Source organism: Mustela nivalis (assembly GCF_964662115.1).
Source record: "Mustela nivalis genome assembly, chromosome: 2".
NCBI lineage: Eukaryota > Metazoa > Chordata > Mammalia > Carnivora > Mustelidae > Mustela > Mustela nivalis.
This window is the reverse complement of record NC_139021.1, coordinates 145742882-145886452: the sequence shown is the minus strand read 5'-3', so window position 1 is coordinate 145886452 and position 143571 is coordinate 145742882. Positions and strand designations below refer to the sequence as shown.

The following is a 143571-nucleotide window of genomic DNA, read 5'->3' as shown; positions in this document are numbered from 1 at the left end:
TCCTAAAATTTGTATGGAACCAGAAAAGACCCTAAATAGCCAGAGGAATGTTGGAAAAAAAAAAGAAAGCCCATGCTGGTGGCATCACAAAGCCTCACTTCAAGCTATATTACAAAGCTGTAATCATCAAGACATCATGGTACTGGATCAAAAACAGACACATAGATCAATGGCACAGAATAGAAAACCCCAAAATAGACCCTTGACAGCATGGTCAACTAATCTTTGACAAAGCAAGAAAGAATGGAAAACAACAATCTCTTTAATAAATGGTGTTGGGAAAATTGGACAACCACATGCAGAAGAATGAAACGGGACCACTTCCTTATACCACACACAAAAATAGACTCAAAATGATTAACTTATTTCACTTAGCACAATACCCTCCAGTTCTATCTACATCGATATAAATTATAAGTATCCATCATTTCTGATGGTTGAGTCATATTCATAAATATATATATTTAGATGCCACATCTTCTTTATCCATTCATCTGTTGAAGGACATCTGGCTCTTTCCACAATTGGGTTATTGTGGACGTTGCTGCTATGAACATTGGAGTGCAGGTTCCTCTTAATTTCACCACATCTATATCTTTGTAGTAAATACCTAGTAGAACAATTACTGGGTCATAGAGTAGATCTATTTTTAACTTCCTGTGGAACCTCCAGAGTGTTTCCAGAGTGGCTATACAAGCTTTAAATCTGATGCCTTGACTTCCTCAAGGATGGATTCTGTAAATTTATTTAGTTCTTTGAATGAACAATGTTCTATTTCTTTGTACATTCTGTGATTTTGGTTGTTGTTGGAAATTTGATTTGGATTATTACAATGTAGTAACTGTAGAAATAAGATTTTCTAAAAAAAAAAAAAAATTCTCACTGGTCTCAGGGGTGTTTTGCTCCTTCTACATGTGTAGAAGTTCATTTGTTTTGAGATCGTTCCAAATTACATTTTCAAAGAATGTATCTTGTGTGGGGACACTGGAGTTTCTGTTTCTTTGGCTAATTTTCAGCTTATATTTTGACAGCGATTCCTTTGAATGCCGGCAGTTTGAAACAAATATAAAAACACCGTAACATTAAAAAAAAACAAAAAACACAAGAAACAGAGAAGAGAAACTCTTCCACTTCCAATTAGGTAGATGTTATTTACTGGGCTTTCCTTTACCACTTAACTAAACTTGTTCTGAACCTAGGGATCAACCGAAGGTGAAAGTTTATTTATTTTTTTAAAAGATTTTATTTATTTGACAGACAGAAATCACAAGTAGTCAGAGAGGCAGGCAGAGAGAGATGAGGAAGCAGGCTCCCCGCTTGAGCAGAGAGCCTGATGTGGGGCTCAATCCCAGGACCCTGGGATCATGACCTGAGCTGAAGGCAGAGGCTTTAACCCACTGAACCATCCAGGTGCCCCCAAAGGTGAAAGTTTAAAGTGTTCACAGAATATGCTTCTGGCTGAGCATATGTGTAGCTTTCTAAATTTATCTGTGTCCACAACTACCTTTGCAAATCCTAAATTAACCCCCACAGCAAGTTTAGAGAAAAGATGTACACAATAATTTATAAGTGAGGTCCACACTGCTCCCTCTGGTTCAAGAAGTTGGAACTGGACCACAGATCAGGACTCAAACTGCCACCAGACTGGAAAAAGAATGGGGGAAGGGTGATTAAAAATGCCACCAAACTTTCCTATTGTTACAGGATTTCCTTCTTTAGTGCCTGCGGTTCTTGGTCACACTGCTGCCAAGTATGAAGAGGTAGACCAGATGAAGAGTGGTGGGCAGCAGAGCAAACTTTATTGAGCCATAGTAAAGTGACAGTACAAAGCTCCTGAAGAGGGAAGGGATCCGAGAGGAGTTGCCACTGGAGTTTTTAAGTCTAAGTGTTTTTATGAGCTTGTAGGTGGGCTGTTTTAATCTGATTAATCCTCCCTGCACCTATTATCCAATCAGGGTTTTGTCATCTATCACACGGGAATGGGTGAAGGGCTCTTTCCTAGGTGGTGTAAAATCCTCTAAAGGGTGATTTCCTCTTAGGATGGGGGCACTTTTGCCTGCTTGCCTCTCTTCCAACTGTCCTCCATCAGTGTCATCCCAGTCTGCCCAGTCGAACAGGGAGAGCATGAGCTTTACAACTGGATCTGAAGTCAGATCTATGCTACCCATGGAAATTGTGCCAAATTCTTTGAACTATGAGAGCCTCAGTTTTCTTGACTGCAAAATGGAAATAATTCTGATATCACAAGCCTGCTCTGGAATTGGAAATCTTTAATGTAAAGTGCCTCATATATACAGGCTCCATGAATGATAATCTGGACATACTTAGGATCATCTATCCTTGTTTCCCTCACTATCTAGTGACAGTTTTAGAAGTAGCTTAAAGGAGGCAGAAGGAATGGTGGAGTGGAGAAAGGGTGCTTTTGGATGTGTGGGACACATGTAAAAACATGTAAACATGACATTGGGAATGTAAATGAACATAGGGATCATTGGAAGAAAAGGAAGAGCCTCCTTGAGGGTTTCTCTGATTCTGACATATGTTCTCTGACTCTGGCTTATGTTCTCTGACATAGGACACGTAAAAGGCAGGAACCATTCACAGACCCAGGGAAAGAATCCAGGCATCAGCACCAGTCTGTTTCACTCTAACCATCCATAGAACCCTGACGAAAACACTTAGTCAATAAACCTTCAGAAACTGGAATTGTGCAGACCTACAGAGATATGACATTACAAAGAATTTTGAACCCTGGGCAGCTAAGGCACAATAAAGTTCTTCCCACCTAGGCAGAAGGGGCCATCATGAGGCATCAACCTTCTTTACTCTCCTACTCTCCATCCAGGGATTAATGTGGGAGCCAACCGGAACCAAGAATCTGAAAGTAGGGACAGGAGAGACCTGTAGTTTTCCCTTCTGGTTGTAGCATGATGACACCACAACAGCACTGTCCTGGGTCTATTCCAGTCCCTCCCCTGGCAGTGGGGCTAGAAAAGTCCTCCTGCATCCATAATGGCTCAGCTTTGCAGGCTGATAGGAAAGAGGGAAATAAAATAGTCCTAGTAGCACATCCTCTGTGCTGAGGTCAGGACTTCTACCAATGTGTTGGTAAGTGGGAAGGGCAGGCAATAGAACAACATATCAGAATCAGTGGGGACTTTTCTATCCTCCTTCCTTCCTTGCCTAATAGCCTCATCTAACATGACCAACCATCTGGGTTTGTATCCAAAGTCCCTCATCCTCAAGCATGGGTCTATGTGGTCATCCTCCCCACCACTTCCACTGATGATAGTCACCACCAAGGTAACCCACTAAAGTGTTTGGAAGACATCAGTTATGTGGGCTGTAGATGAGCTTGCCAAAGGGACTGTGGGAGGTAGGGAGGCAGAAATACTGCCTACCTGATGGAGGCACATAATCCCTCTGATCAATGTTGTTTTGGCTTTCAGGTCAGAAACTGCAAAAGACTACTGGGAAGAATCACAGAGACTTGTGGAGGAAATGCTGAAGAGGTTCACAAAGTAGGCTTGTGTTTCCCTCTGCCAGGCAGAGTACACAGCTCTTTAGCTCAGTAGGCATGAGTATCCCTCCAGTCAAGAGCACAGAGCCCAGGGCAGTGTCTTGAAATAGGAAAGGATAGATCAGTCATTCCATTGGTTCATGGCAGCTTTGACTGGCTCCTGCCTGAGAGTCAGGCCATATTGTTGGGGATACAGTCTGACCTTGAGGACCTAACAGATTAGGAAACAGGCAAAACAGTAGCAGTAAATAAACACTTGCTTAAACAATGCCAGGGGCCAAAAGAAAAGGCAAATGACTTATGGCAACTTTAAGGAAAAATTAAGAATTCACAGAAAAAGTTCAATGATGGTTTCCCAGGGGATGTGAAATTTGATCTCATTTTTTAAAGATGGGGAAAAAACAGGGTAACAGGAACCATCAGGGAGATTTTTTATGGAGTAAGAGGTCTTTTTGGGTGCAGGATAGGGTTATAATGCAGGGGAGGGCTGAGAGATAAAGCCAGATGGGTCAGCATGGAGCCAAAACACAGTGACTCATGCCAGGCCATGGGGCTTGAATTTTCTGCTGTGAGCTATAGGAAGCCACAGATAATTCTTGTTTAAGGGTGTGAAAATACCAAAGTTGTGCTCTAAGAAAAAAAAAAGTCTGATAATAGTGGTAAATGAGTTGGGAGAAGAACCAAAAGCAGTTTAGCTAAGGAATAATGAGAGTCAGCAGACCAGAAAACAGTGACCAAGGGGAGGAAATGAAGGGATGTATATGCATGGTTACCAAAAGAGAGAATAACTTTTTTAGAAGAGAGAGAGGTGGGGAAGGAGTTCCAAAGTATGTTGCAGTAGAGGAGAGGCCATTTGGGAGGCCCTCTTGCAAGAGTATGAAGGTGTCTATCTCCTTGAGTTGCACTGTGCATATGCCTCTGTGTGTGTGTGTGTGTGTGTGTGTGTGTGTGTGTGTGTGTGTGTGTCTTTTGGAGAGAGTGTAAGGGTGATTCAGGATGCCATTCTCACACTCTTCCAGGAAGGCTGCCCATTTAACAGGCCTCAGAATTTCTTTGCTAAAATTACAAGAAGTTCTGGGGTTTGGAAAGCAGGGCCCAAAACAGAATAGATGAGGTGGGGACAGGGAAACTCTCATGCATTCCCTCCCTGATTGCCCCTGGTTTCATCTGAAACTGTGTCAATGGCTTCTCACAAGCATGTCCTTCCTCCCTAGCCCAGCCGTGAGGATCGGCATAGTCACCTACAATTCACAGGGTGAGACCCAATTGCCACTCACCATACACAGGCAAGTGCCACATCGACCCGCAAGGCAGGCCTTAGTGGGTGAGACCCCAGAAAGATCAAGGGAGCTGAGAGGTTCCCGGAGACCACAGTGGGAATCCCAATGGTGTGTGCATGGGCTGGCCTGAGATTCCTTCATTGTGCACCCTGACCCCCAAGCTCTGACTCCTCCCTTTCTTCTGGCCCCTGGCTGCTCTGAAAATGGCCAGTCCTGTACTGGTAGACCATCCCTGTCCCTCTAAGCCCTGTGATCACATGTCTGGGTTCTTCTCTCTATGCCCTTCCCTGTTCTTAGAAGTGGCTGTCAGTGAGGACTCCCTGGATGGGGTAAGACAGATGTGTGGCTTACTTATGAGCAGTACCAATGATGGGTACTTGCCCTTTTGTGTCACTTTCTGCCCTGGGCCAGTGGGGCAGGGAGAGACAAAGTCAGTAGCAGAGGGGAAGGGATGGGATGGGCAGCATCAAAGTGTTGATGGGTGTCAATGAAGCAGATCTTGGTCCCTTAGTAGGTCTGGGACAGGGGAACCAATGAGTGGAATCCTGAGCACCAAGTTGGGATAGACTGATTGAGAGTGGGTCATGGTGCGCTAAGCAGTTTTCTCAAAAACCTGGAGATAGGAAGTTATGGAGCTTCTGGGTGGCTGAAAGGTTAAGATTCTCATGGACATAAATGGCTGAATCCCAATTTAGAGAGCGAGAAGGACCAAAGAGAGGTTGAGCACCCTTAGGACTGAATGGACCCAGGATTTATGACATAGACCCACCATTCAGTACCATGGAGAGAAGCCAGGTGTGCACAGTGGTGATGTCAGTGCATGCAGACTGCACTCTCATCTCTGACTCCAGGAAAAGCAATGAGTGGGATGGCTGCTCCAAGCATTAGTGGAGGCAAAGGTTTGTGCATATGTGTGGTTATGTGTTTAGGACAAAGAGAACTGAGTGGATATGAGCTGAGTGGAAGGAAACAAATCCATTGGGGGTGACGCTGGCAGGTGGCAGAGAGATGCAAGGCTGTTGGACAGGGGGCTCTGGTGAAAGAGCTGTCACTGGGGAGGGGAAGTCTTCTGCCTTCTCTAAGGTGGGAGTCTCAGGGCCCATGTGAGAAGCTGTGTGGAGACTGAACGAGGGCCTCCTGGTCCTCTCTGGACAGGAAACATCTTCCACAAATGAGGTTTCAGGAGTGGCAATGTACTCAGGGGAGTAGAAAAGATGTGAAATGAGATGGGGCAAGATGTGCAGCTGGGAAGAGAGCTCACACTCAGATCATGGTCCTAAGGCTGTCAGCTCCTGAGAAACCCAGAGAATCTTGACAGGAGTTAGGCTCCACCTGAGACTGGGCCTTCCCAAACGTGCCCCACTGCCTAGGAGTTGAGGAAGCCTATGGCTGAGAGCCCAGGTAGACCCTGGCATTCAGAGAAAATCCCAGAGGGGGCAATGTTACCTGATACAAGTGTGACTCTGGGGGTTCTGCAGAGAAGGTGGGACCAAGGCTAGGAACTTGCTTGGTGCTTTCTGAGCCCGTCCTGCTAGGATCGAGTAGGCTGAGGAGACATAGTCCAAGAGGGATTTTCTCCCGAATGTTGAAGAAACCAGATGGCACAGGGGCTAAGAAGACCCAGAGGTGTTGCCCAGGTGGGTGACAACAGGAGAGAGATGGAGAGGCTCCAAGGAGTTGAGACAGGTATTAAAGAGGAAGAGAGACTGCTAGGGGACAAGGAGCCTGGTGTCCCTCCCACGGACAGAGCTGGGAGTAGGGCCAGAGGGGCAGCACTCCCTGGAGGGAGCCTGTTGGACTAGACAGTGGTAAGAGATGAGTTCCCCCATATTTGGGATACTGTTACAAAATATAAATCTTCCAGTGTATGATGAGAAAGAAGGGGAGAGTGCTTCTGCTAGACAGGCAGTGCCTGGTGTGGCTTCCACTGGCCCCAGGTCCCAGGCCTCACCTCTTGGGCTGGGCTGGGCTGGGCTGTGTGGGGCTGGACCTGGGGCTCTCAGGTCTACCCCATAGCAACACCTGCACTCTCCACAATGAAAAGCCTTCTTGGGTCCACACTCTCCTAGACTGGCTGTGCCAGCCTAGCTCATCACATGGGATTGGCCTGAACCTAAACACCCAGACCCTCATGTATCCCAGTCTCACCCATGAGTTCTGCTTTCACAGCAGCTGTCTGGCCACAGAACTGTGGCAGCCCAGGGTCACTCCTCAGGGCCACTTCCCCAGGCTTTGGCCTTTTCCAGGAGCACATGGACTCAGGAGCCCTAGTGTGCTCATGAAACAGCTTGCTACTTTCTTTAGCACCAGTCCAGAAGGGAAATAATCTTGGGGAGACCATGTCAACCTCAGGGGTCTGTGGCAGTGGAGGATGGGACAGGACAGGAGCATCAATCAGCAGGACGACTTTTCCAAACTCAGTCTTACATGTTGGAGGATAGTGTGCCTTCCTGAGGGACCTAGTAACTTCTAGCAGCCCTGCCCATTACACTGTGAGTGGGATTCACAGTGACACCTCCATGGGTGTGCCCCACATTCACCCTGGGGCCTTGGGGGTCCCCCAGGTCTGTGTGCCTGAGACTGTGACGAGTGCAGAGAAAGCCAGGCCATACCCATGGGACTAGCAAAGCAGCATCTCCCACCCTATGCTCACCCGAATGGAGACAGCGGAGGCCTGAGCATGACCTGTCAATATCAAGGACAGGTGGCTGAAGGTCATGACTGGGCTACTTGACTTGAGCCAGACATGTACACACAGCACAGTGGCTCCAGAATGGCTTGGGGCTGCCTTTAATATTAAGACCAAATTACATTTCAACACTTTTTCTGATTTTTTCAGAAAGGAATTTGAAGAAGCTCTTAAAAATCTTAAGACAGTACAACTTTCAGGAGAAAACCTATTGGAGACAGGATTTGTAAAGGTACTAACTCTAGAGCTCTGAGGACTTCTGCTTTATGGAATTCTCAGAGTATCCCTGGGTCCTCCCACTGCCCTCCACCAATACTCCTTCATTTCCTTGCAGGTAAATGAGGACCTTCGAAAAGAGCATCTCATGAGTAAGCTGCCTGGTGACTTCACTGTGGGCAGGTTGTGGGGGCAGAGCAGGCCTGGGCCTCGGGGAGGTCTGGTGCAGACCGTTACTATCACTGACTCTTGGAACAAGGTGTTGTCCTCTCTGGGCCATGGGTATCCTCCTCTGCAGGGAGCACGAAAACCATCCCTAGTGATGTGTCTCAGAGTAACATGGGGCCATACGTGTACCTTCTAAGTTCTTGGCAACTGAGAGGTGCTTGAACTATACTTGGGCTGCCTGAACAAGAAAACAGAAAAGCTAGGGGACCAAGAGAAGACAAGATTCCATTTTCAGAAAAAAAGCGCTGGATTTCACCCTCGCTAACCACACTTTGTCTCCACCACATTTCTGGCCCTGGCTCCTTTCCCTTCGGTTCCTTCCCTCTGGCTAATGTCATCCTGTGACTGTGTCCCCAGCACTGGAAAAGGCTGTCCTCGGCCCAGAGCCGTCTTCGTCTAGACTGCAGGGTTACAGCCCTTGCTGGGAAGGAAGTGAGAGCCTGGTGGGGAAGTGCACTGAGCTGGCCATGGGGTCCACAGCCCGAGAGTCTCCACCTTGTCTTCTGGATCCCTGGGTGCGCAGATAGAGCAGGACTTTCTGAGGGCACTGCCCTGAGCCAGAGCCAGGCTTTCCACTGCCCTGTGGGACATCTGGTACAGTCGAGTCTGGCTGTCCGTCCCTTTGCTCAACTGAAAGGCTGATGCTGGTGCAGTGAAGTAGCTGGAGTTACCTTTCAGAGCAAGGGTCGTATGTCTGGTCATAGTGACGGTTCAGTAGAAAGGGCCAGAGCGAGGCTCAGCGCTGTCATCTATAATGTAGGTCCTGGCTAAGGCCCTTCTCCCTCCAGGGCTGGGCTGCTAGCCCTCCAGACATCACTGATGGTGGGTGCTCGGGTTGGGGGGCCTTTCCTCTGGAGGAGGAAGTGTGGGGAGCAGCACTGTGCTCCAGCAGCCTGTGGAGAGTAACCCTGGGGGCCTTTACTGATCAGGACACTCCCTGCCTCCTCTGCAGACCCACGTAAGAACAGCCTGATTATTGCGGTGACCACTGCACCACTGAAACCATCATCAATACCGATGATCAAGGCCGAAGTGAGTCCAGCTCATCATTATTAGCATTCTGCTGCATATTTCAAGTATCTTATACTCAAAGTCTTATTTGTCTTAGGCTGAGGAGGCTCAGAGGATGAAGGGCTCCCTTTACTTCATGACTTTGAACGATTATGACAGAGCACAGGTAATTACGAGCAGGTAACCAGGTGCCACCTGTGAGCCTATATGGAGAAAGCTTTCATAGGTGGTTTTCCCAGGGTTACATGAGGATGGACCTCTAACCCACCCCTAGTGTCTGGACAGCAGATAGCCACTGCAGAAATGAATGACAATTGTTGTGTTAAACCTACATGCCCCATGTACATGTGTAAGGGCTTTTCTTTCCCGAAGGGCGGGCTGCCGGCCGACACCAGGGTCTGGCCCTCAGAATCTATAAGCAAAAGACTGTCTCCTGGAATGGGGACTTCTGTGTCTTCAACTGCTTGTGAACACCTCATAGTTACCACTTCCTGTGAGTCCATGACACTTCTTCCTCTTTGTAGCTAGTTGACATTACAGGAAGAGAATCCCAGGTGTATGCAACAAAGGGGCTCAAGGAAATGGATCTCGCTTATCAATCGGTGAGTCTGCATTAAATGTGAGAAGGGGACAAGGAGGCTTCTCACCATGCTACCACAATCCACTGTCCCTGACCTGCTACTCCTTTCTCTTTCTCTTTCAGCTTGTGGCCAATACCTGTAAGAAAATGAATTCAGTCGGCGTTTACTTTGTCTGTTTATTTGGTAAGAGATGCAGCCACTGTTCTATATAGAAGGGTTTGGGGAGTGTGTGCATTTAAGTGTACATGCGCGACTGTGCTCATGGGCTCAAATGTGTGGGAGTCTGTGTTCATCTGAGTGTGTGTTTGGTGTTAGTGTGACTTGTGTGAGTGTCTTGTCTTTGCATGGTGAATAAATAAATCCCAGGGCCAGAGCACCTAGAAAAGCTGTCAGGGATGAGCACAGACTCACTGTGGCTCAGGTGACATCTCCTCAACAGGACCCTGAAGGCACTGAGTAGGCCCCTTCCCAAACCCCAGCCTGGCCTGGGAGTGTGAGGTCCCTAGCCTCCATCAAGGCCAGCCAGGTCTTCCCTCAGTTCTAAGGCTGAGGCGCGGGGTGACATTGGGCTTCCTGTAAGCCCCTCTGTCCACTTTCCAGGGTCTAGTCTACCCTGGAAAGGTGGACTTTGAGGCCTCATTCCCAGGATTCTGCCCCTTGCCCCTTCCCTGATTCACCAGCCCCTCTGGATTCCCACAGCCCTTTGTCTGTCCCTCTCATTAGTCACTTGTCACTTTCTATGTGCCGTGACTTTGGCTTGGCTGTGTCATGGTTTATTTTTGTCATTCAGTTCTTTCATATTTTCCTAGACTCTGAAAGAAATTTCCAAGCTTATAGCAAAGTGGAAACACCAGTACAAGGAACAGCCCCATCTCCACTACCTGGATTTTGCAGTTCATATTTAATATCTGATCATATTTCATTATAATTTTATCTATCTAGTGCACTTGCTCCCTCTCTCCATGAATCCATTCTTAATTTTTGTTGCATTTTAAAGTAAATTACAGATATAAGTCTACTTCACCAAACCCTTTCATCTACATATCTTACACAGGGAGCTAATATTTACTAAGAGATTTTTTCTGAAATATGACAAAAGTGTATCATTTCATGATTTCTGACAAAAGTACAAAATGCTTGTGTGACTCCAACCCCCATGAAAACACAGACCATTACGGTGGCTTCCAGAAAATCCATGCAAAACCCTTGTTCAGCAAATCTTGCTCCTGCTAGCTGAAGGCTGTTAGTGTTCTGATTTTCCTTGCATAGGCTAGTTTGCTCTGTAAAAAAAACATCTCCTTAATGGACTCAGGCACTAGAAACACTGTGTTTGGTTGAGGCACTAGGCACAGTGGTTTGGAGATTCAGCCTTCCCCGGTGTTTTCTGGGTATATTTGAGGCTTTCTTGCCCACTGAAGCCGGATGTTGCTGGCACCTTGTCACTCTTTTTCCCATATGTGATGGGAACCAGAGTGAGTGTCTGCAAAGAACAGACAGGGCACATCTATGGGGACACATAGTAGGACCCAAGGCAGAGGAGGGTTTTCCGCTGAGATTCAGTGGGCAGGTCCTGAAGGGTGGCAGGTAGAATCTTTGTGTGGAGCATGTGCAGGTTCAGCTGGGCAGGGGGAGCCTGAAGAAGGAATGCAAGACCAGCTACACAGTGCAGGGTCATGCCTGCAGCCAGTCCATTTAGTGACCCTTCCTCTACCCCACTATGATCCAGTTCCCAGGTGTCCCATCCATCTGTTTCCCACAGATAACTCCACTAGATGGCTGATCATGTGTCTGTACACAGCTATCTAAATATGCTTTACATAAATGGGGTCATGCAGGGCCTTCAGGATGGCCAGGAGACTCACTGTGTGCAGAGAGCAGGATGGGCGGTGTGGGGCAGGAGCCCCCAGAGGGGGAAGGAAAGATCCACGGTGCAGCGCAGAGACACCTTTGCCACCAGCAAAGCTGCTATTCATCTACCATGATCAAGTTCTCTTTTCATCTCATCCTCCAGAAATAACTACCACAGACAGTTCACTGTATGTCTACACAGAGCTATCTAAATATGCTTTCCAAGGATGTTTTTACATGAATGGGGTCATGAAGTATGTAACATTTCCCAACCGTCAGCACATACTCCATTCTACAGATGGAGGAAATCTCTTTCACTACTCTCCCTGGTCAATATTCTGGTTGTTCCTAACATGTGGCTGTAGCTGGCTGTGAAAAACGTAAGGCTCACTTACTGTGGGCATGGGTCAGGATTCCCTGGGTCAATCCCACAAGTAGGATTGCAGCATGAAGAGGACACACAGGATAAACATTGGTCAGTAGAGTTGGATTTCTCCCAAAGAGCCTGTGCCAAGCAGCAGGGGCTGTTCCCAGACCCTCCCCAGAGCAGTCACTTCTACTCGTGTGCCATTGTCAGTCTCGTGGTCAGTGGATTGCCCTTCCTCACTGCTGGTTTCCTCCTGGACTTCTTGGGGAGATGCCCTCATGCCTTCTTGGGGAGCTCTTCTCTCTGGAGCCCTGGGAGGCCTGCTGTACAACTTCTTCTCCAGAAAGAGAATTCTCCATCCAGAAGGACCAGTCTCCCCTTCCAGGAGATCCAGGTCCTCATACCACCCAACCGCTGCAATGCAGTGGCCCCCTGTGTAGGAAATGCAGCTCCCACAAGCTGATGTTAGTCTGTCCTTGGATTCATTTTCTTCTTGTGGTGGTTGGAATTGGGTAGGGGGTGTTGGAGCAGAAGGAGCAGGATAGTTGCTTTCCTCAGAAGGAGTTCCTGGGAATGGGGTTTTGGGGGAACCTGCTATAACTAGCAGATCAGAGGGAAAGTAAGTCTTAGCCCTGTCTTATACAGACCGTTGGATTTTGCCTTTGCAGATACCTATGATGTGGGATTTGAGAGACCTGTCCCAGATCCAAGCAACATAGAGAACTTTGTTTGCGAATATACTTTGGATGGCGATCCTTTACCCAGTAAGTAATCCCCTTGGTTCCTCAAAGTGACAAATTCCCCACCTCAGGCCCGGGTCTTCAAAGTCCTTGTTGACCATACACTGTGGACACTATGAGAACAGAACTGTTCTAAGCTTCTTATGTGCCAATTCCCAGGGTGCCATTAGGAAAAAGAAAAAAACACACAAAGACAAGGATAGGCCCTCTTCCTTCCTCCGGCTTTGCTACCTCACTAAATGGCACCACCATCCACCCAGGCATTGTGGCCAAACCCTTCCAATCAACTCTGCTTCCTCTTTGCTTTCACTCCAACACTCCACTATTGCCTCAATGTCCAACACGTACCCGGATCTGGCCAGCCCCTGGTCAGATTCATCATCTTAGAATAAAATGCAAACCCCTTCCCAGGGCTCACAGTGCCCTGCCCACCTCTCCTCACTTACTTCTCTCCACAAAAGCTCAGCTAGTTATGCCCCAGGCCCTTGGCACATGCTGTTCACAGAAGCCAGACACTCTTTCCTTGGATCTTTCCCTGGCTTTCCCCTCACCTGGTTTCAGTTCTAGGATCCTCTCCTCAAAGAGACTTTATTTGGAATGGAAATTTTCAACAGTAAAGAAAAGTAACAAAAATTGTAGAATGAACTTGACACAACTTCACCTACTTTCAATAATTATCAACTCTGGACCATCTGGCTCTATTGACTCCTTCACCGTGGACTACTTTGAAGCAAATCCCAGCCATCACATCAGTGAAGTCACTGAAGAATACTATTTTTGTTTCTGTAAAAGGAAATGGTATCTCTTAAGGACAGGACAGGTCCCCCCATTCCTAAGCTGTGTCTTTTCCCTTCCACTCTCTGTCCTCCCCTTGCTTCTTGTCTCAGCACTTTTCACTGTCTGCATTTATTTTGTTCCTTGTTAGTTATTTCAATGTCTGTCTCCCTCCAGTCCCTCAAATGTAAGGCCCTTGGGAACTGGGACTCAACCATCCTTTTCCATCCAACCGGAGCGTTCTAGAGAACCTGGTGCACAGTAGGGGCTCAGAGGAAGACAGAGAAGAGAAGCTGGTGTCTTTCAAAGTGTTAACTCTGCTTGCCAGGGGCTGGCAGAAAGGAAGAGATGGATGAATGGACATGGCATTAATATTATTCTTGTGATTTTCTTTTTAGATAGAAGAGCAAATATTGTAACGTCACACAGTATAATTTGCCCTGGACACATATTTGAGATGGAAAATCGGTAAGTGCCTCAGGTCAGGGGCCAGATGGACATTTTTCTACCATGAGGTGTACAGAATGTGGGATGCCAAGCTACAGGCAGCACATGTCTAATTCAGGGAGGGCTCCAGGCATGCTCAGGACCTACTCTTGGTGGTTGTCCCCAGAGGTATTCAAGGATTCCCCCATCCCTGGCTCTGCTGAGGAAGGTAGGATTCGAGAGATGATGTACTCTGTGGTGGTACCTTTGCTCCAGACAGCTATTCAAAGCTAAGTCAACGTACTCTGTAAATAGTCAAGATGGTGACACCAAGCAGCTCTCCCTGGAAACTTAGCACATGGCCATGAGGGTATCAGACCAGATGTAAGACTCCTCATGCCTGGTCAGTCATCACTGCAGAACTGACCTTGTAGTGCTTAAGGTAAGCCCCCCTTACTTATGCTATATGCTCACTGATGGACCCAGTGCCTGATGATCAAAGTCATTGCAATAAACAAAACTAATGACTATGGCTGACTCAAGTGCAAGTAGTATACTATCCATACTAGTGATCACTGTCTGCTTTTCTACACTTTAGGGAGCTCGTCGTGAGATACAGCATGGATGCTGGAGTCACATTCCAAGGCAGCATGGTTTTCAGCGGCACCGACTGTGTGAGTGCTAATGTAGGGTGGCAGCCTCCCTCCTGGGCTGACCAGAACCACTGCACAGAAGGAGCAGACACCAGGGAAACAGAAAGGGCAAGAATGTCCCAGGCAGTCTCAAGGTGGCTCCTGCAAATACAAAGCTAGGGCAGCTCCTCACAGCCAGCTTGGGGCCCTCAGCCCGTCATTAGCAAGCCATTCCCCCACACAGGCTTCTAAGGTGCCCTGAGAGCAGGTTCACAGGAGTCCCTGCAATACAGCCACCTATCCCGGCCTTGCAGAAACTCTGCTCTCTGTGATCCAAGAGTCATTGGAGGCACATGAAAGGGGAAATCCAGAGCCCTGAGCAGACTCTAGAAATGGTGCTGAGCCTCTGACACCTGCCTCCCCCCTTGCCACCTCCCCTGGCCCTGCTATTTTGGGGGGGAGCTCAGGGCTCCATCCTGCATTCCAGACAGGCAGCTGAGAGAGCCTGGGGGACTATGGGCTAGAGCCAGAGTCCAGGACCTCTGGGACACTGGGACACTCCAAATCCAGGTCCCAGACACAGGACATCTGGAGGATGGGGCCAGGTGTGTTTCCACCATATGGTTGCAGCTGCTGGTACAGCTGAACCCACACATGCCCATCACTGGCCCAAGCCCCAGCTCACACGGGGAACAGCCCCTGTCATTTTGCAGAGGCCATCAGCCTCCCCTCTGCCTCTGCTGTTTTCTTGTGATCTTCAGCTGTCCCTCTCTACTAGTGCTCTCTGACCTGACTCCTCTGGAATGGAAGAGGAAGCAAGCAGGGCTGTGGAAAGGGTCTGGGGCTCAGCTCAGGGACAGGCACATGGGGGAAGAAGGTTCTGCTCCCAGGTTCCTCCTCCTCAGAACTCCATATCTCCTCGACACCTGGCATAGGGCACCATGACATGGGCGACAGAGAGTGTTAGGATGGAGAAAACAGCTGCCTGGGAGGAGGGATGATGGTGCCTAATTGCCACCACCCTAGTGTCCAGTCCCAGCCTGGGAAGGTTTCAGCAGTGCTGACAGTCCTCCAACTCTGTCTTCGCTTGTGCCTGGACATACATTCCTGAATCAGCAGACTGACTCACCCATGTGCCCATCAGGATTCCCGCCAACTCACAGCCCGCCCCCTGCAGACACATGTCAGAAAGACTTCAGGAGGAGCCACACCAGGCCCCGACCCTGCCTCCCCCTTCAGCTGCTTGTCTCCTGGACACAGACCCTCAGCCCTCTCCCTCCCCTGCCTCTGGGAAAGGAGGCCACTTAGTTTAGGACAGGGCTTTGCAGCATGTCCATCGAGAGGTGCAGACTGGCTTTGTCCCACCATGGAGATTCTGCTCCCTGGTCGGGATTCTGGAACAGAGCCTCTGAACAGGGCTAGTGGTGCACTCTGTGGCCCAGGGCTCCACAGTGGTTCTCTGGGTGCTGTCTCTGTTCTCCAGCCTTCAGTGTTTCCTGGGGTGGGGAAATCTGAGGTCCATGGGAACAGGTTGATGGGGAGATCTGCGTGGTTACTAGGGTATGCTCCCTGTAAGAGGTCACTCATGCCCACCCCTGTCGCTGACATGTCTATATATTGCAGGAGGACCCATTAAAGACTGCAGAAACAACCACGATGCCCTCGATGACCACACCTATGATGACCACAAACACCATGACAACCACGTGGATGCCCGTGATGCCTATTTCAACCACGACGACGACCACACAGACAACCACAACATCCACAACAACCACGACAACCACGCAGACTACCACAACCACCACGACGACCACGACGACCAGGTGGACGACCACAACATCCATGACAACCACGCAGACGATCACCACGCAGACGGTGTCCACCACCGTCACATGGGAGATGAGTGGGAAAGCAATAGTCACACCAGAGTCCACAGGGGCCATGGTTGTCACAGAAAAGCCAATCCTGGACAAATCTCTCTATGCAGCGCTCGCCTCCACCCTGCTCATCATCCCGGTGGTTATCTTCGGCATCTGCTGCTGCACGAATGTGAGTGAGCCCTGACCACACAGCCTGTGAAGTGGCTCACCCAAACCACAAGGGACCCAAGCCCGTCCCACCCCCAGATTCTGCCTGTGGCAGCTGCCCATCAGCAACCAGGTCCTCACAGGAACAACCAGAGACACAGCCTATCTTCTGCTCCCAGGCAGAGACTCACCATGTGTCTAAGGGCTGCTGGCCTCACGCATGTCTCTGGAGGTGGCCTGTGAGCTGCCCTGGACACTGGTGGAGAAGCCACCTTAGAGTCCAGGTGCCAGGGAGGCCTCACGGCAGCGAGACCTCTGGAGACTCAGGCAGACCGAGCACCACACAAGGCCTCTGAGGGAAGAGCGTGGGCCCTGCAGGAGGCACTGAGAGCCTCAAGGGAGAATCCTGCTGGCTGGCAGGGGTCCTGACCTCTGGGACAGCTGAGCCTCGGACACCAACAAGAATCTCTGCCCTTGTGCAATGGGTCTGGCCTTCCTTCCTCCTTGCTAAGGGCCAGGGCATGCTAGGCCCCTTGCTGGCCATAGAGGGACAGGAATGGACCCGCCACCAGCCTTACCCTCAGGAGCTCACTGTCCTGTGTCTGGTCTGGATGGGTACCTGGGCGTGGAAGATAAATTGTCACCTTCATAGGGTTTGGCAAGCAGAGCTTAGCAAAGGACAAATACTGGCCCTGCAGGAGGGAGGAGTGCAGACACACTGGCCGCTGGGTTTGAGAGGGCCCTGGCCAGAGCTGATGAAGGAAGAGGGGATGACAGATGGTGGGAAAGGACAGAACAAACCTGCAGGACACAAGCAGGTCCCATTGTGGCAGAAGGGGAGGTGTGAGGACAGAAAGAGGAGGTGGGCACTGCCAGCCCGTAGGGGGAATCAGAGACGGTTGCTAGGAATTGGTAGGTACGGGAAGGGGAGGAAGGGAAGTGGGGGAAGTTCTCCCATCTTCATGTGATGGAAAGGCTGCTGACAAAAACTACCAGCTGGGGTGCCTCTGCCAAGGACCAGGAAGCCTACTCCGATTGTCTCCCCGTGCACCCTGGAGGGAGCTCCGATCCCCCTTGAATAACCCCGGAGCCTGAGGCTCAGGGCGGTGCAGCTGGTTAGCCAGAGATCATGGACAGTGGGCTCATAGACTGTCACCCTAAAGTCCATGTTCCGTTTTCCTGCTGCTGAATAAGGTTCCCTCCTGTCTGCATGGTGGACCCAGCTCCCTCCATGCCACTCCAGCCTCTGTCCGTGTCTCTTTTTAACATTCTAGACTGACAAGGAGCCACCACCAATGGAGATAATAGAAAGGGTAAGTCATGATTTTGGTCCTGATGCGGTCTGCATCCTCGATGCCCACACTGAACTCCACACACAAGGGCTCCTGCTGCCTGTGGGATATTTGCACTCCCTGCCCCAGCACCTCCCAGCTCCCTGCACAAAGAGAGCTGGCAGAAAGAAGAGAGTAACCGAGGGACAGTGCGGTGGGGGGGGTGGGGCTCAGAAGGACTTGGGACTCATAACACCCTTCCCATGTGTGCAGCTCTGCTGCTCCAGGGACTTTGCCCCCGAGTTAGCAACTTGAGGTAGCCCGTTTCAGCAAGCACCGGCATCCCTATTAAAATATAGGGACTTTGGGTCAATTTCCAAAGGACTGTTTGAGAGAGTCGGGTGAACTTTGAGAATAGGAACCTTAGACTTCAAACGTTGGTCCTCTGCCTGGACTCTGATGTATGTTGGGCTGCATATCGTTTATCGTCACCGCTGTCCCCTGGCAGGGCCAGGAGCTTGGCTAGGGTGGGACTCTAGGGACATGAGGGGTTATGGAGGTTGGAAGGTGTCTTACCTGGCTTTGAGCTGGGAGGCAGACCCAGTCCAGGTGAGCACAGAGAGCCAGGGTCAGGGAGCAGGGTTGGATATCCCAGGGTGGGAGCCGAAACCTGGTTTTGGAAGAAAGAGTTATATGGGTACACCGTGTCCTGAAGAGGGTACCAGAGTCTGACGGCTGGTAGGAAGCAGGCCTCACTGCCTGTGGCTGTACAGGGACTGGGTGCAGTGCCAAGTGCTGAGAAAGAATCTGCCAGGGTCGGGTGAGTGCGGCCCTGTCCCCTGCCAGTGCTCCCACCCGGACAGCCCTCCTGTACACTGCAGAAACCCACGACTGGGCTTCTCCCCCAGGGGTAGCCCCCGAGACCAAAGGGACAGGGTAGAGTTTGATGGTCTTCTGGGAAAGTGCCATATTTGCAAGTGCATTGGGTTTGCTTGTTTTTCCCCTGGGGAGACTGTCACAGAGCACGGTGCTCCTTGAGGCTCCTCTAAACCTCCTAGCAGTGCTCTTTTCCTGAGTGGCCACTGAGGGGCCACATGTCATGTGCCTCTGTCCAGGAGCTGCTGACAAAGAAGCAAGCTGTGCTTTCTCTTCGTAGGAGTCAGACACGTGTATACAGAGATGCACTCCAGTGGTCATCCCTTGTTGTCCCTACGAGGAAGATATGAGTCGCATAGAGGTAAGAAGAGCATTAGGGAGGGTGCTGTGACCGCAAGGTAGGCTGAGGAAGAAAAGGGAGCAGTCCGTTCATGGCCCACAGGAACCATGGCTTCGGGGAGATGAACCTTATGGAAATGGACACTGATCCCTTGGCACTAGAGAAAAAACAGACTGCATCCTGATCCCCAGGCCCAGGAGAGAACAGAAGGGGTGGTCCCTGCCTCCACTACCTCGCGGGACCCAGCACTAGTGTCTCCCCCTTGGCATGCGCCCAGGTTTGCAGAAGTTGGTAGCTGGCTATAGCTTGGCAGTTGCAGGCTCAATCAGACCTGCTCACCATGTCCAGCAATGGCTTGGGGTTCACCAGCCAGCAGGGGGATGATGAAACACAAGCTCAGTCATAATCAGGCTCCCATGGGTCAGAAACAAAATTTTTTACAGGAGAATTCTGAGCAAGGTTTGTTCACTATTAAATGTATCCAGAAATACCAGTGGCTCCTGCGAGCCTTTCATGTGTCTGCTCAGGAGGGTGAGGGACTGAGCTAACTCCATTGTCCTGGGGACCCAGTGACATAGAGGGACCAGGGCCTCATGGAGAAGGCCTGCAGGAAATGTTCTCACCCCAGGATGTGCTAGGCCCCCACCCAGTGAGGGGGCCCCCAACCCTGGGGAGGCCTGAGGCAGCCCAGCATGAGGAAGATATGTTTCAGATTCCAGAGACCACAAACAAACGAGGTCACCAGGCCCCTGTCCCAGTTAGATACTGCAGGGCTCCCTCAGTGTGTTCCTGGGGATAGAACCCTCTGGGACCATCTCAAGCCAGAGAGGACTATACCCTTTGGAGGTGCCTGCAGCTTCCTCATGGCCACATCTGCTTCTCAGGACAAACTGGATACCCTGTGTGACTTTGTTCAAAGCTGCCACCAGCTGCCATTGATATGGTGTCCGCCTCGTGACCAGGTAAGCAGGGGCACAGGGATGCTCTCCATGGGCCAGCAGGCCTTTGCTCTTTGCCGTTGACCATTGCACTCAGGGACTATGGATCAGAGATAGAGATGTCCAGGCACCTGCCACAAGGATGCCAAGACGTTGAGAGGTGGTGTTCCTGAGCCTCACAGGCCGATTTGGGTCTGGCACCTGCATTTTCATGCACATCCTCTCCAGAATAACAGGAAAGTTCTTATGACCCATTGCCTCCAAACCTAAGTCAAAGAAGCTGTAAAGGGAGGCCACCCAGAAACTTCTCCTGGCCCAACCATCATCCCTCCCCACTGAGCTCCCCACTGGAGGTCTGCTGGCTGCCCCCATCCACTGAGACTCTCCTGCATGGCTCACTCTTACGCTAGGACTAGGGGAGGGCATGGCCAACACTGACTGCCTTACCAGATAGTAGAGTCCTCTTTGTGTCATTGCCTGTGACAACAGGGAGAAGCCAGCTTGTTACAGGTGCCCTCCATGGAACTGAATATTAGTGACAACTTGTTCGAAGTTCCTTCTGTGGGCCAGCTGACAGTCTAAGAATGCTACGTATTTTCACTATGTACTCCTGCCAATAACTCCATGTGCAAGTACTACTAATATGCCTTTCTTTCCAAAGGGGGTGCTAAGGCACAGAGAGGTCTAGTGACTTACCCCAGGTCACAAAGCCTTGGAGTGGCAGAGCTGGACTTGAACCCCAGACCCTGGCTCCACCCCTATCCCTGCCCTGCCCCCTGTCAGGTCAGGATCTTGATCCCATGATGGTTACCTCACAAACACCCACAAGGCTCAGACTGAGGGCCCACGAAGACCATGCTCCTGGCTCACCTGGATTCCAGGTCTCAGACCCTTTGCACAGACTGGCCCAGGGGCCTGGAGGACATTGAAGTCCCCAGAAGCCCTAGTGAGAACCACATAAGTCACTTCTTTGGATCAGGCAAGCACGGCTCTCCCTCTGTACCAGGTGGGCATTTTGGAGTCCTGGGCAGGCCTGAGGGGCTTGGGACACTGCTGAGGAGACACCCCCGATGCATGCTGACCCCCAGCAGGGCCACCATGTAGTGTCAGAGGTACCAGGGCTCCTCTGGGGCTGGGCTCTGGGCTCTGGGTCTGAACAGGGCCCTCAGTCCCAGCCATGCTCATACAGAATTCCCTTCTCCATCTGATTCTCCTGGAGCCTCTTCCCAGAACCGCAGCCCCATGATGGTCACATGAGCACCACACCAACCCTGTGCCTTGAATCCACCCAGTGGTGCCCACTCAGGGCGGAGGGATGGAGCAAGACATGGAGGGAGGCCTGAGACCAGATGGAGAACAAGGAAGGGATACCAGAAAGGGCCATCCTACCCATCCAGGTGAGGGCAGGGTGCTAAACGACCTTCCAGAAGGGTCACATTCCTAAGACCCCAGATGAAGGGTGGCAGAATTCAGACTCACGCATTGTGGGGCACTGCCAGCTGCCCACAGCTCTGCCAGACCACTGCCATGCCAGCTCTGGAGCTGGCCCAGCCTCCTCTGTAGCCAGGAGGGACCCTGTGTGTGTGCCAACGGCCAAACACTGTCCAAGAAAGCAGCAAAGTCCAATGGAGGGCAAGTTCAGCACCCAGGGCTGTCTGAAGTCAATCCTCTCATCCTGAGCAGACCTGGGAGCCCATTAACTAAACCCTGTGGGAGGGGGGTCCCTCCCCACTCATCTGTCTCCTCCCATATGACTCTGAGGGTCAAAGCCTGCCCAGCCTCCCCTGTCTATTTGACAATAGACAGTTGGGCTGAGAAAGCCACTCCCTCTCCTGCCTCCTGAGTCTGCACACATCGTCTGTGGATGAGACCCTCACTGTGGCTTGAGCCCCTCCCAGAACAGGCTCCACACTGCTGGGAGCTAAATCTGATGATGCAGCCCAAACCCTGAACCCCAAACACGGCTGTGTTCTGTGGGTTGAGTCTGCTCTTTCCTCCAGTGTAGTGAATGTGTTTTTACTGTCGGTCCTCTGGTGTTATAAGATGCTACTCTCCTGTGGCTGCTCTAACACAGTATCACAAACTCAGCAGCTGAAAACAATAAGTTTTCGGTTGTAGCGTACTCTCAGCTCTGGAGGCTGGAAGTGTGAAACAGGTTTCCCGAGCAGAAATCCAGTTCTCTCTGAGACTGCGCTTTTTCTGGAGAGTCTGGCAAAAAAACAATCTGTTTCCTGCCTTTTCTACTTCCAGAACTGCATTCTCAGGATTCTCTGGCTCCTGGCCCCTTCCTCCACCCATATGCCAACAGAGTATCACCTTGAATCTCTCTCTGCTTCACCCTTCCCATCACCTTCTCCTCTTCGGTGGGTAGGTCTCCCTCTTTCAAGAACCTGGGCTCACCTGTCAGCCCATTCAGATAACCCAGGAAAATCTCCTCATCTCAAGCTCCTTGACTTAATCACATCACAAAGGTCCTCTTCCAGTGTAACCCAAACAGCCACAAGTTCCTAGGACGTTGATATCTTTCAGGGCCATTATTCAAGTGACCACTGCAAGCCAATGACCTAGAAGCTCCTGTGAGAGTAGGGCCCCTCTTATCTGACACTTTGCACTTCATGTAGCACATAACGAGCAAAAGGACATGGGGGCCTGGAGGTACAAGTGTCTGTGTTGTGTGGGGGTGTGCAAGGACCACTCAAATGAGGGCCACACCCAGGGGCTTTACCCAGTTAGTGTTCCTAAAGGTGTGGCTGCCTTGCTGTGTCAATAGGTTTATTTGAATTAAATTTGTTTCAAATTTATTTAAAGTAAATCAAATTTGAATTTGAATTAATGGCTCTAGAAGAACTGCTCCCTGGAAGGAAGCTGGGGGTCTGGGAAAGCCCAACATGGTCTCCCTCCTCTCAGGTGTGCTGCCTGTGGAAGATGCAGGACCTTTCTTATCCACTCTCTGTATCTCCTGGAGCTAGAGGGGCCAGAAATGCTGTCAGATAGCCAGCACACCCAGGACCCCTCCTTGGCTTTCTGAGCCTTTCAGCTGGGACTCCTCAGCTGAATCGGAGCTAGGGTCCATAGGGGACGCCAGTGAACCACAGGCAGACTGTTCTGTCCCAAACATCTCTATTGTTCTCTTCCCAAGCCAAAGAGTTTGGGTTTGCTGCTGCCTCCACAGCCCATCACCCATTTGAGGGTGCCCCCAGCTGCCCTTGGCCTGGGGTCCCAGAGCCTGACCTCAGACCTGTGGTGAGAAATCAACCCTCCAGCACACAATCACTGAAAGAACTGTGGCAAGGCTTGTGCTGCTATGGCAGTCAAGCTTTGTTCTCATTTCTGAGGCTCCCAGTCCATGGGAAGCAGACAAGTTCAAAACCAGAACAGAGGGAGTCCAGAGTCAGAACACTGGGGCCTCCTGGGGGAGGCAGGGAAGACTTCTAAAACCTGAACTGAGTCTTGAAATGGCATTCCAGCCTGGAGGCCAGCACTCAGGGAGAGTGAGTAACAGATACCCTGTTGAAGGGTATCAACAAGGTCCTACCATGTTGATCTTGATGGGTCGTGAACCAGAACTCCCTTGAGCCAAGGACACCAAAGCTTTCTGGTTCCATCTCCAATGCCTTTTCAGTAACCTTCTCTCTCCTCTCTTCTCTGCAGGGTCAGTGTTTCAACTTCACCCCACTGAAGCCCCTCTGCAGGCAGTTGCCCTGCCTTCCACCCAACCAGGGATGCTTGCCCCTCAACAGCTGCTGTGAACAGTGCCAATACCCCCCTACCATATACTCCCAGCCACCCTCCATGACGCTGCCATTGATCTCTCCCCCTTCTGAGGCACTCTGCAGAACTACTTTGTCACTCCCACCCCCATAGTCTCACCTGTAAAGCCCCCCAAACCCAAGACTGTTAAGAGCCCTTTGTGTACTGAATTGGACATATATAAAGAGTCTTGATATATGGTCAAAAGAGTTAGAATTGTTGGTGATCAACAAGAGAGTTTGTTTACCTGGTGAGCAACACTCTATTGTATGAGATGTATCAGTAGTGTTCCTGCCAGGAAAAAGCACCTGGTCTATGGATGTAGACATGAATGTCTCCCACTCCCTGCAAGTTGGTCTTCATCTGTCATGAAGGGCCTGGATGCATGGGGCTTGGTACAAATTTTCCTCTATGAAAAAAGCCTGAAATGTCTTTGAAATATAAATAAAGCCTGTTTCCCCACTCACTGACTGTTTTAATCTCTTGAATAATTTACCTAATAATACCAGTGATTTAAGGACAGGTCATTTGAAATCATCCCACTGGAAAAAAACAAAAAGAAAATGAAGTTAAAAAGAGTAAAGAAATACTATGGGACATCATCCACAGAAACAATGTTTTAGAATCCCAGAATGATAACAGAAAGAGAAAGATACACAAAGTATATTTAAAGCTAAATGGCTGAAAACTTATCAAATGGGGGGAGAAATGGAAATCTAAATTCATTTGGGTCCAAGGACCCCCCCTCCACCCCTATGGTTAAACAAGATAGGCACATACCAACACATCTTGCCAAACTGAAATACAGAGAGAATTGTGAAAGCAACAAGAGAAATGTGAGTCATCACACACAGGGGCTCTGCCCATAAGACTGAAGGTGTATTTTTCAACGGGAATTTTGCAGAAAAAAGAGAGATGATAGAGTCAAATATTTAAGATAAAAGCTGCCAACTAAGAATAGGATGCCCAGCAAAGCTATTATTCGGAAGTGGAAAGAGAAAAACATAACAAACGATAGTTGAGTTCATAACCAGTAGACCTGCCTCCCCCAAAATGTTAAAGAATATCCATGAAGCAGAAATAAATGATCATAATTAACATGGTGAAAACAAAAGAATGTGTTTGCAAGACTCATTGGTAGTGACCATCCTATTGTCAAGGTGGTCCATAATTACCTAGAACTCTAGATCAAAGATTAGAAAATGTATAAAATAAACACAACCACAATAACTTGTTTTAAACCATATTTAAAAATATGTAATTTTTTAAATTAAATTTATTTATTTTCAGCATAACAGTATTCATTATTTTTTCACCACACCCAGTGCTGCATGCAATCCGTGCCCTCTATAATACCCACCACCTGGTACCCCAACTTCCCACCCCCCTGCCACTTCAAACCCCTCAGATTGTTTTTCAGAGTCCATAGTCTCTCATGATTCACCTCCCCTTCCGATTTACCCCAATCCCCTTCTCCTCTCCATCTCCCCTTGTCCTCCATGCTATTTGTTATGCTCCACAAATAAGTGAAACCATATGATAGTTGACTCTCTCTACTTGACTTATTTCACTCCGCATAATCTCTTCCAGTCCTGTCCATGTTGCTACAAAAGTTGGGTATTCATCCTTTCTGATGGAGGCATAATACTCCATAGTCTATAGGACCACATCTTCTTTATCCATTCATCCGTTGAAGGGTATCTTGGTTCTTTCCACAGTTTGGCGACAATGGTCATTGCTGTTATAAACATTGGGATACAGATGGCCCTTCTTGTCACTACATCTGTATCTTTGGGGTAAATACCCAGTAGTGCAATTGCAGGGTAATAGGCAAGCTCTATTTTGAATTTCTTGAGGAATCTCCACACTGTTCTCCAAAGTGGCTGCACCAACTTGCATTCCCACCAACAGTGTAAGAGGGTTCCTCTTTCTCCACATCCTTTCCAACACACGCTGTTTCCTGTCTTGCTAATTTTGGCCATTCTAACTGGTGTAAGGTGGTATCTCAATGTGGTTTTAATTTGAATCTCCCTGATGGCTAGTGATGATGAACATTTTTTCATATGTCTGATAGCTATTTGTATGTCTTCATTGGAGAAGTGTCTGTTCATATCTTCTCATTTTTTGATATGATTATCTGTTTTGTGTGTGTTGAGTTTGAATACAAAGTCAATGTACAGAACTCAGTGGCTTTCTTATACACTAACAATGAAAATATAGAAAGGGAATTTAGAGAATCGATTCCATTTACTATAGCACCAAGAATGATAAGATACCTGGGAATAAACCTAACCAAAGAGGTATAGGATCTGTACTTGAGTAACTACAGAACACTCATGAAATAAATTGAAGAAGACACAAAAAGATTGAAGAGCATTCCATGCTCTTGGATCAGAAGAATAAACATTGTTAAAATGTCTACACTGCCTAGAGCAATCCATACTTTTAATGCCATTCTGATCAAAATTTCACCAGTATTTTTCAAAGAGCTGGAGTAAATAATCCTAAAATTTATATGGAATCAAAAGAGACCCCGAATAGCTAAGGAAATGTTGAAAAACAAAAATAAAACTGGCGGCATCATGTTACCTGATTTCAAGCTTTACTACAAAGCTGTGATCACCAAGACAGCATGGTACTGGCATAAAAACAGACACACAGACCAGTGGAACAGAGTAGAGAGCCCAGATATGGACCCTCAATCCTACGGTCAAATAATCTTCAACAAAGCAGGAAAAAATATACAGTGGAAAAATACATAAATTTTAATATCAATTACCTAAAATGTGAAGGACAGATAAATGTAAGGATAAATTTATGTATGATATCAATAAGTTTTTATCAGTTTAAAATAGGATATTATAAAAATAATATATTTTATGTAATCCTTTACACAATTACAAAAGCAAAACCAATAGAGATAAACAAAAGTTATATGGAGTGCCTGGGTGGCTCGGTAGCTTAATCATCTGCCTTCTGCTCAGGTCATGATCCCAGGGTCCTGTGAACTTGCTTCTCTGCTTCTCCCTCTCCCTCTGCCTGCCACTCCCCCTGCTTGTGATCTCTCTGCCTCTCTGTCAAATGAATAAATAAAGTCTTTAAAAAATAAAAAATAAATAAAAATAAAAGAAAACTTACAATATAGGAATCAAAGCATATCCCTACAAAAAGTCATCAAACAACAAAAGACAGCTAGCCAAGAAAGAAGAAACATATAAATTAAGTTAAATGGCAATGGTAATAAATAATTCCTTTAGTCATAAAATAATTAAATTATTTAATCAAAAGACACGAAATAATTGAATGGAGAAAAAAAAATCTAAGAATATGCTGCCTACAAGCTTTAAAAACACACACAGACTGACAGGGAAGGGACGTAAAAAGATATTTTAAGCAAATGGTCCCAAAAGACAGCACTGATAGCTATACTTCTATCAGACAGAATAGACTTTAAGCAAAAACAAAGGTCAAGAGACAAAGAAGTCATTATATAATGATAAGAAGGTCAGTCCACCAGGAATATACAGCAATTGTATTTATTTATGCACCCAACCTTGGAGCAACTAAATGTATAAATCAATTACTAACAGAACAAAAGGATAAATAAACAGCAATACAATAATAGGTAAGGGCCTCAAAACCCACTCTCAACAATGGAAAGATCATCCAGACAGAGGATCAATAGAGAAACAGTAGATTTGAACAACACTGTAGATCAAACAAGATCTAACACATATAACCATTACATGTAATGTAACCATTACAGCAGAATACACGTTTTTCTCAAGCAGCTATGGAAAATTTCCTAGGATAGATCATATTTTAGGCCACAAAAATAGTCTTAACAGATTTAAGATGATTCAAATCATTTCAAGTATCTTTTCCAATCACAATGGTGTAAAACCAGAAATGGGTAACAAGGGGAGAGCTGGAAAATGCTCAAATACATACAAATTAAACACCACACATTGAACAACCAATGAACCACAGAAGAACTCAAAAGGAAAATACACAGATATTTTGAAAAAAAGAAAACAGGAAACACAGTATACCAAAACATAGGGTGGAGCAAAAGCAGTTCAAAGAAGGGAGTTTACAGAAATAAAGGCATATACCAAGAAAAAAGGAATACAGCCTCTGAAAAACCTTACCTTACACCTCAAGAAACTATGAAAAAAATTAAGTGCAAAGTTATCAGAAGGAAATGAATATTTCAGTGCAAAAAGTAGAAAACAATAAAACTGTATGAAAGGTTAACAAAACAAAGATTTGGTTTTTTGAAAAGACAAAGCACATTGGCCAACCTCTGACTAACCAAGAAAACTAAAAAGAGGACCAAAATTAAAAAAAAATTATAAATGAAAGAGAAGACATTACTACTAATACAGAAATACAATAGATCATAAAATGCTATGAACAACTAAAAGCTGATAAATTGGAAAAATTCAAAGAAATGGAAAAATCTGTGGAAAATACAACTACCAACACTGAATCACAAGTAAATAGGATATCTTAACAAACCGATAGTGAGTCAGAAGATTAAATCAGTAATTAAAAATTTACCAAGAAAGAAAAGCGCAGAACCAGATAATTTCACTGGTGAATTATACCAAGCATTTATAGAATTAACACCAATTATTCTCAAACTCTCCCAAAACACTGCAGAGAGGAAACACTCCCAAACCTATTTTTTCAATACCAGCATTACCCTAATATTAAAGCAGATAACAACACTACAAGAAGACAATAGACCAATATCCCTTGTGATTACAATACAAAAATTACACACACACACACACACACACACACACACTCACACAAATTAACAAAGAAAATTCAACAGTATATTAAAAATATAATGAACAATGGGATTCATTTCTGGAATACAAGGATGGTTCAACATACACAAATCAATAAATGGGATACATAAAAAGAGTCTGAAAGTTTTCCTTCTGCTTCTATTTTTTGAAAGATCTTCAGGAGAATAGGTATTATTTATTCTTTGAATGTTTGGTAGAATTCCCCAGGAATCCATCAGGTCCTGGGCTCTTGTTTTTTTGGGACGTTTTGATCACTGCTTCAATGTCATTACTACATATTGGTCTATTCAGGTTGTCAATTTCTTCCTGATTCAGTTTTGGAAGTTTATAGGTTTCCAGGATTGCATCCATTTGGTCTAGGTTGTTTAGCTTTGGGGCATATAACGGTTGATAATAATTTCTGATGATTGTTTCTATTTCCTTGGTGTTAGTCATGATCTCTCCCTTTTCATTCATAATTTTATTAATCTATTTTTTATTAGTTTGGCCAACAGTTTATCGATCTTATTGATACCAAAAAAAAAAAAAGCTTCTAATTTCATTGATGTGTTCTACTGTATCTCTAGTTTCTATCTATGCTCTAATCTTATTTCCCTTCTTGAGTGTGGGGTTGGCTTAATTTGTTGTTGATTCTCTGGTTCTTCAAGGCGAAAAGAGAACTGGTGTCTTCTGGATTTTTCCTTTTTTTTTTTTTTTTTTTTTTTTTAGGAAGGCTTGGATGGCTTTGTACTTCCCCCTTAGGACTGCCTTTGTTGTATCCCATAGGTTTTGGACCAAAGTGTCTTCATTCCCATTGGTTTCCATAAATTGTTTAAGTTCTTTCTTGATTTCCTTGTTGAGCCAAACATTCTTAAGCAAGGTGGTCTTTAGATTCCAGCTGTTAGAATTCCTCCCAAACTTTTTCTTGTGGTTGAGTTACAGTTTCAAAGCATTGTGGTCTGAGAATATGCAGGGAATAATCTCAATCTTTTGGTGTCAGTTGAGTCCTACTTTGTGATGCAGTATGGAGCCTATTCTGGAGAAAGTTCCATCTGCACTCGAGGAGAATGCGTATTCTGTTGTTTTAGGGTGGAATGCTCTGTATATATCTATGAGGTCCATCTGGTCCAATGTGTCATTCAATGCTCTTGTTTCTTTATTGATTTTCTGCTTGGATGATCTATTACTGAGAGTGGCATGTTAAGATCCCCTACTACTAATGTATTCATATCAATATGACTCTATCTTGATTAACAGTTGTCGTATGTAGTTGGCTGCTCCCATATTGGGGGCATAAATATTTATAATTGTTAGATCTTCCTGGTGGATAGACCCTTTAAGAATGATGTAGTGTCTTTCTTTATCTCTAACTACAGTCTTCAGTTTAAAATCTAATTTATCTGATATGAGAATCGCTACCCCAGCTTTCTTTTGAGGCCCACTGGCATGAAAGATGCTTTTCCAACCCTTCACTTTCAGTCTGGATGTATCCTTAGGTTCAAAATGGGTCCCTTGAAGACAACATATGGACATGACCTGTCATTTTATCCAATCTGCAACCCTGTGCCATTTTATGGGAGTGTTTAGGCCATTCGTGTTGAGAGTGACTATTGAGAGATACATTTTTATTGACATCATGTTGCCTGTGAAATCCTTGTTTCTATAGATTATCCCCCAAAATTTCAGTTCTATGACACTCTTGGGTTCTTTCATATTTTATAGAAACCCCCCCCCTTAATATTTCTGGTAGTGCCAGCTTGGTGGTCACACATTCTTTTAAACCTTGCTGCCGATCTTGTAAGATCTTTATCTCTCCATCCATTTTGAATGTCAGTCTTGTTGGATAAAGTATTCTTGGCTGCATGTTCTTTTCATTTAGTGCCATGAATATGTCTTGCCAACCCTTCTGGCTTTCCAGGTTTCTGTGGACAGGTCTGAAGTCATTCTGATGGCCCTTACTCTGTATGTAAGGAAGCTATTCCCCCTAGCTGCTCTCAAGAGTTCCTGTCTAAAATTTTGATTCATCAGTTTCACAATCACGTGTCTTGAGGTCTTTCTACATTCTATGATCTTGGGGGAGCTGACCTTTCTGCCTCTAGGACACAAACGCTGGTTCCATTCCCCAGATTGGGAAAATTTTCATGGAGAATTTGTTCAACTATATATTATAGTCTTCTTTCTTTCTCCTCCCCCTCAGGGGTTCCAATAATTCTGGCATTGGAGTGTTTCATGGTGTCATTTATTTCCCTAATTCTGTTTTCATGGCTTCTTAGGTCTTTGTTCCAGGCCTCCTCCTGATACTTTTTCTCTATCAGTTTGTCCTCTAGATCACTAATTCTATCTTCTGCCTCAGTTACCCTAGATGTTAGAGAATTTAAATCAGATTGGAAATCATTGATAGCATTTGTAACTTCTTCCCAGATTACCCTGATCCCAAAACCAGGAAAAGACCCCACCAAAAATGAGAATTTCAGACCAATATCCCTGATGAATATGGATGCTAAGATTCTCAACAAGATCGTAGATAATAGGAGCCAACAGTACATTAAAAAGATTACCCACCATAACCAGGTGGTATTTATTCATGGGATGCAGGGATGGTACAACATTCGCAAATCAATCAATGCAATAGAACAAATCAATAAGAAAAGAGAGAAGAACCACGTGGTCCTCCCATTTGTTCAGAAAAAGCATTGATAGGATACACATTATTCCTGATTAAAATGCTTCAAAGTACAGGGATAGAGGGAACATTCCTCAACTGCATAAAATCGATCTATGAAAAACACACAGCGAATATCATCCTCAATGGGAAAAAGCTGACAGCCTTCCCTTTGAGATCAGGAACACAACAACGATGCCCACTCTCACCACTCTTGTAAACATAGTACTAGAAGTCCTAGCAATAGCAATAACACAACAAAAAGAACTTAAAGGTATTCAGGTTAGCAATGAATAAGTCAAACTCTCTCTCTTCACAGATGACGTGATACTTTATATGGAAAACCCAAAAGACTCCACCCCCAAATTACTAGAACTCATACAACAATTTAGTAATGTGGCAGAATACAAAATCAATGTACAGAAATCACTAGCTTTCTTATACACTAACAATGAAAATACAGAAAGGGAAATTAGAGAATCAATTCCATTTACTATAGCATCAAGAAACATACGATACCTGAGAATAAACCCAAGCAAAGAGGTAAAGGATCTGTACTTGAGGAACTACAGAACACTCATGAAAGAAATTGAAGAGGACACAGAAAGATGGAAGACCATTCCATGCTCATGGATCAGAAGAATAAACATTGTTAAAATCTCTCTACTGTCTGAACCAATCTATACTTTCAATGCCATTCTGATCAAAATTCCACCAGTAATTTTCAAAGAGCTGGAGCAAACAATCCTAAAATTTGTATGGAATCAAAAGAGACTGAATTGCTAAAGAAATGTTGAAAAAGAAATACAAAACTGGGGGCATCACGTTACCTGATTTCAAGCTTTACTACAAAGCTGTGATCACAAAGACAGCATGGTACTGGTACAAAAACAGACATATAGACTTGTGGAACAGAGTAGAGAGCCCAGATATGACCCTCAAATTTACGGTCAACTAATCTTTGACAAAGCAGGAAAAAATATACAGTGGGGAAAAAAAAAAACAGTCTCTCAATAAATGGTCCTAGGAAAATTGAACAGCTGTATGTAGAAGAATGAAACTCTACCATTCTCTTACACCATACTCAAAGATAAATTCGAAATGGATAAAAGACCTCAATGTGAAGCAGAAATCCATCAGAATCCTAGAGGAGAACATAGGCAATATACACATAGGGTTTTTTCTTCTAAAATCTTTTCTTCTAAAAAATTTGGCATAGATCAAAATACGCCCTAAATCTAACACCGGGCCTGTTCTAGTCTCCAGCCTGAGAAAACTCTTTCCACTTTCTTTTTCTTTATTCTCCCAACCAACTTATCTTATCAACTCCATTTTTAGAAATTAAAAAAAATTTTTTCATCTTTATAGTCATATTCCATCCCTTCATTGTGTTTACCCTTATATATGTTTTTCATTCTTTAAAATTTTGGGAGGTAGTTTCTTCTAAGGACCAAAATACTCCCAAAATTAAGTGGGTGACCCTGTTCTAGTAACCAGTCTAACATATATAAATTTCTTCTTTTTTCTTTTTCCTTTTTTTTCTTTTTTATATTTTTTCTTTATTTGTTTTCTTTTTTTAATTTTTTTCTGAACTTCTTTTACTCCCTTTCTCCCCCCATGATTTGGGGTCTCTTCTGATTTGGTTAAAGCACATTTTCTTGGGGTCTTTGCCACCCTTTTAGTATTTTATTCACTCCGTCATATATTCTTATCTGGATAAAATGACAAGGCAGAAAAACTCACCACAAAAAAAAAAAAAAAAAAAAAAAAAAAAAAAAACAAGAGGCAGTACTGAAGGTTAGGGACCTAATCAATATGGACATTGGTAATATGTCAGATCTAAAGTTCAGAATGACAATTCTCAAGGTTAGCAAAAAGGCATGGAAGATATTAAGAAACCCTGTCTGGAGAAATAAAAGCCCTTTCTGGAGAAATAAAAGAACTAAAATGTAACCAAATTGAAATTTATAAAGTTATTAATGAGGTGCTATGAAAAATGGAGGCTCTTACTGCTAGGATAAATGAGGCAGAAGAAAGAATTAGTGATACAGAAGACCAAATGACATAGAATAAAAAAGCTGAGCAAAAGAGAGACAAACAACTACTGTACCACGAGGGGAGAATTCAAGAGATAAGTGATACCATAAGACAAAACAACATTAGAATAATTGGGATTCCAGAAGAAGAAGAAGGAAAGAGGGGAGCAGAAGGTATATTGGAGAGAATTATCTTAGAGAATTTCCCTAATATGGCAAAGGGAACAAGCATCAAAATCCAGGAGGTGCAGAGAACTCCCGACAAAATCAATAAGAATATGCCCACACCCCGTCATCTAATAGTAGAATCTGTCTTAGCGACAAAGAGAAAATCCTGAAAGCAGCCTGGGACAAGAAGTCTGTATGTAATACACAATGGTAAAAATATTAGATTGGCGGTGGACTTACCCACAGAGACCTGGCAGGCCAAAAAGAACTGGAATGATATATTCAGAGCACTAAATGAGAAAAACATGCAGCCAAGAATACTATATCCAGCTGGGCTATCATTGAAAATAGAAGGAGAGATAAAAAGCTTCCAAGACAAACAATAACTGAAAGAATTTGCAAACACCAAACCATTTCTACAGGAAATATTGAAAAGGGTCCTCTAAGCAAAGAGAGACCCTAAAAGTAGTAGATCAGAAAGGAAAGGAGACAATATACAGTAACAGTAACCTTACAGGCAATACAATGGCACTAAATTCATATCTCTCAATAGTTACCCTGAATGTAAATGGGCTAAATGCCCCAATCAAAAGGCACAGGGTATCATAATGGATAAAAATAATAAAACCCATCAATATGCTGTCTACAAGTAACTCATTTTAGACCCAAAGACACCTACAGATTTAAAGTGAGGAGCTGGAAAATAATTTACCATGCTATTGGCCATCAAAAGAAAGCTGGGGTGGCAATCCTTATATCAGATCAATTAGATTTTAAGCCAAAGACTATAATAAGAGCTGAGGAAGGATACTACATCATACTCAAAGGGTCTTTCCAATGAGAAGATCTAACAATTTTAAATATCTATACCCCTAACATGGGAGAAGACAACTATACAGACCAATAAATAACAAAATCAAAGAAACACATTGACAATAATACAGTAATAGTAGGGGACATTAACATGCCCCTCACTGAAATGGACAGATCACCCCAGTGAAAGATCAACAAGGAAATAAAGGCCTTAAATGACACACTGGACCGGATGGACATCACAGATCCTTTCAGAACAATCCATCCCAAAGTAAGAGAATGCACATTCTTCTCTAGTGCATATGGAACATTCTCCAGAATAGATCACATTATGGGTCATAAATCAGGTCTCAACTGGTATCAAAAGAGTGGGATCATTCCCTGCATATTTTCAGACCACAATGCTCTGAAGCTAGAAATCAATCACAAGAGAAAATTTGGAAAGAACCCAAATATATGGAGGCTAAAGAGCATCCTTCTAAAGAATGAATGGGTCAACCAAGAAATTAAAGAAGAATTAAAAAAATTCATGGAAACAAATGATAATAAAAACACAATGGTTCAAAATCTGTGGGATACAGCAAACACAGTCCCGAGAGGAAAATACATAGTGATACAAGCCTTTCTCAAGAAACAAGAAAGGTCTTAAATACACAACCTAACCCTACACGTAAAGAAGCTGGAGAAAAAACAACAAAGAAAGCCTAAACCAGCAGGAGAAGAGAAATAATAAAGATCAGAGCAGAAATCAATGAAATAGAAACCAAAAAAACAATAGAGCAAATCAACGAAAGTAGGAGCTGGTTCTTTGAAAGAATTAATAAGATTTATAAAGCACTGGCCAGACTTATCAAAAAGAAAAGAGAAAGGACCCAAATAAATAAAATCATGAATGAAAAAGGAGAGATCAGAACCAACACCAAAGAAATACAAACAATTATAAGAACATACTATGAGCAACTCTATGCCAACAAATTTGACAATCTGGAAGAAGTGGATGCATTCCTAGAGACATATGAACTACCACAACTGAACCAGGAAGAAATAGAAAACCTGAACAGATCCATAACCAGTAAGGAGATTGAAAGTCATCAAAAATCTCCAAACAAACAAAAGCCCAGGGACAGACAGCTTCCCAGGAGCATGCTACCAAACATTTGAAGAAGAATTAATTCCTATTCTTCTGAAACTGTTCCAAAAAATAGAAATGGAAGGAAAACTTCCAAACTCATTTTATGAGGCATCACCTGGATCCCAAAACCAGACAAGGATCCCATCAAAAAAGATAATTACAGACCAATATCCTTGATGAACACAGATGCAAAAATTCTCACCAAATTACTAGCCAATAGGATCCAACAGTACATTAAAAGAATTATTCACCACCAAGTGGGATTTATTCCAGGGCTGCAAGGTTGGTTCAACATGTGCAAATCAATCAATGTGATACAATACATTAATAAAAGAAAGAACAAGAACCATATGATACTCTCAATAGATGCTGAAAAAGCATTTGACAAAGTACAGCATCCTTTCCTGATCAAAACTCTTCAAAGTGTAGGGATAGAGAGCCCATACCTCAATATTATCAAATTCATATTATCTATGAAAAACCCACTGCAAATATCATTCTTAATGGAGAAAAACTGAGAGCTTTTCCGCTAAGGTCAGGAACACAGCAGGGATGTCCGTTATTCTCTAGTGCACATGGACCACTGCTATTCAACATAGTACTAGAAGTCCTAGCTTCAGCAATCAGACAACAAAAAGAAATTAAAGGCATCCAAATTGGCAAAGAAGAAGTCAAACTATCACTCTTTGCAGATGATATGATACTATATGTGGAAAACCCTAAAGACTCCACTCCAAATCTGCTAGAACTTGTACAGGAATTCAGAAACAGTGTCAGGATATAAAATCAATGCACAGAAATCAGTTGCATTTTTCTACACCAACAAGACAGAAGAAAGAGAAATTAAGGAGTCAATCCCATTTACAATTGCACCCAAAACTATAAGATACCTAGGAATAAACCTAACCAAAGAGGCTAAGAATCTATACTCAGAAAACTATAAAGTACTCATGAAATAAATTGAGGAAGACACAAAGAAATGAAAAATGTGCCTCTGCCTTCAGCTTAGGTCATGGTTCCAGAGTCCTGGGATCGAGCCCCACATCAGGCTCCCTGCTCAACAGGGAGCCTGCTTTCTCCTCTCTCTCTCTCTCTCTCTCTCTCTCTCTCTCTCTCTCTCTGCCTGCCTCTCTGCCTACTTAAAATCTGTCTGTCAAACAAATAAATAAAATTTTAAAAAAGAAATGAAAAATGTTCCATGCTCATGGATTGGAAGAACAAATATTGTGAAAATGCCTATGCTACCTAAAGCAATCTACACATTTAATGCAATCCCTATCAAAACCCCATCCATTTTTTTCAAAGAAATAGAACAAATAATCCTAAAATTTAAATGGAACCAGAAAAGACCTCAAATAGCCAAAGGAATATTGAAAAAGAAAGCCAAAGTTGGTGGTATCCCAATTCCAGATTTCAGGCTCTATTACAAAGCTGTCATCATCAAGACAGTATGGTACTGGCACAAAAACAGACACATAGATCAATGGAATAGAATAGAGAGCCCAGAAATAGACCCTCAACTCTATGGTCAACTAATCTTCGACAAAGAAGGGAATAATGTCCAATGGAAAAAAGACAGCCTCTTCAACAAATGGTGTTGAGAAAATTGGACAGCCACATGCAGAAAAATGAAATTGGACCATTTCCTTACACCACACACAAAAATAGACTCAGTGGAAGAAGGACCTCAATGTGAGAAAGGAATCCATTGAAATCCTTGGAGAGAACACAGGCAGCAACCTCTTCAACCTCAGCTGCAGCAACTTCTTCCTAGGAACATCACCAAAGGCAAGGGAAGCAAGGGCCAAAATGAACTATTGGGATTTCATCAAGATCAAGAGCTTCACACAGCAAAGGAACAGTTAACAAAAATAAAAAGAAAACTGACAGAATAGGAAAAGATATTTACAAAATGACATATCAGATAAAGGGCTAGTATCCAAAATCCATAAAGAGCTTAGCAAACTCAACACACAAAGAACAAATAATCTCATCAAAAAATGGGCAGAGGAGCACCTGGGCGGCTCAGTGGGTTAAAGCCTCTGCCTTTGGCTCAGGTCATGATCCCAGGGTCCCAGGGTCGAGCCCCACATTGGGCTCTCTGCTCAGTGGGGAGCCTGCTTCCTCCTCTCTCTCTGCCTGCCTCTCTGCCTACTTGTGATATCTGTCTGTCAAATAAGTAAAATCTTTAAAAAAGAAGAAAGAAAGAAAGAAAGAAAGAAAGAAAGAAAGAAAGAAAGAAAGAAAGAAAGGCAGAGGACATGAACAAACATTTCTGCAAAGACATCCAGACACATGAACCAGGCCAACAGACACATGAAAAAGTGCTCCACATCACTCGGCATCAGGGAAATGCAAATCAAAACCACAATGAGATACCACCTCACAACAGTCAGAATGGCTAAAATTAACAAGTCTGGAAATGACAGATGCTGGCAAGGATGCAGAGAAAGAGGAACCCTCCTATACTGTTGGTGGGAATGCAAGCTGGTGCAACCACTCTGGAAAATAACATGGAGGTTCCTCAAAAAGCTGAAAATAGAGCTACCCTACAACCCAGAAACTGTGCTACTGGCTATTTACTCTAAAGATACAAACGTAGTGATCCAAAGGGGCACGTGCACCCAAATGTCCACAATAGCCAAATGTCCACAATAGCCAAACTATGGAAAGAACCTAGACATCCATCAACAGATGAATGGATAAAGATGTGGTATATACATATATATGTACGTATATACATATGTATGTATATACGTATATATGTATATATGTACGTATATATATGTACATATATATGTATATGTACATATATATGTGTGTGTGTATATATACAATGGAATACTATGCAGCCATCAAAAGAAATGAAATCTTGCCATTTGCGACAACATGGATAGAACTAGAGGGTATTATGCTTAGCGAAATAAGTCAATTGGAGAAAGACAACTGTCATATGATCTCCCTGATATGAGGAAGTAGAAATGCAATGTGGGGGTTTTGGGGGTTGGAAAAGAATAAATGAAACAGGGTGGGATTGGGAGGGAGACAAACCATAAGAGACTCTTAATCTAGCAAAACAAACTGAGGGTTGCCAAGGGCAGGGGAGAGGGAGAGGATGGTGGGGTTATAGACATTGGTGACAGTATGTGCAATGGTGAGTGCTGTGAAGTGTGTAAACCTGGTGATTCACAGGCCTGTACCCCTGGGGCTAATAATACATTATATGTTTATTTAAAATTTTTTAAAAATATTTTTAAAAACCCCACATTGAGATACCATCTTACACCAGTTAGAATGGCCAAAATTAATAGGACAATAAACAACGTGTGTTGGAGAGGATGTGGAGAAAGGGGAACCCTCTTACACTCTTGGTGGGAATGCAAGTTGGTGCAGCCACTTTGGAAAATAGTGTGGAGATTCCTTAAGAAATTAAAAATAGAGCTTCCCTATGACCCTGCAATTTCACTACTGGGTACTTGCCCCAAAGATACAGATGTAGTGAAAAGAAGGGCCATCTGTACCCCAGTGTTCATAGAAACAATGGCCACAGTCACCAAACTGTAGAAAGAACCAAGATGCCCTTCAACGGATGAATGGATAAAGAAAATATGGTCCACATATACAATGGAGTATTATGCCTCCATCAGAAAGGATGAATACCCAACTTTTGTTATCAGCATGGGCAGGACTGGAGGAGGTTATGCTGAGTGAAATAAGCCAAGCAGAGAGAGTCAATTATCATATGGTTTCACTTACTGGTGGAACATAAAGAATAACACGGAGGAGGTGGGGAGTTGGAGAGAAGTGAGTTGGGGGAAATTGGAGGAGGAGATGAACCGTGAGAGACTGTGGACCCTGAGAAACAAACTGAGGGTTTTGGAGGGGAAGGTGGTGGGGGGTTGGGTGGGCCTGGTGGTGGATATTGTGGAGGGCATGTATTGCATGGAGCACTGCATGTGGTGAATAAACAATGAATTCTGGAATACTGAAAAGAAAATTTTAAAAAAGAAAATATCACAATGATGTTTCACCTCATGCTTGTTAGAACAGCTATTATCAAAAAAATAAGAGATAACAAATTCTGGTGAAGATGTGGGAAATGGGGGACCCTTGTGCACTATTGGCAGGACTGTAAATTTGTATAGTCAAAATGTAAAACAGTATGAAATTTCCTCAAAAATTTAAAAACAGAACAACTATATGATCCAGCAATCCCGCCTCTGGGAAAATATGTGAGGGAAACAACTATACTAAGTCAAAGAGATTTGTACCCCCATGTTTATTGCTCCATTATATGCAATAAGCAAGACATGCAAGCAACCTAGGAGGTCATCAAGCGATTGTGTGATAGATATATAGATATAGATAAATATATATTTGTAGATATATTTCAGCCATTATGTATATATATTTCAACCATTAAAAAAGGAAATCTTGCCATTTGCAACAGCATAGATGAAACTTGAGAGCATTATTTTAAGTGAAATAAATCAGAAAAAGAAGGAAAAATCTGTATGATCTCACTTACATGTGAAATTTTTTTAAAAATTTAAACATAGAAAAAGAGATCGTATTTGTGATTACCAGAGGCAGAGATGGGAAGAGGAACTGGATAAAGTTGGTCAAAATGTTCAAACTCCAATTATAAGATAAATAAGTAATAGTGGTGTAAAGAACAACAGTGCTTTACAGGATATTTGAAAGTTGTTCAAAGAGTAGATTCTAAGAATTCTCATCACAGGAATTTTTTTTCTTTTTTCTTTTTTTTTTTTTTCTGTATCTATATGAAATGATGGGTGTTAACTAAATTTATTTTGCTAATTATTTCACAATTATATGTCAAATTGTTATACTGTAAACTTTAAACTTATACAATGCTATAGGTCAATTATATCTAAATAAAACTGGGGAAAAGAGAATCTCAGCTAATAAATGCATTAGAAATAATAAAATTTGAAATCACCATTTTGCAACTCTTATTGAAGATTTAGACATCTATCTACAGTCATTCTAACCGTAGATAAAATGTTGTCAAGGGATTTAACCATGAGATAAAATGTTGTTGGAGGACTTAATGGTGGTAACAGGCTCACAAATCCAATCCATTTGACCAATCACAGCATCACTAAAAGTGCAACTATCAAACAACATGTGTCTCCTGATATAATGTAGGAAGAACAATATCATAACAAAAATGAACCTGAGATTCACCAAGCTTCTAGCTCCTAAATACTGGCTTACAGGAAATTTGATGATAGAATAAAGGTTAGTAAGATGATTAGGAAAGAATCAACCAAATCTAAAATGTGGGAAATTCTACAAAATGACTTTTTAAACATAAATTGGATGAGATAAAAGGAGGTAAAACTAACAACAACAATAATAATAATTATGGAGTGCCACAGGCATATTCTGTATCTCTTGATGTATTGTTCTTCATACTTTTAAAAAGTAAGACTAATTTTCCTCACCATGTGGGCAATATCCTCCCTGTTGTGAATGCATAGAGTAAGAAAAGACATAATTAAGTTAGAGTAGGAATTATAAGGAAGCTATAACTACAGATAGAGCATAAATATAAAAATCAAATATTTCTGAACAACTTTATACCAATATATGCAAAGAGATGTCCAAATTCCTGGAAAATGTGATACCTAAAATGACTTGTAAAATAAATGGAAGTACTAAATAATGCAATGTGTTGGTCTGTTTTGCCTACCGAAACTACGTACCACAGGCTAGATGGCTTAAACAACAGAAATTTATTTTCTCATAGTCTAGACACTACTGGAAGTCCAAGATCAAAGTGTTAGCAGGGTTGACTTCTGATGTGGATTCTCTTCCCAAATTACAGGTGGCTACTTTCTTGGTGTGTGCGTGGGAAGAGAGCTCTGGCATTTCTTTTCTTATGAGGACACCTGTCCTATAGGATTAAGGGCCCACACTTAATTATCTCCTTTAAACCTCATCACCTTCTTAAAGACTGTATCTCTAACTTCAGGGACAGAATTCAGTAATAATATTCAGTATATGTTAAATAAATTATATGAGTAGTTTATCAACTTCCCATGAAGAAAACAGGCACAGATGATATACTACCAAATATTCAAGGAGTTGATTATGGTGATCATATTTGAAGTCTTTCCAAGAGAAAAGAAAGTAAAAACACTTCCAAATGCATTTTATTAAGTTAGCATTACATAATATCCAAATCAGATAAGGACAGGACAAAAATAAGAAATATAAACTGATTTCTCTCATGCTTATAGGTAAAAAATTTAAAAATTATAAACTAATAATAAACTCAATCAAACAGTGTTTTAAAAAATTACCATGGCCATGTTAGGTTTTGTTTGTAAAATGTTAAAATTAGTTTTAACATGCATTGGTGCAATTAATCATATGAATAGATTACTGGTGAAAAATATATATGCATCACGAAATATGCAGAAAATGAATTTAATTCTTCTTAGGAAAAATTAATCATTTATGCATAATTTGTAGCAAACCAAGCAGAGTATGGAAACTGCCTAATCTGATAAAGAATTTCCACCAAAAGCCTTTCATAAATAGTATTTTTTTCTTTTTTAATTTTTTTATTAAATTTTTAAATTTTTTATTAACATATAATGTATTATTAGCCCCAGGGGTACAGTTCTGTGAATTGCCAGGTTTACACATTTCACCGTACTCACCAAGCACATACCTTCCCCAATGTCCATAACCCCACCAGCCTCTCCCTAGCCCCCTCCCCCTGGCAATCCTCAGTTTGTTTTGTGAGATTAAGAGTCTTTTATGGTTTGTCTCCCTCCTGATCCCATCTTGTTTCGTTATTCTTTTCCTACCCCCCAAACCTCCCATGTTGCCGCTCCACTTCATATCAAGGAGATCGTATGATAGTTGTCTTTCTCTGATTGACTTACTTCGCTAAGCATAAATGGGATTTTTCACGCTGATATGTTAAAAGTATTCTTGTAAAAGTCAAGAATGCCTCCATCACAGGTTCCAGACAACATGGCATTAGAGAACCAGCCAGAGTAATTTCTTTTGTTTCTGTTTTTTATGGAAACCAAAACTGCTCTACAGACATATGTTAGAATTAGGGAGCTTAGCAAATTATATGAATAATCAATAATACATCTTCCCACAACACCAATAAAAGTTTAAAAGCTTTATTTTTAAAATGTCATTTACATTAAGAGCAAAAATATAAGATATTTAGGGAAGGCACTTGACAAAAAAAGGGTCTTCATAGGGAAATTTATATCCAAGGCACTGGAAAAGATATAAATAAATGGAGACATTGCCAGGTTCACTGATACTGGGCGTCCAGATGGCAGATTCAAATCAGACCAAAGAGTATCTATACATTAATGATCAATTAATTAATTTAATTCATTAATTAAATTAATTAACTACAGTGTTACTGTAATCAAGTATTAAAAATTTGGGGAGACTTTTCATAAGATCAGGCAACTAAAACAAATGGCCAATGGCCAATCTAAATTCAAAACTGGATATTTTGAAAGTATTGCTCATGGCAATTATCAGCTCCTACTGTTCTCAGAGGCTACAGTGTGTAAAGTTATCTAGAATCAATTTAGAAGAATCATAAGCCTATGATCTAAATGAAAAGTAAGAGGTAAGAAGAAGAAGATCTAAAATTTATATGAGATTTACATAGTGTTTCTAAAATTTATATGAAAGAGCAAATGGGTTTTCCATGTTTTTCCATGAAGCAGAGACAAGCCATCTTCACTCAGCTCTCTTTGCATTTCTGATCCACAGACACTGTGCACATAGGAAATGGTTCTTGTTTTATGTCATTAATTTGCAGGTGGTTTGTTACACAGCAGTAGATAACTGGAATGTCCCTCATTCACAAAGGACTTTGGAATGCTTTCACCTTCTAGACCTTCTAGATCCTTCCATGTCCATGGGTGGCTTCAGTGTTCACATCAATGATTACTGTACTCTAGTCTCCCAGCTCCTGGACCTCTTCACCCACAGGGATGTCCCCATCTAAGCCACCTCAGCTGCCACCTTTGAGTTATGAAAAAGCAGGATCTTGAGGATTTTAACGCCCACCTGGAGGGTTTAGGATAAGAGACAAATGGCGGCCTCATCTTATCCCACCCCACTCCCCGCCCCCACCCAAAAATCCCAGGACTCTTGCCTGGGGTTGTCAGAAGGCAGGACACTGAGCAGAGCGGCAGGTCATAAAGTCACCATGCCAACCCTCCTGCCCATCATAACAAGGCCTTCTGCCCTGGGGGCACAGAGGAAGGAAAGCGCAGGTAGTGGGGCCATCGCCCCAGAGCCAGCCACTTACCTCTTCCGCCCAAAGGGCAGGTAGCAGGTGGAGGCTTGAAGTGGGTCTTGGGAAAGGGCTGGAGAGGCAGAGCCCTCCTTAGCACAGGAGGAGTCCACCGAGGCAGCAGCCTGGGGCGACCTGAAGTGGCCAGAATCCAGCAACATCGCGAGAGCGGCCCAGAAAATGGGGAGCCGCAGCCTGGGTTTGCCAGGCCCTGCACTCTTCCTGCTGCTGATATTGCCGCCTCCGCTGCTGAGAGCCGGAAGCTTCCTGCACACGATCAAGGCCTCCAGAGACATGAATGAACCGGGTCAGAGCAGGAAAAGCCAACACCACAACCCCCGCCCACATGGGAAAGTCCTCCAACCCAACAGCGGTCCGAGCCGCTATTTACCGGAGATCCGGATAGACGAGTCCAAAAAATGCCAGAGTAATTTTGATCTTTACTTCATCTTGGACAAGTGAGTGGCGCTCCTGCCCTACCCAACGCCCCAAAGGCAGAGCGATCCCTGAGGCTAATATGGGCAAGAGGGGACCAAAGGGGATGCCAGCTTCCGTGAGGGGAGGGAAAGGGGATTCTTTCCCTCAAGAAATCTCTGCAGACTCGTTCTTGAGACAGAAGGAATGCCCCCAAGAATTTGTTCTCTGGGACTTTTCCTTTTGGAAAGGAGAAAAGGCCACAATAGGGTTTGGGGGTGGCTCTCAGTCCCTCCTCTGACAGGGCCAGGATCTGTGCCCTGCATGTCCCTTAAACAGCTGGAGGGGCAGGTGATTGCTAGAAGCTCTTTCTAGTTAGAAGCTCGCTGGGTTTCAGTTTCTGTCTGTATGGTTTTTTGCTTGTGTTGCTTTTCACCCACATGGATTCTATTTTTACTGGGCACCTGAGAGATTGCCCTGTTGCTTCTGGTGGGCATTCTCAGACTGTCACTGCTTAGAAAATCCTTTGCTTTCCTTCCCAGACTTTTGCTTCCTTCTTCAACCCCTTGGAGACCATGTTCTGGATTTAGTGCACTTCCAGAACAGCTAGGTCTGGCCAGCTGTTGTCCTGGGAAGCTGGGTTGTGCCTTGGGCACCCTGTGGCCCTCAGAGAAGGAAAGGGGGTGGATATTCATCCTGGGTGGATATTCGTTTCTAACTGGCGTGTTGGATTGAGAATGAACTTTACTGGGTCAATACTATCAGTGGTATGAGAATAATATTATTAAAGCACATTTTGGTTTCCAAAACCCTCCCACTTACACTTCATCCTCAAAACCACTCTGGGATGTAGAGTAGGGAAGATATTTGCACTTGCTATCTCCTGGAAAGGGGGTGGGATCTGGAAGTTGGATGAAGTAGCCCCCAGGCTGGTAGGGATGACAGGACTCTGGCTTCCTGTGTACCCTGATTACAGCATCCCAGGCTGTACTGCCTCTGGTTCCTCTTATTCTCTGTGGAAGCTGATGACCTGGGGGTTGGGAGGGGGGGCAAGTGTGTGGCCAGCCACCGGCTTCTAAACAAAACCAGCAGAGCTGGGAGCCGCTCTGTCCCCTGGAATAAATTCCTCCTCACTGTCTAGTGAAGGGACTTCTGAATTGCTCTGAGCAGGTCTTACCTCAATGATATTTGGCCCAGCCCAGGGAGGTGATGATTTCTCTCTTAGGCATTAGGGTTGGGGTTAGTAAGACTCTTTGTTGGGAGATTTTTGATTACTGATTCAATTTCTTTGCTGCTTTTGGATCTGTTCAGGTATTCTACTTCTTCCTGTTACAGCTTTGGTAGTTTATATGTTTCTAGGAATTTATCTATTTCTTCATTTGTTGGCATATAAATGCTCACAATATTCTCTTATAATTGTTTGTATTTCTTCAGTGTTGGTTGTGATCCTTCCTCTTTCATTTATGATTTTATTTTTTTAAAGATTTTATTTATTTATTTGACAGAGATCACAGGTAGGCAGAGAGGCAGGCAGGGAGAGAGAGAGAAGAGGAAGCAGGCTCCCTGCTGAGCAGAGACCCTGATGTGGGGCTCGATCCCAGGACCCTGGGAACATGACCTGAGCCAAAGGCAGAGGCATTAACGCACTGAGCCACCCAGGCCCCCCATTCATGATTTTATTTATGTTGGTCCTTTTCTTTTTGATATGTCCAGCTAGGGGTCTATCAATCTTGCTAATTCTTTCAAAGAACCAGCTCCTAGTTTCATTGATCTTTTCTTTTTTAATGTATTTCTGTATCATTGATTTCTGCTCTAATCTTTATTATTTCTGATTTAGGCTCTATTTTCTCATCTTTTTCCAGCTCCTGGGTGTAAGGTTGGGTCTTGTGTTTGAGACTTCTCTCACTGTGTTGCTATATACTTCCCTCAGGACCACCATTGCTGCATCCCAAAGGAATTTAACTGTTGTGTTTTCATTTTCATTTGCTTTAATAATAAAAAAAAATATTTTTTTAATTCTTCTTTAATTTCTTGGTTGACCCATTCATTCTACAGTAGAATGTTCTTTGACCTCCACATATTTGTGGTCATTCCAAATTTTTTCATGTGGTTGACTTCAAGTTTTATAGCATTGTGGTTTGGAAATATGCAGGGAGTGATCCCAGTCTTTTGGTACTGACTGAGACCTGATTTGTGACTTAGTATGTGATCTATTCTGGAGAATGCCCCATATACACTCAAGAAGAATGTGTATTCTGCTGCTTTTGGATGAAATGCTCTAAATATATCTTTGAACTCCAATTAGTCTAGTGTATCATCCAAAACACTTGTTTCCTTGTTATTGTTCTGCTTCCATGATTTGCCATTTTCATGGGTGGGATATTAAAGTCCTCTAATATTATTATATTATTATCAATTAGTTTCTTTAATTTTGTTATTAATTGGTTTGTGTATTTGGCTTCTCCCAAGTTAGAGGCATAAATATTTACAACTGTTAGATCTTGGATAAACCCCTTTATTATGATATAGTATCCTTCTTCATCTCTTATTACAGTCTTCGCTTTAAAATCTAGTTTGTCTGATAATATGGATGGCTACCTTGGCTTTCTTTTGATCTCCATTAGCATGGTAAATTGTTCTCCACCCCCTCACTTTCAGTCTGGAGGTGTCTCTGGGTCTAAAATGAGTCTCTTATAAGCAGCACATCAATGTGTCTTTTTTTTAATCCAATCTGATATCCTATGTCTTTTGATTGGAACATTTAGCCCATTTACATTCAGAGTAATTATTGAAAGATATTAATTTAGTGCCATTGTATTACCTGTAAAATTGCTGTTCCTGTTAATTGTCTCTGTTCCTTTCTGGTCTTTACTACTTTGGGGTATGCCCCCCCCCTCTCTCTCTGTTACTTTTGAGCTCACAGGATCCCTTTAATATTTGTTGCAGGGCTGGTTTAGTGATCACATAGTCCTTTAGTTGTTGTTTCTCCTGGAAACTCTTTACCTCTCCAACTATCCTTAATGACAGCCTTGCTGGATAAAGTATTCTTGGCTGCACACTTTCCAGTTTAGCATGTTGAATATATCATGCCAGTCCTTTCTGGCCTGCCGGGTCTTTGTGGGCAGGTCTGCTACCAACATTATGTGTCTGCCTTTGTAGATTCAGGGCCTCTTGTACCCAGCTGCTTTGAGATTTTCTCTTTATCTTTAAAATTTGTAAGCTTCACTATTATATGTCGGGGTGTTGACCTATTTTTATTGATTTTGAAAGGGGTTCTCTGTGCCTCCTGGAGCTGAATGCCTGTTTCCTACCTCCAGATTAGAGAAGTTCTCAACTATAATTTGTTCAAATAAACCTTCTGCCCCTTTCTCCCTCTCTTCATCTTCTGGGACCCCTATTATCCAGCTATTATTTTGCTTTATGGAAATAAGTCTCTCTTTGTGATCTAATAGGTTTTTTTTTCTCTCTTCTTTTCAGCTTCATTATTTTCCATCATGAAAATATTTTATATTTTACAGATATAAATCTGCTATAGCACTGACTCTTTCTTCTGCTCATTCATCTTCATTTTTATGTCCTCCACTTTGGACTGCATCACAGTTATAGAATTTTTAATTTTGGACTGACCAGATTTTATTTCATTTATTTCTAGGTAAGGAATTCCTTAGTGTCTTCCATGCTTTTTTCAAGCCTATCTAGTATCTAGAATCATTCTAAAGTTCTAATTCAGACATCTTACTTATATCTGTATTGATTAAATCCCTGGCAGGAATACTACCTGCTTTTCTTTCTTTTGGGGTGAATTTCTCCATCTTGTCATTTTGTCCAGAAAAGAAAAGAGAGGAGGAGGAAAAAACAATAATAACAATAAAAAAAGACAAAGCAAACAAAGACAAAAACAAAATAAATAAAACAAAACAAAACGAACCAGATCCTGGGTATGCTTTAGTCTGCTTGTTAAAGGAAACAAGATCCACTTACATCAACTTGGATGGAACTGGACAGTACTATGCTAAGTGAAATAAGTCAATAAGAGAAACACAATTATATGCTTTTACTCATATGTGGAACGTAAGGAGTAGTGCAGAGGACAATAGGAGTGTGGGGGGGGGGACTGAATGGGAAGAAATCAGAGAGGGATAAAAACTATATGAGACACTTGACTCCAGGAAACAAACTGAGAGTTGCAGAAAGGGAGGTGGGTGGGGGATGGGGTAACTGAGTGATGGGCATTAAGGAGGGCATATGATGTGATGAGCACAGGGTGTTATAGTGAACTGATGAACATTTGAATATTATATCAAAACCAATGATGTACTATACCTTGGTTAACTGAATTTAAATTTAAAAAATAAATATAAAAATTTAAAAATAGAAAAAATAATAAAAATTTTTAAAACTAGACCCAAAAATAAGAAAAAAAGACTTTTAATATAAAGTGAAATACAATGATGGGAAAAAATAAATATGTATATAATGTGTACATATAAACACAAAATTTAAAAGAATTGAAAAAATAAGAAAATAACTGGAAAAAAAAATACTGAAAGCCTAAAGAATAAAGAATGCTGTATACTGTTTTCCCCCAAGTGCTGAAGTTTTGCAGCCTTCTATGATCTGTAAACTTGGTATGAGATAATTGTTTGTGTTGGTCTTCTAGAGGGGAGGCCTGCTGCACTGACTCTCAGTGGCATTCGCCCTGGTGGAAATGTACCTACAGTGTGAAGGGAGTTAGGGCTTGGCGTAAGCAGCTCTGGACTCCACTCTGTGGCACTCTTTTCCTGCTTGAAGGCTTTCAGTGCTGATGGGGCCCTGCTCTCTAGTCCTGGAGCTAAAAACTCACTCCCCCAACTCTTCATTGAGCCCTCACAGAAAAGTAGTCAATGACTCTTGTCTCCCTGGTTTTCATTGCTAATCTGGGTTCACCCAGCCTATGACTGAGCATTTTTATCTCAGATGCATGACCGAGCTTCAAAACTCCAAATTTTTCTGACTCCTGCAGTTCAGATACAAGCTATTTTTCTCCAAGTGATGAGAGAGGGTCTTGCCTCACTATTGCCTTTTGCTGGACCCTCCCAGGAAAGCAGTCACACAACTCTGCAATGGTTCACAGTTTAAGGCATGGCAGAGCAGAAAACTGGTACCTAGACTCGTTGTTCTCACCCAGCTTCCTTGCTCTGATGCCTGGGAACTCTGCCACATTTGGGCATACCTGTTCTTGTGACTGTGGGGATCCTACAATCACACTGTCCCATCTGGAATACCACTCCACTTTGCCCCCTGAATGAATACCTTTAAGCCAGGGACATCCCCCAATGTAATACACTGCAAGAAGTTCTGATTTTACACTCTACTGCTCCAGAAGCATGCTCCTACCTATGCCGTATCCTCAGCTATTTCTCCCTGGATTCATCTAACTTCCTAACTTTCTATAGATGGTCACTTTTCTACCTGTAGACTTGCAGCATTTCTTTTCTCAGATTGTCGATTGACTTCTTATGTGTTTAGAATGATTAGACAACTATCTAGGTGTATGTGAGGAACCAGACAAACTTAGGATGTCCTTCACCATCTTCTGTTTGTACATTTCTTTAGAAAAATGCCTATTGAACTCCTTTGCCCATTTTTGAGTTGTTTTATTTTTATTGTTGAGTTGTAAGAATTTTTTTTAATTTATTTTTTATTTTCAGCATAACAGTATTCATTATTTTTGCACCATACCCAGTGCTCCATGCAATCCGTGCCCTCTATAATACCCACCACCTGGTACCCTGACCTCCCAGCCCCTGCCCCTTCAAAACCCTCATATTGTTTTTCAGAGTCCATAGTCTCTCGTGATTCACCTCACCTTCCAATTTCCCCCAACTCCCTTCTCCTATCTCCCCATGTCCTCCATGCTATTAGTTACGCTCCATAAATAAGTGAAACCATATGATAATTGACTCTCTCTGCTTGACTTATTTCACTCAGCATAATCTCTTCCAGTCCCATCCATGTTGCTACAAAAGTTGGGTATTCGTCCTTTCTGATGGAGGCATAATACTCCATAGTGTAGATGGACCACATCTTCCTTATCCATTCGTCTGTTGAAGGGCATCTTGGTTCTTTCCACAGTTTGGTGACCGTGGCCATTGCTGCTATAAACACTGGGGTACAGGTGGCCCTTCTTTTCACTGCATCTGTATCTTTGGGGTAAATACCCAGTAGTGCAATGGAAGGGTCATAGGGAAGTTCTATTTTTAATTTCTTGAGGAATCTCCACACTGTTCTCCAAAGAGGCTGCACCAACTTGCATTCCCACCAAAAGTGTAAGAGAGTTGTAGGAATTCTTATATGCTCTAGATAGCAGTTCCTTTTCAAATATATGATTTGCCAATGTTCTCTCTCATTCATTAGGTTATCGTTTCATTTTTTTATGCTATCCTTTGTACAAAAGTTTTTAATTTTGATATTTGGTTTATCTATTTTTCTTTTATTGCTTGTGTTTTGGGTGTGATATCCAAAAATACCATTACCAAATCCAACTTCATAAGGCTTTTTCTCTGTGTTTTCTTCTTAAAGTTTACATACAGACCTTTGCACAGACCCTAGAGTCACTAACATGTATGGAGAAAACATTAAGATATTTTTGTATCCCTGGAATGATTAAGGAGACTATGCTAGAGTTTAGGCACAAGATCCCTTTAGAAGTATGCATTTTACTTATTTTTCTAGCAGTTTGTATTTTTTATGTTATGATAGTCACCATACAGTACATCATTAGTTTTTGATGTAGTGTTCCCTAATTGATTGATTGTGAATAACACCCAGTGCTCCATGCAATCTATGCTCTCCTTAAATACCCATCACCAGGTTCACCCATCCCCCACCCCCTCTCTTCTAAAATCCTCAGTTTTGTTTCTCAGAGTCCATAGTGTCTTGTGGTTTGTCTCCCCCTCCATTTCCCACGCTTTATTTTTTCCTTCCTTCTAATGTTCTCCATGCCATTCCTTATGTTCCACAAATAAGTGAAACCATATGATAATTGACTTTCTCTGCTTGACTTATTTCACTTAGCATAATCTCCTCCAGTCCCATCCATGTTGATGCAAAAGTTGGTATTCATCCCTTCTGATGGCTGAGCAATATTCCATTGTGTATAGGTACCACATCTTCTCTATCCATTCATCTGTTGAATGGCATCTCAGCTCTTTCCATACTTTGGCTATTGTGGGCATTGCCACTATGAACAGTGGGGTGCAGGGGTCCTTTCTTTTCACTACATCTGTATCTTTGGGGTAAATACCCAGTAGTGTAATTCCTGAGTCATAGGGTAGCACTATTTTAATTTTTTGAGGACGATCCATACTGTTTTCCAAAGTGGCAGTACCAACTCGCATTCCCACAACAGTGTAAGAGGGCTCCCCTTTTCACTTGTTGCTTCTTGCTTTGTCAATTTTTGCCATTCTAACTTATGTAAGATGGAATCTCAATGTGAGGGGTTTTTTTATTAACTTATAATGTATTATTTGTTTCAGTGGTACAGGTCTGGGATTCATCATTCATACACAATTGACAGCACTCACCATAGCACATACCCTCCCCAATATCCATCACACAACCATCCCATCCCTCCCACACCTATCCCTCTGGCAACCCTTAGCTTGTTTCCTGAGATTAAGAATCTCTTATGGTTTGTCTACCTCTCTGGTTCCATCTTGTTTCATTTTACCCTCCCTTCCCCTAGGATTCTCTGTATTTTTTCTCAAATTCCTCATATCAGTGAGATCATATGATAATTTTCTTACTTTGATCGACTCATTTTGCTTAGCATAATACCCTCTAGTTCCATTCACGTTGTTGCAAATGGCAAGATTTCATGGTTTTTGATGACTGCATAGTATTCCATTGTATATAGATACCACATCTTCTTTATCCATTCATCTGTTGATGAACATCTAAGCTCTTTCCATAGTTTGGTTATTGTAGACATTGACACTCTAAACATTCGGGTATACGTGCCCCTTCAGATCACTGCATTTATATCTTTAGGGTAAATACCCAGTAGTGTAATTGCTGGGTCATAGAGTAGCTCTATTTTCAACTTTTTGAGAAACTTCCATACTGTATTCCAGAGTGTCTACATCACCTTGAATTTCCACCAACAGCGTAGGAGGGTTCCCCTTTTTCTGCATTCTCGTCAACACCTGTCAATTCCTGACTTTTTAATTTTAGGCATTCTGATGAGGTGGTATCTCACTGTGTGGTTTTGGTTTTGATTTCCCTGATCCTGAGGGATGTAGAGCACTTTCTCATGTGTCTGTTGGACATTTGAATGTCTTTTTTGCAGAAATGTCTCTGCATGTCTTCTGTACCTTTCTTGATTGGATTCTTTGTTCTTTGGGTGTTGAATTTGGTAAGTTCTTTATAAATTTTAGATACTAGCCCTTTATCTGATATGTCATCTACAAATATCTACTCCCATTTTGTCGGTTGTCCTTTGGTTTTGTTGACTCTGTGCAACAGAGTTTACTTTTCTGTGCAAAAGCTTTTGATCTTGATGAATTCCCAAAAGTTCATCTTTGTCCTTGCTTCCCTTGTCTTTGACGGTGTTTCCAGGAAGAAGTTGCTGTGGCTGAGGTAAGGAAGGATGCTGACTGTGTTCTCAAGGATTTTGATGGATTCCTTTCTCACATTGAGGTCTTTCATCCATTTTGAGTCTATTTTTGTATGTGGTGTAAGGAAATGGTTCAGTTTCATTCTTCTGCATGTGGCTGTCCAATTTTCCCAACAACATTTGTTGAAGAAACTGTCTGTTTTTTCACTGGACATTTTTTCCTGCTTTGTCGAAGATTCGTTGCCCATAGAGTTGTGGATCCACTTCTGGACTCTCTATTCTGTTCCATTGATCTGTATGCCTGTTTTTCAGCCACTGCCATACTGTCTTTATTATTACAGCTTTGTAGCAATGCTTAAAGTCTGGAATTGTGATGCCGCCAACTTTTTCTTTTTTCTTTTTCAACATTCCTCTGACTATTTAGGGTCTTTTCTGATTCCATACAAATTTTAGATTTATTTGTTCCATTTCTTTGAAAAAAAACTAATGGTATTTTGATACGGATTGCATTAAATGTGTAGATTGCTCTTGGTAGCATAGACATTTTCACAAAATTTTTCTACCAATCCATGAGCATGGAAAGTTTTTCCATTTCTTCTTGTCTTCCTCAATTTCTTTCATGAGTACTTTATAATTTTCTGAGTATATATGTTTTTCTTCTTTGGTTAGATTTATTCCTATGTATCTTATGGTTTTGGGTGCAATTGCAAATGCACCCAACTCCTTAATTGCTCTTTCTTCTGTCTTGTCATTGGTGTATTGAAATGCAAATTATTTCTATGCATTGATTTTATATCCTGACACTATAATGAATTCCTGTATGAGGTCTAGCAGTTTCTTTTTTTTAATTAAATTTATTTATTTTCAGCATAACAGTATTCATTATTTTTTCACCACACCCAGTTCTCCATGCAATCCGTGCCCTCTATAATACCCACCACCTGGTACCCCAACCTCCCACCCCCCCCGCCACTTCAAACCCCTCAGATTGTTTGTCAGAGTCCATAGTCTCTCATGATTCACCTCCCCTTCCAATTTCCCCCAACTCCCTTCTCCTCTCTAACTCCCCATGTCCTCCATGCTATTTGTTATGCTCCACAAATAAGTGAAACCTTATGATAATTGACTATTGCTGCTTGACTTATTTCATTCAGCATAATCTCTTCCAGTCCCGTCCATGTTGCTACAAAAGTTGGGTATTCGTCCTTTCTGATGGAGGCATAATACTCCATAGTGTATATGGCCCACATTTTCCTTATCCATTCGTCTGTTGAAGGGCATCTTGGTTCTTTCCACAGTTTGGTGACCATGGCCATTGCTGCTATAAACACTGGGGTACAGATGGCCCTTCTTTTCACTACACCTGTATCTTTGGGGTAAATACACAGGAGTGCAATGGCGGGGTCATAGGGAATTCTATTTTTAATTTCTTGAGGAATCTCCACACTGTTCTTTAAAGAGGCTGCACCAGCCTGCATTCCCACCAACAGTGCAAGAGGGTTCCCCTTTCTCCACATCCCCTCCAACACATGTTGTTTCCTCTCTTGTTAATTTTGGCCATTCTAACTGGTATAAGGTGATATCTCAATGTGGTTTTAATTTGAATCTCCCTGAGGGCTAGTGATGAAGAACATTTTTTCATGTGTCTGATAGCCATTTGTATGTCTTCAATGGAGAAGTATCTGTTCATATCTTCTGCCCATTTTTTTTATATGATTGCCTGTTTTGCTATTGTGGACATTGCTGCTATAAACATTCGGGTGCATGTGCCCCTTTGGATCCTGTTTTGTGTGTGTTGAGTTTGAGGAGTTCATTATAGATCCTGGATATCAACCTTTTGTCTGTACTGTCATTTGCAAATATCTTCTCCCATTCTGTGGGTTGCCTCTTTGCTTTTTTGACTCTTTCCTTTGCTGTGCAGAAGCTTTTGATTTTTTTTTTCTATTTCTTTTTTTTTAATTTTTTTTTAATATAATTTTTTATTTTTTCTAAACATATATTTTTATCCCCAGGGGTACGGTACTCGAATGTTTATAGCAGCAATGTCCACAATAGCCAAACTATGGAAAGAACCTAGATGTCCATCAACAGATGAATGGATCAAGAAGATGTGGTATATATACACAATGGAATACTATGCAGCCATCAAAAGAAATGAAATCTTTTTTTTTAATTTTTTATTTTTTATAAACATGTATTTTAATCCCCAGGGGTACAGGTCTGTGAATCAGCACTCACCAAAGCACATACCCTCCCCAATGTCCATAACCCCACCCCCCCTTCTCCCAACCCCCCTCCCCCCAGCAACCCTCAGTTCGTTTTGTAAGATTAAGAGTCACTTATGGTTTGTCTCCCTCCCAATCCCATCTTGTTTCATTGATTCTTCTCCTACCCACTTAAGCCCCCATGTTGCATCACCACTTCCTCATATCAGGGAGATCATATGATAGTTGTCTTTCTCTGCTTGACTTATTGAAGCTTTTGATTTTGATGAAGTCCCAAAAGTTTATTTTCACTTTTGTTTCCTTTGCCTTTGGAGACATATCTTGACAGAAGTTTCTATGGAACTTCGAAGAGATTACTGCCTATGTTCTCCTCTAGGATTCTGATGGATTCCTGTCTCACGTTGAGGTCTTTTATCCATTTTGAGTTTATCTTTGTGTACGGTGTAAGAGAATGGTCAAATTTCATTCTTCTACATATAGCTGTCCAGTTTTCCCAGCACCATTTATTAAAGAGACTATCTTTTTTCCACTGTATATTTTTTCCTGTTTTGTCGAAGATTAATTGACCATAGAGTTGAGGGTCCATATCTAGGCTATCTACTCTGTTCCACTGGTCTATGTGTCTGTTTTTATGCCAGTACCATGTTGTCTTGGTGACCACAGATTTGTAATAAAGCTTGAAATCAGGTAATGTGATGCCCCCAGTTTTATTTTTGTTTTTCAACATTTCCTTAGCGATTCAGGGTCTCTTCTGATTCCATACAAATTTCTGGATTATTTGCTCCAGCTCTTTGAAGAATACTGGTGGAATTTTGATCAGAATGGCATTAAAAGTATAGATTGCTCTAGGCAGTATAGACATTTTAACAATGCTTATTCTTCCTATCCAAGAGCATGGAATGGTCTTCCATCTTTTTGTGTCTTCTTCAATTTCCTTCATGAGTGTTCTGCAGTTCTGCAGTTCCTCGAGTACAGATCCTTTACCTCTTTGGTTAGGTTTATTCCCAGGTATTTTATGGTTCTTGGTGCTATAGTAAATGGAATCAATTCTCTAATTTCCCTTTCTGTATTTTCATTGTTAGTGTATAAGAAAGCTACTGATTTCTGCACATTGACTTTGTATCCTGCCACGTTGCTGAATTGCTGTATGAGTTCTAGTAGTTTGGGGTGGAGTCTTTTGGGTTTTTCATATAAAGAATCATGTCATCTGCAAAGAGAGAGAGTATGACTTCTTCATTGCCAATTTGGATACCTTTTTATTTCTCTTTGTTGTCTGATTGCTGTTGCTAGGACTTCTAATACTATGTTGAACAAGAGTGGTGAAAGTCGGTATCCTTATCTTGTTCCTGATCTCAGTGGGAAGGCTGCAAGCTTTTTCCCATTGAGGATGATATTTGCTGTGGATCTTTCATAGATAGATTTGATGAAGTTCATGAATGTTCCCTCTATCCCTATACTTTGAAGCGTTTTAATCAGGAACGGATGCCGGATTTTGTCAAATGCTTTTTCTGCATCAATTGAGAGGACCATGTGGTTCTTTTCTCTTCTCTTATTGATTTGTTCTATTACATTGATTGATTTGTGAATGTTGAAGCATCCTTGTAGCCCAGGGATGAATCCCACCTGGTCATGGTGGATAATCTTTTTAATGTGCTGTTGGATCCTGTTTGCTAGGATCTTGTTGAGAATCTTAGCATCCATATTCATCAGTGATATTGGTCTGAAATTCTCCTTTTTGGTAGGGTCTTTGCCTGGTTTGGGGATCAGGGTAATGCTGGCTTCATAGAAAGAGTCTGGAAGTTTTCCTTCTGCTTCAATTTTTTGAAACAGCTTCAGGAGAATAGGTGTTATTTCTTCTTTGAAAGATTGGTAGAATTCCCCAGGGAATCCATCAGGTCCTGGGCTCTTGTTTTTTGGGAGGTTTTTGATCACTGCTTCAATCTCATTACTAGATATTGGTCTATTCAGATTGTCGATTTCTTCCTGGTTCTATTTTGGGAGTTTATAGTTTTCCAGGAATGCATCCATTTCATCAAGGTGGCTAAGCTTATTGGCATATAACTGTTGATAATAACTTCTGATGATTGTTTCTATTTCCTTGGTGTTACTTGTGATCTCTCCCTTTTCATTCATAATTTTATGAATTTGGGCTTTCTCTCTTTTCTTTTGGATTACTGTGGCCAGTGGCTTATCGATCTTATTGATTCTTTCAAAAAACCAACTTCTAATTTCATTGATACGTTCTACTGTATCTTTGGTTTCTACCTCATTGATATCAGCTCTAATCTTGATGATTTCCCTTCTTATGTGTGGAGTTGGTTTGATTTGTTGTTGATTCTCCAGTTCTTTAAGGTGTAGAGAAAGCTGCTGTGTTCTGGATTTTTCAATTTTTTTGAGGGAGGCTTGGATGGCTATGCATTTCCCCCTTAGGACCGCCTTTGCTGTATCCCATAGGTTTTGGACCAAAGTGTCTTCATTCTCATTGGTTTCAATGAGTTGTTTCAGTTCTTCTTTGATCTCCTGATTGATCCAAGCATTCTTAAGCAAGGTGGCCTTTAGCTTCCAGGTGTTTGAGTTCCTTCTGAACTTTTCCTTGTGATTAAGCTCCAGTTTCAAAGCATTGTGATCTGAGAATATGCAGGGAATAATCTCAGTCTTTTTGTATTGGTTGAGTCCTGATTTGTGACCCAGTATGTGGTCTATTCTTGAGAAGGTTCCATGTGCACTTGAGAAGAATGAGTATTCTGTTTTAGAGTGGAATGTTCTGTATATATTGATGAGGCCCATCTGTTCCAATGTGTCATTCAATGCTCTTGTTTCCTTATTGATTTTCTGCTTCGATGATCTGTCTATTTCTGAAAGAGGCGTGTTAAGATCTCCTACGATTAGTGTATTCATATCAATATGACTCTTTATCTTGATTAACAGCTTTCTTATGTAATTGGCTGCTCCCATATTGGGGGCATAGATATTTGCAATTGTTAGATCATCTTGGTGGATAGTCCTTTTAAGGATTATGTAGTGTCCCTCTGTATCTCTGACTACAGTCTTTAGTTTAAAATCTAATTTATCTGATATGACAATCACTACCCCAGCCTTCTTTTGAGGCCCATTGGCATGAAAAATGCTTCTCCATCCCTTCATTTTCAGTCTGGGTGTATCTTTAGGTTCAAATGGGTCTCTTGTAGACAACATATGGATGGGTCCTGTCTTTTTATCCAATCTGCAACCCTATGCCATTTTATGGGCACATTTAGGCCATTCACATCGAGAGTCATTATTGCTAGATACGTTTTTATTGACATCGAGTTACCTTTGAAGTCTTTCTTTCTGTAGGTTGTCTCTATATTTCTGTTCAATGCTATTCTTAGGATTTTTCCTCTTTTATAGAACCCCCCTTAATATTTCCTGCAGTGTCGGCTTGGTGGTTGCATAGTCTTTTAAGCCTTGCCGGTCTTGGAAACTCTTTATCTCTCCATCCATTTTGAATGTCAGTCTTGCTGGATAAAGTATTCTTGGCTGCACGTTCTTCTCATTTAGTGCCCTGAATATATCTTGCCAGCCTTTTCTGGCTTGCCAGGTCTCTGTGGACAGGTCTGACGTTATTCTGATGGGCTTTCCTCTGTAAGTAAGGAGCCCCTTTGCTCTAGTGGCTTTCAAGAGATTATACCTATAATTATAATTCCTCAATTTGACTATCAGGTGTCGTGATGTTCTTTTGGAATGTATAATCTTTGGTGAAGACCGTTCAGCCTCTAGTACATGAACGCTGGTTCCATTCGCGAGATTGGGAAAATTTTCATGAAGGACTTGTTCCACTATATCTTCTAGACTTCTTTCTTTCTCCTCCCCTTCAGGGATTCCAAAAATTCTGACACTGGAACGTTTCATGGCATCATTTATTTCCCTGATTCTGTTTTCGTGGTTTCTAAGCTGTTGTTTCTAAGCCTGGAACAAAACAGGATCCTCCTGATCCTTTCTCTCTATCTGTTTGTCTTCCAGATCACTAATTCTATCTTCTGTCTCAGTTACCCTAGCTTTGAGAGAGTTTAGATTAGATTGGAACTCATTGAGAGCATTGTGAACCTCCTCCCTGGTAATTTTAAGCTCTGCCCTAACATTGTGAACATCCTGTCTGGTCGCTTTCAGCTCGGCCCTAATCAATTCTGTTTGGTCATCCATGGCTTTCTCCAACCTAGCTATTGCCTGCATAATTTTTAGCCTGAATTCTCTTTCTGACATATTGTCTATGTTGATATCCATTAGCTCTGTTGCAGAAGGTCCATCCTCTGTGTTTTACTTTTGTTGGGCATTCCTCCTAGTCATTTTGGTGGGAGATGACTGAACAGATGTAGCTGGATGTATTAACCGTGGTGCAGTCAAGATACACCCTGGAACACTTCTGAGCAATCAGGATTCCCCACCCAAACGAGACACAAAAGAAAAGAAAAAGAAAAGAGATAGAAAGAGAGACAGGAAAGAAAGGGAAGATGAAAGAGAAGGTTCAGCCCAAATGGGCCCCAAGGTAAGATATATGAAGTAGACAAACAAAAACAGACAAACAAAAAGACTGATAAAAGTATATGACAAGAGAAAAAATATATATATATGCAAATAAAGGAAGAACCTCGTCAAAAAGAACCCCAAGTGTAAGATTTATATACTATCAGGACAAACCCAAAAACACAGAAACACTTGTGGAAGAAAAAGATGGGAGAGTGGTTATAAATTCTCAGTGTGTGCGAGAAAGGTTGTTTTGATTCATCCTGGATGTATCTTGATATCTTTGTTAAAGGACTCAACTTTCCTAAGATAGAGGGGGATTAAAAATTAGTTTACCTATAGGGGTAGTATTTATTGGGGAAAGGGGATTACTTTGAAGTTTAACTCTATATGAATATTAGAAAATAAAAATAAAAAGGAATAAACTAGACTAAACTAAACTAAATTTTTTTTAAAAAAGGAATTAAAGAATAGAAATGTGAAAGAAAAACATAGGTGTATGTATCAAAAAGTTCAGGTTAGAAGGTTATTACAGAATTTGATGTACTGGACAGCTCGCTGTGATGGTTATTAGGTTAAAGAAATTACCTATATATTTAAAAAAAAAAAATGAACCAGAATAGTGGGAATGAATGATGTTCCCTGACTTAAATGAACCAGAATAGTGGGAGTCAATGATGTTCCCTGACTTAAGTCCTCCCGCCCCCCTCAAGGGGGTGGGCTCTGAGAAAACTGTTTTTTGTTTTTTGTTTTTTCAGGCTTTTGTTTTCTGGCGGTTTTTATGTTTGTTCACTTTTTTTTTTCCCTCACTTTGACCGCTTTTGATGGTTTTTGTAGATCTAGAGGAAAACAAACCGCACCCTGATCTCCCTCTCAGAGAGAAGCCTCAGTCTGGCTGCAAAGCCTAAATAAATTCCCCCTTGGCCGCTGGAAGAGCAGGTTCCAAATCGAAGTACCTGGAGATGCAGGATCTTTTGCTTGTACCCAAAGCCAAGGTAGTGGCGGCTGTCTGGGCGGCTCCAGACCGCCAGAGAGGTTCCAAGCAGCGATTGCACACTGAGATTTTCCCGCTGGCCCGGGCTGGGAGTGCCTGGTCTTTCTGGGTCTAAGAGCGCCTAGCTTGCGCGCACCAATTTCAGGGAAGGCTGAGGTTCGCGCGCGGGTCTCAGGCTCTGAAAACGGGGCGCAGGTCCGAGAGCACCTCTCTGGGGGGAGAGTTTGGTGCAGGCTCTGAAACAATGGCATGTATCAAAGGGCACCAGCTTGGCTTTTATACCTCTCTCAGGGGAGTATCTCAGGCTCTATAGCAGGGCTCTCCCATTCTGCCGCCCGTTGTGGCTCCCATCCCGTCACAGGAAACAGACCCCAAGTGTTCTCGGCGCGCTGGCAGCTTAGGGACCAAGAGCTGGTTTCTCCGTAACACTCTCTCTGCCTTAGCACCAGGGGAGGCTGTCCTGGGACCGGGGACTTAAGCCCCTGTCCCTAGCCATCCGGATTCCCAATCCCCCCCCCCCTCAGATCCTTTGCTCTTTTGGAGTGCTTTCAACCAGTCTCCAAGTTAATGCTGGTCCCCAGACGCAGGGCACTCTCGCTCGTATTGGGTATTACTTTCCATCGGGTCGCCTCTGGTGGCTCCCTCCCCCTTTTGTTTATCTTCCGATTTCAGTCGCCTTTCCTACTCCACTTTACCTGCCCACTGGCGTCTTCTCCCCCTGTAGAGATCCAGACGTGTATAATTCTGATCTCAGGCTGATTTCATGGGTAATTGGAGTTCTTTGGTAGGTAATCAGATCACTTTGGGGTACAAGTTGAAAAGGTGCCTCCTCCTACTTCCCCGCCATCTTGTCCCCCACCGAGGTCTAGCAGTTTTGGAGTGGAGTCTTTCGGGTTTTCCACATAAAGTATCATATCATCAGCAAAGAGCGAGAGTTTGACGTCGGTTCGGATACCTTTTATTTCTTATTGCTGTCTGATTGCTAAGGCTAAGACTTCTGGTACTATGTTGAATAGCAGTGGTGACAGTGGACAGCCCTGCCATAGTTCCTGACCTTAAAGCAAAAGCTCTCAGTTTTTCCCTATTGAGAATGATATTCCCTGTGGTCTTTTCATAGATGGCTTTTATGATATTAAGGTATGTCCCTCTATCCCTACACTGTGAAGAGTTTTGATCAATAAAGGATCCTGTAATGCGTCAAATGCTTTTTCAGGATCTATTGAGAATATCATATGGTTCTTTTTTTTTTTTTATTAATATATTGTATCACATTGATGATTTGCACATGTTGAACCAACCTTGCAGCCCAGGAATAAATCCCACTTGGTCATGGTGAATAATCCTTTTAATGTACTGTTGGATCCTATTGGCTCGTATTTTTTTTTAAAGATTTTATTTATTTATTTGACAGACAGAGATCACAAGTAGGCAGAGAGGCAGGCAGAGAGTGAGAGAGAGGAGGAAGCAGGCTCCCCGCGGAGCAGAGAGCCCGATGTGGGGCTTGATCCCAGGACCCTGGGATCATGACCTGAGCCGAAGGCAGAGGCTTTAACCCACTGAGCCACCCAGGCGCCCCTATTGGCTCGTATTTTGATGAGAATTTTTGCATCAGTGTTCATCAGGGATATTGGTCTGTAATTCTTCTTTTTCATGGGGTCTTGTCTGGTTTGGGGATCAAAGGAATGCTGGCTTCATAAAATGAATTTGGAAGTTTTCCTTCCATTTCTGTTTTTTGGAACCATTTCAGGAGAATAGGTATTAATTCTTCTTTAAATGTGGTAGAATTCTCCTGGGAAAGCTGTCTGGCCCTGGGCTCTTCTTTCTTGGGAGATTTTTGGTGACTGCTTCAATCTCCTTACTGGTTATGGGTCTGTTCAGGTTTTCTTTCTTCCTGGATCAGTTTTGGCAGTTTATACATCTCTGTGAGTGCATCCATTTCTTCCAGATTGTCAAATTTGCTGGTGCATAGTTGCTCATAATATGTGCTTATAATTGTTTGTATTTCTTTGGTGTTGGTTGTGATCTCTCCTCTCTCATTCATGATTTTATTAACTTGGATCCTTTTCTTTTCTTTTTGATAAGCCTGGCTAGGTGTTTAGCGATCTTATTAATTCTTTCAAAGAACCAGTTCTTAGTTTCATTTATCTGTTCTACTGTTCTTAGGGTTTCTTTTTCATTGATTTCTGCTCTGATCTTTATTATTTCTCTTTTCCTGCTGGGATTAGGCTTTATTTGCTGTTTTTTTTCTCCAGCTTCATTAGGTGTTAAGTTGTGTATTTGAGGCCTTTCTTGTTTCTTGAGAAAGGCTTGTATTGCTATACACTCTCTGTACAGGACGACCTTTGCTGCATCCCAAAGATTTTGAACACTTTTGTTTTCATTTTCATTTGTTTCCATGAATTTTTAAAATTCTTCCTTAATTTCCTGGGTGATCCATTCATTTTTTAGAAGGATGCTCTTTAGCCTCCATGTATTTGAGTTCCTCCCAACTTTCCTCTTGTGGTTGAATTCTAGTTCCAAAGCACTGTGGTCTGAAAATATGCAGGGAATGATCCCCGTCTTTTGGTACTAGCTGAGACCTGATTTGTGACCCAGGATGTGATCTCTTCCGGAGAATGTTCCACTGGAGAAGAATGTGTATTCTGTTGCTTGGGGATGGAATGATCTGAATAAATCTGTGATGTCCATCTGGTCCAGTGTGTCATTTGAGGCCTTTATTTCCTTGTTGATCTTTTGCTTAGATGATCTGTCCATTTCAGTGAGGGGGGTGTTAAAGTCTCCTACTGTCATTGTATTACTGTCAATGTGTTTCTTTGATTTTGTTATTTATTTGTCTATATAGTTGTCTGCTCCCATGTTAGGGGCATAGATATTTAAAACTGTTAGATCTTCTTGTTGGACAGACCATTTAAGTATAATATAGTGTCCTTCCTCATCTCTTATTATAGTCTTTGGCTTAAAATCTAATTTGTCTTATAGAAGGATTGCCACTCCAGCTTTCTTCTGTTGTCCGTTAGCATGGTAAATTGTTTTCCACCCCCTCACTTTAAATCTAGAGGAGTCTTTTGGTCCAAAATGAGTTTCTTGCATATTGATGCATCTTGTTTTTTTAATCCATTCTGATACCTTGTATCTTTTGATTAGGCATTTAGCCCATTTACATTGAGGGTAACTACTGAAAGATATTAAATTAATGCCATTGTGTTGCGTATAAGGTGACTGTTACTGTATATTGTCTCTGTTCCTTTCTGGTCTGTTACTTTTAGACTATCTCTCTGCCTAGAGGACCCCTTTAAATATTTCCTGTAGGGCTGGTTTGGTGTTCTCAAATTCTTTTAGTTTTTGTTTGTTATGGAAGCTTTTTAGTCCTCCTTCTATTTTCAAAGACAGCCTAGCTGGATAAAGTATTCTTGGCTGCATATTTTTCTTATTTAGTGCTCTGAATATATCATAACAGTCCTTTCTGGCCTGCCAGGTCTCTTGGATAGATCTGCTTCCAGTCTAATATATCTACTATTGTAGGTTACAGACCTCTTCTCCCAAGCTGCTTTCAAGTTTTTCTCTTTGTCTCTAGACTTGTAAGTTTTACTATTAGATGACAGGGTATTAACCTATTTTTATTGATTTTGAGGGGGATTCTCTGTGCCTCCTGGATTTTGATGTTTGTTTCCTTCCCCAAAGAGTAGTAGTTCTGTGCTATAATTTTCTCCAATATTCCTTCTGCCCCTCTCTCCCTTTCTTCTTCTTCTGGGGTCCCAATTATTCTAATATTGTTTCATCTTATGGTATCCCTTATCTCTCAAATTCTTCCCTTGTGATCCAGTATTTGTTTTTCTCTCTTCTTCTCAGCTTCTTTATCCTCCATCATTTGACCTTCTATATCACTAATTCTCTCTTCTGCTTCATTATCCAACAGCAAGAGTCTCCATTTTTTATTGCACCTCATTAATAGCTTTTTTTATTTCAACTTGGTTAGATTTTAGTTCCTATATTTCTCCAGAAAGGAATATTCTATGCTTTTTTAAAAATTTCTTTTCAGCGTAACCAAATTCATTGTTTATGCACCACACCCAGTGCTCCATGCAATACATGCCCTCCATAATACCCACCACCAGGCTCACCCAACCTCCCACCCCCTGCCCCTTCAAACCCCTCATATTGTTTTTCAGAGTCCATAGTCTCTCATGATTCACCTCCCCTTCCAATTTCCTTAAACTCTTTTCTTCTCTCCATCTCCCTTTGTCTTCCATGTTATTTGTTATGCTCCATAAATAAGTGAAACCATATGATACTTGACTCTCTCTGCTTGACTTATTTCACTCAGCATAATCTCTTCCAGTCCCGTCCATTTTGATACAAAAGTTGGGTATTCATCCTTTCTGATGGAGGCATAATACTCCATAGTGTAGATAGACCACATTTTCCTTATCCATTCATCTGTTGAAGGGCACCTTGGTTCTTTCCACAGTTTGGTGACAATGGTCATTGCTGTTATAAACATTAGGATACAGATGGCCCTTCTTTTCACTACATCTGTATCTTTGGGGTAAATACACAGGAGTGCAATGGCAGGGTCATAGAGAAGTTCTATTTTTAATTTCTTGAGGAATCTCCACACTGTTCTCCAAAGAGGCTGCACCAACCTGCATTCTCACCAACAGTGTGAGAGGGCTCCCCTTTCTCCGCATCCTCTCCAACACACGTTGTTTCCTGTCTTGCTAATTTTGGCCATTCTAACTGGTGTAAGGTGATATCTCAATGTGGTTTTAATTTGAGTCTTCCTGATGGCTAGTGATGATGAACATTTTTTCATGTGTCTGATAGCCATTTGTATGTCTTCATTGGAGAAGTGTTTGTTCATGTCTTCTGCCCATTTTTTGACATGATTATCTGTTTTGTGTGTGTTGAGTTTGAGGAGTTCTTTATAGATCCTAGATATCAACCTTTGTCTGTACTGTCATTTGCAAATATCTTCTCCCATTCTGTGGGTTGCCTCTTTGTTTTATTGACTGTTTCCTTTCCTGTGCAGAAGCTTTTGATCCTGATGACGTCCCAAAGTTCATTTTCACTTTTGTTTCCTTTGCCTTTGGAGACATATCTTGAAAGAAGTTGCTGTGGCTGATATCAAAGAGGATACTGCCTATGTTTTCTTCTAGGATTCTGGATACAAAGTCAATGTACAGAAATCAGGTGCTTTCTTACACACTAACAATGAAAATACAGAAAGGGAATTTAGGGAATCCATTTCATTTACTATAGCACCAAGAACCATAAGATACCTGGGAATAAACCTAACCAAAGAGGTGCAGGATCTGTACTCGAGGAACTACAGAACACTCATGACAGGAATCGAAGAAGACACAAAAAGATGGAAAACCATTCCATGCTCTTGGATTGGAAGAATAAACATTATTAAAATGTCTATACTGCCTAGAGCAACCTATACTTTTAATGCCATTCCAATAAAAATTCCACAGGTATTTTTCAAAGAGCTGGAGCAAATAATCCTAAAATTTGTATGGAATCAGAAGAGACCCCAAATTGCTAAGGAAATGTTGGGGGGGGAAGCTGGGGGCATCACGTTACCTGATTTCAAGCTTTACTACAAATCTGTGATCACCAAGACAGCATGGTACTGGCATAAAAACAGACACATAGACCAGTGGAATGGAGTAGAGAGCCCAGACATGGACCCTCAACTCTGTGGTCAAATAATCTTTGACAAAACAGGAAAAATTATACAGTGGAAAAAAGACAGTCTCTTCAATAAACAGTGCTGAGAAAATTGGACAGCTATATGTAGAAGAATGGAACTCGAACATTCTCTTACACCGTACACAAAGATCAACTCGAAATGGATAAAAGACCTCTTCTATGCTTTTTTCAAACCCAGATAATGCCTTGATAATCATCATTCTGAACTCTAGTTCTGAAATCTTACTAATGTCTGCATAGATTAAGTCCCTAGCCATCAGTACTGTCTCTTGTTCTTTTTTTTTTTTTCGAAGTGAGCTCTTCTGCCTTGTCATTTTATTCAGATAAGAATAGATGAATGAAAGAACAAAATAGTAAAAGGCTAGCAATGACTCCAGAAAACCTACAGTAACCAAATCGGAAGAAACCTGAAACTGGAAAGGGGGGCAGGAGAGAAAAAACGAGAAAAAAAACTATATATATATACACATATATGTATATATATATACATATATATATATATACATGTGTACATGTACATGTATATATACAAGTGTGTGGCTTTGTTATATATTAGGTTAATAGAACAAAGCCACACACTTGTATATATAAAATCAAGTGTGTGGCTTTGTTCTATTAACCTAATATATAACAAAGCCACACACTTGATTTTGGGTGTATTTTGGTCTGTTAGAAGAAACTGCCTCCCAAAATTTTGAAGAAAGAATAACATATATATACAAAAATAAGAGTAAACATGATGAAGGGATGGACTATGACTGTAAATATGAAAATTTAAAAAGGTTCCATAAAAGGAATTGATAAGATAGGAAGTTGGTTGAAAAAAAGGGGGGAAAAAAAAGGAGATAATTTGATCAGGCTGGAGACTAAAACAAAGCCATACAGTAGATCTAGGGCATATTTTGTTCTGTTAGAAGAAACTGTATCCAAAATTTTAAAGAAAGAAAAACTTATATGTATACAAAAAATGAGGTTAAATACAATGAAGGGATAGAATATGACTATAAAAATGAAAATTTAAAAAGATTTTTACAAAGGTATTGATAAGATAAAATAGGTTAAAATAGGAAAGAGGAAAAATTTTTTAAAAAGAAAAAAGTAGCAAAAATTTTAAAAATTTAACTTTGAAAGACTAAAGAATCATGGGTAAAAAGACACAAATTCTATGTGCTGTATTCCCCTAACACCAGTGTTTTACAGTTCTCATTGATTGATGAACTTGGTCTTGGCTAAATGTTTTTGCTGATCTTCTGGGGGAAGGGCCTGTTGCAGTGATTTTCAAATGTCTTTGCCTTGCCAGAGGCCCAACTGAACAGTCTTCTTGGGTTCATTCTCAGTAGCTTTTGTTCCCTGATTGATTTCTGTACAGCTTTAGAGGGCAAGAATAAAGATGGTTGCTTCCTAATCTCTGGCCAGGCCCTGTAGGAGCTGAGAGCTCGGGGCCCCACTCTTCAGTGTGCCCTCAGAGAAAAGCACTCAATCTGTCCCATCTCCCTGGTCTCTGGCCAAAATCTGAGTTGACCTGGCCTGTGACCGAGCATTTCTTCTCTGGCACACAGCCCATTTGGAGTCTCCAAACCCAGCAGATTCCTGCAGCACACTCCCGTGCCACTCCTCCTGGTAGAGGAAGGAGGGGCCCTTCCCAGATCTGCTGCTTGTGAGGTCCCTGCTCAAAAAGTCATGGTCCAATGATTTAAGGTAACCTTGAACTGAGAGCCCATCCTCGGCTCCATCTCTGCAGCTGGATTCCCCGTTCTGATACCTGGGAACTCTGCCACATTCAGACACCCCTGGTCTTTCTGTGACCCCAGGGGTCCTGAGACCACACTGTCCCCATGAGGGCTCCACCCCTGCTTAACCTCTGGAGCAACCTCCCTCTGTGGAGCAGACTTCTAAAAGTTCCCATTTTGTACTCCACTACTCTACTGCTTGCTGGGAGCCAGCCCCAGCCCCCTGCAGTCTCTCTTCCTGTATGTTGCCTCAGATTCACTTATCCACATGTCCTACCTTCTAGAAAGTGGTCACTTTTATGTTCTTAGAATTGCTGCTATTCTTCTCTTCCATCTCCTGTTTAGTTGGATGTGTTGAGAATGGTTTGTTAACTATCCAACCGAATTCCTGGGACCAGATGAAATTTAGGTCTACTCTTCCACCATCTTGCTTCTCCCTCCTCAGTGTGGTTTTGATTTGAATTTCCGTGATGGCTAATGATGATGAACATTTTCTCATGTGCCTGTTAGCTGTTTGTATGTCTTCTTTGGAGAAGTGTCTGTTCATGTTTTCTGCCCATTTTTTGACTTGATTGTTTGCTTTTTGGGGGCTGACTTTGAGAAGTTCTTTGATATCTTGGATATCAGCTCTTTGTCTGTAGTGTCATTTGCAAATATCTTCTCCCATTCCATGGGTTGCCTTTTTGTTTTATTGATTGTTTCTTTTCCTGTGCAGAAACTTTTTATCTTGATGAATTCCAAAAAGTTCATTTTCACTTTTGTTTTTTTGCCTTTGGAGACATGTCTTGAAAGAAATTGTGGCCAATGTTGAAGAGGTTACTGCCTAGGTTCCCCTCTATGGTTTGATGGATTCCTGTCTCACATTGAGGTCTTTCATCCATTTTGAGTTTATCTTTGTGTATGGTGTAAGGGAATTGTTGATTTTCATTCTTTTGTATATTGCTGTCCAATTTTCTCAGCACCATTTATTGAAGAGACTGTCTTTTTTCCGTTGGATATTTTTTCCTGATTTGTCAAAGATTATCTGACTTAGAGTTGAGGGTCCACATCTGGGCTCTCTATTCTGTTCCACTAGTCTATGTGTCTCTTTCTGTGCCAGAACAATGCTGTCTTGGTGATCACAGCTTTGTAATATAGCTTGAAATCAGGCAACGTGATGCCCCAGCTTTGTTGTTCTTTTCAACATTTCCTTGGTGATTCATGATCTTTTCTGGTTGCATGCAAATTTTAGGATTGTTTGTTCCAACTCTTTGAAAAATGCCAATGGTATTTTGATCTGGATGGCGTTGAAAGTATAGATTGTTCTGGGCAGCATAGACATTTTAACAATGTCTATTCTTCCAATCCATGAGCATGACCTGTGTGTCCACAAATATATATTGTCAGTGTGAGATATTTTTCTCTCTGGATGGATATTGTCCAAACTAATTTGTAATGAGCTCTATTTCCTTGGTTTGGAGACAAGTACTTATAGGGATTGGGTATTCTAAAACTGTAAGAAAGATAGAAACTAACCTAAATATATTTCAAATTCATATGATCTAGGCAAATACTTAGTTATTGGTTTAAGTAAAATAGACATGGCTTTAGTTATCAGCATTAAAATTAAAACTTTCATGTGTCTTGGTTTACTAAAATAAGTAGATATGATCTCTGTTCCAAAATGTTTTAAAAAAAATAACTTGGGAGAATGATGAACTTTTATGTTTCATCAGGGTTTTTTTTTAATTTTTATTTTAATTTCAGTTAGTTAACACACCACGTTCTATTAGTTTCATGTGCACATTATAGTGACCCATCACTTCCATCCATCACCTGTGCACATCAGAACAAGTGGACCCCTTAATTCCCATTGCCTATTTCACTGATCCTCCCAATGTCTCATAAAGTTTTTATGGGTAATCTCAACAAAACTGTTAGGAACAAGCACATTGAATAGATGTAAATTAAATTAGAAATTTTAGATAAAAATAAAAGAAAATAAAAGTTTAACACTTTTAGTTCTTACATTTAAGTTTTTTATTCATTTGAGTTAATTTTTTTATATGACATAAGGTAAGAGCCCAAATACATAATTACATGTAGACATCCAGTTTTCCCAGCACTGTGTTTTTTGAAAATAGTGTCCTTGCCACATTGAATGTTCTTGATATCCTTGTTAAAAGATCAATTGAACATACATATGAGGGTTTATTTCAATGCTCATTATTCTATTCCATTAGTCTATATGTCTGTCTTTATGCCAGTACTACACTATTTTTATTATTGTAGCTCTGGGGTTTTTGTTGTTGTTTATTTAGATTTTTATTTAAATTCTAATTAATTAACATTTAGTGGAATATTCACTTCAGGAGTAGAATTTAGTGTTTCTTTGCTTACTTATAACAACCCATACTCATCATAACAAGTGCCCACCCATCACCTATTTAGACCACCCCCAACCTAGCTCCCTCCATCTACCCTGTTTGTTCTGTATTGTTGAGTGTCTCATGGTTTGCTTCTCTCTCTGTTCCCTGTTAACTTGTTCTGTTTCCTAAGTTCCTCATCTGTTTGAAGTCATATGTTATTTGTCTTTCTCTGACTGACTTATTTCATTAGCATTTCATTAGTATTGGAGCACTCTCACTCCATATGTCACAGCTATATATACATGTCTATATATGTCCCAACTCTTTTATCCTTTCCTCAATGGGTGGACAGTTGAGCTTGGCCTATAGTTTGGCTATTGTTGATAAACCTGCTATAAACATTGGGGTGCATGTGACCCTTGAGTCTGTATTTTTGTATCCACTAGGTAAGTACCTAGAGGTGCAATTGCTGAGGCATAGGGTAGTTTCCTTAAATCTTAAGAGGGTTACACAGGCAGTAACTTCTTTGACTTTAGTTATACAAAAATCTTATTATTTTATTTTATTTTATTTTTTCAGTGTTCCAAGATTCATTGTTTATGCATCACACCCAGTGTACAAAAGTCTTAAAAAAATAGATTTAAAATAAGGCATCTGAGCTTCATCACGAGGAAAACCTTCTAAACATTGAAGGAAACAATCAACTAAACTAAAAGGCAACCTTTGGGATAGGGGAAAATATTTGCAAATGACCTCTCTAGTAAAGGGTAAGATCCAAAACACATAAAGAGCTTATCAAATGAACACTTAAAAGAAAGTCATCCAGTTTAGAAATTAGGCAAAATAGCATGATTAGACTTCTTTCCAAAGAAGACATCCAGATGGCCAAGGGGCCCATGAAAAGATGTTCAACATCATTCATCATCAGGGTAATACAAATCAAAAGTACAAGGGGTATCAACTCTCTCTGGGCAGAACGGCTAAAATTAACAACACAGTAAACAACAGGTTTTGGTAAGGATATGGAGAAAGGGGAACCCACTTACACTGTTGGTGGGAATGCAAACTGGTACAGCCACACTGAAAAATGGAGTGGAAATTTCTCAGATAATGATTATTGTAGCTTTGTAATAAATTTTGAAACCAGAAAATGTGAGTCCACAAACTTTGTTTTCTACATGTAAGATCATATTGTCCAAGAACAGAGACAATTTTACATCTTCCCTTTCAATATGGATGCCTTTATTTCCTTGTCCTTGACTAATTGATCCAGCTAGAACTTCCAATACTCTATTGAACTGAAATGATGGAACTGGGCATTTTTGTATTACTTTTGATCTTAGGAAAAGCTTTTAGTCTTTCACCACTGATATGTCAGCTATGGGTTTTTCATATATGGCTCTTATTATGTTTATCATAGAACTTTTCTCTCATTCCTAAACAGAGCATTTTTGTGACATATGTTGATTTTTTCAAATGCTTTTCCTCATAAATTGGAATGATCATGGAATTTGTTTCTTTTTTGATCTATTAAGCCCATAATATTCTATTCTGTTAATTACATTGTTTTATTTTTGCATTGAACCATGTTTCCATTGTGGAAATACATCCTACTTGGTCATGGAATATAAATCTTTTAATATGTTGTTAAATTCAGTTTGCTAGATTCTTTTTTTTTTTTAATTTTTAATATAATTTTTTATTTTTTATAAACATATATTTTTATCCCTAGGGGTACAGGTCTGTGAATCACCAGGTTTACACACTTCACAGCACTCACCAAAACATATACCCTCCCCAATGTCCATAATCCCACCCCCTTCTCCCAAACCCCCTCCCCCAAGCAACCCTCAGTTTGTTTTGTGAGATTAAGAGTCACTTATGGTTTGTCTCCCTCCCAATCCCATCTTCTTTCATTTATTCTTCTCGTACCCACTTAAGCCCCCATGTTGCATCACCACTTCCTCATATCAGGGAGATCATATGATAGTTGTCTTTCTCCGCTTGACTTATTTCACTAAGCATGATACGCTCTAGTTCCATCCATGTTGTCGCAAATGGCAAGATTTCATTTCTTTTGATGGCTGCATAGTATTCCATTGTGTATATATACCACATCTTCTTGATCCATTCATCTGTTGATGGACATCTAGGTTCTTTCCATAGTTTGGCTATTGTGGACATTGCTGCTATAAACATTCGGGTGCAGGTGCCCCTTTGGATCACTACGTTTGTATCTTTAGGGTAAATACCCAATAGTGCAATTGCTGGGTCATAGGGCAGTTCTATTTTCAACATTTTGAGGAAGGTGGGAATGCAAGTTTGCTAGATTCTTTTGCTGAGGATTTTTGCATCCATATTCATATGGGTTATTGATCTGTACTTGAAGTATTAGTATGGCTTTGATTTTGGGATAATGCAGATCTCATAGAATGAGTCTGAAGTTGTTCTTCAATTTTTTTGAAGTGTTTGGGAGAGATTGGTGTTAACTCCTCATTAAATGTTTGTTCATTTCAACCTACAAAACCTTCTGGTCCCAGGCTTTTCTCTTCTGGGAAATTTATAATTACTGATACAATCTCTTTACTAGGTCTATTCAGGTCTATAGGTCTATTCAGATTTTTTTTAATTTACTTTTTATTTTCAGCATAACAGTATTCATTATTTTTACACCACACCCAGTGCTCCATGCAATCCCTGCCCTCTATAATACCCACCACCTGGTACCCTGACCTCCCAGCCCCTGCCCCTTCAAAACCCTCAGATTGTTTTTCAGAGTCCATAGTCTCTCATGGTTCACCTCCCCTTCCAGTTTCCCCCAACTCCCTTCTCCTCTCTAACTCCCCATGTCCTCCATGCTATTTGTTATGCTCCACAAGTAAGTGAAACCATATGATAGTTGACTCTCTCTGCTTGACTTATTTCACTCAGCATTATCTCTTCCAGTCCCGTCCATGTTGCTACAAAAGTTATGCTTCTTTTTGTTTCAGTTTTGGCACATTGTATGTCTCTAGGAATTTATCCATTTGCTGTAGGTTATCTAATTCATGGATGTATAATAACTCTGATTAATTTCTTATGATTCTAAGTATTTCTGTAGTATCAGTTGCAATATCTCCTCTTTCTAAATTAAATTTATTTATTTCAGCACCTTTTTTTATTTTGTTCTCTGCTAACTTTGGGATTTATTGGTTCTTTTTTTTTCTAGTTCTTTGACATGTAAAGTAAGATAAAGTAAGATATTTTATTTGACATTTTGCTAATTCCTTAATATATGCATTCCTCATTATTCATTTTCCTCTCAGAACTGCTTCTGAAGTATTCTATAGGCTATTTGTTTCCATTCCCATTAGTTTCCATTAGGATTTTTTTCTTCTATTTGTTTCTTTTTCCCATTCTAATCTTCTTTGACTCATTGGTCATGTTTAATTTCCATAAATATATGTTTGTTTTCCAGATTGTCTCTTGTTTTTTATTCCATGTTGTTCAAAAAGACAGCTATGACTTAAATCTTCTTAAATTTGCTAAGACTTGTTTGGTGTCCTATCATAGGATCTATCCTGGAGAATAATCTGTGTGGACTTGAAAAGGACGTGTAAAAAAAAAAAAAGAAAAAAAAAGAAAAAAAAAAGAAAAGGATGTGTATTCTGCAACAGTTGATTGAAATGTTTTATATATGTCTTTTTTTTAATTTTTTATTTTTTATAAACATATATTTTTATCCCCAGGGGTACAGGTCTGTGAATCACCAGGTTTACACACTTCACAGCACTCACCAAAGCACATACCCTCCCCAATGTCCATAAGTCCACTTGGCCATAGTATGGTTCAATTCCAAGACTTTCTTGTTGCTTTTCTGTCTAGATGATCTACCCATCACTGGAACCTAGGGTATTAAAGTTGCTATTTTTGTGTTGTTACCTTTCCTTCCTTCAGATCTTTTAATATTGCTTAATATATTTAGGTGCTCTTGTTGTGTATGTATATATTTATGATTTTTATATCATCTTGATGTATTTACTCTTTTATCATTATATGATAACTTTCTTTGATTCTGTTCCTATTTTTTGGCTTAAAGTCTATTTTGTCTGATATAAGTGTAACTATAATTTTTTATGTTCTACTTGCATGGAATACCTCCAGTCCCTTCATATTGAACCTACATGTATCTTTAAAGCTGAACAAATCTCTGGTAGGCAGCAAGTAGCTGGGTCTTGTTTTTTATCTGTCATTTTGCAGATTTTTTTGTCTATTATTATGCTGTTTCTAATCCTATGCTAGTACTGATGCTGTTTGTTGCTGTTTGAGATTTACTAACTCTCTATTGTCTTCTGAGGGAGAGAATTTGTCTTTCTTACAGCTTAGGCTCTCTACATGACTTTCCCCCACCCTTTCCATTCTTCCAGCATAGTTATATCATTAGTGTGTTTTGGCCTCAAGCTTCGATGATGGAGATGTCTTCAAACGTCTGCTGGTGCTCTTCATTCTCATTTAAGAGTGAGACACTAGAACAGGATTGGAGCTCTGTGTGCTGGAAGCCCACATAGTTGCTGTTCCATATTGCCTCCTTCCTAGTGTCCTGATTGTCCCTGCAGTATTTTCCACTGCCCAGGAGCACTCACGTTGATCTAAAGGTTTCTGGAGTCTAAACCTTTCTTCAAAATCATCACAAACTGGAAACTTCTCCAGAGTAGGTGGGTGAGTTGAAGATTCTTATTTCCTGTAAATCTTCTTTGAAATATCCTCTTCACTCAGGGGGAAAACAGGAGAGAAAAGTAATGAGAAGGAGAGTGGACAGGGTTTCCATTAATTAAGGATGTTGTCTTGCACTTTAACATGGAAGCTTTTAAAAAGAATTCTGCATTTGGGTTGGTTGTCAGAGTCTAGTACTTTCTTACTCAACCAGAGTCACCTTGATCTGCCTAGTGTAATGGGTAGAGCATGGGTTTTAAAGCTAGATCTGCATTCAGATCCATGCTCACTATTAATATTGTGGCAAATGCCATAACCTGAGAGTCTCATCTGTAAAATGGGAATACTGCTGATATCATAGGGCTGTTCTGGAGTTAGAAATCAAGCTTGTAAAGTGTCTATTATATACATACTCCATGAATGATAACCCTGACTTCGTTAGAAACCACCTGCTGATAGTTTTAGATATAGCCTAGAGGAGGCAAAGGAATGATATAAAGGAAAATCCAGGAGCATTTTGTTGGGATGTGGTGCCCAAGAGCTCTGCCTCCAGCCCAACCACAGACACCTTCAAGGAGCAGGGGAGGAGCAGACATCTGAGAGACAATGGCAACCAGGAAAGCCAACAAATCAGAATCACTGGAGACTTTACCAACCAATGAATCCTCCCTTGTTTCTTGTCCAATGACCCCACCTAGCATGACCATACATCCTGGTTTGCTACCACAAGTCCCTCATCCTTTGAAGTTCCTCAGCCCAAGCATACAGATACTGTTAGACAACCTTCCCACAACTCACACTGATGAAAGTCACTACGAGGGAGACCCACTAGGTCACTGAGGATGTGTGTCAGGCTTTGGTTATGTTGAGGAGAGTAGAGGTGAGGAGTTTGCTAAAGGACCTGCAGGAAGGCAGAGAGGACAGGAACTATTCCTACACAACAGATGTGACTCATCTCTCTGACTCGTGTTTCTTCATTTTCAGGTCAGGCAGTGTGAACAACAACTGGATGGACATCTATGACATGGTGGAAGATTTGGTCAATAAGTTTGACAAGTATGGCTTCTCTGTGTTAATAGAGTGTTGTTTCCTTCTGCCAGACATATTACAGAGCTGTTTAGACTCAGTGGGCATGGGAATCCCTCCAGTTAAGAACACAGAGCCCAGAGTGAAGTTCTGAAGCAAGAAAGGAGAGATCACAATGATTCCAAGGGTCTCAGCAACTTTACTTGGCTCCTGCCTGACAATCAGGCCATATTACTGGAGACACGGTAATATGCCCTGAGTACCTAACAGATTAGGAAACAGGAAAACCAGTAACACAGTAATTAAACACCTGGTTAAAGGCATCAGGGGCCAAAATAAAAAGGCAAAGGACTTATATGAAAGCTTACAGAAAAAGGAAAAATTTTAATTCAAGGATGGCTTCCCAGAAGATGTGGCAATATCAACTAGGTTTTGATGGATGGGAAAGACAGGGCAACAGGAACCATCAAGAATACTTCTTATGAAATGAGTGGTCTGTTTGGCTGCAGAGTAGGGTTATCTCAAGAGGGGACTAAGAGATGAGACTGGGCATGTTGGCTTGGAGCCAAGGCCATAATAGCTCATAGTGCCATGCCATGTGGCCTAGGTTTCATGTTGTGAGCAATAGGGAGCTACAGATAGTTCTTGTTGAAGGGTTTGACATGATCAAGGTTGTGTATTAGGAAGAAAAGTCTGACAGAAATGGGTAAAATGAGTGGAAACAAGAGCCAAGAGAAGTAGGGAACTCAGCTAGAGACCTATGGTACCAATTTAGCCAAGGATAATGAGAGTCAGCATACCAGAAGACAATGGCCAGGAGCAGGAAAGCCTGGAGGGATGTAGAGATGTAGGGATACAGGCCAGGAGATGAATGGCTGCCAAGAGGGAAAATAATTTCTTTGAAAGGAGGAGGGAAGAAGTGGGGAAAACAGGCAAGAAAGGAAGGACAATGATGTTCCAAAGAATGTTAGAGAAGAGAGGTCATGTGGGAGATCCTCCTGCACGAGTGTGCAGGTGTTTCTCTGTCTCCTTGTAAATGCAGCTGCCTGTGTGAGTGCCTCTGTGTGTGTGTGTATGTGTGTGTGTGTGTGTGTGTGTGTGTGTGTGTGTGCACCTGCACACACATGTACATAAGAGAGAAAAAAAGAGAGAAGCAGACTGACAGAAAAACACTATTGGGTGTTGTGAGGTAAGGATGGATCAAGATGCCATTCTGGCACACTCTTCCAGAAAGGCCAGATATCTTACAGGTCTCTGAATTCCTTACTAAAGTTATGGGAATTTCTGGGGTTTGGGAAATGGGCCCCAAAGGATAAGAATTAGGGTGAGAGCAGGGGAACTGTCATGTACCCCCTCCCTGGCTGCTCATTGTCTTCATTTTGAGCCTCTTTCTATGACTTCTCACACACACATTCTTCCTCCTCAGCCCAAATGTGCGGATGTCTTTCATCACCTACTCCACAGAGGGCCACACTCTCATGAAACTCACATCAGACAGGTAAGTGTTGACATGGTGACCCCCAAGGCAGGCTCAGAGGGTAGGACTACAGAAAGAGCCAGGGACCAAATGAGTTCCCTGAGACCACAGGGAGGAGCCCACTGGAGTGCAGGCTGGGCAGGCCTAGACTACCCTCATTGTGCACCCTGACTCACAGATCTGGCTCCCAAACCCTTTCTGACTCCCAGCTGCTCTGACATTGGCCACCCTGTGCTAATAGATCATCTCCACTCCTAAGCCCTACCTTTCACCTGTCCTGACTCTTTGTTTGTGCATTCTTCCATCTTCTTAGAACAGACTGGCTGTGAGGACTCCCAGGATGGTATAGAACAGGTGTATGGTTCCTTTACAAACAGTGAACTGCATTAAGGATTTGTGGTCATGTGTCACTCTCTGCCCTGAGCCAGTGGAGGTGCCAGTGAAACAGTCATAACCAAGGAGGAAAGGATGAGCAACATCAAATTATTGATGGTCTCAGTGAAGGGGATCTTACTTTCATGGTGGGTCTGAAACAGGGGAGCCCATGAGTAGGGTCCTGAACATCAGAATTGAGAAAGACATGACATGCCCAAAGCCTAGGTGGGCCACGGTGGGGCCAACAGTTTGCCCAAAAGCCTAGAAGAAGGGAGTTATAGAGCTTCTGAGTAGCTGGCTAAGGAAGTTAAGATTCTTGAGGGCACAAATGATTGGAACACAACACAGAGAAAGTTAAGCAGCAAAGAGAGGGTGAATATCCTTAGGACTGGATGGGTGCCAGAGTTTGAGTCACAAAGCCACCATTCAGGACCATGGAGAGAAGCCAGGAGCAGCAGAGTGAGCAAGAACAACCAGACTGCAGGAGAAGGGTGTCATGATGTCTGTCAGTGCATACAGACAGCACTCTCATCTCTGACTCCAAGAAAAGTGGGGAGTGGGATGGCTGCTCCAAGCATTAGTGGGGGCACAGATTTGTGCATATGCGTGGTTATGTGTTTAGAACAGAGAGACCTGAGGGGATATGAGCTGAGTGGAAGGAATCAAGTCCATTGAGGGTGACGCTAGCAAGTGGCAGAGAGATGCATGGCTGTTGGACAGGGGGCTCTTGTGGAAGAGCTTTCACTGGGGCGGGGAAGTCTTCTGCCTTCTCTAAGGTGGGAGTTTCAGGGCCCAGATGTGAGAAGCTGTGTGGGGGCTTAGGGAGGGCCTCCTGGTTTTCTCTGGACAGAAAACATGACGTCTTCCACAAACGAGGTTTCAGGAGTGGCAGTGTACCCAGAGGAGTGGAAAAGATGTGAAATGAGATGGGACAAGATGTGCAGCTGAGAAGAGAGCTCACACTCAGATCAGGGTCCTAAGGCTGTCAACTCCTGAGAAACCCAGAGAATCTTGACTGGAGTTAGGCTCCACCTGAGACTAGGCCTTCCCAAACGTGCCCCACTGCCTAGGAGTTGAGGAGGCCTATGGCTGAGAGCCCAGGTGGACCCTGACATTCAGAGAAAATCCTGGAGGGTACAATGTTACCTGATACAAGTGTGACTCTGGGTGTTCTGCAGAGAATGTAGGACAAGGCTAGAACCTTGCTTGGTGCTTTCTGAGCCCGTCCTGCTAGGATCGAGTAGGCTGAGAAGACATAGTCCAAGAGGGGTTTCATCTGGATGTTGGAGAAGCCAGATGGCCCAGAAGCTAGAAATACCCAGAGGTGTTGCCCAGGAGGGTGACAACAGGAGAGAGATGGAGAAGCTCCAAGGAGTTGAGACAGGTATTAAAGAAAAAGAGAGACTGCTAGGGGACAAGGAGCCTGGTGTCCCTCCCACGGACAGAGCTGGGAGTAGAGCCAGAGGGGCAGCACTCCCTGGAGGGAGCCTATTGGGCTAGACAGTGGTAAGAGATGAGAGTTCCCCCATATTTGGGATGCTGTCACAAAATACAAATCTTCCAGTGTTTGATGAGAGAGAAGGGGATAGTGCTTCTGCTAGACAGGTAGTGCCTGGTGTGGCTTCCACTGGCCCCAGGTCCCAGGCCTCACCTCCTGGGTTGGGTGGGCTGGGCTGGGTGGGGCTGGACCTGGGGATCTCAGGTCTCCCCCATAGCAACATCTGTACTCTCCACAGTGAGAAGCCTTCTCGGGTCCACACTCTCCTAGACTGGCTATGCCAGCCCAGCTCGTCATATGAGATTAGCCTGAACATAAACCCCCAGCCTCTCCTGTGTCCCCATCCCACCCATGAGATCTGCCTTCACAGCAGTTGTCTGGCCACAGACCCATAGCAGCCAAGGGATCACTCCTCAGAGCCACTTCAGGCTTTGGCCTTTTTCAGGAGCACATGAACTCAGGAGCCCTAGTGTGCTCACGAAGCAGCTTGCTACTTCCTTTAGCACCAGTCCAGAAGGGAAAGAAGCTTGGGGAGACCATGTCAACCTCAGGGATCTTTGGCAGTGGAGGATGGGACAGAGCAGGAGCATCAATCAGCAGAACAACTTTTCAAAACTCAGCCTTACCTATTGGAGGATAGTGTGCCTTCCTGAGGGATCTAGTAGCTTCTAGAAACACTACCCATCACATTGTGAGTGGGATTTACAGTGACACCTCCATGGGTGTGCGCCACATTCACCCTGGGTCTTGGGGGGTCCCCCAAGTCTGTGTGCCCAAGACAGTGATGATTGCAGAGAAAGCCAGGCCATACTCATGGGACTAGCAAAGCAGCATCTCCCACCATATTCTCACCCGATGGGAGACAGCAGAGGCCTGAACATGGCCTGTCAATATCAAGAACAGAGGGCCAGAGGTCATGACTGGGCTACTTGGCTTGTGTCCTGCTCTAGCCAGACAGATGTACACTCAGCATAGTGGCTTCAGAACAGCTTGTGGCTGCCTTTAATATCAAGCCCAAATTACACTTAACCACCTTTCAGATTTTTTTCACTGTTTTTTTCTCCAGCTCCTTTAGGTGTAGGGTTAGGTTGTGTATTTGAGGCCTTTCTTCTTTCTTGAAAAAGGTTTGTATTGCTATATACTCTCCTTACTGTCTTTGATGCATCCAAAAGATTTTGAACAGTTGTGTTTTCATTTTCATTTGTTTCCATGAATTTTTAAAATTCTTCCTTAATTTTCTGGTTGATCCATTCATTCTTTTTTTTTTATTTTCAGCATAACAATATTCATTATTTTTGCACCACACCCATTCATTCTTTAGAAGGATGCTCTTTAGCCTCCATGCATTTGAGTTCCTTCCAACTTTCCTCTTGTGGTTAAGTTCTAGTTTCAAAGCATTGTGGTCTGAAAATATGCAGGGAATGACCCAAATCTTTGGTACCAGCTGAGACCTGATTTATGACCCAGGATGTCATCTCTTCTGGAGAATGTTCCATGTGCACTGGAGAAGAATGTGTATTCTGTTGCTTGGGGATGGAATGTTCTGGATATATCTGTGATGTCTATCTGGTCCAGTGTGTCACTTAAAGCCTTTATTTCCTTGTTGATCTTTTGCTTAGATGATCTGTCCATTTCGGTGAGGGGAGGGTTAAAGTCCCCTAAGGTGGCTCCAGGATGGCTTGGGGCTGCTTTATTTTGATTTTCTTTCTTCTTCTTCTTCTCCTTCTCCTTCTCCTTCTCCTTCTCCTTCTTCTCCTTCTCCTTCTCCTTCTCCTTCTCCTTCTTCTTCTCTTTTTGAAGTATAGCTGACACACAAAGTTATATTAGATGTAGTGTAGTATAGTGATTGCACAATTCTATACATATGTTACACTCACCACAAGTGTAGCTACCATTTATCACCATACAACATCGTTACAGTATCATAGACTATATTCTTTATGCTCTACCTTTCATCCCTGTGATTTTTTTTCTCACTCATCTTGACCCATTTTAACCCTCCTCCAACCCCTACCCCTCTGGCAACCATCAGATAGTTCTCTACATTAATGAGTCTATTCCTGCTTTTTTGTTTGATTGTTGCTTCTTTGTTTTGTTTTTTGATTTCACATATAAGTTAAATCATGTATTTTTCTATCTGACTCAACCATTTAGCATAATAACTTCAGATCCATCCATGTTTTTGTAAATGGCAAGACCTCATGGTTTTTATGGCTGAATAATATTCCTAGATGACATAAACCAAACTTCTTTATCCATTCATCTATCATTAGACACTTGAGTTGCTTCCATATCATGACTTTTGTAAATAATTTTGCAGTGAACATGAAGGTGCAGATATCTTTTTGAGTCAATGTTTTCATTTTCTTTGGGTAAATACCCCATTGTGGAATTAATGGATCATATGGCAATTCTATTTTTAATTTTTTGAGGAATGTTCACACTGTTTCCCAGCATGGCTGCACTACTTTCCATTCCCACCAACACTGCATGAGGGTTAGCTTGGACTCGTTTGAATAATCCACACCTCATACCAGCACAACCCCTTTTCTGATTTTTTTCAGAAATGAAATACGTGACAGTCTTGCTCAACTCCAGAATGTAGTGCCTTCGGGAGCCACACACATGCAGGAAGGATTTAAAATGGTACTGAAACTAGAGTTCTGAGGACTTCTGCTTTATGGAGTTCTTAGAGTGTTCCTGGGTCCTCCCACTGCCCTCCCCCAATACTCCTTCATTTCCTTGCAGGCAAATGAGCAGATTGAACAAGAAAACACTAAAGGTAAGTTGCCTGGTGACTTCACTGTGGGCAGGTGTGGGGGCAGAGCAGGCCTGAGCCTCAGGGAGGTCTGGTGCAGACACTCGTCTTACTTACTTACTATCACTGACCTTACTATCATTGACTCTTGGAACAAGGTGCTGTCCTCTCTGGGCCATGGGTCCCTCCTCTGTGCAGGGAGGATGAAAACCAACCCTAGTGATGTGTCTCAGAGTAACATGGGGCCATACATGTACCTTCTAGGTTCGTGGTAACTGAGAGGTGCTTGAACTACACTTGGGCTGCTTGAACAAGAAAACAAAAAAGCTAGGGGACCAAGAGAAGACAAGATTCCATTTTCAGAAAAAAAGCGCTGGATTTCACCCTCGCTAACCACACTTTGTCTCCACCACATTTCTGGCCCTGGCTCCTTTCCCTTCGGTTCCTTCCCTCTGGCTAATGTCATCCTGTGACTGTGTCCCCAGCACTGGAAAAGGCTGTCCTCGGCCCAGAGCCGTCTTCGTCTAGACTGCAGGGTTACAGCCCTTGCTGGGAAGGAAGTGAGAGCCTGGTGGGGAAGTGCACTGAGCTGGCCATGGGGTCCACAGCCCGAGAGTCTCCACCTTGTCTTCTGGATCCCTGGGTGCGCAGATAGAGCAGGACTTTCTGAGGGCACTGCCCTGAGCCAGAGCCAGGCTTTCCACTGCCCTGTGGGACATCTGGTACAGTCGAGTCTGGCTGTCCGTCCCTTTGCTCAACTGAAAGGCTGATGCTTGTGCAGTAAAGTAGCTGGAGTTACCTTTCAGAGCAAGGGTCGTACGTCTGGTCATAGTGACGGTTCAGTAGGAAGGGCCAGAGCGAGGCTCAGCGCTGTCATCTATAATGTAGGTCCTGGCTAAGGCCCTTCTCCCTCCAGGGCTGGGCTGCTAGCCCTCCAGACATCGCTGATGGTGGGTGCTCGGGTCGGGGGGCCTCTCCTCTGGAGAAGGAAGTGTGGGGAGCAGCACTGTGCTCCAGCAGCCTGTGGAGAGTCACCCTGGGGGCCTTTACTGATCAGGCCCCTGCATGCTGCTTCTGCAGGGAAAAAGATTCCCATTGTGATTCTCTCTCTGACCGACGGAACTCTGCTGCCACAGCCCTTTGAGGATACCAAGTTCGAAGTGAGTCGCATCCATTGTTACCAGTATTCTGCTCCACATAGCTGGTGACTTATACTCAACACTTTCATTCTCTTAGGCTGAAGAGTCTCGGAGACTGGGGGCCACTGTTTACACCATTGGTGTAAAAGACTATAGGAAAGACCAGGTAATTCCAAGCAGGTAACCAGGGGCCACCTGTGAGCCTAGATGGAGAAAGCTTTCATAGGCAGTTTTCCCAGGGTTACATGAGGATGGACATGTAACCCACCACTAGTGTCTGGACAGCAGATAGCGACTGCAGAAACAAATGACCAGTGTGTAAAACCTGCTGCCAGTGGTGCTGGTGGAAGGGCGTTCCCTTTCTGAAGGGTGGGCTGCTGGCCAATGCCAGAGTCTGGCCATCGGAGTCTAACATGACTTGAGGGAAGAGACTCTGTCCTGGGATGGGGACTTCTGTGTCCTCAACCTCTGGCCATGGGCCCCAGGCACCTCCTCTGTCTTATAGCTGTTGGAGATTGCTGACAGCCCAGACCACGTGTTTTCAGTGGACAATGGATTTAAGGAACTACGAAACATTGTAGGAAAAGTGAGTGAGGGATGAGAGAAAGGGAATGGGGTGACATCTCACCACAACCCCCCGTTACGATCCCTGACCTGCCACCCCCCCCCCTCTATTCCAGCTCGCAGCTAAGTCTTGTATTGATATTACAAAAGTGGAGCCTTCCTCCTTCTGTGCAGGAGGTAAGAGCTGGAGTCACTGTTGTCAACACGGGGCGGGGTGGGGGCTGTGTTGTACGTGCTGGTTGCATGGTACAGGCGGTGGGAGCATGTGTGCACTGTGAGTGTGTAGTGTGTGTATGCAAGGGGTGGTTTAGAGAAAGGTACATGGGTTATAGAAGTAAGTAGATCTTTCTGTGAGGTGTGCATGCCAGGGACCGTCGTGCAGGTATGTGTGTGACTCTGTTTTTTGGGTTTTGATGTAATGTACATACGCCTCTCTGCATAAGTTTAAAATAGTACAATTATTTCATATGCACATACGGCAAAATGATTACCAAAGAAGTTTCATGTGGTAATTTTTTTAAACCTGAAAACCAAAAATGGAATACATAACAAGAAAAAAATATATATTTACAAACCTTCAACAGAGAACTGTAAAATGAAATCTGAGAATATATAAAAAGCACAGCACAATAAGAATAATTAGTGACCACTCCTACAACACAATTCCGATTCAATATTTAAAATATCAGTGTAACTTACCACATCAGCAACGTGCAGAAGAGAAACATTATCTCAATGGATGACTAAAGAATTGGACACAGTTCAATGGCCAGCGTCATTGGGAACACAGCCAGACAGAAGGCATCCATACAGATACAGCTAACATCTCATCCAGTGGTTATATGGGAAACTCCTCTCCCTCACAACTGGAACTTCACAAGGGTGCCCTCTCCCCATCCAGGGGTCTCTGTGTCAGTCTGGTGAGAACTCCTATGCAGTGACTACTGGGACAGAAGCCCCCTCTCTGTAATGGTCTCTGTGTGTGCCCACTGGGGATCAGTACAGCGGAAGTGGAGGGAGAAGCACATTTCTTCCACTGCTAACAGCACTGAGCTGGATCTAGCCAGATGCAGACCCAGAGGCTGGCTCTGGCCTCTGCACTCCTAACTGTAGGGGCATACTGCCACAGACCATGGGGTCAGACAGACCTGTGTTCACATCTGGTTGTGCTGCCTATGAACGTGCCACCCGGAACAAACCACTGAACATCTGTGTGCTCCCCTCTAGTCTCCCTGAAGTAGCAATAACACCCATGAGCAGATGTGAGACGGAAGGCCAGGGGATTTTATGAGGACTGGCACAGGGTCTAGAAGTTGGTCAGCCCTAAGCAGGAGTAGTGGTACTAATATTCCCATGATCATGGTGCCCCTGACCCCAGAGCTGAGGCCATGTGTGGAGGGTGTGGGGAAATCATCCCGGATGAAAGCATCTCCAGCCAAATAAGCTGTGGGCCCGCAACTCTCTGATTCCTCCTGTCTTCTGCACCAACCTGCTGCACGAGGAGGGAGGTGGGCAAGAGACCCCACACAAGTAGGCTCTTCTGGTTTAAAGCACTGAGCTGTGTAGCTGACCTGACAGCTTCGTTTCTCTGATTATGTCCCCTAGACACGCACAGGCCATGGCGTCGCAGCAGCCTGTCAAACTGCAGGTGCAAATGGCAGTCATCGTCCGTCCCCCATGGTGGCCAGGCCGGGGTGACAGGTGCCTGCCGCACACCCACTGACAGCTTAACTCAGCATTCCTGTTCTGACCTTTTCAATTGTTGCCCTCTTGAGGAAGCTGCCACAACGTGACAGTCACTGAGAGGCCAAGCTCAAGGCAGGATCCTGGACCCCAAATGAAATCAAAGGAGGCATTTCATCAGGCTGTCAGTTGAAATAAATCAGTGGGTCAGGGAGCCTTGGGAAGCAGACAGAGGACGAGCATGAGACTCAGGACCTTTTCAGCCCCTCAGGGTGCTCTCCAGGGTGAGGCAGAGGCCTCTGCTAGCCGTCCTTCCTGCCTGGTCTCCAGCCCATCCTCGGCTCAGTGCCCTCCGACCCTGTGTAGGTCTTTGGTGTTAGTGTGACTTGTGTGAGTGACTGGTCTTTGCATGGTGAATAAATCCCATGGCCAGAGCACCTAGAAAAGCTGGTGGCTCAGGCTGGCATCTCCTACACAGGGCCCGAGGGCACTGAGCAAGCCTCTTCCCAAACCCCAGCCTGGCCTGAGAGTGTGAGGTCTCTAGCCCCCATCAAGGCCAGGCAGGTCTTCCCTCAGGTCTAAGGCTGGGGCACGGGGTGACACTGGGCTTCCTGCAAGCCCCTCTGTTCACTTTCCCGGGTTCAGTCCACCCCTCCTTTGAGGCCTCACTCCCAGGAGTCTGCCCCTTGCCCCTTCCCTGATTCACCAGCCCCTCTGGATTCACACAGCCCTTGGTCTGTCCCTCTCATTAGTCACTTGTCACTTTGTACCTGCTGTGACTTTGCCTTGGCTGTGTCACTGTTTATTGTTACCATTCAGTACTTTGATATTTTCTTGGACTTTGTGAAGGAAATTTCCAAACCTACAGCAAAGTGGAAACACCAGTACAAGAACAACCACATCTCCACTACCTGGGTTTTACAGTTCATATTTAATATCTGACCATATTTCATTATAATTTTGTCTATCTAGTGCTCTCTCTTTGTCTTGCAAACACACCCATCTATGCCCACACACAAATACAGACACAGTGCATCTTAATTTTTTGTGCGTTTCAAACCAGTTACAGGCATCAGGCTACCTCATCCCCAAAACCCATCATTCTGTATGTATTTCACTGTTTACACCGATATTTGTTAAGAGTTCTCTTTTTTAAATTGCAGCAAACTTTAGTGTATCATTTGATGACTTCTGGTAAATGCACATCTCAGGAAGACAAAGAGTTTACCACTGACCCCAGAAAACCCCTCAGATCACTTGCCAGGCGATCCTTGCCCCCCTCCCCCCATCCTGAAGGCAACTGCCCTTCTCAGTTTTTCTCCCATAGGCTAGTTTGCTGCTTTAAAACATCCTCTCGGTGGACTCATGTGGTACGAACACCGTGTTTGAACATCATGCTTGCTCTGGTACTCTTGGCACGGTGGTTTGGAGATTCATCCTTCCTGTGTGTGTGCTGGCTGGACTTGGAGTTTTGTGTCAGGGAGGAAGGCTGGAGGGGGCACCTTGTCATTCTTTTTTCTGTCTGTGACTGGCCCAGAGCGAGTCCGTGGTGGCACGTAGCAGGACCCAGGGCAGAGGAGGGCTCTCCTCAGAGATCCAGCGAGCAGGGCTGCACTGTGTGCAGAGGGCAGGGCGGGCTGTGTGGGGCAGGAGCCCCCAGAGGGGGAAGGCAGGACCCACGGTGCTGGGCAGAGACACCTTTGCCACCAACGTGGGTAGCTGCTATCCATCTACCATGATCAAGCTCCCCTTTCATCCCATCCTCTGTCTGCCCGAGATAACTACCATAGACAGTTCATCGTATGTCTATACAGAGCTATCTAAATATGCTTTCCAAGGATGTTTTTACATGAATGGGGTCATGCAGTATGTAACATTCCCCAACCATCAGCACATATTCCATTCTACAGATGGAGGAAGTTTATTTCACTAATCTCCCTGGTCAATATTCTGGTTGTTCCTAACGTGGCTACAGCAGGCTGTGAACACCGTGAGGCTCACTCTGTGGGCATGGGTCAGGATTCCCTGGGTCAATCCCACAAGTAGGATTGCTGCATGAAAAGGACACACGGGATAAATATTGGTCAGTAGAGTCGGATTTCTCCCAAAGAGCCTGTGCTGAACAGCAGGGGGTATTCCCAGAGCCTGACCCTCCCCAGGGCAGTCACGTCCACTCGTGTGACCTTGTCAGTCGCATGGTCAGTGGGTTGCCCTTCCTCACTGCTGGTTTCCTCCTGGCCTCCTTGGGGAGCTCCTCTGTCTGGAGCCCTGGGAGGCCCACTGTACAACTTCTTCTCCAGAAAGAAAATTCTCCATCCAGAAGGACCAGTCTCCCTTCCAGGGGATCCGGGTCCTCATGCCACCCAACCGCTGCGATGCAATGGCCCCTTGTGTAGGAAATGCAGCTCCCTCAAGCCGATGTTAGTCTGTGCTTCATTTTCATCCAGTGGTGGTTACTGTTGGAGGAATTGGGTGGGGGGGTCTTGGAGCAGAAGGCGCAGCTACTGGACAGAGCAAAATCCTTTAACTCCACATCTCTTCTGCTCAAAAATCTGAGCCCATCACCCTGCTTTCCACTTACAGAGTTTTGCCAAAGTGACAGGACCCTCTGAGAGCAGCAGTGCCTGGAGACACAGATGGCACTGCTACAGAGGAGTGATGACTGAGGAGGGCCCCGAGCGCTACAGTGCACACCTCATGGGAAGGGGCCATGTGGGCAGAAGGACAGTGTGCAAGATTCCCGAGGAGTGCAGGCTCTGTGAGGTCCCAGGCTGTCAGGCAGCCCTGCCCTCAGCGGCTGTCCTATATCCTGGGCAAACTGGTGATAGCTGCTCAGAACTAAGAGAAGAGCAGAGACAGCAGAAGGGGGACTTGCCTTGGGCATATGAGATCAGATCCTAGCCCTGTACCTGCCAGGGCTTCAGGGAGAGCCACCTGCCCTCTCTTAGCCTCAGCTTCCTTCTGTGTAACTTAGGACATAATGCCTAGTACGGGCACGTTGGGAGGTGAGGGAAAATAAAAATCATCCCATAGTATATGCTGTTAGTGAGGAGGGTTATTTTGGATGAACACCGGCATTACACACCTTGGCCTGGCACAGATTTGCCCACTTCTGGTTCCTTCTGCCTGTTTGCTAGTGGCAGGAAGAGTCTACTTGCTGTTTTGGCCTCCTCTGGAGCCTGATCTCACCTGCAGCCACACACAGTCTGATGAATTTTCCCTTCTCTGCCTGTATCTAGTAACAATGTGGGCTATGCGTTTACAGTTCTGTCTTGCAAGGAAATACTTCTTTGCAGTAAAAAATCCTGGGTTGTAAAGTGTAAATGCTACTTCTGTGATACTGAGGGGCAGCAGCTACTCTTGGGGTGGCCCTAGCTGGGCTGGCAAAAGGGTTCACAGGAGACAATCCCAAGTGCTCCTTTCTGGCCAATCTCAGAACCCTGTGTCATGGAGGGTCAGGTCCTCAGAGGTATGACAGGGAGCCTGGCACAATCAAATTCAAAGCAGCATTGTGAGATTTGGCAACTGTGTGTGGGAGAAGACACGTCACTTAGAGACAAGAAGTCAGCCCTGAGTGGGCCAGTTCCATCTGTCAGGGGCCAGGCTGGTGCCACGAGCAGGAGGGGTGAGTTGGGATGAAAGGCTGCAGTGTGGGGTGTGCTGGAGTAAAGCAGGTGCTGGCCACGGGGAGTGCTCCCCCAAACTGAAACTGGGCAGTGGCATAGGGAACTACAAACTCACTGATACCAGCTGTTCCTGCTTTCCAAGAAAGCTAGTGATCTGGATTACTAAGGAAATGTGTGGGCTTTACAATGCTAACTCTCATTTTTGGAAAACACCTGAAAGCCTAAAAACCCACATCAACAGGCCAGCGTTCGGCCACGGGTCTAGAATCTATGTGCTTCAAAGCAGAGCATTTGCTGACAGTGCCCTGATCAATGGAAGCTTCGGGGAGATGGGAAAAAGGAGGAATTGGGACAGCCGGTCCAGTTCTGCTAATATGAAGAATTATATCTAGAGAGTAAATTGAGCTAGGGCAAATCAAGCTTCAGGAAGGGGAGTTAGCCCAGCTGGGACAGGAGGCAGTGGTGGAGGCTAATGACCTTGGCCTTGCCGCTGAAGACCTGCATGTTAGCCTGGTGAACTCCCAGAGGGCCAGGCCCACCAGCTGCCCCCTGGTTTTGCTTCAGAAGCCCAGAAGCTCCAGGGGAGCTGTAGCACCTTGTCTGGGGTCTAAGGCCTTCACCTGTCTCCACACTGATAGAGGAAGTGTTTGCTGAACCCCACGTGGGTTGGTTGTAGCCTATCAGGAGGAGGCAGGGGAAAATCATCTGTAGAGTTCCAGAACCACGGCAAAGACAGGAGCGGTCCTTCCCTGGGGGATTCTTCTCCGCAGGGTCACAGACTCAGAGGATATGCAGAGCAAGAGGCAGGGGCTCTGAATGGGCTCTGAATGTCAGGAGTGGAGGTGAGAGGCCCCCCAAGAACCTAAGCCTCCCCTGACACTCCAAGTGCACCCTTGGTGACACCGGGTGAGGATCTGGTCCAGGGGAATCACACGTCTTGGTTTTGACATGTTTGCTTCCTCATAGGAATCCCTAAGCATTCCATTTTGGGGGTGGCCTGCCATGGAAGACAGAGGTGCCCTCAGCTCCGCCTCACACAGCCTTTTGAATGTTGTCTTTGTAGAAAACTATGAATTGATGATTACTGGAACAGGCTTTAATAACGCAAAAAAGAAGGATGACGTTATTTGTAAATTCATCTTCAGCGAAAATAAGTCCTTCAGTAAGTAGCCCCATTGGTGGTGCCTCCAAGTGACAAATCCCCCACCTCAGGCTGCCTTCCCCTCAGCCAGCCAGGCCTTCAGAGCCCTTGCTGACCATGCACTGTGAACATTGCGAGGATAGATCCCCGTGGACAAGGGCAAGGAGGGATCTGACCGAGAAGTTGGGAAGTCCATCAACCGCAAAACACAAGAGCCTCTTGGAGCAGGGCTTTCCCCCTACTGAGAATCGCTCTGGGTGCGGGGTGTGCCCCAGAGCTGCTCTCCCCTCCCTTGGCTCAGCACTCACTTGCCTTGAGTGACAAGGACCCAAATCCATGGAGATTGCTGGTGGAAACAGAGGCAGCCCTGGGGCTCTGAGCGTGGGCCAGGTGCACTGGTAGCTTCCATGGAGGGTAGATCACCTGGGTTGGAGAGAGGCTGCCAGCTGCCAGTCCCGGACCCTGGAATCCTGGCACAGGCGTATGTCACATGTGTGACCTTCACCAAATGAGGAATCTATTCTCAGCCTCTCTTTTCTCTACCATAAAATGGTAGCTGAACTAACTAAGCCATGTTGCCTATGTAAACCAACATTTGGGAAACAGGCTCAGGCGTACCTCTGTAGGGTCGAATGGCTTGAGGAAGTACACGGGTGGACAGGCAGATGTGCCCTCAGTGCTGAAGTGGGTGTGATTCTCCCCAGAGATCTGGGGGGCATGAAGACTTGCTGCGTCATCCTTTGCCTTCCCAGTTACCCCCTGATGCCATCATTTGACCTGATTATAGTATGTTCAGTGACATCTTCCTGCAGGGCCATCTGGTCAACCCAGAGCTACTTCCGGCCAATGCATCACTGCAGGATGAATGTTTCAGTCCCCTAAGGGAAATGGTGTCTCTAAAGGTCAGGACAGGTCCCCCATTCATCAGCACCTGCCCCTTCCCCTCCACTCTCTGTGTCTTCCGTCGCTTTTTGTTGTCTCAGAACTTGTCACTCTCTGCATCTACATTTATTTTGTTCTTTGTTAGTTAGTTTTTAGTCTGTCTCCCTCCAGTCCCTCAGATGTAAGACCCTAGGGAGCTGGGACTCAGGCTGCCTTTTCCATTCAACCAGAGCATTGCACAGGCCTGGTGCACAGTAGGGGCCCAGAGGAAGGCAGAAAGAGGAGCTGGTATCCACCAGAGTGTTAGCTCTGCTTGCTGGGGACCAACTGAAAGGGAAAGATGGGTGGGTGGACATGCCATTAACAGTATTCTCTCATAATTTTCATTTAGGTAAAAAAGCCACCACTGTGGAGGAAAACACCGTGATCTGCCCAGGAGTAAAGATAGATAATCCAGATCAGTAAGTGCTCAGGTCAGGGGCCACACATGTACAGTTTCCATCACTGTAAGGTATATAGAATGTGGCATGCCACCTGTGCTGGGGAAAACATGTCTCTCCGAGAAGGCTCAAGGCATTGTCAACACTTGTCCTTGTTGGTGGTCACACAAGACGCTCAGGGACCTGCTGTGGCGTCTCTGCTGAGGAGGGAGGATACTGGAGATGATGACTCCAGGAATGGCATCTCAGTTCCAGGCAGCTGGTGAGAGCTAAGCCAACATACTCTGTAAATGGAGAGGAATCCAGTATCACCAAGCCACTCTCCCTGGGAACTTAGCCCATGGCCACAAGGACATCTGACCTCATGTAAGGCTCCCTGTGCCTGGTCAGTCTTCACTGCAGAGGTTAAACTCAGGTGCTTATGATGAGCCCCTCCCTTTCCCCATGTCATGTGCTCACTGGTGACCCCACAGTGCAATGAGCAAATCAGTGCAAGGAGAGCCACTGGCTATGGTTTGAGCAGAGTGCAAGAACTGTGCCCACCCAGGCTGCTGATCACTTTCTGCCATTTCTCTGCTTTAGGGTGGTCTTCGTTGAAGTCAGCCTAAATAATGGCATCAACTTCATCAGCAGCGGTGCTAACATCACGAGCAAGAACTGCGTGAGCCCCAGGGTAAGACTTCAGCCTCCCTCCTGGGCTGTCCAGAACACCTACGCTGAGGAAGCAGACAACCTGGGGGGAAAGAGGGAAGGACAGGGTGCCAAGGGCCTGAGTAGTGGCTCCTGCAGACAGGCATCTGGGGCAGCTTCTCATAGCCAGCTTGGGGCCCTCAGCCTGTCATCAGCAAGCTGTCCCCACACTCAGGCTTCTCAGGTGCCCTGAGAGTGGGACCACAGGAGACCCTGCAATGCAGCCACCTGTCCCGGCCTTGCAGAAACTCATGTCACTGGAGGCACATGAAAGAGGACAGCCAGAGCCCTGAGCCTAGAAATGGTGCTGAGCCTCTGACACATGCCTCCCCCTTGCCACCTCCCCTGGCCCAGCTGTTTTGGGGGGAAGCTCAGAGCTCCATCCTTCATTCCAGACAGGCAGCTGAGAGAGCCTGGGGGGCTGTGGGCTAGGAGCCAGAGTCCAGGACCTCTGGGACACTGGGACACTCCAAATCCAAGTCCCGGACACAGGACATCTAAAGGGTGGGGCCAGGTGCTGGTACAGCTGGTACCTCATAAGCTGGTACAGCTGACATGCCCATCACTGGCCCAAGCCCCAGCCCACTTGGGAACCACGCCCCCCACAGTCATTTGGCAGAGACCATCAGCCTCCCCTCTACCTCCACCGCTTTCTTGTGATCCTCAGCTGTCCCTCTCTGCTAGCGCTCTCTAACCCTACTCTCCTGCAATGGGAGGGGAAGCAACCAGGGCTGTGGGAAGGGCCTGGGGCTCAGCTCAAGGACAGGCACATAAGCAAAGAAGGTTCTGCTCCCAGGTTCCTCCTCCTCAGAGCTCCATGTCTTCTGGATACCGGGCATAGGGCACCATGACATGGGCGACAGAGAGCGTTAGGATGGAGAAGACAGCTGCCTGGGAGGAGGGATGATGGTGCCTAATTGCCACCACCGTAGTGTCTTGTCCCAGCCGGGGAGAATCCCAGCAGTGCTGACAGTCCTCCGACTGTGTCTTCGTTTATGCCTGGACATACATTCCTGAATCAGCAGACTGACTCACCCATGTGCCCATCAGGAGTCCCACCAACTCACAGCCCACCCCCTGCAGACACATGTCAGAAAGACCTCAGGAGGAGCCACACCACCCTGGGCTCTGACCCTGCCTCTCCCTTCAGCTGCTTTGTCTCCTGGACACAGACCCTCAGTCTTCTCCCTCCCCTGCCTCTGGGAAAGGAGACCACTTAGCTTAGGGCAGGGCTGTGCAGCATGTCCGCCAAGGGGTGTAGAGAGGACTGGCTTTGTCCCACCATGGGGATTCTGCTCCCTGGTCAGGGCTCTGGGACAGAGCCTCTGAGCAGGGCTGGTGGTGCACTCTGTGGCCGAGGGCTCTTCAGTGGCTCTCTGGGTGCTGTCTCTGTCCTCCAGTCTTTAGTGTTTCCTGGGGTGGGGAAATCTGAGGTCCATGGGAACAGGTGGATGGGGAGGTCTGGTGTGGGTAACTAGGGTATGCTCCCAGTAAGAGGTCACTCATGCCCACCCCTGTTGCTGACATGTGTGCTTTCTGCAGAATGCGCCAGAACAGATTCCACTTCCCGTTCCAAATGTCCCTCTACTACCAGTCCAGCCTGTCACACCATCACCTAGCAAAACATATCTTCCAGATATGAACCCTGTCGTCTTGGCTGGGATCGTCATAGGCCTGGTCTTACTCCCGTTTCTTATCTGGTGCATCTGGCGATATTGCTTCAAAAAGGTAAGTAACATCTCAAACATAGTCCCATTCCTGGCACCATGCCAATAGCATGAGGGACTCAGCCTCCCAGCCTCACCCCCAGATTCTGCCTGTGGCAGCTGCCCATCAGCAACCAGGTCCTCACAGGAACAACCAGAGGCACAGCCTGTCTTCTGCTCCCAGGCAGAGACTCACCATGTGTCTAAGGGCCGCCGGCCTCACACATGTCTCTGGAGGTGGCCTGTGAGCTGCCCTGGACGCTGGGGAGAAGCCACTCCAGGACCCAGACGCCAGGGAGGCTTCACAGCAGCCAGGCTTCTGGATACTCAGACAGACTGAGCACCAGACAAGGCCTCTGGTGTTGAGGGAAGAGGGTGGGTCTTGCAGGAGGCACTGAGAGCCCCAAGGGAGAATCCTGCTGGCTGGCAGGGGTCCTGACCTCTGGGACAGCTGAGCCTTAGACACCAACAAGAATCTTTGCACTCATCCAGGATGTCTGGCCTTCCTTCCTCCTTGCTAAGGGCCAGGGCATGCTGGGCCCCTTGCTGGCCATAGAGGCCTAGGAATGGACCTGACACCAGCCTTGCCCTCAGGAACTTACAGTCCTGTGTCTTTGTCTGGATGGGTATCTGGGGGTGGAGGGTAAAATGTCACCTTCATAGTGTGTGGCAAGCAGAGCCTTAGCAAAGGACAAATACTGGTCCTGGGGGGAAGGGAGGAGCGTAGACACACTGGCCACTGGGTTTGAGAGAGCCCCGGCCAGATCTGGTGAAGGAAGAGGGGATGACAGATGGTGGGAAAGGACAGAACAAACCTGCAGGACACCTCTCCTGCGGGAGAGGTGGAGCTCCCTCTGCCACGCCCTCCTCTACCACGGACCAGGGAGCCTAGTCCGGCTGTCTCCCCATGCACCCTCCAGGGAGCTCCGATCCCCCTTGATAACTCAGGAGCCTGAGGCTCCGGGCGGTGCAGCTGGTTGACCAGAGACCCATGGGCAGTGGCTTGCAGAGTGACACTCCAAAGTCTGTGTTCTGTCCAACTGCTACTTTATAGGGACCCCTCCTGTCTGCATGGTGGAGCCAGCTCCCTCCATGCCACTCCAGCCTGTGTCCATGTCTCTTTAACATTCTAGAAAAAGGAGATACCAGCGGTGCATATAATAGAAAGGGTAAGTCATGATTTTGGTCCTGTTGCGGTCTGCTCCCTCAATGCCCACACTGAATGAACTTCACACACAAGGGCTCCTGCTGCCTGTGGGATATTTGCATCCTCTGCCCCAGCACCTCCCAGCTCCCTGGGCAAAGAGAGCTGGCAGAAAGAAGAGATTAACCGAGGGACGGGGGCAGCCTCAGAAGGACTTGGGACTCATAACACCCTTCCCATGTGTGCAGCTCTGCTGCTCCAGGGCCTTTGCCCCCGAATTAGCAACTTGAGGTAGCCCGTTTCAGCAAGCACTGGGATCCCTATTAAAATATATGGACTTTGGATCAATTTCCAAAGGACTGTTTGAGAGAGTCGGGTGAACTTTGAGAATAGGAACCTTAGACTTCAAACGTTGGTCCTCTGCCTGGACTCTGATGTATGTTGGGCTGCATATTGTTGATCTCCATCCCTGTCCCCTGGCAGGGCCAGGAGCTTGGCTAGGGTGGGACTCTAGGGACATGAGGGGCTGTGGAGGTTGGAAGGTGTCTTACCTGGCATCGAGCTGGGAGACAGACCCAGTCCAGGTGAGCACAGAGAACCAGGGTCAGGGGAGCAGACTTGGATATCCCAGGGTGGGGGCCCAAACCAGGCCCCAGAAGAAGGAGTTATATGGGGACTCAGTGTCCTGAAGTGGGTACCCGAGCCTGATGGCTGGTAGGAAGCAGGCCTCACCGCCTATGGCTGTACAGGGACTGGGTGCAGTGCCACGTGCTGAGAAAGGATCTGCCAGGGTCAGGTGAGTGCGGCCCTGTCCCCTGCCAATGCTCCCACCCAGACAGCCCTCCTGTACACTGCACAACCCCAAGACTGGGCTTCTCCCCCAAGGGCGGGTAAAGCCATTTCTGCAAACAAAAGGAGTTTGCTTATTTTCACATGGAGAACACTGTCCTGGTGCAGGGTGCTCCTCATTTGTCCTTGAAAACTCTCTTGTGCTTTTTTGAGTGGGCAGAGCTTGGACAGGTGCTAAGAGGTTAGATGACATGGGTCTACACTGAGGAGCTGCCAGACCCACGAGCAGACTCTGCTTTCTCTTCCTAGGAGCCAGCGAGGAAATGTATGGAGTCATGCCCAACGATGGTCATCCCCTGTGGGTGCCAAGGAGGCGGAATAAGACGGATAGAGGTGAGACGGGCGTTAGAGAGGGTGCGGTCACCCTGCAGGTGGGGCTGAGGGAGAATGAGAGCAGCCACTTCATGCTCCACAGGCCTGGACCCAGAAACTATGGCTGAGGTGGAAATGAACTTTACTGAAACTGACATTGATCCCTTGGCACTAGAGAAAAAGCAGAGAGAACCCTGATCCCCAAGCCCAGGAGAGAACAGAAAGGGAGGGCTTCTGCCACCACTACCACACGGGGCCCAGCACTAGGGTCTCCCCCTCGGCATGGGCCCAGGTTTGCAGACGCTGGTAGCTGGCTACAGCTTGCCAGTCCTGGGCTTGCTCAAGAACTGCTGAGCAGCTCCAGCAATGGCTTGGTGTTCAGCAGCCAGCAGGGGGATGACGAAACACAAGCTCAGTCATAAACAGGCTCCCACGGGTCAGATGTTATGTTAGTCACCGTACAGTACATCATTAGTTTTTGATGCAGTGTTCCAGGATTCATTGTTTACATATAACACCCAGTGTCCCATGCAATATGTGCTCTCCTTAATACCCATCACCAGGCTCACGCATTCCCCCACATCCCTCCCCTCTAAAACCCTCAGTTTGTTTCTCAGAGTCCAGTCTCCCCCTCCGATTCCCCCCGCTTCACTTCTCTTAATGTCCTCCATGCTATTCCTTATGCTCCACAAACAAGTGAAACCATATGATAATTGACTCTCTCTGCTTGACTTATTTCACTCAGCATAATCTCCTCCAGTCCTGTCCATGTTGATACAAAAGTTGGGTATTCGTCCTTTCTGATGGGGGCATAATTTTCTGTTGTATATATGGACCACATCTTCTTTATCCATTCGTCTTTTGAAGGTCATCCCAGCTCTTTCCACAGTTTGGCGACTGTGGCCATTGCTGCTATGAACATTGGGATACATATGGCCATTCTTTTCACTACTTCTGCATCTTTGGGGTAAATAAGGAAATTTTTTACAGGAGAATTCTGAGCAAGGTTTGTTCACCATTAAAAGTATCCAGAAATACCAGTGGCTCCTGCAAGCCTTGCATTCGTCTGCTCAGCTGTGTGAGGGACTGAGCTAACTCCATTGTCCTGGGGACCCAGTGACATGAAGAGACCAGAGCCTCATGGAGGACAAGGTCTGCAGGAAATGTTCTCACTCCAGGACGTGCTAGGCCCCCACCCAGTGAGGGAGCCCCCAACCCTATAGGGGGCTGTGAGGACAGGAATGAGGAGGCCCCAGGCAGCCCAGCGTGAGGAAGACATGTTTCAGACTCCAGAGACCCCAAACACACAAGGCCACCAGGCCCCTGCCCCAGATAGACGCTGCAGGGCTCCCTCAGTGTGTTCCTGGGGACAGAGCCCTCTGGGACCATCTCAAGTCAGAGAGGACTATACCCTCTGGAGGTGACCGCCATGCCTACAGCTTCCCCATGGCCACATCTGCTTTTCAGGGAAAACTGGATACCCTGTGTGACTTTGTTCAAAGCTGCAACCAAGTGCCATTGATATGGTGTCAGCCTAAGAGAAAGGTAAGCAGGGGCACAGGGATGCTCTCCATGGGCCAGCAGGCCTTTGCTCTTTGCCCTTGACCGTTGCACTCCGGGACTGTGGGTCAGAGATTTTGTCCAGGCACCTTCCAGGGAGGATGCCAAGATGTGGAGAGGTGGTGTTCATGAGCCTCACAGGCCGATTTGGGTCTGGCACCTACATTTTCATGCACATCCTCTCCAGAATAACAGGAAAGTTCTTATGACCCAGCGCCTCCAAACTTAAGTCAAAGAAGCTGTAAAGGGAGGCCAGCCACAGAGTTCTCCTGGCCCTGACCATCATCCCTCCCCACTGAGCTCCCCACTGGAGGTCTGCTGGCTGCCGCCATCCACTGAGACTCTCCTGCATGGCTCACTCTTGTGCCAGGACTAGTGGAGGGCATGGTGACACCCCCATGTTGTTGGCCAACACTGAAAGCTTTTACCAGGTAGTAGAGTCCCTCCTTGTGTCATTGCCTGTGACAACAGGGAGAAGCCAGCTTATTACAGGTGCCCTCCATGGAACTGAATATTAGTGACAGCTTGTTGTTCTCAGATCTTCCTGTGGGCCAGCTGTCAGTCTAAGAACGCTACATATTTTGACTATGTACTCCTGCCAGCAACTCCATGTGCAAGTGCTACTAATATGCCCTTCTTTACAAAGGGAGAGCTAAGGCACAGAGGTCTAGTGACTTACCCCAGGTCACAAAGCCTGGGAGTGGCAGAGCTGGACTTGACCTGGCTCTACCCATCTCCTTGCCCTGCCCCCTGTCAGGTCAGGATCTTGATCCCATGATGGTCACCCCACAAACACCACAAGGCTCAGACTGAGGGCCCACGAAGACCATGCTCCTGGCTCACCATGGCTGACCATGCAGAGGGTCTCAGACCCTTTGCACAGACTGGCCCAGGGGCCTGGAGGACATTGAAGTCCCCAGAAGCCCTAGTGAGAACCACATTAGTCACTTCTTTGGATCAGGCAAGCACGGCTCTCCCTCGGTACCAGGTGGGCATTTCGGAGTCCAGGACAGGCCTAAGGGGCTCGGGACACTGCTGAGGAGACACCCCCGATGCATGCTGACCCCCAGCAGGGCCACCATGTAGTGTCAAAGGTGCCAGGGCTCCTCTGGGGCTGGGCTCTGGGCTCTGGGTCTGAACAGGGCCCTCAGTCCCAGCCATGCTCACACAGAATTCCCTTCTCCATCTGATTCTCCTGGAGCCTCTTCCCAGAACCGCAGCCCCATGATGGTCACATGAGCACCACACCAACCCTGTACCCTGAATCCACCCAGCGGTGCCCACTCAGGGCGGAGGGATGGAGCAAGACATGGAGGGAGGCCTGAGACCAGATGGAGAACAAGGAAGGGATACCAGAAAGGGCCATCCTACCCGTCCAGGTGAGGGCAGGGTGCTGAATGACCTTCCAGAAGGGTCACATTCCTAAGACCCCAGATGAAGGGTGGCAGAATTCAGACTCACGCATTGTGGGGCACTGCCAGCTGCCCACGGCTCTGCCAGACCGCTGCCATGCCAGCTCTGGAGCTTGCCCAGCCCCCTCTGTAGCCAGGAGGGACCCTGTGTGTGTGCCGATGGCCAAACACTGTCCGAGAGGTCAGGAAAGAAGCAAAGTCCAACGGAGAGCAAGTTCAACACCCAGGGCTGTCTGAAGTCAATCCTCTCATCCTGAGCAGACCTGGGAGCCCATTAACTAAGCCCTGTGGGAGGCGGCTCCCTCCCCATTCATCTGTCCCCTCCTGACCTTGTCCCTCCAACCATCCTCCTGGAGTCCTGAGTATTGGTAGGCCCCCAGGACTGCAGTATGTGCAGGGTGCTGGCACCTTCTCTTTAAGCCTTCAATGCACTGGTCCCAGGCCCTAGTCAACCAGAAACCAAAGGGTCTGAATATCACTGGGACCTGCAGTCTCTGCATACCAACACAGCCCCAAGCCTAGATCCCCAGCCCAGGCTGCTTGGGGTTAGAGATGGGCGTGGCCTGGGGCTTCCACGTGGGAAAGCAGATACTGCAGATGGTTATAAAATGACTACGACTCTTCGCACCACCACCCCTACTACCTTTAAATCTCCAGATTTTTTCTAAAAACTTTCCTTTCTAAACTGACTTTCCCTATTGACATATACAAATGGTACAGCAAGACTCAGTCTAGTGGCTTAATCTTGACCCAAACCCTGGCTCCCCGGTGAGATCAGTGTCTCTTCACTCCTTGCTTTATCCCAGAGCAGTGCACTAGTTCACAGATGCTGGTACTGTTAGTTCTGCCAGGTAAATCAGGCCCCCTTACCCTCCCCCACCGCAGGTGCTGCCCACAGTCCTAGAACTGTATCCCGGGGTGTGTAATCCGTGTGCCCCCCGAGAGGCTCTGCATAGCAGCTCCTTTCAAGGGACTGCTCCTGCCATTTACACAAAGCCCGCAGACAGGCTGGACACTGTCCTGAGGGCTCTATACAACCGACTCCTCCATCTCCCACACCTCCATGGGAGAGAGAGCTGAGGCCCACACAGTTAAGTCTTCTGCCCAGACTGGCCCCCGCGTGAAGCTCTTAGGACAACACCAGCAGCCCAGTGCCTTGCGGCCATATGACTGTCTCTCTCTTCTGCAATGTGGTCACTTCTCAGCATGTCACAGCTGTGGAAACTGAGCCTCTGAAGTTAGTGATGGACTTGAAGTGACAGGGTTATGGAGGGCTGCCGCAGGGCAATGAATGGCCCCGGGGGAGACTCACGTCCAAGTTCATGCTCTGACCCTGTACCAGACTATGAGGGCAGTAGGGAAACACGTGGAATGTACTTCTGTCCACAGTGCAGTGTCTTAGATGGGCAAACAGTTGTGGATGTCAACACCTTACTTTCCTAATGTGCTGCTGACAGACCTTGGGCATGTTTGCCAGAAAAGAGTTTCTCCAGGGAACAAGCAGAGCTGGATACAGATGGGCCTTATGATGCATTCGTAGTCCAGGAGCTCCTGAGTCTTTGCCCTTACCTACAGAGGGAGCTGCACCAGGGATGCGTGTGTGACAAAGCTGGGACATGGCTTTACACCCACCCCCCCGGAAGGCTGAACTGACAGGCAACTATCAAGCCAGTGAATTTGGGGAAGGTCTCACATGTAACTCTGGGATTGTGATAGCAGCTGGCTCCCCTGTGCTCTGCAACCCTCCCTTCTCCCTGACCCCAAATTCACACAATCTCTCTCTCTTTCTCTTTCTTTCTCTCTCTCTCTCTCTCTCTCACACACACACACACACACACACAGAGGCATGCCCAAGCATGTGCAAGGACACGTGCACACATGCACATATTCCTCATGAAGTAGCAGGAAATGCAATAATGGTTAAAATAATAATGCTTTAAAGCACCGGAGGTTAGGGCTAGCAAGCGACTGTTTGCCGGTAGATTCAAGGATAGTCCTTCACCTGTGCAGGCCTGAGCTGACGGAAGAAATGAGGGGTCACTGGCTTAGATCATCAAATGGTAAGAAGGCAGAGAGGAAGGAGACCCCCCTCAATGACCAAACTCCTCCACTCACCCCTTGACACTTGCACCACAGATTCAGGGTCTCTGTGTCCCTCCAGGGTTCCCAACACATGGGGCCCCTCATTCCTCCCAGCTACCTGTGGGCAGATCCAGCCAGCAGCTCCCAGGGATAGGCTTAGGCATGGGGGAGAGGGTGGACCTCAGTACCGATGCCCCACAGTCATCTCTTAACAAAATCAGAGGGATCCCCAGCAGTTGCTAGGTCTAGAATAATCTGTTCACATTCTGGAGTAAATAAGCAGAAATAAAAGAGGTAGAAATAAAGATAAGATACAAGATTCCAATCTATTCTCAATAGCAGCACTCCCATGCATCTGGGCAGCACGAGTGTACTGACCTATAACGAAACCACAGAGCTTTACTCATCGCTAGAAAGATTTGAGAACATGAAGACCTTACCCCGTTGCCAGCTTTTCCTAGAGGAACTCATGGGCTTAGTTCTCCTTTAGTGGAATTGTAAAGAACATATTTAGGAAAAGCTGATTTTAAGTTTACACACATACACACACACACACACACACACACACAGGAACCGTTAAGAATAGAAGTTTTTGATGTGATCCTGGGGCAGGGATGGAGCTTGGGGGTTGCTCGGAGGGGAGGATCCCATGCGGTCTGAACTAGGGGAGTGCAGAACAGGTGACCAGGGGAATGGACACAGCCGAGCTGGCCTAAACAGGGAGCCTGAGGGCCTGGATGGTCCGTGGGTACACAAGAAGGTGAGAATGGACAGGTGACCCGAGACACATGTGGCTCAGGACAGGGTCTGGGCCAAGTAGACCCTAAGGCTGGGCCTGATGCCCTGGAGGCTGGGGAGAAGGAGGCAGGAGAGGCGAGCAGGGATAATATGGGGAGCCAGCTAGAGGGCAGCCGCAGAACACACGCCTGGGCTGTGGGTCTGGGAGTAAGAATGGCCAGCTAGGGAGTAGAGATCTTAAAAGGGATTGCTGATAAAGGATCAAAAAACTTGCTATCTGCAGAGAGTTCAAGATTCTATTCAGAGTGGTTACCGTGGGTGGTAACTTCTGTTTCCTTGTGCACATTTGTCTGTATTGTCTGGATTCTCTACAACGATCAGGAAAAGCAAAAATACTTACCTGTGAAAGATAAAATATTAACCTAATGGACACTAAGGTGATGTTGCATAGAATGTGGCCTAGAAAGTGACAGTTTAAAATGTATGTGAGTCTTGCTGTCCCACTAGCAAAAGTTACCACAAGGAGTCCTTGCCCATCTCTGGGCTCGTCTCCACTCTGCACAGAGGGGTTCAGGTCCCCAAGTGTGTGTTTCTCAAAAGTTCAATTGACTAAACTTCCTTGTGGGTGTGAAAAAGGATAAGGTCTGGCTCCAGGTGTCCCAGGTTCATTGAAAACACACTTAGAAACCCAATGGGTCTCAGAGGTTTTAGGTATGTTGTTTTTCTAATGTAGCTATATTAGGAGGGAAAGCCAAGGTCATTCTCAAGGGTTTGGAAGGATTTTTTTTTTAAAGATTTTATTTATTTATTTGTCAGAGAGAGATTACAAGTAGGCAGAGAGGCAGGGAGAGGCCGGGGGGAGCAGGCTCCCTGCTGAGCAGAGAGCCCGATGCAGGGCTCTATCCCAGGACCCTGGGATCATGACCTGAGCCAAAGGCAGAGGTTTAACCCACTGAGCCACCCAGGCGCCCCTGGAAGGACTTTTAAAACGAGGGTGATGATGATGACAGTCCCAATAAGAGAAAGCAGCTGTCCGGGCCCTCTGTCACTCACGGGCACTCAAGGTAACACTTCGAATGAATGAATGACAGGTCCACAGAAGTCCCAAGTCTGCCTCACTGCACGTGAGGACTGAAGGGTCTTTCTGGGGACCAACAGGCTCCCACAGATCCAGCAGAGGGATCAGTGGGGATCTGGGCAACAGGAACAGCATGGGCTTAGGTAGAGAAGGTGCTCGGCAGGCCCCAGCAGCCGGAGAAAGCCCAGCGTTCTGCTCCAGCGCCATCTCAGCGACCGTCTCTCTCTCTCCTCTTCCCTGCAGGGCCGGTGCTTCAACTTCACCCTAGTGAAACCCCTCTGCAGGCAGTTGCCCTGCAGCGGGAAGGTCTGCCTTCCATCCAGCCAGGCATGCTTCCCCATCAACAGCTGCTACTCACGGTGCCAGCGCCCCCTCCCCACGTGCTCCCGGCTCCCCTCCCGGATGCTGCCACTGATCTCTACCCCGACCCGGGCAGTCTGCGGAACCACTTTGTCCCTCCCGCCCCCTTAGCCCAGCCTCTAATGCACCAAAACCCCCAGATTATTAAGAGCCCTTGTGCACTGAATTAGACATATGTATTGAGTCTTGGTTTGCAGTCAAAGGAGTTGGAATCTATTGCTGATCAGCAAGAGAGTTTGTTACCGGGAGAACATCGCTGCACTGTGTGAGACGTGTCTATACTGCTCCTGCCAGGACAGAGCGCCCTGGTGTCTGCTGGATGCAGACATGGATGCCTCCCACCTCCCACAGCCAGCTCTTCATCGGTCACCAAGGGCTGCAACGCCCGGGGTCCTGGCCAAATTCTGCTCCTTGAAAAAAATGCCCCAATGTCTCTGAAATATGAATGCAATGCTGTGTTTTGTTCCCTAACTTTGTGCAGAGGGAAAACTTGAGTCTCTCCCCTCCTTCACTCCACAGTCTTCGTGTTCATAGTTTGGCTACCCCCACTTCTGAATGTGTCCTAGAAAGAGGCAAACCCCCTACAGTTCACCAAACACAAGGGCGACTTCTCTTTTCCAGCTACCCCAGATAGTCCCTAAGCCCAGGAGAATGTTAGAGGACCCTCTCCATTTCCCTAGAGAATGTACACCCTCCCCTACTGGCCGTGAGCCCTCGACAGGACCATACCCAGTCATCTCCAACCCGCGCTGATAGGAAATGAAAGTCCTCTCTGCCTCCACCCTCATATCCTTCAAAGTCATAATTATGCTTTTCGGTGGAATTTCTGTAAGACAAGTGTAGGTAAAAACAAAAAAAAAAAATGTCAGGTTTGGGTTTTTAATCTGTATGGATTAAAGTGGCTAGATAGCCATGACCCTAATTTAAAACAAAAATAAATAAGTGAAAGTCTTATCTGGCATGGCCTGTGTATAAGTATGTGGAGAGTGTTTGCAGTGTAACTCTCCAAAGCATTTGTATCTGGAGCTGCTCTTTCTCAAGGACCCCTTCCCGACCTCCCCGTCCTGTCATGGCTTGGGCCACAGATCCATGTCCTGCCACCAGCCAGGATGGGAACAGTGACAGAGAACATGTCCCACCCCATTGTGGGCCCTTGGTGCATCCCCCAGCCCATCCATCTCACAAGCTGGTTTTTGTTGTTGTTGTTGTTGTTGTTGTTGTTGTTGTTGTTGTTTTATTTGATAGAGAGAGGTCACAAGTAGGCAAAGAAGCAGGCAGAGAGAGGGGAGAAGCAGGCTCCCCACTGAGCAGAGAGCCCGATGTGGTGCTCGACCCCAGGACCCTGAGATCATGACCTGGGCTGAGCCACCCAGGTGCTCCTCACAAGCTGTTTCTAAGAGAGCTTTTCCTGGCACAAAATGCTAGGTGCACCATGTCTCAGAGAAATAAGCCAATTCAAAATGGAGGAAGTAGAGGAGGAGGCTTAACCCTGCGGCATGGACTCATAGTTTCACTGGACCCCGCTCTGGGCCCCATTCCAGAGCAACTATATAGGTGCGTGAAAGAGAACAAACAACTGCTCCAGGCCCCACTTCCCAAGGTCCTTCATGGAATGGGAGGCCCTAGTCAATGCTTGGGTTCGCTCTGGGGTTACGAGAGTGAAAAGCACAGGTGGTATAAACACGGAGTGTGGTGAGGGGGGATGCAGGACCCCCAGCGGGCAGGTGGCCCTGCCCTTGTGCAGCCCCGTGGGGAAGTCTCCGGATAGGTAGGTCACAGACGCCTGTGCAGCATGGGGTGGGACCACTGGCTCTGGACCACCTTCACAGAGCAGCTGGTGCCTACGGGCCAAGCACGAATGAGCCAAGAGCTGCCACATCCAGCTCTGAAAAGGTGGCTCGACTCTCAGTCTTCTGAGAATCGGGGAAAACATGTTTATTGTACTTGTGATACCAAGAAAAATGTGTGAAACATTTTTTTACAGAATGGGAGTTAAAACAACAGAGATTTCATCTCTTCCCAAAAAGTGGGGTCTTTTGTCTGTAACTGGTGAAAGCATGATCCCGGCCTGAGAGGTCCAAGGACACTTTTCCAACTGGCTCTGGGCTCCAACGTTGTAGCTACATTGAACCATAGGATGGTACTTGGCCATCTCCGAGCCTCCATGACCCCATCTGGAGAAAGGTCTGGTCCTGACCAACATCAACATGCCTGTTCATTAGCAGGCGCTGGGAGCTGTCTTACTTTTAGCCAATACGAACCTGGGCTCATCGCTCCTTCCTCATCCCTGAGCTGAGGAGGGAAGTAGGCACGGACATCTGAGAGGAACATAGGCCTGCCCCCACCACCCCCACCCCAGCCCCGCAGCCATGGACCCTGGCCTTGCTTCTGGTGGGGACAATATCAGGAGGCATCAGGAAAAGGGAGATTCTTTGGAGACCCCTTCCTGGACCCATGCTCCCGCCCTGCCGTCCCGGGATCTAGCTCAGCAGATCTTCCGGTTTGTCATCAACCTGGGGTTCCTAGCTTTTGTGAAGGAGAAAGGGGCACAGCCCACTGCTGAGAGCTGACTTGAAGATCACCTGTCTCCACCTCCTGCCTGAGGTTTTGGGGCAGGGCAGGACATTTTTAGAAAATGTCTGACATCTGAGCTGTCCTGAGCTGAAACATGTGCAAGGGGGAATATACTGGGCAATGCTTACTCCTTCCCTCAGACATTTTCTCAATACCTCTCGGTGTCACTTGGGAGTGGCCCCTATAGACACAGAGTGGACCTGGGCCAAAGCTTGTGCTTCTGGAAGCTGGGAGCTTCCCTCAGATCCCACCCGGCTCAGCCACAGGCCTCCTTCACGAGTGTGCAAGCTACAGTGCACTCACACATATCTCCATGTTGGAACTCCTCCCCTGTCACAGTCCGTGCACCGGGACCCCCCAGAGTGGGCCTGGGATGTTGAGGTGGCCAGTGGGGCAGAAAGAAACACTATTTCTCGATCACCACCCAGTGCTTCTTGCTGTGCTGTTCTCAGCATCTGCTCAGGCACTAAATTAGTCCACAGAAACATCCATCAGCTCCCCTCACTATCCCTGTTTTCCATTCCACACCCCAAGCAGGTGCCCAGGCCCTTGGTACCATCTGGCCATTTGCAGCAGGAAACAAGTGGTCTGAGCTCCATCTGTCTTCTACCTTGTGTCAAGAGGGCCCAGGGACCTAGCCTCGCCAGAGCCACTAGGACGGAAGGCCTGTGCAGGCCTGGCACTGGGTGGTTTGGGAATAGCCATGCAGGCCTCCTGCAGACAGGACTTTGGTCCAGCTCTGGAGGAGGAGGAGCCCTGGGGAGAGTATGAAATCTACATTCTTCAATATGAAGAATTCTACTGTGAAGTCCTGAATCTCTCAGGTGAGCCGCAAAGCTCACAAAAATGTCACAGACCACTTCAGAATGGGCCCCCAGCTTGCTCACAATCTCCATGGGAAGGTTGGCAACATCCTGCCATGAAGGGTCCCCCTGCAGGAGAGCACAGCCTGACACAGCGGGCTGCAGCAGCACAGAATGACACTGGCCACAGGTGCTGACCTGTGGTCAGAGAGGCCACCAGTCCGGGCGAGACCAGACGCTGGAAAGCCCATGGGAACAACACCTTCTCTTTCAGGCCCTCCTGCAAACATGGCCGCCTCTGGGCCTTGTGGTCTCTGAGTTCTGTCCATCCCGCTCTCTCGCTCCCATCTCTGCCTCCCTGTGCCCTCAGCTGCCCAGTGGCCCACAATCTCCAGTTGCCGGCCCCTGCTCAAGTTGAAAGGCTGCTCCCCAGTGCTGTGCCCATGGGGGAAGGATGTCCCTGTGGGCACACGGCTGCTGTCAGGCCCAGCACAGGGTGTGGGAGCAGGTCGAGGGTGTGACCATGGGCTGAGCAGTTGCCTCCAACATCCTGCCACACACTGGGGAGCCTGATCCATCTGTCTCTCAGTAAGTGGCCCCTCATCGCCCGCCATCCTTCACTCCCGCTCCTTTCTCTCACTGTCTTTGGCTTCCTGATGCCCCAAGTAGCTGAGCCATGTGAGCAAGTAGGAGCCTCTCAGGGTCCACTCTCACCTTCCCCTGGCACCTGCCCTTTCTCTCGGGGTCCCACATCCACCTGCTGCCTCCGACCTACAGACCCAGCCTGTGCCAGCCGGGGGCTGGGCTTGGACAGTGGTGGGAGACAGAGAAGGCTGGCCCCTCGTGTGCAGTCTGGGCTCAGTTAACAGCAGACGGGACGTGCGGTGTCTGTCCATCTAGGGGTACCGTGTTTGCACGGGCTACCAGAACAAAGTACCGGAGACTCGGTGGCTTAAAGAGCAGAAATTTATTTTCTTACAATTTGGGAGGTTAAAAGTCCAAGATCAAGGTGTCTGCAGGTTTCATGCTTGCTGAGGCCTCTCTACTTGGCTTGTAAAAGGCCAGCTCTTCCTATGCCTTCACAGGCCTCTGCTCTGTGTGTCCTCATCTTCCGCTGAAGGACAACGGTCATCTGAGAACAGGGCCAACCCTAGTGACCTCATCTAATTTTGCTATCTCTTTAAAGACCCCATCACCAGGGGCTCCTGAGTGGCTCCGTTGGTTAAGCCACTGCCTTCAGCTCAGGTCATCATCCCAGGGTCCTGGGATCGAGCCCTGCATCAGGCCCTCTGCTCCATGGGGAGCCTGATTCCTCTTCCCTCTTTCTACCTGCCTTTCTGCCTACTTGTGACCTCTGTCTGTCAAATAAATTTTAAAAAAAATAAAGGCCCCATCTCCAAATAGTCACATTCCGAGGTACTGAGGGGATTAGGGCATCCACAGATTAATCTGGAGGGGACACAGTACAGCCCATAACAGCCATTAATCAACTGATATTGTCAGGAGTCCTCTTCCAAGTGGTGGGCTCTGGGGGACACGGGGGATCTTGTGAAAAGACTCTATGGTTAAGGACCAGCTGGGTGACCACAGGCAGGCCACTGTCCCCGCTGTAGAGACGACAGCTACGTGGAGATGGAGCATGAAGAGTGCACAGCGCCCCATCCTCACACACACAGTGAGGGCTCCCAAGTGGCAGCTCCTGGGAATCTGAGACAATGCTGGGTCAGGACCTAGTTGCTCAGGTCAGATGGCAAGATCGGGAAGGGACCGTGGGGACTCATCTTCTCTTTTGACAAGTGAGGAGCTGAAGAAAAGCATGTTGGTGACTCGACATTCTGGGGGGCCATGTTCATGACCCTTGTGGAAATTCTGGGGACTCCGACGACATGCAGAATGCCCAGGGTTGCAGCTCTTGAGCCTAAAGGTGAGATGGGATTCTCAAATCCAAAAATGGATGTCTTGTAACCGGAAATCCTGACCCTTCATTTTTTTCTTTCGCGCTACCCATGGGTGGGGGGCATCCCTGGGAAGCACACTCTGGGTCAGCAAGCAGATGGTTGGTGGTGAGAGGAGCCGCCTCACAGACAGGAGGCCATAAAGAAGAAGCTTAGGTACTTCTTCCTTTCAGGGAGCTGGGGCCAGGAGCCCACTCCAAGATGGGCTTGGGGCTCAATCAGCACAAGTCCCCTGGGGTCCCAGAGGAGGGAAGGCACAGGAGGCGATGGGCATCTCCTGCAGTGCTCCCCACCCCAGAGGCTGTCCTAACTTGTGGCCTCGAGCATTAGGTGCCCAGTTGCCTCATTGAGGATGGGCATGAGAATAACGGGTGGATTGTTCCAGAAGATGGCGCTCAAAGCTTATACTCCTTTACTAGCCTAGCTTAAAAATCTATCTTAAACCGTCCGCTGTCAGCAGAACCATGGAACAAACGTGGAGGTGTTTGCATCACCACTTAGTTAATTGCACGTCCGTTAAGTGTTGCTTTCTGCCACACCATCATTGATGACACTATTTTTCCTTTTTCTGGAAACTGCAGATATTTCTTTTAATCTTGGAGAAATGGGAGAGTACTTGGCACGGGATGGCGGGACCTGCAGAGTGCCCTAAACTCTCAACTAGTACTTTTCCAACCCACAGGCCTCCCATGCCGCCTCCTGTTCTAAGCAGACTCGGCGCAGCTGGGGCAGCCAGGTCCATGCCAGTGACCCGCTTCAGCCCCCGTTCCAGAGCCCAGTGGGCCCCAGGGCATGGGCCTTGCTCACAGTCAAGGACTCAGGGAAGAGCCCTGCCACTCTGCTGTGCCACTCTGTGCCCTCTCCCTCCAACCATCCCTCTCCTTCCTTTGAACTATAGAGCTCGATTCAGCTAACACGGCCATGCAGCCCAATGCCCACTGTTATCCCAGCAAACCTCGACATCCACGGGATGTCACACCCAACACCATGACCTTTTATCCTTGACCTCTCGGCCTCCACCTGTTTGCCCTACAAGCCACCTGCCTACCCCTGACCACACCCGGAGCCTTGTAAGCCACCAACCGCACAACTGAGATATCTCCCTCTTGCCAACATCGTGTACATGTCCAGTTTATTGACTTACTGTTCCCACCCCATTGTTTTTTAACCCATCAGGACCTCCCACCCACAGTCATCTCCACTTTCTTTCCATCACAGGCCCCAGGGCCCAGCACCCAGGTCAACCTCCCTCCAATATGCTGCTCTTCCCTGGCCTCATTTCTTTGTGTCACACGCCCAGGGTAAAACCTCTGAGTCAAGTGGATGAAACCAGCTGTTTGCCTCTCCTGTGCCTGTCCTGGGCTGAGGAATACCCTCAGCGGAACCCATACCGCTGCCAGGCTCGTGCCCTCAGAAGCGAGTGCCTGCCCATCTCCCCTGAATCCTCAACGCTAAGAACAACTTTTAACACAAATTCCAGTAAAAAAAAAAAAATAAGGAAAGCCATGTTCTAATTGCCAGAGATGTAAGAAGAAGAGGAGGAGGAGAAAGAAGGAGAAACTTGAACTTAAATGAATTCACAACAGTGAATGGCTCTTAGACTTTGAACACTTGACTTATGTCAAGTCTTGAACACAAGACTTACGTCAGGGACACCTGGGTGGCTCAGCAGGTTAAGCAGCTGCCTTCAGCTCAGGTCGTGATCCCAGGGTCCTGGGGTCAAGCCCCGCATCAGGCTCCCTGCTCAGCAGATGGTCTGCTTCTCCCTCTCCCTCTCCCTCTGCCTGCTCCTCTGCCTCCTTGTACTCTCTGTCTCTCTGTCAAATAAATACATAAAATCTTAAAAATAAATAAACAGATAAATAAAAAAGACTTATGTCCTGGCCAGAGGAGCTGAGAGGTGAAGTCTCAGTGCTCAGGCACACAGAGAGCTGAGTCTGCTCCGTTTTATGTCAGAGCTGCAGAGGGCAGTGCTCCCCATAAAACAGGACACAAACCCTCATCTCCAGCCCAAGCCATGACACAGAGCAGGACCACGTGTCCCAAGGTCTTGTGGGAAATGAGGGTGTCAAGTCAGCAGCATGGTGTGCATGCTGTGGGAAACTTGAGCTGAGAAGATAGCATTGGAGTCTATCTGGACCTAACAGAATCTCCCAGATTCCAGCAAAGCCAAACATGGCCCTGTCCCGCTGTGGTGCCTCCCCCATCTGGGCTACTGGGAGCGGGAGCGTCTCATGGAAAACATTTCCTGCTGAGGATGAGTTCAAGGGGGAAGAAAAATCCTAGGTATCTAGCCAAGGAGAGCCAGCAGATAAAAGAAACAAAGAGACTCAGGGCCCAGAATGTAGAGATAATAGAGCAACCTAAAAGGGAAATAAAAAAAAAAAAAAGAGTGTGTGAAATGTTCAAACAAAATAAAGAAATAAAAACTAGAAGACAAGAACAACTAATTATGAAAATGGCAGAGTTTAAGGAAGATCAAGGTTTTAAAATGGCATTAAATTAGAAATTTAATATGATTCGACATAATTGAAGAGAAAAAATGGACTCAATCGAGAGACATATCTGCAGATGCTGTCCCTGTTGACTGAGATGGAAACCAGAAGGGGGAAATTAATAAACGAGGAAACAATGAGGAGCTACAGCCATGGCAGCCCATTCTTTCATCCCCAGTGGTTAAAGGATAAAACAAAGGCTCTGGAGCTCAAACACACAAAGGAACAAAGCCATGTTTGCTGACTCACCAGGCCAGAGAGCAAACACCAGGAGAGAAACCCACAGAGTGCTCTGCTAAGAGAGAGAGTCAGCTGACTCTCTAGAAGGTTCTGGAAGGGCTGGTGGGGCTGATCAAAGATGGAGAACTAGCACTCTGGATGGGACAGAATGCGTTCCTAGGTCTGTACGCAGCTGCTTAAGACAAATCCCATGTTCCTGGACCAAGGGGGTCTTTACTCAGGCCTGACCTGTCAGGGGGACTCCCAAGTCTGGGATCAATACTCAAGAGGGATACCTGCCATAGGTTAATTTTCACCACAATGACAATTTCAAACCACCTGCCTCTGACCTCACTACCTCACCCCACACTCAGCACCCCTAATCGTCTCTAGACAAATACCACCTCCGAGCAGTGGAAACAAAGCCCTTTCTTTCCTGACATGCCCCCATTCCCTGCCCATTTCCCTCAAATTTCACAACAGAGGGTTGGAGTTGGGCTTTGGGTTTTCCTTCCTGACTAATGCCAGAGTCTCTGCTCATACCCTGGCTCCTATTCCCTACCTGCCTCTTATGGAACTGGTGTCCCTGTTCTGTTCCCTCTCCTGCATCTTCATCCTTCTCTGCACTCCAAGAGCACTAAACACGTTCAATCCCCCTCCTTCCTTAAAAACACCTTCCTCGGCCCCACACGCCCTTCCAGAGAAAGCCGCCCTCTGCTTGTGTTGCCTTCATTCCGAGTCTGTTGCTCCCACGTCATCCATGTCTACACGGTACCCTCCCACGTCCACACTCAGCTGAGTGGGAGCACGGCAGCTCCTGTCACCCTTGAGCCATGAGTGAAATATGGGGCAGAGGATCTTGGCACCCCAAGATCATAATATTACTCAAGAGAAGTCCAGCTCAGCCTAGCTAGGAGCACCCCCAGTGCACTGCGGCAGCTTTGGCCAGCCTTGTGCCTGGGTGTGGTCTTCACACTGTCTGCCCGGGCTCTGGCAAGGACGGGCTATGATGATTTCCTCCATGGGGAGCTCTCCCAGAGAATTCAGACAGGCACCCCAGGGAGGGGCCCACTGTCCATTCTCTGACTCCCAGGCCCGGGGCTCACTCAGCAGGGCTCAGAGAGCTGCCCACATCTACCCAGGAGTGAGGAAAGGCCAATCAGGAGGGGAAAGCAGGCATAAGCGCAGAATGTGGGTACAAGTGGGCAGGTGAGAGGCTCCAGAGTTGGCATAAGGACAGAGGCCCACAGCATGTGGGACCCAGTGGGCGATCCAGGGAAGGGGCTGCTGAGCCCAGAGACCCTGCAGGAGCAGATGGGGCCTCTGGACTTTCATCTCTGGGGTGGGAGTTGCCCAAATCCTTGATTCCAAGTCCTTGGAATCAAATCTTCGGAATCAAATCCTTGATTCCAAAGGACAGCCAAAGCTTAGAACCACTGATGAGGACGGGGAAGAACAGAGGGTCCAGGAAGGAGTCCTGGGGGTCAGTTAGGGTGGTAATCACGAGACTAAAAAGGCTGGCAAAGGGTGCAGGATATCCCAGAAGGGGAGCAAGAGACAGGCTGGGGAAAGAAGGTGAGGTTCTGGCTGTTGGAGCAGTCTGCACAGAGCCTGAGGAGAGAGCACAAACGCTGTTGGGGCTTGGTCTCATCCGGTGACCTGTCTGGGTCACTGTGCACCGCAGACCCTCAGAGAGCCAGGTCACGTCTGCACCAATCTCTGTGGCCTGTCCTGGTCTCAGTGCCTGGCATGGCTCTCCTGGCTCTGCTCAGGGCCTACCATGCCAGCCTTATCTCAGGTCATCCTCATAACTAGACTTTGACCACAGCCTCCCAGAGGGTACCTACTACCCAGACACACCCAGGCCATGGTACGGACACCCCCTAACAGGCACATGGGTGTGGTTGAAGTCCCAAGAAGGCCCACCAGGGAGGGCACCTCGCTTATGACCAAAGGACTCCCAAGAAGAATGGGAAGTCTGGGCATCCAAAGGCGGGGGTAGACCTTTCTCATTCCATGTGACCAGAGGCAGGCTGAACGCTCCCTCTTCAGATGGCATTCCACAGTTCTCTCTAGTAGTCATCCCTAGTCCTCCGGCCACTCTGGGCGGTGCCTGCCCCGCCCTGCAGACCGGCCCAGCTCTGTCCCCACCCACCCCAGCCCATACTTCCAGAAAGAACAGCCTGGAGACACCGTGTGTGCAGAGCAAAGAGTACTAGACTCAGAGTCAGAAAACCAGACAAACCCATATCTGTTCCTCTGAAAGGTTTCCCTGAATACAAAACCATCACACCAGCACGGAGCCAGCTTTCACTCAGAGGGCAGGGCGTCCTCAAAGCCCCAGCCTCCCCCGACGGAGGCACCTAGGGGTAGTCCCTGAGGCACTGGTGTTTCCCCTGAAGGGCAGGTTAAGAGTTGGATGGAGAAAGTCTGCTGCGGAACATTCTAGTCAGGGGACCCAGGGAGAGTTAAAAAAAAAAAATCTCTTCCAGAGAGGAAAAAATTAACCTCTTCCCAGTGGCCCTGTCCGCCTCCCTGGGCTGGCAGCTGTGGCGTCCTGCAGGACCCCGCCCAGGGCAGGCGTGGAGCGGGGCTCGGAGAACTGGTGGGTGACGGCTCTGCTTCTCCCGAGCAGTGGGACTCGTGCAGATGATCTGAGTGCTGGAGCCTGTTTCTTCCTGCAGAACGCAGAACTCACACTTGCCGAGGGCTGAGGCAAAGAATAAAGGGGACAGATGGGTCTCAGGGATTAAAGAAGTCTCCAGACTTAAGAGACACCCTCCAAAAATGGAGGCTGCTCGTACTTACGTCCTCTGCCAAGCTCCCCACGACACTGTTAGTGGTGTAGAAACTGTGCAATTAAAGAAAGGGAGACATAGTATCCTTCCCTTTTTTCTACAGCTCAGGTCCGGCAAAGACGGTCTGAAACTACGGCTGTGGTTACTAAGTGGGGCGGTCAAAGGCTGAGACTCAGAATTTCCAGTTGACATTACAGCCTCAGCCCAGACATCTGGCAGTGAGTGGCAGCATTCCACAGGCGGGCTCCCGGTGGTGGCTGGGCGCAGCCAGGGAGCCCTGGGAGGGACCCAGAGCCAGGCGGAGCCCAGAGGGGAAGGGGTGGGGCCTGAGGCCCCACTTTCACCACCACAGCCAACACCCAGCCCCAAGGACCTGGCTTCTTGTGTGGGAGCCAGTTTTGTGGGATCTCCCGAGTAGAAGGAAGGTCGACTTGTAGATCTTCATTTCCCTGGGAAAGACAATCGAGAGAACAAGATGGCCTGGTGGAAAGCCTGGGTAAGTGGGGAGCAAGCCGCGGCGGGCTGTGGGGTTCCTGCAGAGTGCTGGTGGAGAGAGGCATGCTATCTGCTGGCCAAGTACCAGACTACCCACTGAGGGGGGAAGAGAGAAGAAACCGTCCCAGCCCTAGAGGCGCTCACAGCTAGTGAGACAGATAAAGGAACCTTTTCTTCTTAAAAGATTTTTTTTTTAATTTATTCATCTGAAAGAGAGACAGAGAAAACACAAGCAGGGGGAGAGGCAAGGGGGAGAGAGAAGCCGACTCTCCAGTGAGCTGGGAGCCCAATGCAGGGCTCAATCCAAGGACTAGGAGACCATGACCTGAACCAAAGGCAGACACTTACCCAGCTGAGCCACCCAGGCACCCCCAGATAAAGGAACCTTGAGATGCACCTAAGGAAGCTGAGGGGATGGGGACCCCAGAGGAAGAGCCGCAACAGGAAGTGTTAGGCTGCTCGAAGCTAGGGGGTGTCATATTTGAGTGAGATGTGCATGTATGTGGTATGTGTGCACACACATGTGTTTGAGGAGAATCAGGCAGATTATTCCTTGTAGAGGGAAAAGTTTGTGCAAAGGCCTGGGGGCAATGGAGGTAGGGAAGCTTGGCTTTGGAGAGAAGTAGCTCATCATGGCCTGAGGACCCTCTGGGGGGTGGGGTGGGCAGAGGAATCAGGGGAGATAGACCTACAGAAGCAGGCAGGACAGCTCCTACAAAGCCTCACATGGCAGGATAAGGGGCTTGGGCTTTACCTTAAGAGCAGTGGGGAGCCACTGAAGGCACTTGAGCTGGTGAGCAACACAATCAAATCGGCTGATGGTGGAGATCTCATCGATGCCCACAACTTAGGACATGGGAGGGCAGGCAGTCTTCTAGGAATCCATGGTGTTTATTCAACAAGATTGAGGAGAAAGGAGGGAGGGCAAGAGGACCTGGCCTACAGAGGCCTTGAGTGTCTGAAACCTATGCTTTATAGAGTTCTGGAGGACTGTCCCCAAGTCTCCCACCTCACAGCTGAACTACCAGATTCTTGGGAGTGTTTCATCTGGGTTTGAGTCGAGGCCAGCTCGTCCTCATGAGCTAAAGACACAAAGATGACAAGTCGATGACATCTTCTGGCCAGGCACAACTCCTTCATTTCATCCCCCAGGCAGCCCAGGACATCAGGACCACTCTTCCCTTTTCACGGATGAGGACACTGAGTCTCAGAGACACCAAGTGACCTCTGGGTCCCACAGCAAGCAGTCAGGGGTGTCTCTACCCCCGCCTCCAGACACTCTGTGAGCCACAGTGGATGACCCAGCCTTATCCTGCTTCAGGAAATCTCTTTGTCACAAATGGCACAACCCAGGGGCTGATGGGTTCAGACATGCCAGGCCTGGACAGTCAGGACAGAGAGGCAGCTAGGGACAGGGACAGGCTGCTGCCCTGGATGGCCTGATTCTGGGCCTTGCTCCCAGAGGACCAGGGGCCCCACCCAGCCAGGCAGGGAGAAGCCTCCTTGCAGGGACCTGGCCCACCTGGCAGGTTAATGGTGACCCTCACCGAGCACCTACTGTGCGCCAGACATTCCTCTAAGCATCTCACTTCTAAGTATCTTGCTTAAGCCTTGGAACACCTCTACAACATGGACGAGAGTGTCTTTATTCACAGATGAAGAACGGAAGCACAAGGAGCCTCAGCAGATGCCCAGGGTTGCCGCACGAGCAAGTGGTAGAGTCTGGGTTAGAATCAGAGCAGCCCAATTCCAGAGCCCAGACTGGGGGCCTTGGCAGCCTACAGCCTACGGGAGAGCTGGCTTGGGGCAGTAAGACCACAGGCAGAGCCCGCCTGTGACTGGCTAAGGACCAGATGTCCTTCGGCCCCCAGCCCGACCAGGACCAGGACTAGGGGTGTTGAGGGGTGAGGGTATGAAAGATCAGCTAGAGGGACCTGTCTGTGCCTCTCTTACAGAAATGAAGTTCTGTGTCGCAGGTTCCCCAGGGCAGCCTCGTGACGGGGGAAGGCAAAGGTGGGGCAGCTCCTCAGAACCGAGCTCTCACAGACAGAGTCACAGGCAGGACTGAGTCACCTTCTCAGTGAAAATATTCCTGTCTGGACAAGCCAGTCTGAGCATGGGGCCCCGGCAGGTTCTCTAAAGGCGGGGCCTTTCAGATAGTTAGATCTGGTGCCCTACCCCCCACCCTGCTGATGTTCAGGGGTCTGATTCCAGACAATCGTACTTTTTAATCCCCTAAAATCACAAAGAAGGAAGAGAGACTGAGGCTCCTCAATGCCTCAAAAATCACAACCCTCTGGGAAGTGGGTTGACAACCGTTCCCCCCAGAGCCGACCTCGGACCCACTAAAGGGGCTGCTCCCAGGGACTCAGTCCCATGGTCTGGCCAGTCTCTGCTGCCCAGCACCACGCGTTGGCCTGGGGGCAGGGAGACAGCCCCTCACGGGTGGTCCCCAGACCTCGCACTCCCTCCCAGATCACCTGGATTCCTGTGGACAAAGCTTCCTTCAGTAAAGATTTCCGGGAAAATTCCCTGTCCCGAAAAAGTTGAGTCATCAGTAGAGTAGGGGGAAGTAGACAGAGCTCAGCTTCTGAGTCAGGCTGTGGGTCTTGCTAGCCACATCAGCTTGACAAGCACTCTAAGCCCAGCTCCCTTGCCTGTAAAATGAGGCATTCATGGTTAGAGAGGTCCAGGAGTATGAGCACCATACTTCTGGCCCTGGAGGCATCGAACACAGAGGTCTGGCACAAAGCAGCCACTCAGTGGCTAAGGGTGGTCACGGCAGCTCCGACTCCACAAACAAGGGATACTGTGTATGAGTGCACACAACCGGGCCACCTCTGGGACCATACAGGCTCTTCTGGGTGGAATCTGCACAAGGGATTATTTCTAACACTTCTTGCTGAGAAATACGGTGCTCAAAAATGAGATAGAAAAATGTGCTAGCAGATATTTGAAATTCAAGCAAAGGGAACAGAAAGACCTTTCACCTTTTACTCAAAAGCACTATCCCTACAGATAGCCCCACAGATGGCAATCTGCCAGGCATTTTCAGGATCTAATTAGAGCTTGAAGAATAGAAGGATGGATGGATGGATGGATGGATGGATGGATGGATGAAATGTGATTAAATGAATAGCTGGACGGGTGATTATATGGATGTAAGGATGGATAGAAGCATGGACATGGTGATTAAATGAATGTATAAATGGTTGGATAGATGGATGGATGTGGCCTTTGAGTATCTGGGGGGAGAATGGATGAGTAGATGAATGAATGAGTGGGTTGGTGGGTGGGAAGGTGGGAAAGCAGATGAGTGGAAGAGGGGCAGAGAGAAGGAGGAAGTGAATAGTTTCATGGGAGACCAAACACGGTGTGACTAAACTCCTTCCCACTGAGGAATCTCTGAGTCTTCTTCAAATTCAGTGCCCATCTCCAATCTCCCTCCACTCCTCTACCAGCCTCCTAAAAGCACATACTTAAGAAAGAGCACTTATTTTCATCCGAGAAATTCTACAGGGCACAAGGCTAAAGAGCCCTCAGGCAAGCCCTGGGATTAGAGATCTGGCTCAGATCAAGGGCCCAAGAACTTTGGTTATTGTGTTTACTTCACAATTTCCAGAGCCTCATGCCGTTCTTTCTAAACCTAACCTTCGGTCCTCCATGAGCCTGCGCACTTGCAAAGGCTCTGGGCTGTTGGGTCTCTACCTGCTTGTGAACACCCACTTCTCAGAAAGAAGGCAGCTTGACCTCAAACCACACTTCTCTTCCCAACCTTGTCTGCATACTTTGAAAGCAGCACATTCAGCTCCACGAAGCCTGTCCTTACTCGCCCATTGCCCTGTGGTTTGGGGGTATGTGGCCCTTTCCCACCGACAGGAGTGCCTGTTGATGGTACTGGAGGGAGCTCTGGGGTGTGGGTGGGCAGGGCCTGCTGTTTGCCCTCAGATGACGCCAGCGGGGAGAGGCTTGGCGTGATCCACAGCCCACACCCCAGGGCGGGAGCGGGGGCAGGAAAGATTCTGTGGCTTCTTCCCACAAGCTGCGGTTCTGGCTGGTGTCAGCCTATTAATCAAAGAGCCATTCTGTGGAGGTGACATGGCAGCCACAGAGCCCAGAGGGGAAGCAGCAAACCCTCACAGCCAGGCCAGGCAGGTATGGTCCCTCACAGTACTCTCACTTAACGGTAGCTTCCCTACCCAGCTGACGCCTCTGAGGGCCTGGCTTGAGTCACAGACCTCCCTGCCCACCCCACCCCAGGAGATTAGATGCAGCCTGCCTAAACCCAAGAAAGCTACCTCCCATAGGACATCCTGCCCTTTGTGTTCCTTCATAACCCCTGTACGCACACCCTGCGGTGTCCCCACCCCTTCTCCCAAGTTCCTGTTACCCCCTATGAACCTCCCGCTAGCCATGGGAATCCTATCACAAAAGATGCTGGGACAGGTCTGGCAAGGAGGCTGAGGCAGGGAAAACTGTGGGACCCTTCTGAAGACAGCCAGGTGACCAGGAGCACACTCGTGGTCATTGTTGTGCCTTGTCACCCCAATAAAATCACTAGGACTTCCTCCCAGTGCTTCCTTCCTCCTGACACTGAAGGCTGGGCAGCGGGTCTGCACACGGACAGAGCTCCAGCCACCTTCTAGGGTCAATGTATGCCAGCTCCACAGGGCTGGCCCTGGTGCTGAAGGCTGAGATTCCCCCCACTCACGGTGGCCCTGGACGCAGACGAGCTCGGCCCTGCCTCACTCCTCCTCAGAGGGGCCCTCCTTCTTCCTTGAGGCTGGAGCTGACAGGACAGGCCTCCCCTTAGCCAACGCAGCTAAGGGCCACACGGGGCCTCCACACCCACCCCCAGGCCTCCGCAGCCCCAAAGTGGAAGAGGCATAGGGCAACTCAGTGCCAAGTGGACCGAGGCACCCCTTCCTCGACACATATCTGCTGGTAACTGTCATATCCAGGAGCTACAGTCCTATCTCCCTTCATCCAAGGCAGACCATCACGGAGACCCATGCCAGGCTGGGGCAGGAGGGACCCAAGCCTCCGCCGTGATGGGCTGGTGATCTGCCTCCCACCCACCCACCCCCGCCAGCCTTCCCACTTGGAACAAGCTTGGACTCTTTTGCAGGTGGAACAGGAGGGGATTACTGTGAAGGGCAGCCCCCACTTTAACCCGGACCCCGACGCAGAGACCCTCTACAAAGCCATGAAGGGGATCGGTAAGTGGATGTCTGCCGACCTGTCCACAGGCCTCTCTGGGGTCTGGCCACTCTGCTCAAGACCGCGAGCCCCACAGCTCCGGAGGGGGGTGGCCAGGGGACCCTGGGCTCCCAAGACGGAGTCCAGTCCAGAGAAGCACATGGGTGTTCCCAGCCCAGCACTGGTCTACACCCCGCCCCGCACAGCTGGAGAAGAGGGAGAGTAGTTGTGCTTCCCTGAGTCAGGAGGGAGGGAAGGGGTCACCATCAGCTGTGCATGCCTGCACCTCCTTGTGTCGGCAACTGTACCCCACCTGTCAGAGCTTTCGCACTCACAGAATGGCCTCGGGAACCCTGGACCTGTAGGGCCGAGCTGGACTTCCCCACTCAGCTCGGACTGGGCACTGGCAGCCTCTTTCCAGTGTTTAGGACGCACATTCCTGAAGCAAGCAAGGGGTTTCCCTCCTTCCTAGATGAACCTTGACGGCACGTTCATGACCTCTGTTTCCTGTGAGATCTCTGCTGTTACCCCCACTTCCCAAAGGAGAGAGCAGATGCTCTAGGCAATGAGACAGCTGGGCCAGGACTCAGACCCAGTTTGCTAGGCCCTCAGTCCTGACTTGCCCCCGCCACCACCAGCCCGAGAGAGGACAGGGTAGAAGGTCCTCCTATCTGAGCACCAAAGGCCCCGGAGGATGTCCAGGGCAGATCAGATGATCAGAGGGACCTCAGCACTACCACTCTGAGACTGGCCTCAGGCAGCACCCCAACACCTTGTGGGTGGGAGGCAGGGGAGGGAGGGATGTATTTTTGCTTGGGTGTTCTATCTACACCATGAACATTCTCAGTTCTGGGAGCTATCCATGCATTGTACGCCCACTGCTTGGCCACCCAGCAGCTTCTCGCCCTCCTCCTCAGCCCCCTTGGGGGCCATAGGAATGTTCACACTATGCACCCCTGCAGGGACCAATGAGCAGGCCATCATCGATGTGCTCACGAAGAGAAGCAACGCTCAGCGGCAGCAAATTGCCAAGTCCTTCAAGGCCCAATTTGGCAAGGTAAAAGGAGGACAGGAGGCTTTCCTTGGGAGGCTAGGGGGGCTGCTGGGGCCAGAGACAGCCTGGCAGGCAGCTTTGTTCTAGACCAGGCCTTCGGCTAGAGACCAGCTTCTAAAAGCATGAGGCACAGAGGGCATGCTTAAACTAAAAATATTATTAATTGTGTATCTGAAGTTAAAACTTCACTGGCCATCCTGTGTTTTATCTGGTTACATTATTTATGGCTCCCCACCCTGCCTCTCTGCTTTGCTCACGCTGTTCCCAAAGCCTGGGAATCCTCCTCTCACCTACGTGCAGAGGAGCCGGCCGGGCTACTTTCTGTCCTATGACCCGTCCACTCTCTTCTCACATTAGAGCCCCCATGTCTGTGCCTGCTCCCTCTGCCTCAGGGGAGCTCCAGGGGCAGGGAACACATGCGCTGGACCCTTTTTCTCATTTCCCTCCCTCCACGACCCTAGGATAGAGCCAGGCACTGGGGGTACTACCTAAACACAGAAACAAAGGCACACATAGCCTTGGCTTCCAGAAGCTTCTGTCGCTGCATGTCCTTAGTTTGGAGATTAAACATCAGAAGGTGAATAATGAAGCCCAAACATTCCAAGGGGTGTCAATGTGCGTCTTTCTTTCTTCCTGTCTTCCTTCCTTCCCTCCCTTTCTTTCTTTTTTTTTTTTTTTCTTAATTTCTTTCTCTTACCTTTCACAACTGTGCATTATTTCCTACATTCATCATTAGGGAAATTCATGTTCTAAGAATAAGCTCTACCAAGATCCCAGAGCCTATAAGCAAGAAGGTTGGGATTTAAATCCAGGTCCAACAAGGCCCTTGGTCCTTGACTATACTGTGCAGATCAGCAGGGTATGGCCTTGTGGCTCCTTGTGGAGACTGGTGCCCTTAGAAGCAGACCCACATGAAATGGATTCCTTAATTCATTCCTGAATTTATTGAGTGCCCACGGGCTATGACGGGATTTGATGGTGAGCAATGACAAACACATATTTCGGGCTTATAATGTGCCCAGCATGGCTGTGAGAGCTGAGTCGAGCCACGCACATCTCTCCACCAGTCCCCTAAGCAGTGGTATAAGGCGGGAGTCTCGGTCTCCAGTTCACGGGTAAAGGTAATGCTGCTCATAGAAGCTGCACCGTTGGCCCCTGAAACCCCAGCTCCCTCTCAAAGTAGAGCCTGCAAGAGGCCCTCCGGAGCCTCCAGGACTGGCTGCCACCCAGCTGCCTGCCCCTGGGGGGACAAATGTCCAGATCATTGCTCTTCCTTCTTCTCACATTAGGATCTCACTGAGACCTTGCAGTCGGAGCTGAGTGGCAAGTTCGAGAGGCTCATCGTGGCCCTCATGTACCCTCCGTACAGATTCGAAGCCAAGGAGCTGCACGATGCCATGAAGGTAGCGGGGGGGGGGGGGGGGGGCAGGAATGTTACAAGGGCTGGCTGGGGCCACAGCTGGGGACACGCTCCCCTAGAGAGCCTGGCACTGGGACCTCCAAGCTCCCGGTGAACCACCCTTCGGAACAGCCCAGCCTGCCGCCCAGACAGGCCAGCTTTTGCTGTCATGCGGTCACCAGGAAGCCAGAACCAGCACTTCTCAGGACAGGGCCACACCAGGTGTGCGGAAATGACAGGGCGACCTCTGCAGCCTCTTCCCCGTCCTCTTCCTGCAGTCATCTCTTGTGACCCCCATGGTTCCTTTAGCACTTGCAGAGAATGAGGAGGGAGTCAGGGCCCAGCGACTACAATCATCGCCGTCGAAAGGACACTCACTGGGCGTGCACGCCTGGCCTTTCCCACCTATTCTCTCCGATCTACCTTTGGGCTGGGCCGGCTCCTTACCCGAGGACCGATAAGGACCCCTAGGCTCGGCGAGGTAGAGTGATGTGCAAGAGACCACCCAGCGTGGAGGGCAGAGCTGAGACAGAACTCTCCCATTGCCTCCCCTGCCCGCAGGATCCGCCCCTGGAGACAAACACAGGCGACTTCCCCCAGTAACACCCTCCAGCAGAAGCCCCCATCAGAGGAGGGCAGAGCACAGACCAGTTCTTCCTGAGGCTCTTCCTGTCGCCTCTTGACAGAGGAGGGTAGGGACAGTGCAGGCAAGCCCGGGTAGGGACAGAAGAGGCAAGCCCGGCGGAGTTCTCCAGCAGACAGAGGTTTTTGTCCACAGGGCTTGGGGACCAAAGAGGGTGTCATCATTGAAATCCTGGCTTCTCGGACCAAGAACCAGCTGCGGGAGATAATGAAGGCCTATGAGGAGGGTAAGGGAGGACGCGGGGCCTGGTCATAAGGGCTTGCTTGGGAATGGCCACAAGCTTTGGCAGCCTGAGAGGGGATGAGGGACAAGCAGTGCCCTGGGCCTTCACTGGAAAAGACCCTTTCTGGGCCTTTCTACACGTGGGTGCTGAGCACCTGCTGTGTGCCCAGTCCTGTGGTCTGATGGTCTCTATGCCCCCTGAAGCCCACAGGCTGCAGGGGGAGGGATATGTACCCCTAAACTCTCTGCCCCTCAAGGGCATGGCACTGTGGGTCTCAGGCTGTCAGCCCTGGATGGGGCTGGCTCCTTCCTGGCCAGGCACAGGTTGCCCCTGGGGACCGTTCAGGGCCCTGCTGAAGTGCGGGCTATGGACCACAGCTGTTGTGGAGCTTTCGGGATGCAAGCTGACCAGAGGCCAGCCGGGCCTCCATGTGGTCTGCCCGACAGACAATCTGCCTGAAGATTCTGGCTTTGCCAAACCACAAACGAAGCGAGCTCCGTGGTCCCCTGCGGGTCTTTCAGTCTGACCTCGCTCTGTGCTTCGATCTATGCTGGCAGCCTGTGTTACGTTCTCCTTCTGAATGACCGCCAGGTGGTGGAGCCCTTGCCACTCAGACCCCCGGGCGGTCTGCCCACTCCGATGACTCGCCCCTACCAGACAGCTTGAACTGGGAGAAGTGTGGGAAACCCGGGCTGGAAGGAGGGAAGCCAGTCCATGCCTTGTGGTCTTGTTTCCCCCACAGACTATGGGTCCAGCCTGGAGGAAGATATCCGAGGAGACACCAGCGGCTACCTGGAGAGGATCCTGGTGTGCCTCCTACAGGTATCGGAGTCCAGGCTCCTAGGAGTCCCTTGCCTGAAGGACCCCAACAGCTGGGCTCCAAGAATCAGTCCTTGGGGAGAGCTGCTGGGGTGGGTGAGGTCAGGGCCTGGGTAGAACGTCAGTGACCGGGCTCCTTGGATAGCTCTCAGGGTGGCTGGAGGATTCTCACCACCACATGTCACTGACCCAGCCACAAGGGGACATCCCAGAACCAGGAGGAGACTACCCTGTCACCCAGCAGGTCCTACCCACCATGCCCCATGCCTGGCACTCTGCTCATCTCAGCTCACTGAATCCCCCAGCTCCCTACGAGGCATCCCTTACTACTGTCACTTTATAGATAACAAAATCTGGCCCTGGAGAGGGTAACTAACCAGTTAAACTCCCCATGGCCAAAAAGCAGTAGAGCCCTGCCTGCCCTCCTCCCGCCAGGCTTTCCCCTCTGCCCCCGTCAATCTGCTGGGTTAGCCTGCCTTACATGCCTCCCCTTCCGTTCCTAGGGCAGCAGGGATGATGTGAGTGGCTTTGTGGACCCAGGACAGGCCGTCCAAGATGCACAGGTGAGGCTACATACATACACTCTCAGCAGCTACCTCGCCGTGGGCCACCTGCCCCATCTGCTGGGGGCTGATGGCTGAAAGCCCTACACAGCCCCTCTGTCCATGCAGGCTTTCTTTGACACTAGGCTAGGCTGGGACCCAGCTCAGCTCTCTGCAGAACTTTTCCCTCTGGGGTTCCAGAAGGAAAGTGAGAGTGTTTGGAGAGAGTCAGGAACAGGGAGGGAGTGACTTGGGAGGGCTCCACTGAAGCGCTGTTCTAGCAGGAACAGCCCACGAACCTGGGGACCAGGCGGGACTATTCAGATCACTATACTTTGGTCTGCTGGCGGAGTGCTAGAGATGCACAGCGGCAGAGCAAAGCCCCAGGGGGAGGCAGGGGAGTTCCCAGAGCAGCTTCTGGCCCCATACCCAGAAGGGATTTTAGCATCTCAGGGAGAGCAAGAGAAGAGAATTCTGACCTGGTAGGTAGATGGGGGCTGACCATCACCTCCTCGCTCTCCTTCACTGGCTTCTTGTGGCTGCCCAAATGCTAGGATCTGTATGCGGCGGGCGAGAAGATTCATGGGACGGATGAGATGAAATTCATCACCATCCTGTGCACGCGCAGTGCCACACACCTGATGAGAGGTACCAGGGTGGGGGAGGCACTGTCGGGCTCCAGCTGGGGGCCCTGGCCTCACAGCCCGTCCCTTCACGCGGGCCATCCAGTGTACGTCCTCATCTGGTAGCGATGCTGGGGAGAGAGCCAGGGAGACTTGGACCCTTTCCCCGGCAACCAAGTGGAGGTCCGGGGTGACACATGGATGTGCAATCTCGGATCTGAAATGCTGGGAGTGTCGCCCTGAGATCTGCATATCCCACAAGAGAAGTCGTCTCTCTGCAGTGTTCGAGGAATATGAGAAAATTGCCGGCAAGAGCATTGAGGACAGCATCCAGAGTGAGACCCATGGTTCCTTGGAGGAGGCCATGCTCACAGTGGGTAAGACATAGGGCTTGGCACTCAGACCCACAGGTGTCCACAGCCACTGGGCTCAGCAGGGGGGCAGCGCCCAGGGTGGCAAGAGCAAATGAATGGGTCCCTATGTCCACTTTCCATGGACCCTCTCCCCTTCCCCACCTCCAGGCCAGACATGCATGTACCCTTCAGCCCAGGACCCTGGGACTATCCTGCCCTCATGTCTTCAGTGAGCCGGGTCCTGCCCCCATAACCCCTGTGCTGTTTGCGTGTGCAAGCATGAGTGTGAGCATGGTGCAGGTGAGAACACGTGAGGATGTGAACGTGTGAGCGCACTTGCAGGATTATGCCCGACCCAGGGCCTGTGCTCACCCACGGTGGCCACACAGGGAACATCCTGGCTCTGATCATAAAGTCCTAAAGAAAGTCACCTGTCTGGACCTTAGCCAAGGTGCTGGTCTCTGCCTCGGAGGCTCACTAAAGAAATGATGATGTGTAGTTGGAGTCCAGACTCAATGATTGATAGTCTGATGCTGGGCAGCACCGAGAACCTTCCCTCCAGCATGATGTCAGGTCTACTTAGGAGGACCTGTTCCAGACAAAACCAAGACCACCATGAAAGAAGTCATTGCACAGTGAGGAGCGGGGGCCCAGAGGCAGGGAGACTTTCCTCTCCTCCCATCCATGATGGAGCCAAGGACAGGGCCCCAGAGTTAGGGTGCCCCCCTCCACACAGGGCTCTCCCCATTTTGTGGTGGGCAGCCCGGGGAGATCCACATGTCCAGGTCTTTCAGAGTGGACTGGGACATCTGACCATTCCCGGCAGGCTTTGGCTGCTGTGATAAAAACCATCTATATTGGAGCAGCTCAGCGTCCCCCTGCCCCAGGCTCAGCAAGTCAGCCCCTGCACTGAATTCAACAACCTCCTGAATAAATCTTCCAGAGAGAAAAGCAAAGGTGCACAGTGCCATCCTGCCCCGGGCGCTTCCTACCCCCTTGCCCTTGAACACTCCCACAATTCACACCACAGACGAGGACAGTGCAGAGCAGGCAAGTCAAAGAATGAAGTCATACCATGCCATCAGGGAAGAGCCAAACACCTGCCTCCTTCACACAAAGCCCACGCTCTTTCTGCTGCCCTGAGCTTAAGTGCCGAGCTCTCTGACCCAGGTGCCGAGCCTCTGAAGAAGCATCTATGAAAGCAAACAGGGGCCCACTCTCTGGGCCAGATGTCTCTGGGTGCCCCAGTGCTCCAGGGCTGTGCCCCACTGTCACGTGGAAACTCAAACGCAGAAACCTTCCTGATGAGTGGCGGTGTAAAGTGGGCACCCTGAGTCCCATGGAGTGGCTGGGTGCCTGGCAAAGCTGGTTCTGGAGTGTAAGAGCCCAGGGGTGGGGCTGGACAGAGCCATGCTCAGAGCGGCCAGCCCCGCAGACCCCAGGACATTTTCACCTCACCCTCTGCCTGCCCGCTCTGTGCCTTTAGACCTGTGTCCAGTGACCTAGGCTTCCTTCCCTGTCCTACCCCACCCAATGCCAAGCCTCTCATTTTGGAACTAGGCAACACATAAATAAATAGGCCAAAAACTTCATGACACTCACCCTTAAGATCCAAGGCAAGACATAAATAAATACACACGCACCAATGCCACCTACAACTTCAAGTTTTAACAGAGCTTTCCTGTTTGCCAGTGAAATGCACCCGGAACCTGCACAGCTACTTCGCAGAGCGACTTTACAACGCCCTGAAGGTAACTCTTCCGTCTTCGGTGCCCCTTGTTCTCAGGCTACTCAGCGGCCACTGCCAAGCCAAGGCGCTCAGAGCCACTGCTGCTTTCGACACCTGTGTCTTCTCTAATTCCAGCCTCTTGTGATCAGAATGCTATAGCTCTCAAAGGGTAAACTGAGTCTGGGGAGGGGAAGCCCCAACTCCCAAAGGTGGAATTTGAGCAGGTGTTTTCACAGGTGTGCATTGCATCGACTCCTTGCAGCAATCCTGGGAGACCTAGGTGATAACTGTAGTGCTAGAGGTGGTGAAACCAAGGTTTGGGTCAAGGTCACACAGCTGGTGACTGGCAGAACCAGTCCAGCCTCCTGTAGTAGGTGGAGTTTCTGGCACCTGGAACCAAACTGGAAGGTAGAGGAATTCCCTGAGCCTGAAGTCAGTGCCCACTTAATGCCACTGGAAGTGAGAACCCCAAGTGCTCTGGCCAGGAAGTGAGAGGGAGCATGGAGTTCCCTTGGCCGCAGGTGCCGTCTAACCTGAGACTAGTCAAAGATGGACGTAGGCAGAAAGGTCCTGCTTGAGAATTGGCCCGGTAAGCTGAATTTCCTGGCATCGCTCCTCTCGGAAGAAGTTTCACTTTTAGAGCAGTGAGTATTCTGTGTCTAGAAGCTGATGTGGCAAACCAAACACACACGTCACTTTGAAGCATTGGGCTCCCAATAAAGACACACAAGGGTGAGGGAGAAGAGATGAAGGGAATAGAAACTCTGAGTCACTGAGGCACCCCTCGCAGTGCTTTGGCCCCTGAAGCAGAGGCTCATTCCCGCATCTCTGGGCCCCTGTGAAAGCCCCCTGGCCCCAGGGCACAGGTCGGTCCATCATGACAGAGCTGCACCAGAAATATGGGCAGTGACTGTTGACTACTGCGTCTTGTCCAGGGAGCAGGGACGCGCGACGGGACCCTCATAAGAAACATCGTTTCGAGAAGTGAGATCGACTTAAATCTCATCAAGTGTCAGTTCACAAAGATGTACGGCAAGACCCTCAGCAGCATGATTGTGGTAAGTCGGGGTCCCCAACTCTACCCCCGGTTTGAAGCAGACATTACTGGGGGACCTGGATACTGGGACTAGAGTCCTACGTAACATCTGTCCATCCCTTCCCAGTGAGAGTCACGCCCGTGCATTCATAGCCACACAGTATGTATAGAGCTCAGCAAGGGGGTCAGTGTGGCTAGGGCCTGGAGGGGGCTTGGGGGGACGCAATGAACCCTTGCCAAGGAGACCATATCTGAATATCAATGACAGTGAATAGTTCAGTAGGAATCAGGCAGCAGCCTTTAAAATCCAGACTGAAGTAGCCCTTCAGCAAAATCATGAAGCAGCACAATTTTAAGGAGACAAATCAGATGGGTTCCAGCAGGTTACCTAACTAGATGCCAGTCAGGGAACGTTCTAGAGCTGAGAAAACACACAGTGTTCCTCACACCATCACAAGGCCATACTGTTGAGAGAAATAGTTCTTCTAGAAATTAATGCAAATGAGGCCTTGACCATATCATTAAGAGAAGTCGAACCTCGAGAAGTACATCCCTGAGTCTTCATTGACCCTTAGGTCATGTCTGGTTACTCTACAAATGTCTGTTGTCAGCCTCAATTTCCAATAAACACATAACTCACAATATGGTAAAAAGACATTTCTCCCTAAAGGCATTTCAGAAAGGGGTAATGGGTAGGTGGGAGTGAGGGACGGTAGAATTCTCTTTGTTTTGTTTTTGGCTTTCCAGCCACTCTGGTCAAAAGACAGGAGGGCTATCCGTAGACCAGCCCAAGCTGCTGATGGTTTTCCCAACACCCAGTTCCGGCAGAGAGTTAGGAATTTTTTCACCCATCCGTGGCTCCTGTGGCCATCACGGAGATTCCTCTACCTTCCCACCACCACAGTTGGATAGAGGCACAGTCAGACTTCAGAAGAACAACCACACTGAGACAGAAGGATCCAAGTGGTGGAGTGGATCCAATCACGGTGGAGAAAGGCTTAGCAGGCTATTTAGCACATGATCAGTATAATTGATAATGGAGTCCCCTGTCTAGACACACAAGAAGCCTCTTTAGGTTTTGCCTACAGGTGCTGCTTAAGAAAACGGAGTTGGAATTGTGACTTATATGGCCAAATACTTCCTTTTTAGTATAGACCACTCTCTATAGATGTCATCAAAGCAAAAATGATTTCCAACAGTGATACCAGCATTCAAAACTCCTGCATTGAAATTCATATGGAAAATTTATCAAAGCCCTATGTATAATTTTATACCCACGCTTTTGTTTAAGATTTTTTTATTTATTCATTTGACAGACAGAGATCACAAGTAGGCAGAGAGGCAGGCAGAGAGAGAGAAGGAGGCAGGCTCCCTGCTGAGCAGAGAGCCCGATGCGGGACTCGATCCCAGGACCCTGGGATCATGACCTGAGCCGAAGACAGAGGCTTCAACCCACCAAGCCACCAGGCGCCCCTATACCCACGCTTTTAAAAATATAGACAAGATTAATAGTTTTCTAAAAAAACACAAAACAACACAGGAGAAAAATACCGTATTACAACATTGTGGAAAGAAAGAAAGGAAGGAAGGAAGGAGGGAAGAAAAGGATAAATTTAAAATGTGGTTGAAAATCTACCAGAATATTTCAGGCCCAAATGATTGCACAAGCAAATTTGACTAAAAGTTAAGGACTAGGTGATTCCCATGAGGCATAAACAGCTACGGCGCATAGAACAGGGGAACCAGCCCAGCACCATCACTTGCCATGTGGCCTTGATGAATACCACAGCCTCTTGCTCCCATTTTCCTCAAGCACCGAAGAAGGGAGTTGGGGGATATGTCCTCCTCTGTTTCCCCTGGCTCAGTGTGCAGACTTTAAACCAATCAGACCTATCAGGACCTGCCTGACAGCAAGGGGGCATGGTAGACCAGAGAAACAGGGTTCAGCCATGGCCACGTGGGGTCAATCCTACTGGGAGACAGACGCCGCTTGAGCCAGCCACTGTGCGGGCAAGCCCATGCTTCTCCTGCTGTTTACACCTCACCACATCTCAGCAAGGCTCATATCAGCATCAGTGTCATCTGACAGGCGAGGAGAAGTCTCAAGGTGGTGACAGGACTCGTCCCAGCCGCGGGGTCAGGGCGTGGTCCAGGTTCTGCGTGGACCCAAAGCCGGGCTCTGCCCACTGCACCCTCTGCCTCCACTGGGCACCCCGCAGTCCCCACCTGCAGCGGGAGGTGTTGAGTAAATGACCGGTCACGTCAAATAAACAAATAGTTAGACACTTTGGGGTCCTGAATGGAATAAGGGGCAGAGCCCTGGGGCAGCCAGTGGGGCTGGGGGCCGTCAAAATGCCTTCCTTGCTCCAGAGCAGAGCTGTGTCTGTGACCCATTTCCTACATGAAGCTGCCTGGTAGTTAGTAAGAGAATCAAAAGGCGATACAAAGAAGTATCCCCAGATGGCAAACAAGGAAAGACAGGAGGCATCGTGTGGGCCTGCAGCTTAGGAACTACAGAGGGACGTGCCAGGCCTTGCCCCAAGGAGCAGGACTGTTGTAATAACCACAACTGGCAAATACCTTTTGTGACTCCCTGTCCCTCCTGTCCTCAGGGAGACACCAGTGGCGACTACAAGAATGCCCTGCTGAACTTGGTGGGCAGCGACTCCTGAAGGCCCAGGATAGAGCAAAGGCCAAGAAGATAGAGCCACCAGACCCTGCCTGCTCAACCTTGGCCGTGCAATGGGGGGGGATGGGGGGGTAGGGACCCCCAACTTGCCTTTCAGTCTTCTATCTCCCAGCTTCTGGTGCTTTCAAGTCAGGTCCAGGTATGAACGCAGGGCCAACCCTAGCATCATCTGGCCAGATAAACACTTCGGCACAAGAGGCTGTTTCTTCTTCCCTACCCATGAGTTTTCCTGAGCTTGACTGGTCACAAAGTGACCTGGGCCCCGCTCACACAGATACCTAGTCCCACCCCATCTACTAAATCAGGACCTGCAGAGAAAAGACCAGAGGATAAGGAATTTTAACAAGCATCTTAGCAGATGAGCCTCCCTGAAAGGCCACAGGGAGGCTAGGAGAACTCATATGTTTCAGGGCACACACATGTGAGCTGCCAAGAAAGAAACACAGGCATTCCGGCCGACTGGGATGCCACTAATATCCGTTCATCTAAAAACATTAGGCTATAGGCAGAATGAAAATTCTCTACCTACAGAGAAAGCTGCACATCAATGTCCCAACCCAAGGGCACTAAGCTCTAAGGAGCCCAGGCTTACCCAGTCCTTGCTCAGCGGAGCTGCTTTTTCCTTCCCTGACACAAGCATGGAGCATTTCTTATTCGGACCCGATGCCAAGATGCAGAGACGCCTCTGCTGGTCTTTCCAGAATAATAAATCTTGTACACTTGAAGCTAAGTGCCTTTGGATTTCTAGAAGTGATCAGAGCAGGACCAATTTAATTTGTCAGTGTTCATAAAAGAAATGTTATTATAAAGAGAGCTTCGCAGTGGGGGGGGGGGGGATGAATCAAACCTGAGCACACAGGTGGACACACTGATCAGACTGTGCCCTCTGTACCCTGGGGACAATCAAGTAAATGAGGATCCTTCCTATCGCCTAAATCCTGATCTCTCAGATGTGGGGAGTGGGGGGTAAAAAGTCTTGTGCTCCTATTCCAACCCATGGCTTGCTTGTTTCATGGCTTCCATCCAGGGGGTTCCAGATGCCCTCGACTGCTCCCAAGAATGGGGACTCCCAGCCTCCTTGGACAGCCCCGTCTTCTTCCAGCAGGAGTGATCAGCAGAGCTCTTCCTTTAACTGAGCCAACCCCTGCCCCACACAGCCTCTGATCTCGAGTCTCCATCTCGGGCCACAGGGCCTATCTTTTCCCATCCTCCCCGCCTATCCGAAGATGACCCATAGACTCCACTAAGACATCTTCTGTCAAAGCTCAACTTCCCCGGTCCCTTAACTGTCCCTCCCAGAGCCTGGTTTGGGGCTACATCCTCTGAACATGTTCTAGTTTGCAAACTCCCTCTTGAAGTATGACCCTGAGGAGTCAGGCAGATCCGAGAGATGGCACAGCAGGCCCACTGAGCTCACACTGGTGAAAAGTAGGCTCCAGTTCTGCCCTGTGCTGGCTGTGTGACTCTGACCTAATCACTTCCTCTCTTCCTCTGAGCTCAGTTCCCTCAACTGTCAACGCAGGAATTCAGTCCCGGTTACTTGCTACATTTCAAACCACCCTACAGTTGGTATAAAACCATCATTTTACGATGGTCATGGGTTCTGCAGGTTGGAAATTCAGCCAGGGCCCAGCGCAGATAGCTCAACTCTTCTACAGCAAGTCTGGGGGCTCCATGGGGAAGACCCGAAGGTTTGGTGGAACTCTAAGGCAGGATCCTGAAGTCATCTGGAAGCTTCTTTCCCTAAGGGCTAGAAGGCTAGGCTCAGCTGGAACTGTCCTCCAGCGCTCCGACTTGCAGCCTGCCCGGTACGCAGAGGGTCACGGGGCTCTGTACGTGGCAGGTCAGTGCCGCATGGCCTTCTGGGAGGCACCTCGAGAGGCACACAGATCACATTCACCATGCCCTATCTGTCAAAGACATCACAGGCCAGCCCAGCTTTGAGGGAAGCAGACACAGTCCCCAGCTGTCCACAAGAAGAAGGTCAAAGAATGAGAGGCCATTGTCTTAAATCCACAAGTGGTTTAAGTACTTGAACAACGGGTGTAGAATCCCTGAGCCATGAGTGCAGCTGTGGGTGAGCCCGAAGTAAGGTCCCAGAGGCCGCCCCCGCCCAGAGCGTGCTTAGTGCAACCTGTGTGGCCCCAGGCCAGCCTCTCAGGGGGTCCTGATGCTTTAATCTTTTTTTTTTTTTTTTTAAATTCAAGTCCTGCCCTGAACTTTCTTTTCATGCTGAGTCACTGAGTCACCTTCTGCCTTCAGAAAAAACTTAGAGGATTTCTCTGCCCTGTAATCCCTCTGGAATGCCCACTCTCTGGGCACAGGATTGTCTTGAGGTCCATCCCAAAGCTAGCCTGAGGTGGCCAGATGGGAGCCTCCAGAAAAGCTGGAGCGAAGCAGACAGCTCAGGAAACTCTGCTGTGTCCAGCTAGTGCCCGGCAGGGGAGCGGGTTTCAGCGGAACCGTGCAGTTCATCCCTCATTTCGGCTGAGCTGATGGAGCTCCCTCTGGCCACAGAGGGCAGGAGCAGATCTCCTGAGATTACAGAGAGGTTCTCTCTCCCTGGGGTAACAGCTAGAGTAGCACGGGTGGTCCTGTGGCCTCCCCGGGAGGTGGTTTCTGTCTAGCTGAGGTGGCGGCTGGGGATGGGGGCGCAGGCTGGCAGAGGGACTAGGCCAGGACACTGAATGTGTCCTCAGCCCCTCCAAATCCTTTTTGCTGGAATAAACTTTTGAGCATTTCTGATAAAACAGACAGAGTCCTAAGGTACTTTTACAATTGCTCTGGGATTTTTTTCTTTTCTTTTTTTTTTTTTTCTTTTTTACTTTTAATGCACCTGTCTCTTTAAAGAGAATTTGGAGTCCGCTCCATTTGAATTCAGCAAAAGAGAAAAATGAGACGCTAGGAGGTACCTGCTTGCAACCTCACCACAGGTCTATAATGAGAACTATTGTTTCCTAACTCTCTACAGAAGATTATATGCTCATAAAAGCCCTTTCTATTCTCAAATCCAAGATGCCTCATAACTTAGAAACTGGACCTGCTCGCTCCCTGAGCAACACCAGCTGGTTGCAAAGAAAGACCTGTTCTAGTGCACTGAGTTCAGGGTTCGTCCTATGGCATTATTTGAGGCAAAATTTTCATCTGACACAGGATTCTGGGAGTTATCCAATGGCTGCTCCTAAATTCCTTTTCCACTTAAACTATCCAGAAGGGAAGCTCTTGTGAGCAATTCAAAAGTCTCTCAGTTATGAAGAATCCATGCCCTTATGGCACCAGAGGATAATTACCTGTTTGGGCCTCTTCCTCAAAAAGGCTGGGAACCAGGAAAGCAAGAACCTGGTTTTACTCATTCCTGAATATTCAGTGTCTATCGTGCCGCAGGCCCCTGATGAATATTTTTGAAGGAACAAAAGCAAACAAGATGACAGGCTTTGGGGATGGAAGACCTACCTAGCCAGGACACCTGAGCCCATCCTTCATCATCTCTCATTCTCAGAAGACACGCAACCTCTCGGACTCTCCTCAGAGGGAAGCCTACTCAGCCAGCCCTACTGAAAACAGCCCCAGAAAGATCTAAGGGGGAGTGCGCCTACTTGGCCCTATTTCAGGCTTAACGTGGCATGACAAACAAACCCAGCAGGACCCACCCGGCCTGAGCCCCTTTGGAAACGCTCGCCGCTCCTCACCACCAATCACCAGTCCAGTGGGGCATGCAGACACGGCCAGAAGCAGACCCGTGCCCATCAGCATCACTTTATGCTGCTGGAGGGCAAGGGCTAGACTGTGGGGCTTGGCCTTTTTCGGGTTTATCCTTGAGCAGGGGAAGGGCCACCTCACTAAGGATTAAATGCTTGGGCAAAATCAGGATCATCTCAGCAAAGGAGTAAACGGGGAAATGGATCTGCGCTTAGCACCCGTCCAACACTTCTGTTACCATGCCCACACATTGTACCTGCCACCAGCCCGGGGCTAACTAGGAACGGCTTTGTAAGGAAGGTGATGTTTGAGCAGAGCCTTGAAGGATGACTAGGTGCTTCTCAGGTAGAGTAGACAGGGGACCACAATCCAGGCCGAGGGAGGAATACAAACACAGCAGGGCCTCTGGCCTTCTTCAAATTATAGGAATGGTATGCTCAGGCCTCCTGAGGTGGGGGAGTCCAAGATAAAGGTGTTTTCAGGTGGCAAGTCAGAGCAGACTCAAGCTATGAGATGGAGAAGCTCCAAGTATTTCCAGGGACAAGGGGATCTTTTAAGGGGTCAGGCCAGGGAGCGTCTGGGAGAGATCCAGGGAGAAGATTCCTGGCAACACTGCAGCAGAGGAGTCTGCCTGCGTGAGTCTGGAGGAAGGAAGCCCCACGTGGAGACCCATCCCACAACCCTCCAGCCTAGTCTTCTATGGTCCTAAGACGAGTCCTCCAGGAGGAGGCTGGCCTGGCCACTATAGTTCTGCTGTAGCCCAAGGCCACCGCATCTTTGACCCCATGGAGAGGAGCAAAGCTGACTGTCTCGCCTCCCACCTTAGCACAATCAGAGCTGAACTTGCTCAGAGGGCCCTGGGCCTGCGTGTGAGGGTCCAGGGATTTTCATGGCCCATGTAGGTGTCCAAGCTCCCTACAAAAGCGGGCCCTGTGTGACGATGCCCCATTGGCCTGGGACTACCTTTGTTCCTCTCCCAGCCCCTTGCTGGCTGTTGGGCTCTCATCCAGTACCATTCTGGGGCCCCCAGCTTGGAGGGAACACCCTGGTGGGCCCTTCCACAGCACAGGTGAAGGCCCCGCTCCGACCTCCTCCCCACCTCCCCATGTGACCATACAGGACTTAGAAAGCAGCCCCCCCCCGCAACCCCCGCTGCCCCTCAAGAGCCAGTACCACCGCCTTTGCTGCAGGGACCCAGCTGGGCATCCATGCTGCAGGCAGCGCCAAGCCGGCCTAGAAACCTGCTCACACAGTGCCCTCTTGTGGCTGCAGGGTTAACCGTCAGCCTAGGGGCAGCCACCCACTGCCCAGGTAGAGAAGGCTTGAGGGGCGGTGGTGGTAGGACCCTGACCCTCCTCACCACTGGGTGCGGGAAGTCAGCATTTTATTGCCCACCAGCTCTGTAGTGCTGCGTGGCCTAAGCTTGCTCCAATTACATTGCGAAAACACTTACCTGGGGCGGGGGGTTGGTGAGGGGTGGTGGTGTGCCTGGGTGACTCAGTGGGTCAAACCTCTACCTTTGGCTCGGGTCATGGTCTCAGGGTCCTGGAATCGAGCCCTGCATCGGGTTCTCTGCTTGGTGGGGAGTCTGCTTCCCCCTCTCCCTCTGTCTGCCTCTCTCCCTGCTTGTGATCCCTCTCTCTCTCTCTCTCTCTCTCTCTCTGTGTGTGTGTGTGTGTGTGTCAAATAAATAAATAAATAAATAATAAAAACCACTTACCTGGGGACTCCTGGGTCATTGGTTAAGCATCTGCCTTGGCCTCAGGTCCTGATCTCAGCGTCCTGGGATCGAGTTCCGCATGGGGCTCTCTGCTCAGCTGGGAGTCTGCTTCCCACCTCCTCCCTTTGTCCCTCCTGCTGCTTGTGCATTCTCTCTCTCTGTCAAATAAATAAATAAAATCTTTTTAAAATAATTACACACATTTACTGTACTGACACTCAGTGGGTCATTGCTACACCCCTTTGGCCCATTTTGTTCCCTGAGGAGTGACCTGCCTAAGGCCATCTGACTGGACACTCCCAAGCCACACCCCAGGCTCCAACGCCCAAGAGCTCTTTCCACTGACTCCCCTACACGTCTTCCTCTCATTCATTATTTTTTTAATATTAAAGGTAACATCCACATCTGGTTAAAAAAAATTCAGAAGGAGATCAAAGTCATACACCTAAAAGCTTACAGAATGAAACAGAATATCTTAATCACCTTAGGATAGGAAAACATTTTTCGATAAGACACAGAAAGCATAAACTACCATGTAAATCATTAATAAATTAGACCTTATCAAAAATTTAAACTTCACCAGTAAGAAAATCAATAGACAAATCAAAGATTGAAGAAGGATTCACAAAACATACCTCATAAGGGATTTGATGCCAGGATGTTTAAGAATTCCTACAAGTCTTGGTCAAAAAGTATAAACTCCCCCAAGTAGAAATAGAGTAAGTTCTGGGGATCTCATACAGCACAGTGATTATAATTAACAACATTGTATTATATACTTGAAAGTTGCTTAGATAGTGGATGTTAAATGTTCTCACCACAAGAAAGAACTGGTGATTACCTGATGTGAAGCAGGTGTTAGCTAAACCTGCGGTGGTCATCATTTTGCAACATGTAAGAATATCAAATCAACAGGCTGTTCACCTTGAACTTACACAATGTTATATGTCAGTCATATCATAATAAAGCTGGAGGGAAAAGATTTTTTACAACTCAATAATAAAAAGCCCAATTAAGAAATGGACAAAAAACTTGAGCAAATGCTTCCACAAAGAAATAAATACAAATGGCCAATATGCACATGAAAATAGCATGCTTATTAAAAATTTTCAGTGGGGGGCACTGGACAGCTCAGTCAGTTAAGCATCAGGCTTCAGCTCAGGCCATGATCTCAGGGTCCTGGGATCGAGCCCCATATCAGGCTCTCTGCTCAGCAATGAGTCGGCTTCTATAGACTCTTCCCTCTCCCTCTGTGATCTTTCTTGTTCTTGGTCTCTCTCAAATAAATAAATAAAATCTTGAAAAAAAATTTAAATAGGCCCATCCATTTTGCTGTGAGAAATAAATGATGGAAAACTCTAGAAAAAAGATCAGTGGGGGCACCTGGGTGGCTCAGTCAGTTGAGCGTCAGACTCTGGATTTCACTCAGGGTCAGAGGACTGAGCCCCCACCCTCACGGCACTGTCAGCTCCGTGCTCAACGTGCGATTTTCTCTCTCCCTTTGCCCCTCTCCCTGCTCGTGTTCTCCCTCTCTCTCTCTCTAAAATAAATAAATAAAATCTTTTTTAAAAAAGGAAAAAAATTTTAGTCATTTCTCATAAATTAATAATATGCCTTGGGCGCCTGGGTGGCTCAGTGGGTTAAGCCGCTGCCTTCGGCTCAGGTCATGATCTCAGGGTCCTGGGATCGAGGCCCGCATCGGGCTCTCTGCTCAGCAGGAAGCCTGTTTCCCTCTCTCTCTCTGCCTGCCTCTCCGTCTACTTGTGATTTCTGTCTGTCAAATAAATAAATAAATAAATAATCTAAAAAAAAAAAAAAATAATAATAATAATATGCCTTACTCTATGATCCAGACATTCCATTCTTAGTTTTTTGTCCAAAAGAAATGAAAAGTCATCTCTTTGAAAAAGATTTACGTGGCTATGTTCATAGATGCTTTATTGATAAAAGACAAAACAAGAAACAATCCAAACATCTATCAACAGGAAAATGAATAAATAAATTGTGGTGTATCTGTGCAAGGAAATGTTAGCGGGCAATTAAAAAGGAAATGAGCCATTGGTGCACATTACAACACAGAAGAATCTCGGCTACATGTTCCTGAACAAAAGAAGCCAAACATAAAGGATCATATAGTGCATAATTCCATTTCTCTGAAGACTGATCTACAGTGAAAGAAATCAGACTAGTACTTGCCCTGAGATTTACGGGTGGGTTGAAGGGGCAGAGATAAATTGGAAAGGGCCCAGAGGAACTTTCCAGGATATTAGAAATATTTTACATCTTACAAAGGTGGGGGTTCCAGGCAAGGTGTGAATTTCCCAAAACATATCAAATTGTAAAACCTTAGAGTTGTGCATTTCCCTGTAAATTATCCATCAACAGAAATAATACAGATAAAGCTGCTATGAACATTTGTGTGCAAATTTTTGTGTGGATTTACATCAATGTCTGGTACAACCCAGGAATGTGCTTGTCGAGGGACACGGTAAATGCAAGTCTTTACTCAATGGACATTTAGAGTGTTTTTGGTCTTTTGTTTTTGGAAGTAATATGACAATAAACGTACTTGTAAGAATGTCATCTTAACAATATCGAGTCTTCCAAAAAAAAAAAAAAATCAAGTCTTCCAAATCCATGAATATAAGATATCTTTCTACTTATTTAGGTCTTCTATTTTAACAGTGTCATGTAGTTTTCAATATATACATTTTGTATTTCTTTTATGAGATTTACTCTTAATTTTTTTTATTTTTCCATTTTTTGATTAAAAATGGAATCATATTCTTAATTTTATATCTGGATTGTTTGTTGCTAGTGTATACAAATACAACTACTTTTTTATTGATTTTATATCTTCAAACTTGCTAAACTCATTTATCATTTCTAATAGTTATTTCATGAATTTCTTAGATCATATCATCTGTGAATATATGTTTGCTTCTTCCTCTACAACCTGGATGAAAATTATTTCTGTTTATTTATTCACTTACTTATTTACTTGTTTGCATAATTGCCCCGTCTTGGACCTCTAGGACTGTGTTGAATGGAACCGGTGAGAGCAGATTTCCTTGCCTTCCTCCTGATCTTAGAAGGAAAGCATTCAGTCTTTCACCATTAAATATGATGTTGGATATGGCTTGTTATACCTATCCTTTTTCAGATTTCAGAAGCTCCCCTCTCTTTCTAGTTTGTTGAGTGTTTTTATCATAAAAGGGTATGGGACTTTGTCAAGTACTTTTTCTACGTCTATTGAGATTATGTGATTTTGTCCTTTAACAGTAATTTCAATGTCTGGGCTTCCCTTGTGGCAGTTTCTAATGACTACTTCTTTTTCCCCTATGAATAGACCATTTGTTACTGTTTCTTTGCATCTCTCATAATCTTTTTCTTGAAAACTGACATTTTAAATAGCATAATGTGGGAACTCAGGACAACAAAACTCTTTGAGTGTTCATCTTGTTATTGCTGCTGATGCCTTTTCTGTTTCTTTGTTCAGTGATTTTGCTAGACTAATTATCTAATTCTATATTCTTTGTCACTAGGGTTACTGATTCTTTTCTTATTTAGTTTAGTGATCACCTAAGGCTTCCTTTAGTTCCTGAACCTCTAAGTACCACCCCCCTAGCCTTTTGCTATGAAGTGTGTGTGTGTGTGTGTGTGTGTGTGTGTGTGTGTGTTGAGGTATGTCTTCAACATGCCAGCAAGCAACTTACAACTCTGTCTCTCTGTCTCCTGTCTCGTCTTTACTTGCTGCTTGTTCACAGCCTCAAGGTCAATCATAGGTTAAGTCCCTATACAGGTCTTTCTTGGGCTTGTGTACAACCCAGCACATGCACATGGCCTTCTAAAATTCCAGGAATATGCCAGAGCTCCTCCAAGTCCCTATGTATATTTCACTCACCAGTTTTTCTTTTTAAGTGTTTTGATCAGCCTCCTGTTAGCCCCAGCTGGTGTTGTTGCCCCAGGCTGCTGATTGTTTTTGACAAATGCCCTCAGGATACGGCTGTTTGCACTGAACAAGCACTGAGCTGCGTCAAATAAAGATAATCCCAAAGAAGGGAGCTTTTCCAGAAAACTGTCAGATCAAATAGTGATGATTCTCTGGGAACGGGGTTTTTTGGAAAGCTCCAGACCCATTCTGTCCTCTTCAGTGATTGCCAGGCTGCTGGCTTTCCCTCATGTAGCTGTGAGAATTTTGGTTTGCAAGTGCACCATTGACCTTGAAAGGATGATGGGAGTAAGGCAAGTTAAAACACCACAAAACTTGACTATTCTTACCACAATTCATCCATTTTTCTTGAATCAGTTATTCTCGTATTTTTGAAAGCCTTTGGTTAATTTCCAGAGCTCTGAAAAAGTTCATTTTGACACTTACCACTAGTGTTCTCCTTGCTTTTATGAAGATGTATATTTCAGAGCCTATTATTCTGCCCTTTTGGAAGTGTTTTTCCTTGGTCTGAGTTTTTGTGTGGTTGTTCTTTCAATTTGGGTTTTGGGTTGTTGTTGTTGTTTGTTTGTTTGTTTTAAACCTGGCTTTTGGAGGAATGGTTTTTCACTACATACTCTTGGAATTTTTTTCTTTGAGGTCAAACATTCATTCATTAACCTCTGCTTCCATGTTGACCACTCTGTATATTTTCCTTTCAGCCAATAAATTCAAGTCTACTTTTGTTTCAGGAAAACTGTTTTGAATTTTGACCCTATTTTTTTTTTTCTGTTCCATAGTTCAGGTTTCCCTAACCAAGAAACAGAATGCCCTCCTTTCTTTTGAAAGGCTTTTGTCTTCTTCTACTGAGGACTGCCCATACACCCCTCGCCATTCAAAACAAGGCTTCTCCATGGAGATTTCTCTGTACCCAAAACAATTTAGAGACCTATCTGTGCTTCCACACTGATGGTATTTATCATAGTAATCATTATTACAAGGTGAGCAGCTAGTGCTTCAAAATCCAATGTTATTTAATGACCATAACTACCTAGTGAAGTAGGTATTATCTTCATTTCAATGTGAAGATACGGTGGCTCAGAACATTTGGAGAACTAGTCCACTGCTCCCCAGCAGTGAAGTGCCAGGATCAGGATGTGTGTTGAGGAACATCCATACCCAAAGTCCATGCCTTCTACAGAATGGCCTACTTCTATCTTCCTCCCCCAGGTCACCAAACATCAATCTGGAACACTTGCTAGCTCATCATCCCTGATACACTGTGAACAAGCTGAAGGCCAGGCCCATCTATGTTATTTAACAGGGCCCCTCTCAGAGCTTAGAAGGGTTTAGTGCAAAGACAGCAAAAGATGTGAAGCACATGCCACATCTCACCCTCTGGCCAGTGTGGAAGGCTTTGTTCATTCAACATGGCATTCTTCCCTCTGTGCTCAGTTAGGTCAGAATCTTTCTAGACCCAGTTTTTAGAGCAGCCACTACCAATCTGTTGGAGCTGACATGCAGGCTGAAAGATTCCCATATCTAAATAGTTAATTAAATGAGGAGGCTGAACTGGGCGGTGGGCGGGGTGGGGGGATGTAGCGGAACTAGTGAACTAGAGAATTTTCATTCTCACAAAATGAAGAGGCTGAGTCCATGGGACAAATGTAGTTCATCAGAAATTTCCGGGGCGGGGGGGATCCTCAATAATCCTAGAACTGAGGAGGAGAGTATGAAACTCAGAAAAATCCGGAATCTTCTGTTCATGGCCTGATGCCAAGTCATGGAGCCCTTGTCTAATAGCACATTTGCACTTTTGTTTGAGTGTAACTGACTTAAACCTCTTTGGAGTCAGCTTTCTGTGTTGTTGAAACCCTCACGTTTCATTTTCTAACGTCTCTAACGTTTGTTGCCAATAAGTAATCCACGCAGCCTCAGGCCAATGGCTCGATGGTGGGTGGGTTTAGAAAATACCCAGGACCTCCGAGACTATGTGGGATTGAGATAATGAAACGCCTCTAATCACAGTCTGGGATTGTCCAGAGTGTCGCAGTCCCAGGGATCAAGGAGAGCCGGTCCCCTGGAGCTCTGATTCCAATCCCTGAGGCTTCCGTGAGGACAAGGAGAGCAGCCTAGGCCCCTGACTAGAGGGTCAGAAGTTTGCCCTGCAGACCTCAAGGAGCCTTCAGCCAAGGAAAGATGGACGGCTGGGGGCTGTGGAAGGCAGTGAGGGATAAGAAATGATGCAACCCTTAGCTCTAATTGGATTCTGAGTTTCCGTAGAGTGTGCTATCACGGCTTACAAATGTGGCCCAGCCACCGAATTGAGTTATCAGCTAAGCAGATTCCTGAGTCACGGATCATCTTGTCCTCCACAGCGTGATTAAAGACTGAACCCTGCTCGGGAGGACCGCAGCTGTGGGCTTGGAGGAATGTCTTTTCCTGCTATAGCACGAGAGAAAAAGAGACCAACAAATAGAATCTTAGGTCTGGCCATGTTTCTCACCAACCCTGAAGGGGTGTGTGAGTGTGTGTGTGTGTGTCTGTGCACGCGTGTGTAGGGTCACATAATCGGGGTCACATAATCTTTCTCTCCTAAGAGAGAAAGAAAAAGAGAGAGTGCACGCATGTGCGTGAGGTGGGGGTGGGGGTGGGCAGAGGAGAGAGTCTCAAGCAGACTCCCCACTGAGTGTGAGCCCTACCTCTATACCTTTCCTCTATACCTTCCCCTCCACTAGGTGTATAAAGAGTGTTCTTGGAGTCGACGTAAGTAGGAATCCTCACCTTGGCATTCACACAATTAGCAAACTGCAGTAGGGTGCCCACTGTGGGCAAGGCCCTGAACTCAGACATCATGTCCCAAACCAGGGGATGAAGGGAAGGGAACCACTCACAGAGGGCTAACCACAAGCCAGGCATGTGCTAGTTTCCCATTATGTTGTGAATACGCTGGGCCCATGGCACACACATCCGTCACTCCCACATTCCATGAAATTACGTCATTAGTGATGCAGTCCTTTGGGTCCCTATAAGTTCCCTGGGAGGAAAGATAACCACAGTAATGGAAAGAGCACTGAGGGTCTCTTTGGGAGATGACCCCAGGTCAGCTGTGTGACCTTAGGTAAATCACTCACCCTTTCTGTACATGTTTCCTCCTTCATAGAATAAGGAGTGGTGTTCATAAGTCATCCTTTATAATCTGACTTCTCCTTAGTCATCATGTCTCACTCCTGAGCCCACTGGAGTAGAGCCAGGAAAAGTTCAGGGAGTGGGGAGGGGGACAGGACATGGGACTCTGAGTTATTCCTTTGATGGCTGAGCCAGGAGGCCGGCAAGAGGCCCTAACCTTCTCCACTGGGACCACACACCCTGCTA

General features: G+C 46.5%; 3 protein-coding genes across 3 annotated transcripts in view; all 3 read left to right on the top strand.

Annotated features, from left to right (window-relative positions):
• The window catches only part of LOC309859360 (anthrax toxin receptor-like), a gene marked incomplete at its 3' end in the record, with an annotated part of 35761 nt that extends 12130 nt beyond the window's left edge, over nt 1–23631 (top strand). The window contains exons 2-17 of the mRNA XM_082719995.1: nt 3450–3521; nt 4735–4806; nt 7640–7721; nt 7824–7857; nt 8886–8965; nt 9042–9110; nt 9469–9546; nt 9648–9708; nt 12409–12504; nt 13653–13722; nt 14279–14354; nt 15936–16364; nt 17617–17655; nt 18770–18850; nt 19714–19791; nt 23419–23631. Coding sequence (XP_082576121.1) covers nt 3450–3521; nt 4735–4806; nt 7640–7721; nt 7824–7857; nt 8886–8965; nt 9042–9110; nt 9469–9546; nt 9648–9708; nt 12409–12504; nt 13653–13722; nt 14279–14354; nt 15936–16364; nt 17617–17655; nt 18770–18850; nt 19714–19791; nt 23419–23631 — 1630 coding nt within the window. The remainder of the gene's footprint in view (nt 1–3449; nt 3522–4734; nt 4807–7639; nt 7722–7823; nt 7858–8885; nt 8966–9041; nt 9111–9468; nt 9547–9647; nt 9709–12408; nt 12505–13652; nt 13723–14278; nt 14355–15935; nt 16365–17616; nt 17656–18769; nt 18851–19713; nt 19792–23418) is intronic.
• Nucleotides 23632–43391: 19760 nt separating this feature from the next.
• ANTXRL (ANTXR like) lies at nt 43392–103971 on the top strand. The gene is made up of 17 exons (XM_082718294.1): nt 43392–43902; nt 75646–75717; nt 77114–77185; nt 81602–81683; nt 81786–81819; nt 82876–82955; nt 83032–83100; nt 83440–83520; nt 83615–83675; nt 89871–89969; nt 91222–91291; nt 91853–91943; nt 93503–93688; nt 94800–94835; nt 95909–95992; nt 97439–97516; nt 103085–103971. Exons 1-17 carry the CDS (start codon nt 43625–43627, stop codon nt 103310–103312), a joined length of 1701 nt encoding a protein of 566 aa, XP_082574420.1. The 5' UTR covers nt 43392–43624; the 3' UTR covers nt 103313–103971.
• A 10293-nt stretch (nt 103972–114264) lies between these two features.
• LOC309856790 (annexin A8) lies at nt 114265–131574 on the top strand. Its single transcript, XM_082718397.1, has 12 exons — nt 114265–114541; nt 119669–119759; nt 120702–120796; nt 122083–122196; nt 122971–123061; nt 123801–123880; nt 124381–124440; nt 124974–125067; nt 125324–125419; nt 127088–127146; nt 128060–128182; nt 130773–131574. The coding sequence occupies exons 1-12, from the start codon at nt 114521–114523 to the stop codon at nt 130830–130832; spliced, it is 984 nt and encodes a 327-aa protein (XP_082574523.1). The 5' UTR covers nt 114265–114520; the 3' UTR covers nt 130833–131574.
• The last annotated feature ends 11997 nt before the right edge of the window (nt 131575–143571 follow it).

Bases quoted from the DNA above. Each gene is read 5' to 3' on its own strand.
- ANTXRL (XM_082718294.1), top strand. From the start codon at position 43,625: ATGGGGAGCCGCAGCCTGGGTTTGCCAGGCCCTGCACTCTTCCTGCTG. The intron at 83,521-83,614 runs GTGAGTGAGGGA...CCTCTATTCCAG, and splicing joins TACGAAACATTGTAGGAAAA to CTCGCAGCTAAGTCTTGTAT. The intron at 91,292-91,852 runs GTAAGTGCTCAG...TCTCTGCTTTAG, and splicing joins AAGATAGATAATCCAGATCA to GGTGGTCTTCGTTGAAGTCA.
- LOC309856790 (XM_082718397.1), top strand. From the start codon at position 114,521: ATGGCCTGGTGGAAAGCCTGG. The intron at 123,062-123,800 runs GTAAGGGAGGAC...TTTCCCCCACAG, and splicing joins AATGAAGGCCTATGAGGAGG to ACTATGGGTCCAGCCTGGAG. The intron at 124,441-124,973 runs GTGAGGCTACAT...CCCAAATGCTAG, and splicing joins AGGCCGTCCAAGATGCACAG to GATCTGTATGCGGCGGGCGA.